Source organism: Amphibalanus amphitrite, unplaced genomic scaffold, assembly GCF_019059575.1.
Source record: "Amphibalanus amphitrite isolate SeventyFive unplaced genomic scaffold, NRLGWU_Aamphi_draft 000228F_arrow, whole genome shotgun sequence".
Classification (NCBI taxonomy): Eukaryota; Metazoa; Arthropoda; class Thecostraca; order Balanomorpha; family Balanidae; genus Amphibalanus; species Amphibalanus amphitrite.
The window spans coordinates 1-109,988 of NW_024881723.1; the positions used below are offsets into that span (position 1 = coordinate 1).

General features: G+C 55.2%; 2 protein-coding genes across 2 annotated transcripts; both read left to right on the forward strand.

The window, feature by feature from the left end:
* The first annotated feature begins 19,584 nt into the window (after positions 1–19,584).
* Positions 19,585–41,338, forward strand: LOC122385708 (low-density lipoprotein receptor-related protein-like). Its single transcript, XM_043374153.1, has 7 exons — positions 19,585–19,670; positions 36,000–36,128; positions 37,207–37,338; positions 39,128–39,278; positions 39,567–39,655; positions 40,990–41,103; positions 41,304–41,338. The coding sequence occupies exons 2-7, from the start codon at positions 36,035–36,037 to the stop codon at positions 41,336–41,338; spliced, it is 615 nt and encodes a 204-aa protein (XP_043230088.1). The 5' UTR covers positions 19,585–19,670; positions 36,000–36,034.
* Positions 41,339–43,901: 2,563 nt separating this feature from the next.
* LOC122385703 (low-density lipoprotein receptor-related protein 2-like) lies at positions 43,902–109,510 on the forward strand. Its single transcript, XM_043374151.1, has 62 exons — positions 43,902–43,937; positions 47,333–47,455; positions 50,396–50,628; positions 51,697–51,885; positions 52,791–53,005; positions 54,077–54,264; positions 54,782–55,137; positions 55,748–56,001; positions 58,464–58,606; positions 58,963–59,774; positions 60,156–60,280; positions 60,964–61,072; positions 61,611–61,975; positions 62,292–62,494; positions 62,804–62,988; positions 63,779–63,989; positions 64,363–64,684; positions 65,190–65,386; positions 74,220–74,473; positions 74,858–75,029; positions 75,502–75,592; positions 76,353–76,481; positions 76,742–76,966; positions 77,439–77,543; positions 79,125–79,338; positions 80,032–80,120; positions 80,508–81,052; positions 81,374–81,514; positions 81,740–81,942; positions 82,238–82,421; positions 83,137–83,259; positions 83,451–83,594; positions 83,973–84,156; positions 84,631–84,812; positions 87,750–87,976; positions 88,320–88,540; positions 88,717–88,928; positions 89,220–89,403; positions 89,606–89,700; positions 89,971–90,110; positions 90,747–91,913; positions 92,192–92,316; positions 92,915–93,079; positions 93,570–93,696; positions 97,596–97,778; positions 98,260–98,464; positions 99,397–99,628; positions 100,005–100,140; positions 100,398–100,513; positions 100,789–101,024; positions 101,335–101,486; positions 101,900–102,012; positions 102,233–102,379; positions 103,675–103,808; positions 103,932–104,105; positions 104,346–104,486; positions 105,775–105,895; positions 106,520–106,689; positions 106,999–107,090; positions 107,604–107,706; positions 107,966–108,083; positions 108,663–109,510. Exons 2-62 carry the CDS (start codon positions 47,423–47,425, stop codon positions 108,833–108,835), a joined length of 12,534 nt encoding a protein of 4,177 aa, XP_043230086.1. The 5' UTR covers positions 43,902–43,937; positions 47,333–47,422; the 3' UTR covers positions 108,836–109,510.
* The last annotated feature ends 478 nt before the right edge of the window (positions 109,511–109,988 follow it).

A 109,988-nucleotide genomic window follows, 5' to 3' on the forward strand; every position in this document is an offset into this window, starting at 1 on the left:
TGGAAAGAGCGTAATTTCCCAAACAAAAACCCAAGTACATTTTCGATGGGGCCCCCTGGGGCCCACGGGACCCAATTGAAATTTGGGGCCCAATGGGGCGGCCCCTACGATTTTCTTCAAAATTTGCACAGACCTCTCCTGGGCCCCCTCTTCAATCTGGCTGAAGAAACCTACCGGGGACTCCAAAGGAAGGGGCCCAAAGAGGCCCCAAAGAGGCCCTTATCTAAGTATTGCCCCTAATTTCGCGACCACCCCCCGGCAATGTGCACATCATTGGAGAGCGTAATTTCCCAACAAAAAACCCAGTAACATTTTTCGATGGGGCCCACCTGGGGCCCACAGGACCCAATTGAATTTGGGCCCAATGGGGCGGCCCCTACGATTTCTTTCAAAATTTGCACAGACACTCTCCTGGGCCCCCTCTTCAATCTGGCTTAAGAAACCTACCGGGGAATCCAAAGGAAGGGCCCAAAGAGGCCCCAAAGAGGCCCTTTCTAAGTATTGCCGCTAATTTCGCGACCAACCCCGGCAATATGCACATCATTGAAAGAGCGTAATTTTTCCCAAACAAAAAACAAAAGTAACATTTTTCGATGGGGCCCACCTGGGGCCCACGGGACCCAATTGAAATTTGGGGCCCAATAGGGCGGCCCCTACGATTTCTTCAAAATTTGCACAGACACTCTCCTGGGCCCCTCTTCAATCTGGCTGAAGAACCTACCGGGGAATCCAAAGGAAGGGGCCCAAAGAGGCCCCAAAGAGGCCCTTTCTAAGTATTGCCCCTAATTTTCGCGACCAACCCCGGCAATATGCCACTCATTAGAAAGAGCGTAATTTCCCGAACAAAAACCCAATAACATTTTTCGATGGGTGCCCACCTGGGGCCCACAGACCCAATTGAAATTTGGGGCCCATGGGGCGGCCCCTACGATTTTCTTCAAAATTTGCACGACACTCTCCTGGGCCCCCTCTTCAATCTGGCTGAAGAAACCTACCGGGAATCCAAAGGAAGGGGCCCAAAGAGGGCCCCAAAGAGGCCCTTTCTAAGTATTGCCCCTAATTTCGCGACCAACCCCGGCAATGTGCACATCATTGGAAAGAGCGTAATTTCCCAAACAAAAACCCAAGTAACATTTTTCGATGGGCCCACCTGGGCCCACAGGACCCAATTGAAATTTGGGGCCCAATGGGGCGGCCCCTACGATTTCTTCAAAATTTGCACAGACACTCTCCTGGGCCCCCTCTCAATCTGCTTAAGAAACCTCCGGGGAATCCAAAGGAAGGGGCCCAAGAGGGCCCCAAAGAGGCCCTTTCTAATATTGCCGCTATTTCGCGACCAACCCCGGCAATATGCACATCATTGGAAAGAGCGTATTTCCCAAACAAAAAACAAAAGTAACATTTTTCGATGGGGCCCACCTGGGGCCCACGGGACCCAATTGAAATTTGGGGCCCAATAGGGCGGCCCCTACGATTTTCTTCAAAATTTGCACAGACACTCTCCTGGTCCCCCTCTTCAATCTGTCTGAAGAAACCTACCGGGAAATCCAAAGGAAGGGGCCCAAGAGGGCCCCAAAGGGCCCTTTCTGAGTATTGCCCCTAATTTCGCGACCAACCCCGGCATATGCACATCATTGGAAAGAGCGTAATTTCCCAAACAAAAACCCAAGTAACATTTTTCGATGGGGCCCACCTGGGCCCACGGGACCCAATTGAATTTGGGGCCCAATGGGGCGCCCCTACGATTTTCTTTCAAAATTTGCACAGACACTCTCCTGGGCCCCCTCTTCAATCTGGCTGAGAAACCTACCGGGGAATCCAAAGGAAGGGGCCCAAAGAGGGCCCCAAAGAGGCCCTTTCTAAGTATTGCCCCTAATTTCGCGACCAACCCCGGCAATATGCACATCATTGGAAAGAGCGTAATTTCCCAAACAAAAACCCAAGTAACATTTTTTCGATGGGGCCTACCTGGGCCCACAGGACCCAATTGAAATTTGGGGCCCAATGGGGCGGCCACTACGATTTTCTTCAAAATTTGCACAGACACTCTCCTGGGCCCCCTCTTCAATCTGGCTGAAGAAACCTACCGGGGAATTCAAATGAAGGGGCCCAAAGAGGGCCCCAAAGAGGCCCTTTCTAAGTATTGCCCCTAATTTCGCGACCAACCCGGCAATATGCACATCATTGGAAAGAGCGTAATTTCCCAAACAAAAAACCCAAGTAACATTTTTCGATGGGGCCCACCTGGGGCCCACGGGACCCAATTGAAATTTGGGGCCCAATGGGGCGGCCCCTACGATTTTCTTCAAAATTTGCACAGACACTCTCCTGGGCCCCCTCTTCAATCTGGCTGAAGAAACCTACCGGGGAATCCAAAGGAAGGGGCCCAAAGAGGGCCCCAAAGAGGCACTTTCTAAGTATTGCCCCTAATTTCGCGACCAACCCCGGCAATATGCACATCATTGGAAAGAGCGTAATTTTCCAAACAAAAAACCCAAGTAACATTTTTCGATGGGGCCCACCTGGGGCCCACAGGGACCCAATTGAAATTTGGGGCCCAATGGGGCGGCCCCTACGATTTTCTTCAAAATTTGCACAGACACTCTCCCGGGCCCCCTCTTCAATCTGGCTGAAGAAACCTACCGGGGAATCCAAAGGAAGGGGCCCAAAGAGGGCCCCAAAGAGGCCCTTTCTAAGTATTGCCGCTATTTTCGCGACCAACCCCGGCAATATGCACATCATTGGAAAGAGCGTAATTTCCCAAACAAAAAAACCCAAGTAACATTTTTCGATGGGGCCCACCTGGGGCCCACGGGACCCAATTGAAATTTGGGGCCCAATGGGGCGGCCCCTACGATTTTCTTTCAAAATTTGCACAGACACTCTCCTGGGCCCCCTCTTCAATCTGGCTGAAGAAACCTACCGGGGAATCCAAAGGAAGGGGCCCAAAGAGGGCCCCAAAGAGGCCCTTTCTAAGTATTGCCGCTAATTTCGCGACCAACCCCGGCAATATGCACATCATTGGAAAGAGCGTAATTTCCCAAACAAAAAACCCAAGTAACATTTTTCGATGGGGCCCACCTGGGGCCCACAGGACCCAATTGAAATTTGGGGCCCAATGGGGCGGCCCCTACGATTTTCTTCAAAATTTGCACAGACACTCTCCTGGGCCCCCTCTTCAATCTGGCTGAAGAAACCTACCGGGGAATCCAAAGGAAGGGGCCCAAAGAGGGCCCCAAAGAGGCCCTTTCGAAGTATTGCCCCTAATTTCGCGACCAACCCCGGCAATATGCACATCATTGGAAAGAGCGTAATTTCCCAAACAAAAAAACCCAAGTAACATTTTTCGATGGGGCCCACCTGGGGCCCACGGGACCCATTTGAAATTTGGGGCCCAATGGGGCGGCCCCTACGATTTTCTTCAAAATTTGCACAGACACTCTCCTGGGCCCCCTCTTCAATCTGGCTAAAGAAACCTACCGGGGAATCCAAAGGAAGGGGCCCAAAGAGGGCCCCAAAGAGGCCCTTTCTAAGTATTGCCCCTAATTTCGCGACCAACCCCGGCAATATGCACATCATTGGAAAGAGCGTAATTTCCCAAACAAAAAAACCCAAGTAACATTTTTCGATGGGGCCCACCTGGGGCCCACAGGACCCAATTGAAATTTGGGGCCCAATGGGGCGGCCCCTACGATTTTCTTCAAAATTTGCACAGACACTCTCCTGGGCCCCCTCTTCAATCTGGCTGAAGAAACCTACCGGGGAATCCAAAGGAAGGGGCCCAAAGAGGGCCCCAAAGAGGCCCTTTCTAAGTATTGCCCCTAATTTCGCGACCAACCCCGGCAATATGCACATCATTGGAAAGAGCGTAATTTCCCAAACAAAAACCCAAGTAACATTTTTCGATGGGGCCCACCTGGGGCCCACGGGACCCAATTGAAATTTGGGGCCCAATGGGGCGGCCCCTACGATTTTCTTCAAAATTTGCACAGACACTCTCCTGGGCCCCCTCTTCAATCTGGCTGAAGAACCTACCGGGGAATCCAAAGGAAGGGGCCCAAAGAGGGCCCCAAAGAGGCCCTTTCTAAGTATTGCCCCTAATTTCGCGACCAACCCCGGCAATGTGCACATCATTGGAAAGAGCGTAATTTCCCAAACAAAAAACCCAAGTAACATTTTTCGATGGGGCCCACCTGGGGCCCACAGGACCCAATTGAAATTTGGGGCCCAATGGGGCGGCCCCTACGATTTTCTTCAAAATTTGCACAGACACTCTCCTGGGCCCCCTCTTCAATCTGGCTTAAGAAACCTACCGGGGAATCCAAAGGAAGGGGCCCAAAGAGGGCCCCAAAGAGGCCCTTTCTAAGTATTGCCGCTAATTTCGCGACCAACCCCGGCAATATGCACATCATTGGAAAGAGCGTAATTTCCCAAACAAAAAACAAAAGTAACATTTTTCGATGGGGCCCACCTGGGGCCCACGGGACCCAATTGAAATTTGGGGCCCAATAGGGCGGCCCCTACGATTTTCTTCAAAATTTGCACAGACACTCTCCTGGGCCCCCTCTTCAATCTGGCTGAAGAAACCTACCGGGGAATCCAAAGGAAGGGGCCCAAAGAGGGCCCCAAAGAGGCCCTTTCTAAGTATTGCCCCTAATTTCGCGACCAACCCCGGCAATATGCACATCATTAGAAAGAGCGTAATTTCCCAAACAAAAAACCCAAGTAACATTTTTCGATGGGGCCCACCTGGGGCCCACAGGACCCAATTGAAATTTGGGGCCCAATGGGGCGGCCCCTACGATTTTCTTCAAAATTTGCACAGACACTCTCCTGGGCCCCCTCTTCAATCTGGCTGAAGAAACCTACCGGGGAATCCAAAGGAAGGGGCCCAAAGAGGGCCCCAAAGAGGCCCTTTCTAAGTATTGCCCCTAATTTCGCGACCAACCCCGGCAATGTGCACATCATTGGAAAGAGCGTAATTTCCCAAACAAAAAACCCAAGTAACATTTTTCGATGGGGCCCACCTGGGGCCCACAGGACCCAATTGAAATTTGGGGCCCAATGGGGCGGCCCCTACGATTTTCTTCAAAATTTGCACAGACACTCTCCTGGGCCCCCTCTTCAATCTGGCTAAAGAAACCTACCGGGGAATCCAAAGGAAGGGGCCCAAAGAGGGCCCCAAAGAGGCCCTTTCTAAGTATTGCCGCTAATTTCGCGACCAACCCCGGCAATATGCACATCATTGGAAAGAGCGTAATTTCCCAAACAAAAAACAAAAGTAACATTTTTCGATGGGGCCCACCTGGGGCCCACGGGACCCAATTGAAATTTGGGGCCCAATAGGGCGGCCCCTACGATTTTCTTCAAAATTTGCACAGACACTCTCCTGGGCCCCCTCTTCAATCTGGCTGAAGAAACCTACCGGGGAATCCAAAGGAAGGGGCCCAAAGAGGGCCCCAAAGAGGCCCTTTCTGAGTATTGCCCCTAATTTCGCGACCAACCCCGGCAATATGCACATCATTGGAAAGAGCGTAATTTCCCAAACAAAAAACCCAAGTAACATTTTTCGATGGGGCCCACCTGGGGCCCACGGGACCCAATTGAAATTTGGGGCCCAATGGGGCGGCCCCTACGATTTTCTTCAAAATTTGCACAGACACTCTCCTGGGCCCCCTCTTCAATCTGGCTGAAGAAACCTACCGGGGAATCCAAAGGAAGGGGCCCAAAGAGGGCCCCAAAGAGGCCCTTTCTAAGTATTGCCCCTAATTTCGCGACCAACCCCGGCAATATGCACATCATTGGAAAGAGCGTAATTTCCCAAACAAAAAACCCAAGTAACATTTTTCGATGGGGCCTACCTGGGGCCCACAGGACCCAATTGAAATTTGGGGCCCAATGGGGCGGCCACTACGATTTTCTTCAAAATTTGCACAGACACTCTCCTGGGCCCCCTCTTCAATCTGGCTGAAGAAACCTACCGGGGAATTCAAATGAAGGGGCCCAAAGAGGGCCCCAAAGAGGCCCTTTCTAAGTATTGCCCCTAATTTCGCGACCAACCCCGGCAATATGCACATCATTGGAAAGAGCGTAATTTCCCAAACAAAAAACCCAAGTAACATTTTTCGATGGGGCCCACCTGGGGCCCACGGGACCCAATTGAAATTTGGGGCCCAATGGGGCGGCCCCTACGATTTTCTTCAAAATTTGCACAGACACTCTCCTGGGCCCCCTCTTCAATCTGGCTGAAGAAACCTACCGGGGAATCCAAAGGAAGGGGCCCAAAGAGGGCCCCAAAGAGGCACTTTCTAAGTATTGCCCCTAATTTCGCGACCAACCCCGGCAATATGCACATCATTGGAAAGAGCGTAATTTCCCAAACAAAAAACCCAAGTAACATTTTTCGATGGGGCCCACCTGGGGCCCACAGGACCCAATTGAAATTTGGGGCCCAATGGGGCGGCCCCTACGATTTTCTTCAAAATTTGCACAGACACTCTCCTGGGCCCCCTCTTCAATCTGGCTGAAGAAACCTACCGGGGAATCCAAAGGAAGGGGCCCAAAGAGGGCCCCAAAGAGGCCCTTTCTAAGTATTGCCGCTATTTTCGCGACCAACCCCGGCAATATGCACATCATTGGAAAGAGCGTAATTTCCCAAACAAAAAACCCAAGTAACATTTTTCGATGGGGCCCACCTGGGGCCCACGGGACCCAATTGAAATTTGGGGCCCAATGGGGCGGCCCCTACGATTTTCTTCAAAATTTGCACAGACACTCTCCTGGGCCCCCTCTTCAATCTGGCTGAAGAAACCTACCGGGGAATCCAAAGGAAGGGGCCCAAAGAGGGCCCCAAAGAGGCCCTTTCTAAGTATTGCCGCTAATTTCGCGACCAACCCCGGCAATATGCACATCATTGGAAAGAGCGTAATTTCCCAAACAAAAAACCCAAGTAACATTTTTCGATGGGGCCCACCTGGGGCCCACAGGACCCAATTGAAATTTGGGGCCCAATGGGGCGGCCCCTACGATTTTCTTCAAAATTTGCACAGACACTCTCCTGGGCCCCCTCTTCAATCTGGCTGAAGAAACCTACCGGGGAATCCAAAGGAAGGGGCCCAAAGAGGGCCCCAAAGAGGCCCTTTCTAAGTATTGCCGCTAATTTCGCGACCAACCCCGGCAATATGCACATCATTGGAAAGAGCGTAATTTCCCAAACAAAAAACCCAAGTAACATTTTTCGATGGGGCCCACCTGGGGCCCACGGGACCCAATTGAAATTTGGGGCCCAATGGGGCGGCCCCTACGATTTTCTTCAAAATTTGCACAGACACTCTCCTGGGCCCCCTCTTCAATCTGGCTGAAGAAACCTACCGGGGAATCCAAAGGAAGGGGCCCAAAGAGGGCCCCAAAGAGGCCCTTTCTAAGTATTGCCCCTAATTTCGCGACCAACCCCGGCAATATGCACATCATTGGAAAGAGCGTAATTTCCCAAACAAAAAACCCAAGTAACATTTTTCGATGGGGCTCACCTGGGGCCCACGGGACTTAATTGAAATTTGGGGCCCAATGGGGCGGCCCCTACGATTTTCTTCAAAATTTGCACAGACACTCTCCTGGGCCCCCTCTTCAATCTGGCTGAAGAAACCTACCGGGGAATCCAAAGAAAGGGGCCCATTGGGCCCCAAATTTCAATTGGGTCCTGTGGGCCCCAGGTGGGCCCCATCGAAAAATGTTACTTGGGTTTTTTGTTTGGAAAATTACGTTCTTTCCAATGATGTGCATATTGCCGGGGTTGGTCGCGAAATTAGGGGCAATACTTAGAAAGGGCCTCTTTGGGGCCCTCTTTGGGCCCCTTCCTTTGGATTCCCCGGTAGGTTTCTTCAGCCAGATTGAAGAGGGGGCCCAGGAGAGTGTCTGTGCAAATTTTGAAGAAAATCGTAGGGGCCGCCCCATTGGGCCCCAAATTTCAATTGGGTCCTGTGGGCCCCAGGTGGGCCCCATCGAAAAATGTTACTTGGGTTTTTTGTTTGGGAAATTACGCTCTTTCTAATGATGTGCATATTGCCGGGGTTGGTCGCGAAATTAGGGGCAATACTTAGAAAGGGCCTCTTTGGGGCCCTCTTTGGGCCCCTTCATTTGGATTCCCCGGTAGGTTTCTTCAGCCAGATTGAAGAGGGGGCCCAGGAGAGTGTCTGTGCAAATTTTGAAGAAAATCGTAGGGGCCGCCCCATTGGGCCCCAAATTTCAATTGGGTCCCGTGGGCCCCAGGTGGGCCCCATCGAAAAATAATACTTGGGTTTTTTGTTTGGGAAATTACGCTCTTTCCAATGATGTGCATATTGCCGGGGTTGGTCGCGAAATTAGGGGCAATACTTAGAAAGGGCCTCTTTGGGGCCCTCTTTGGGCCCCTTCCTTTGGATTCCCCGGTAGGTTTCTTCAGCCAGATTGAAGAGGGGGCCCAGGAGAGTGTCTGTGCAAATTTTGAAGAAAATCGTAGGGGCCGCCCCATTGGGCCCCAAATTTCAATTGGGTCCCGTGGGCCCCAGGTGGGCCCCATCGAAAAATGTTACTTGGGTTTTTTGTTTGGGAAATTACGCTCTTTCCAATGATGTGCATATTGCCGGGGTTGGTCGCGAAATTAGCGGCAATACTTAGAAAGGGCCTCTTTGGGGCCCTCTTTGGGCCCCTTCCTTTGGATTCCCCGGTAGGTTTCTTCAGCCAGATTGAAGAGGGGGCCCAGGAGAGTGTCTGTGCAAATTTTGAAGAAAATCGTAGGGGCCGCCCCATTGGGCCCCAAATTTCAATTGGGTCCTGTGGGCCCCAGGTGGGCCCCATCGAAAAATGTTACTTGGGTTTTTTGTTTGGGAAATTACGCTCTTTCCAATGATGTGCATATTGCCGGGGTTGGTCGCGAAATTAGGGGCAATACTTAGAAAGGGCCTCTTTGGGGCCCTCTTTGGGCCCCTTCCTTTGGATTCCCCGGTAGGTTTCTTCAGCCAGATTGAAGAGGGGGCCCAGGAGAGTGTCTGTGCAAATTTTGAAGAAAATCGTAGGGGCCGCCCCATTGGGCCCCAAATTTCAATTGGGTCCCGTGGGCCCCAGGTGGGCCCCATCGAAAAATGTTACTTTTGTTTTTTGTTTGGGAAATTACGCTCTTTCCAATGATGTGCATATTGCCGGGGTTGGTCGCGAAATTAGGGGCAATACTTCGAAAGGGCCTCTTTGGGGCCCTCTTTGGGCCCCTTCCTTTGGATTCCCCGGTAGGTTTCTTCAGCCAGATTGAAGAGGGGGCCCAGGAGAGTGTCTGTGCAAATTTTGAAGAAAATCGTAGGGGCCGCCCCATTGGGTCCCAAATTTCAATTGGGTCCCGTGGGCCCCAGGTGGGCCCCATCGAAAAATGTTACTCGGGTTTTTTGTTTGGGAAATCACGCTCTTTCCAATGATGTGCATATTGCCGGGGTTGGTCGCGAAATTAGGGGCAATACTTAGAAAGGGCCTCTTTGGGGCCCTCTTTGGGCCCCTTCCTTTGGATTCCCCGGTAGGTTTCTTCAGCCAGATTGAAGAGGGGGCCCAGGAGAGTGTCTGTGCAAATTTTGAAGAAAATCGTAGGGGCCGCCCCATTGGGCCCCAAATTTCAATTGGGTCCCGTGGGCCCCAGGTGGGCCCCATCGAAAAATAATACTTGGGTTTTTTGTTTGGGAAATTACGCTCTTTCCAATGATGTGCATATTGCCGGGGTTGGTCGCGAAATTAGGGGCAATACTTAGAAAGGGCCTCTTTGGGGCCCTCTTTGGGCCCCTTCCTTTGGATTCCCCGGTAGGTTTCTTCAGCCAGATTGAAGAGGGGGCCCAGGAGAGTGTCTGTGCAAATTTTGAAGAAAATCGTAGGGGCCGCCCCATTGGGCCCCAAATTTCAATTGGGTCCCGTGGGCCCCAGGTGGGCCCCATCGAAAAATGTTACTTGGGTTTTTTGTTTGGGAAATTACGCTCTTTCCAATGATGTGCATATTGCCGGGGTTGGTCGCGAAATTAGCGGCAATACTTAGAAAGGGCCTCTTTGGGGCCCTCTTTGGGCCCCTTCCTTTGGATTCCCCGGTAGGTTTCTTCAGCCAGATTGAAGAGGGGGCCCAGGAGAGTGTCTGTGCAAATTTTGAAGAAAATCGTAGGGGCCGCCCCATTGGGCCCCAAATTTCAATTGGGTCCTGTGGGCCCCAGGTGGGCCCCATCGAAAAATGTTACTTGGGTTTTTTGTTTGGGAAATTACGCTCTTTCCAATGATGTGCATATTGCCGGGGTTGGTCGCGAAATTAGGGGCAATACTTAGAAAGGGCCTCTTTGGGGCCCTCTTTGGGCCCCTTCCTTTGGATTCCCCGGTAGGTTTCTTCAGCGAGATTGAAGAGGGGGCCCAGGAGAGTGTCTGTGCAAATTTTGAAGAAAATCGTAGGGGCCGCCCCATTGGGCCCCAAATTTCAATTGGGTCCCGTGGGCCCCAGGTGGGCCCCATCGAAAAATGTTACTTGGGTTTTTTGTTTGGGAAATTACGCTCTTTCCAATGATGTGCATATTGCTGGATTTTGTCGATGTTATAGGCCTGAAATTGTTGAAAACGTCTATTTATGCCCCGAGGGCATACTCCCGGGCCCATATATTTGAAGCTGTTTTGTTCGGTTCAGGGGGGCGCTAGCCCCCTTAATTTGGTACCGTTGCACGTAAAATTTTGTCCTCTTTCGAATGACGTGCATTTTTAGCTGTTTTGACGGCTAGAAGTAGGGTTTTCAAAGTTCGTCGATTGTGCCCTGAGGGCATACTGTTTTTTGGGATTTGTGGCCCCCCTGATGGATTCCCCGCATTTTGGCACTAGGATTTTCGATAGAGGACACCATTCTGCACCTCTCCACCAAAATTCAGCGAAATCGTAGGGGCCGTCGATCCCTGCTGAATCCCTGCTGAACCCCTGCTGAATCCCTGCTAACTTCCGTTACATGTTCAGTACCCCCCCCCCCCTCTGATCAGCTGTTCAGTATACAGCTGCCCTCCGCGGGCCGAGCTATCAGCCGGCGACCGGAGTCCCGACCCCCACGGTGGTCCCTCCCCTCCCCTTCCCCCTCCCGGCGGGACCGGCCGTAAATTGACGGGCCAATGGGGTCAAAGGCGGACAAATAGACCCATTCGTCGTTAAACCTGTCGTGGCCCGGCGGTAGCACAGGTTGTGAAAAAGCCCGAGGTTTCTGTGTTGTTTGGGGTCAGTGAAGACGATCCTTGTCGGTTTAGAAGAGTGTCTGTTGGTGGAATGTGATAGGTACGGTTCTCCAGGGTATTAGTCGTTGGTCGCTCGGCGAGCGGGAGGGCAACCAGTTCCGCCCCTGTATCGCGTGACCCCTTGCTCCGCCCAGTTACGCACGAGCGTACTCCACGCCGCGTAGTAGCGTGGGGAGGGGAGGGTTAGAATGGTGGCATGTGTAGAGGCTAGAACCGGTTTCCACCGCCATGCCACCACCCAGCGACATGGAGCGGGGTCAGTGACCAGGGCGCAGGGAAAGGTCAGAGGTCAGCTATAACGTAGAGCTTTGTGTCTCCCTCCCCTCCGCGTGTAACGACCGCACGACAGCGGCCGGCCGCCGATCAGGCTTGACATGTCAAGGTCACCCGCAGTCAACGGGCTCAGAGGGTTGGTCGAGTGCGCGTCCGGCATGGCTGACGACAGTCTCGACCATAATGCTATGGTGCCGATAGACTAGCGTGGGTAATAAGTTTTCGTTCAGTGCATATGGCTGCTGGGGTGTGTCATCTTGATATGATGCTTTGTAACGTGTATGATACGCTTAAAACCTCGCTGGCAGTGGCCGAGAGGAGAGGGTGGGGGGGGGGGGAGGCGGGTGCCGCCTCCACATGTTTATTTTTGTTGATAGCTGCGAGAGCTGAAATTTGGGAAGCCTGACCTTTGGTTCAAGCTGAATTTTTATGACAGCAGCTGCATTTTCACCCTCGCCCATATTGGTGTTTTGCCAGCGTCTATCGTAAAGAGGGGGAGGAGGGTCCGTTGGACCCCTTTGCCGTTCAGCCCCTAATCGAGCTAGAGCTTCGCGGAAAAAGAGCGTGTTGCCCGTGACGAGATGAGACCGATGATACCCAATTTTAACCCTCGCCGGCACAGGGGGGTTGATGCAACCCCCCCTAAGGTTTTTCGCGAATAATTCGCGTAAAAAGCGGCCGATTGCGACGAAACTTTCAGTACTCTCGCATTGATCAATTTTACACCTACCCTGAAAATTTTTCGACCCTGACCCAAATGACCTTTGATCTGTGACCTCTTTTCCGAGACCATGTTTGGCCGGAATCGCGATTCGGCGTATGTCGGCTCGCATTAGCCGCGCGTTTGCAGTCTTTTCGTGGTTTCAAGCGTTTAAAAATGTGATATGATGTTGCCCCCATGCATGAGGGTGGGTGTCAAGGTCACCTGAAGGTCAAGGTCAGGTCATTGACCTTTGATGACCTCGGTTCACTTTCTCGAGTTTTACATGTTTCTAGGACAGTTTTTGGAGCTGAATTCGAATTTAGCAACCATATGAACATTTACGAAGTAGTTTTGGTGCCTTCGTAACATGTTACGAAGCTGCCAGAGGCGGTTGCCACCTACTACGAATAACCTTACTGGTTGACCTGACCTGACCTGACCCGACCTGGCCTAAATGCATGAAGATATCATCTGTGATCAAAACTAACATGATATTCGTGATCAGCACCCCCAAAAACCCTATAGCAGCCACACTTTACGACGTTTTAACAGGTCCCGATTTTCCCGCCTTTGGGGTCATTGACCTGACCTGCAAGGTCAACCAATGACCTAGGACCTTAAAATTGGGTATCATCGGCTTCCTCTCGTCACGGGCAACACGCTCGTTTTTTCCGCGAAGCTCTAGCTCGATCAGGGGCGAAACGGCAAGGGGGGGGGTCCAACGGACCCCCCCCCCCCTTATACGTTCGCGGCTGGAAAAACACCAATACGGGCGAGGGTTAAACTGTGTTTGAGGTATGCCTTTTTTATTATAAATTCGATTTGCTTTAGTTATTGGTAAGAACAGATACAACCAAGAAGAGCGCCCCTGAAGAAAAGGTGGCGCACCGGACGGGTGCGATTTTAAGGTCCAAGGTCAGTCGGGGACCTCTAAGTTCGGATCAAGCGCTGCATGTTAGGGTTAAAACTTAATTAAAAAAAAATGGGAGCAAACAAGCATCCCGATTTTGGCAGCATCGTCATGCTTTGCCACGATCCACTCCCTCGGCCGAAATATTAGTTCCTTTTTGTATGAGTTCTGGCATAATCCTGCACATTATGCTGCATGTTGTTTGCCATGAAAAAAGCATGTTCAGCTACGTTCTACGCAGTACGCACTAACCTAACCACCATCCCATCATCCACCACTAGCCACCATCCCGTTCTGTGATCCGTTCCACCCCACACGAATCAGCCGAGATACTAGTCAGTCGGGCTGGCGCTATCCTCCCCTCCCTTCCTGACTGCACAGCGCTAAAACCCAGAGCCGAGACTTCCCGAGCGCGACCTCTGACCCCACGCGGTCCGAAGGGTCGGCCGATGCCTAAGGGCGCGCCGCGCGCCGGCCACCCGGATAGCCTCTGCCGAGTCTACCTTCTATACACCGTTTACTACGCGCTCGATTCATTCATGATTATGTGTTTCCGCGTCCCTCTCGCTAGGTGGCACCATGGATGTCATAGGCGATCCCAGGAAGATTGCGGCCAGAATACCCCAAACGGCAGAAAATGAGGTTTTTGGTGGATATCTCGGAAAGTATTTGACATACAACGATGAAATTTCACAGTCTCGTGGTAAATGTGCATACACATAATCCGGGTTGATACTTATGCATTTAAACATTATATAGGACCAGATATGTCCGAAAAAGCAAAACCAACAAGACTTTTACTGGAGAGCCGTACGCTGAAAACTGACCTACCGTAAACCGGGGTGAGTTGATATGGATTTTGAGGTTTTTCTATATTTCTTTAAAAGCCACATTCATTTACGGAATTCTTTTTGTGCCAGTTTCATGGCACATGCCTTGGGGAGGCAATCAGCAAAAAATGAATAAAAAATGTATATATTAAGCACATTTTTCAAAACGCCAAAGTTCATATCAACTCACCACCCCCCAGGGGGTGAGTTGATATGGTTTTGGATTTTTCAAAATTTCTCGGCTAAAGAAGCTCAGAGGTGAGTTGATAAAATGCCAGTGTTTAAAAAAAGGATGAGAGAACACATCCTGAAAGAAACCATCAGAAAAATGGTAGTAGTTTGGCAGCAGACCTCAAATTCATGAAAACGCAATCATGTCCAACACAGCGCTATCAAAATGGCTTGATATTAGCAGCATCATTTTTTCGCTTTATGATGCTTAGTTTTACTTAGAACATTCTGAACTTGACTAGTCACGTGTCCTCAAGCCAACGGTATCAAAACTGGCAATATATTTTGGAATTACAAGCGTATTTTCTTGTAATTAAAACACATTGTCAGTTGCGGGTCAAGGTTGATATGCCTCTGACAGAGATAATGGATTGAAATGAAAGAATACATATACTTCTGAGCTTTTGTTGACTGGCAGTCAACATAATATTAATGACTTGAAGTGAAGCGAATCTAATTCGGACTGTATTCTATCAGGTGAAATAAGCGTTATAAAACAGAATTCGGCATCAAAAGCCAAAATTAACCGTCGCACTTATAGGCGGGCGAACGGACCACCTCGGCTTTTCGCACGTAACTCGCGCAAAAAGCGGCCGATCGCGACGAAACTTTCAGTACCTCTCGAGTTTATCAATTCTACACATGTTCTAAAAATTTCATGACCCTGACTCAAATGGTTTTTGGCTTGTGACCTGATTCTCGAGACCATGCTTGGCCGGAATCGCGATTTGGCGTAGTCGGCTCACATTATCCGCGCATTTCCAGCTTTTTTGTGATTACATAACGTCCAAACATGTAAATGATGTTGGTCCCATGCAGTATTGTGGGTGTCAACTGTCAAGGTCACCTGAAGGTCAGGTCAGGTCATTGACCTTTGGCAACCTCGGTTCACTTTTTGAAGTTTTACATGTTTCTAAGGTAGTTTTCGGGCCGATTTCGAATTTAACATGCATTTGATCATTTACGAAGTAGTTTTAGTGCCTTCGTAACATGTTACGACACCGTCAGTGGTAGTTGACACTTGACACTCCCTATGGATAGCCGGCAGGACACCTACTGGCTGACCTGACCTGGCCTAAATGTACGAAGACATCTGTGATCAAAACTAACATGACATTCGTGATCAGCAACCGCCAAAAAATAATAACCTCGCTTTACGAACTTCAAATAACCCCCTATTTTCCCGACTTCTGGGTAATTGACCTGGCCTGGAAGGTTAACCGATGACCTAGGACCTTAAAGTTGGTTATCATCGGCTTCCTCGCGTCTCGGGCAACACGCTCGTTTTTTTTCCGCGAAGCTCTAGCTCCACCAGGGGCCAAACGACGATGGGATTCCAACGGACCCCCCCCCCCCCCCCAATACGTTAAACGCTGGCAAAACACGAATACGGGCGAGGGCTAAAACACCAGTCAATTTCTTTATATCGTTTATTCCATTTCATTTTGTCACTTATTCTCGGTTGGCAACTGCCAAGCAGGAAAACTTATCAGTTTCACGAGATCAGAATTCCCGCGCTGTTAGCCATACAGAAACGACAGTTCTGTCATTTTCGAAACTACGGATAATTAATAATTATAACAATTTTTTAATCTGTATGTATATAGGTGTTCTATAGTGTTCCTTTGTAGCTTGTAGGGAGCGATCTTGAGACTTGACAGGGAGTTGTGCTGTGCCTTTTGCATGTTAGGTTTGTCCACAGAAAAACACTTTGGGGTCACTTATGTTAGTTGTCGGACCTTTGTCCCCGTCTTCAGTTGAGATGTTAGTTTCACAACGTTTTGGCCAGTTACTCTCCGGCCGTCGTCACTCGTCAGGTGTTCTTTGACCTTCAGAAGGACCTAGATGTTGGTGGCGTTGCGCCGTACGCGTCAAACCGTTCGAAAGCTCCTGTAGTCAGCGGGAATCGAACTCGGGTTTCCCCGGTGATGGTACACGGTTCTAACCACTCCACTATCGAGGCAGATTTGAGTATGGCCGGAGAAGTTACTGGCTGAAACGTTGTGAAACTAACATCTCAACTCAAGACGGGGACGAAAGTCCGACAACTAACATCAGTGATACTAACAGGTCTCGTCTCAAGCATTAAAAAAAAAACTTTTGGGGGTTGATGGAATGATTTGGGGAGAGAAAAGGAGAAGAGTTGGTCTAATTGACTTTGTCTTACCTGCAGACCCATATTTCATGCTAATTTGCATGCATACCAGCCTGGTATCAGCTCTTATCATGCATATCAACTCACCCCTTGATGGCATATCAACTCACCACCTGTCACTTTTCTTAAAATTATAAAAAAGCGTTGTTACAGGTGAAACCCAAAACTACCTGGGATCAACAGTAAATTGATGGTAGTTTCTTTCCCAGTGCATGTTGTTCCATGAATATCCATCGTCTTTACTGTAGGGTGGGGACTTTTCCTTAGTTTCAAAATCAGAAGAAAAAAAGGACTTTGAAAAAAGTAATGTGTTAAGAAGGCACTGCACCACATGCATGCCTTTCTCAGCTATATGCATCACTTATTGGTTGCTTCACTTCTCAGAAAAATAAAACTGAAAATTGGTTTACAAATGGATGAGCAGCACACATTTTAACATTTTTCGAGCAATTTATATCAACTCACCACCCCATATCAACTCACCCCGGTTTACGGTACTGTTTTCGTTGGCGCTGTGATTTTCACTATTGCTTACGTGTTAAATGAATAGGTATACAAAAGCTCAGGGTAACTTTTAAAGGGGGGGAAAGGGGGAATTTCCCCCCTTCGAAAATTCCACTCCCCTTTTAAATTGTGCGTGAACGGCTAGGGAGGGAAGGGGGAGTTTCCCCCTTTCAAATTTATTTTTGAGCCCATTTTCAGTCAATTCGCTACTCAGATTCTATAATCATCGTTGATCAGACTCTTGTCATCAATCAACGTTGCTGGCGCTTAGATAATTTTCAATTTGAGGTTCCATCCAACCATTTTACGTTTAGTGCAGCGGGAACTCCAGATTTGACCCGATACCGATCGGATGGTCGGTGGGACCGTCTCTTGTTTTGTCTATTCCGTCTCTTCGCAATCACTGACATATCGCTACAGGCGTAGAAACCGGCGGGGGACGGGGGTCATGACCTCTTCGAACCAAGGGTCTTCCTTCGAACCAGGGTCCTTCAATCGGTCTTGGCCTAGCAAAAATAGTCACGTGCTAACCTCTCTCTATTTAGAAAGGCGCTACTTGATGTTTAGCCAGAGTAAATAGGTTAACCCTCGCCGGCCGAGGGGGGGGGGCGGGTGCCGCCCCCCCCCATAGGGTTTTTTTCGCGATAGCTCCGAACACGCTGGCGATAGAGAGCTGAAACTTGGCATACCTGACCTTTGATCCAAGCCGCATCTTTTGACACCAACCGCATTTTTGGGTCAGGTCAGGTCACTGACCTATGACGTCATAAGTGAACCTCTGCACGGTCTTCAGATGTCGCAACTTCGCAACGCCCTCACTGCCAGAGGAGATGTCACAGGGAAATGAAACTTGCAGGATCTAGTATCCATTATGAGTCTCACAACTTGTATATCTCGGATTTTTCCTAAAGGTCATATGAGGTCAGGTCATTTTTGTGACCTCACCATTATAAGTCAATGGGGGAAAATGAAAATTGCTATTCTGGCGCCGGGAACGATCTCCAACTATCTCAAGCACACAGAATCGTGATTTGATGCACTCCTTGCAAGGTTAGATGCGTCACTTTTGCAATGTTGACCTTCCGTGACGTCATTTATGACGTCATCAAGGTCATATTAGTTTTTCGTCAATAACTCTTGATCAAATTGAGCTAGCGAGTCGAGAAAGCCACCAATGGACTCAGGAAGACCTGCCGAATCGAATGATATGCGACATGACCTCTTTCGACCAACTTCGTGACCTTGGGGTGCTGACCTGACCTTGACCTGAGGTCAACACCCCAAGTTGACCTTACCCGGACAAAAAGTATATCATTCGACGCGCCTGAGCGAGGCGAACACGATGCTGCCAAAATCGCGGCTCTGCGGCCGTTTTTTGCGAAGTTATTCACCAAAAACTGAACCGTACCCTGGGGCACTTGACCTGACCTCAGAGGTCACCGGTTGACCTAGGACCTTAAAATCGGGTACCAATCTCTGCGTCTCGTAACGGCGCACACGCTCGTTTTTTCCGCGACGCGCTAGCTCCACCAGGGGCGAAATGGCGAGGGGGGGGTCGTACCCGCCCCCCCCCTCGGCCGGCGCGTATGTAGAAAACCAATAGGTCCGGCGAGGGTTAATACTACTGATTGACTTTTGCAAGGGCGCAGTCAAGTTGGGACCTCCCCCGCCCCTTACCGCCAAGGTAGGTACCTACGTATATTTTTTAGCTGATTTATTTTTTGGCAACCTAACAATATAAAGTGGCCAGAATCCGGGGAGAGAGTAGGATTTGGGGGTAGGTAAGGTTCTGCAGGCGCCATCCAAAAACCTAATGGCATTGGGCCCCCTTTCAGATGCCACTGGATCCGCCCTTGCCCCGAGCTTTATTCCCCCTCTCGACTTTTCCTGGAAAAGTAACCCTGCAAAAGCTACATAGCGTAGGACGAGCTAATTTATTGCACTTCTCTGTGTCAGTTACATTATCGTTCAAGTTATCTTTCTTTCGCTGATCTCCGTGCTACCACCATATCTGAGCTGTATTCGAATACAACCTTGGTACCGCGGCTGGCCACGGTATCGAGGAATAACGCCCCACGTTGCGCCACTGCTGACATTTTCCGTGTGTGAGTCACCGTCCTGATACATCCGAGTGAATCCCCGGTTCCTAGTAAGACTCCTAGAGGCGGTAGGCGTAGGATGTTTATTAGCTACATGTAAACGTTGTCTTGTGGTTAATGAATATGAAGACTGAATACTGCCTTTATTTTTTCTTGTGTGATTTTTAGTTGTCATTGATAATCCTACATACAATACTCCAGGCTCTCATGTCTAGAATATCCACTATTCATTACATTCAGTATCATATTTCCACGGGGTAACGATTCATTTACTTTGGAACCCTACACAAATTGTATTTGTCGTCTAATGCCACCAACAGCCTTTGAATATTCTTTTCAAATGCGACCCTTACCTATCGTTCACTTCAATGTCCTTTATAACCTAACGTATTTCTAAAGTATAAGAAAATAACAAAATGTGAAGATAGAATATGACTGCGTTTCCCGTTTATCTGTCGGTGACAATCCATGTGTCGGTCGGTGCTCCCCGTGTGCCGGTCGGGGCTCCCTGTTTGCCATTCGGCGCTCCCAGTTTGTCGGTCGGCATGCTCTCCAGTGTATCGGTCGGAGCTCCCCGTTTGTGTCAGTGGTTGACGGCGCTCCCCGTTTGTGGCCAGACTCAGATGTGGACGCGGCGCGGTACCGGCGGGCGGCGACGTCGATATTCGACCAGCCGACCACTGAGTCGTCGCTCAGTGTCTCCACAGGTATGTGCCTGCTGTCCTTCCTCTCACAGAGGTGTACCCTCTCACAGAGCTGTCCCCTCGGAGAGTGTGCCCCTCTCCCAGCTCCGCCACCGGGTCGGGTCACCAGAGGGACAGAAGGGGCCTGCCCCGGCCAATGGGAGGGTGCTGCACCTCTCCCACCCACAGCCGTGCCGCCATCGCAGGCCTCAGAGGGGCGGAAGTTGCCCCGCCCGTTGTGTAGAAATGCTGACGTTCATCATGCGCTGCTGGCAGTGGCATTGTGGCGCAACAGGACCCATGCCGTATGCTATTCTGAGTCACCGGGTTAGCTGAATAGGACGGGATGTATAGATTAACATTGCAGTGTCCATTAGTGCATGATGTTCACGGGAACTGTCGTGTAACCATTATAAATAGAACAAGTATTTTTTATCCAGAGTGACCGCGACACTCCCTCGACCCTGGAGCTCTGTCGGTGCCTACCGCTCCAGTTGCTGAGCTCCCTGTTTGCAGTTCCCTTTCCATAGAGTTCCGTAAAGTGGGCAGTCCAACTCGGGGTGTTCAGTTAGGGGCATTGAGCGGGGCGGGGCGTTCACCATGCCTAGTGTCATACCGTAGCGTACCATACCATACCGCACCGTGCCGTACTATGTCGCGGGCTTCCCGATAATGAGTGACACGGGTCCTTTACCGGCGGGCTGTAAAGCCGGCCCTCCGCAGGGCCACCAGCGATTGTTCGCAGATCGCAGATAGCACACCGCGCCTCGTTGGAAGGCTTTGTCCCGCCTAAGTGACGCTTTTAAACCGTCACGGACAATTAGCATTCCACTGGTGTCAGTTGACTGTAGCTGGCTGGCCAACCATTCTCTGGTGTGGTTCGACAGTCGACAATGAATCACAGCCTCACAGGTGAACCGAATGAAACGGCGTAATAACACACTAATCATTATTTCTGCGTCTGAATTTGTGCCCGTCGCTTTGGTTTGATACAGGAGTCCGTTTGTGAGGTTTCCCAAACGGGACACAGTCCGACACCTTTTTGGAAAGTCTGGCACTAAAGGGCTCCCATCTCCTGCCCGAGGCGAGGCGTACGTCTGTCTCTCACCGCCGCGACAGTGGCCCTCTCCCCGGGCGGGGCGGTTCCATGACTCTCCCGGCACCTTTGTGTGCCCACACCGAGCATCCGTTCAGAGTCGGAGTCAGAGTGTGCCCCGTCATGGCGATTTCACCAGTGTCGTCGTCCGGCGCCATTGTTGGCCGCTCAGCCCAGTGAGACTGCCATATATGCGCTCCGGCCGGACCCAGGGTATATAGAACAACGGGTACACCAACGACGCGGAAAGCGCCCATTTTACCTGGACAAGTTACAGGGTAGGTGATATATTTTTTGTTTATCGAAAAAATAGAGTATTCCATTCTGAAGAGTAAAGCCAAATTCATAAAGCAGTTATTTTTAAATTATATGTACCAGAAATAACATACTAACCATAGTTTAAAACTTAGTCTAAAGTTAGTTGAAAAGCGTATAGTTGATACTAAAATGGAAGGAATCAATGGAAGGCGGAAATGGCGCAGCTGTTTCATTCTTTAAATGTGTTCGCAAGCAGGATTTACGTGATGCTAGCGACATCTATGAATGTAATCGTGGATGCTGATTGGCTGAGCGAGTCCGTGAGCAGTATCACTAATTTACGCTTGTACAGGGTTGAGGCAATTTGCGCATGCGCAGGAACTTGTGCTCTCATGGAGGGGCTTTTGGTACCTCGGGCAGCGCCCAATGCTTTTTGGACCTGTTATGGCCTCCGCATCGAAAAACGCTAGATAGAAAGGTTGTAGAGGAAGCTTGAGGCTACCTTTCCCCACAATAATATTGGCACTTTATCTATTAGCTAACGTATGGGGCTCGCTTGAAAAAGGTCGATTTAACATGGAAACCCTATGGGGTAGTAGTTTTTGAGCGCCCATTTGGCCTAATGCTACCAACTGTTACTGGCTACCCCTGGGCCGGACCGGGCGCGAGCGGCGCGCTCCTCTGTCCAAGGCCGGCAGGCGGCGGCCGCAGGACAGCCGCACTGGTCCACCGGTGCAACGACCTTCCGGGCGCCGGGGCCGACTGGGCACAGCCGCACAGGACGGCGGCCGAACCGGGCAGGATGGGGAACGGGCCAACGGGCCGTGCGAAACCCGGGTCCCGCTGACTGGAACAGCTGGCGGAGCCTGCCTGCACCTCTGGACAGTGCGTCAGCTCAGGCCTTAGGACAGCTGATGGGCCGGAGGACTGCGTTCAGATTGTCCGAGACCTAGACCGAAGGCACAGGCTTGACACGGCCTGAGCGCTGAGCTGAAAGTTGACTCTACTCGTTTAACTATATTCAAGTTTCAACCATGTCACCCAGCCGAGCTAGTTAATGCTCTTTCAGTAGACTCTCCTTTGTCGATTTCTTTGTCGATGCCATGCTCGGCATGCTGGCGAGGGGGCACTAGCCTGGCATCGATTTTACTAGTGCAAATACCGCCTGTGGCGTGTAACACGCCCACGGGGCTATTCTCGGCGCAAATTCCGTCCTGCAGACCCTCAGAGTGGCGCCTTCGTCACCGGGCTGAGGACACACTCGCTGATTAGAGCAGCGCTCTCCTATAATGACTGATATTTACGTCTCTTAGCTTTGCTAGAGTCAATCATTTCAGTAGTTAATTGAATTTCGATGTTTCGGAAGTCTCCCGACTGTTTTGTCCGGAATTGTTGTGCATGGTCGCTGCACCGTGACGCGGTACTGTCGGCAGGACGGGCCGGGCCGATGGCGGGTGCGCACGTGGGCCGGCCGACCGGCGCGGCGCGGCCCTGACCGTGGCCAGCGCCGCCGCCGCCGCCGCCGCCGGCCGGTGCCACGTCAGCCGGCGCTGGCGGTCGACGGACCGGTCCGGCCGCGGCCCGCCGGCGCCCGGCCGCCCGCCGGAGCCCCTCCGAGGTGCTCCGGCGAAGTCAGGCACAGGTGACCGGCGGCCGGCCGGACTGTGTCTGCAGGGGGCCGGCGGGTGTATCCGCCGTGTTGGCCGGAGCCCACACCGCCGGTGTACCCACCCCTCCACCCCGCCCCATCCCTCCCCACCGACTGCGTCTCGGAGTTAGCGACCAATGGCCACGGGCCGGCGTGCACCCTCTGCATCTTCTACCCACTCGCTCACAATGCTGCTTCCACGGCAGGGTCGTGTGGTTCACCGACTCGACCTGGTTCGGTCGGCCGTCCAGCGCCCTCTCAGAGACTGTCCCAGTGACTCCCGCCGGATCCCGGTGGGGTCACACAGGGCTACTGATGGACGGTATATAGGGGCCTGTGATGGACGGCGTTCGCTCGTCTGGGCGTCGTCGTGGCTGGTGCGGGGACTGTCGTGTTCGCCGCGTGGTCTTTCGACTACCGGATCGGCCGCCTTGTCTGCAGTTCGCTCAGCCATCCTGCATTGGACTCCGCTACCCTGCATTGGACTCCGCCACCGTATCTGGACTCACCCATCCTTCAATGGACCCTACCCTTCCTCCGGAGTCCATCAGTCACACTTCAGAGACTCAACCACCCTCTCTGGATCCCCGCTGGCCGCTACTTATGTATATTGGCACATCCTGAGCTTCCTTCACCGACGAATTTAGAACATGGGGTGGAGTGAGTATCAAGCAGGAAAAAGCCCCCGCAACTTTGGAAATAGGCCTAAAAATGCGTTTTTCTCTTATATTATCTCTTATTCTTATATTATCTTCGATATATTATTAGAAAAAGCAACTCGTTATATCACGACAATGGATAGGCAAGCGAGATCGGAGGAGTTTTTGGAATGCTGATATTTGATAAATTGTTGGGAAACTGCCGCGGTATCGCTGCAACCCCGTCCAATGCCGCCTCTCTGTGTCCGCCGGCGCCTGCCGGTACCGGCGGCCGTTAGCACCGTGTCCGTGCCAGCAGTGCGGGGCCTGAAAAGGTCGCTGGTTGTGCGGGCGCCGCGGCAAAAAGTGACTACTCGGCTACTGGCACAGCGCAGTGAAAAGTGACTACTCGGCTACTGGGACAGCGCAGTGGGCCACCGCAGCCAGTTTTTCGAGTTTTCGCGCCCGTTCATGTGCACGATGGCATGGCTTTGTCCAGAGCATGGTCGTCGGTGCCTGCATTCAACACGAGCTATGGAAACATCTGAAGACAAACGCGCGATGCGTATCAGATGTCTCCCTCGAATTTGAAACTGAAGTAAAGAACCCTTTCGTTATTACTCGGCGTTCGACAGGGCGAGACCGGCATAAAAATGTCATTAAACTCGCGGTGCAATTATCTCATTAGTCTTTTAGCGATATTTCCTTTGCTCTTATCAAGTTCTTAAAAGCTTGAATACAATCACTGATAATATGTTTTTTTCGGCTTCCTCAAAAGCATACTGTTCTGACAATTACGTAACAGGTGTTGCGTTATATAACCACTCTTATGGCCTCATACCAAGCCTGTTGACTGCCGAAAGGGATATAGCGACAGCCATGGGACTCCCGTGATACATAACCGAAGGGAATGTTACCCAGGAGCTTGCTCGGCCTGGCCGAGTCGCCAGGCCTGCACGGACTGCTGTTAGAGGAAGGCGCGGCAACGCACACCTTGCTATATAATATAACCTGCAAGACATATAATATTTTTAACGTTCGACCCGGACCTTTTGCTGTGAATTGCGGACACATGCAGTTATTCACCGTTCGTACAACACGCATACGAGTACACTGACATACATGCACAGGGGTGGCTTTAGCGTTTTCGGAAAACGGGCGGGCTGCCTTCACATATGCAGTCTAAATAATCCGCGCGTTCATCACCATTAGCCTCAGAAGTCGCTTATGTACCCACTGGAGTGTTCATGGACTTCTGTTGCCGTACTCTCGACACGTCGTCGGATCGAAGGATCTATATTTGGAGGCGAACATCAGGCTCGTTCCCTATAGCCTGGGGCGTGTAGAGACACGGCGTTCATTACCGATGCGCAGCGAGCGCTCCCTATTCACCGTATCATCTCCGTGGGAAGGACCGGCGAGAAAAAAGACGAAACCTGCAAAGGCCAGCTCTGACCCGAACACTGGAGGCCGCAAAGAGATGCTGCCTGTCTCTCTTGCCTCTCTTGCAGCCATGACTGCCTCTGAGACCTGATTTTAAATACTATCCATATGACAGACCAGTGCAATGTGCATGAAAAGAAATAAGCGTCCGATCCTCAATTAAGCCACCTTTGTTTCTTGAGTCCCGGCTGGGTCCGCCACGCTGGATTCCAGGACCGTCCGGCGTCCACACCCATCCACGAACGTACCGATGGCCACCGCACCAGACGGGTTACCTGATAACAGTTAAACTTTACCATAGAAGTTCGGTCTGCTCCCCCGTTCGCGTAGCGTGTAGCCGAGGAGCGGCAGTAGCCAAGGGTCCAGTGTTATATAACCTGTGTGTGGAGCGTATGGAGTGAAGAAATCCTTCCTGAGGAGTCCGATGTTATATAACGTCAGGGGATTCCGTGCTCTTAGAAGGAGCCATGCGTTTTCAATTCATGGAAAACGCAGAAAATAATTCGGAGAGTGCCAACCTAGCGACTGTTCCTTTTTGTGGACATGCCATGAGATGTCAAGCGTAACGAACACTACCTTCATAATTCATATTCATCCGCTGTTTTTGCTCTCATCATTGGGCCATCTGTCATTGCCAAGGTTGGTGTGCCCATCCGATTCTGCCTGAGGTCTCCGTCAAGGTAGATCCGACCCTGCGGGTGCGTTGGAAGAGGGTGGCTGGTAAATACACTATCCTCTCCCGGAGCGCCCTTCTCTCCTCTCGGGTCGGCTTTGGAAGTCAATAGTCATGTCTACGGAAGTTATATAATGCAGTGACTGAAAGGGACTGTGCATGAAATGTGAGATGGAAGCTGTGCGCAGCTGTGCATGAACTGGAAACCCCGCGCCTGTGAGCTGCGAGCGGTGTTCTCTGTGACTACACTGCGCCTCCGTTCCCTGTGAACTCACCCGTCCGCCGGCCGGTGTCGGTGCAGCCACGCCGCCGCGCCGGTCCGGGCCGGGCCGGGCCGGGCCGGGCCGACTGACTGGCCCCGTTCCCGACCGGCGACACCTCCCGCGGCCGGCCAGTGCAGTGGGCCATTGTCGGCTGGGCCCGTCACCGACTGCCTACGGATACCGCGACCGGCTGCCTATCGACTGTCAGCTGTGATGAGTCGAGCTTTGGACCGGTATCTGCGTTACTGCTGCCACCAGAACACTGTACCGAGTCCCGTGGCCGCCGAATGAGCCCCGGGCTCTCTGGACTAGGACGGTCGGGGTCGGCGAGCCTTTGGGAATTAGGGTGGTGCGTTCCCTTTGGTGGATGGCCTATCCATAGGCTAACAGCAGGATTTCCCTAACAGCTGACAATTCTGGATCCCCAAATATGCGCCAATCGGATAAAGTGGTTGATAAAATGCTGAATAAATCAACACTGAAACAGCTTTTACTAAGCCTTATAATTTGCAGTGTATTCACGCCCACACCTATCGCGGCGCTACAATCTGTCCCGAAGTACTACGAGTACCTACGAGCGGCACAGGCATCCCTTGCTGACTACACGTGAAATTCAGCTGCCGAGCTGACCGCCGCTGCTTCCAGTTGATGTCCTGCCGGGGGCACTCTGCCACACCCGGCACAGGGCCTCCTCTACTCCCGCGGGAACCACCGGTCTGCAGCTGCGTGCCACCAGTCCGCAGTCCCAGAGCTGCCTGGGTCCGCGGCGCCGCTCTGACTCAGCTGCTCTGGCCGGCCGCGCTGCCGGCCGGCGTCACCCAGGGCGGCCGGCCCGGCTGACCCGCGGTTCACTGACCTCTCGCGTGTCGCCGCGCCGCCGCCGGCCGGCCGGCGCGCAGAGGCCATTCTTATAAAGAAAAAGGACGGAGGGACGGAAGGAAAAAAAGAACTCAATGAATTAAACGATTCCGTCCTTTTTGGTTATCATAAAGGTTCCGTCCCTCTACCCCTCCCCCTTCGTTGTTTTGCTAGGATGCGTTTTTCGTCTAAATGATCAAGAGCTTTAGTAAATGAAACAGGAATTATTTCCTGCAATATTGTCTTATAAATTTCGTCACAAAGAATGCTATAAGACTAAGAAAATACTGTGTGATCGCTATATGGGTATAATAAAATGAGAATCTGCAATTATTTGGGATCATATTTGAATTTTTATGGGACCGGGGACTGTTGTCTGCTACGATACATGGCCTTGGCCATTGGCTACGATCAAGGATAATATAGATAGGCGAAGTATGTAATATGTTGTAGTCTTTCCTGCTAGGCTGAAACGCACCAAAGATTGTTTTTGCGTATAAATGTGGTAATGCCTATGTCTTACTCAGTGATAGGATGTCTAATAAGCGGCAAGGGAACAACGCAGACACCCTGAGTTAGCGTGGCGGCTCGGGACAAGCGGTAGAGATAAAAGAGGAGGGGATACTGATAAGGCATCTTATCGCTCTAGGGGACGACGCGGCGCGCGGCGAACGCGCGCGGCGGCTCGGGATGAAAGGGAGGGAGAGAGGGAAGGAGTAGGTAGAGAGAGAGACGGGGGGCGCAGGTGTTGTTTTGACGAACTGACGCTAAAGAGGGGGGAGGGGGAGCGGGGGGAAGAAATGGCCTGTGGATCTTCTTAGTGTGGGGACAGCGAGGACAGTCCAGCGAGAGCGCTTGAGCGTGGCGGAGTGTATACGAATTTCTGTGCGTGCAAACAAGGTTGTAGTGCCACGTGACTCAGACCTCCAACCGTGATACCAGTCGAGGCGCCAGAGGACACAGGACACAGGCCAGGTGAGGGTGGAGCTACTGGGTGGCAGTTGCAAACAGTAAACACCTACCACTTACTGGATATTGCATCTCAAGGTGTCCAATCCTGCCTGTTAATTTGTATGCCCGATAAACAACGATAGCTGCAGAACGATAAGGTGGCGGTCTAAAGGTACTTGGTCTGCATGTCAAATTGACTAATTTTCGTGTGAAATAACTCCCGACCAATGTCATACAGTTCACATATCGATTAGCATGCAGCCTGAAACACATTTCGCACAAGTTGCTCTCGCAACCAGCTAAATATCGTATCAATGCCGTAAAAAAGCGCTGCTGAAGAGCAGCGCTATTTCTGATGCGTTATTTTTCACGAACAACGCAAAGTCTTACGTCACCAGAGGCGTCTTTGTCTCTTTATGATACGGAAACGCGTCCTTTTGGGTGGGGGTAACGTCAATCTGGCTTCGTTCTTTTAACGGGTTCCGTCTTTCGTCTTCGTCCTTTTATGATAACCAAATTCCGTCTAATCTCAGAAATGACGGAGCGTCCCTCCGTTCTTTTCTTTATAAGAATGGCCACAGGCCCGGTTTTTGGGCGGCCGCCCGGCGCGGGATGGGCGCCGCTCGGCGCGAGCTTCGGCAGTGAAAGTCGGCACCCGCGCGGCCGCTGAGCAGCGGCGGCTTTTGTGGCGCGCCGTCGGTCGGTGCCTGCGGCGGTGGGCCGGTCATGGCGCCGGCGCCGGCTCGCGCTCCGAGGGCTGGCGGCTGACACTGGCTCGGTGACCTGGATCTGCGGCGCCGGCGGCCGTCGGTCGTGGGAACACGCCGACGCCCGTGCCAGCCGGCAGCGCGGCGCTGCGCCGGCACGCACATTCTGCGCGGACGGCCGGCGCCGCTTATGTAAGCCGCAGGAGACACACCATGCTGGAATGTTCCGGGTCTGACGTGACACGGCCCACCGCGAGGGTAGGCACATCCCGCATCCATCGGTGCTGGTTTGAGGAAAACCGTGCCGTCCGCCCGCCGGCTGCACTGGTGACTAATGCCCTCCCTGCGGCCGGCTCCTCCCTGCGGCGCGGCGTCACCGTGGGGCCTGCTGCTCACTGCACGGCTCTCCCGTCTGCTCTGTGCCCAACTCCTGGCAGGCAGCTTTAAATGAGAGCGATGGTTGTCCGTGAAATGAGCTGCTTTTGAGGTCTGCCGGCGTAATTAGTGATGTTGGCCTGCCGGGGTCTCGCGGCATCACGGAGGTCTGCAGAGATGGTCGGACGGTCCGTGGGCATAGCCGAATACGAACGGACCTGAACGGACCTTCTGAGCCACCAATGCTGGGGTGGGGCGACTCATGCGCGCCGTCAGCTAAGGCATTTCTTTGAATCGAATCCTCGTGAATAGGTAACTAGCACTGGGTGTTGCCTTGTTTACGCTGGATGCAGGGGTAATTATTTGTTTCAAGAAGGTAACACACATCGCTCATTCAACGTTAATGTTTTCACAACAACTTCAATGTTTCCAGTTGCGATACACTTTGTCACTTCATGAAGCGTTCATTCACAACCACTTAAAATAATCGAATGGCCTGCTCGAGATGCTCGCATTCCTAGTGAAGCGCCCCATTGCCTCGTTGCAGTGTGTTTTTATTGTGCTGCAGTGGCCGTCATAATGCTCTCTCGGGCAGCACGTGGTGTCGGTACGGAGAGGGGGTGAACTGTGGGAAGCGGCCCGTGCGCCGCCGTCTGGCCGTGAGTACCGTGAGAGGTGGGCGGTGGGCAGCCAGCCGTGCTGTGAGCCGGCGACAGGAGAGAGTACTGGAGAGAGTACGGGCTCGTCTGCAGTGTCAACTGTAACGGAGCGAGGGGCGCAGGAGCGGCTGGAAGGGTTCTCCATGGGTCCTTTCTCCATGGGCTTTACGAAGGGTCCAACCACAGTCCCAGAACCTGTCCACAAAGTGCAGCTGAAATTTCTTACTCGTCCCTGGGAGACGGTCGAGATGGAATTCAGACCACCGAACGGTGCTCAGAGTTTAACCAGCCGACAGGAAACAACGCGGGGAGAGAGAGAGAGAGAGAGAGAGAGAGAGAGAGAGAGAGAGAGAGAGAGAGAGAGAGAGAGAGAGAGAGAGAGAGAGAGAGAGAGAGACAGACAGAGAGACAGAGAGACAGAGAGACAGAGAGACAGAGAGACAGAGAGACAGAGAGACAGAGAGACAGAGAGACAGAGAGACAGAGAGACAGAGAGATCCGGACGCGATGAGTAGCTACCTCGACTGGTTCCCAACAACTTCGTTACTTTCCATCGCCGAGGCAGAAGAGTTCGGTTTTCCTGGTAGGCGTATTCACACGGCTGGGTTCCGGTGTGTTTCGCGCCGCTGCGCCGACTCCCTCCGTCCCGGAGTGCTCGCTCGGCGGTGCCGGTGTGGACGGACTGGCACGTGGGACGATGTCTCCGGGCTGTGAGTGCAACCTGGGCGGCGTGGCGTGATCACTACGGCCGCCCATCTCTGGCCTCTGCCCCGAGGGCTCCGAGCAGGGATGGTCGGGTTAGACTCGCCGCTGCTTGCTCCGGCCCCGGCGGAAAGGCTCTGTGGTCTGAAGTCTGCCGTCAGCAGGCGGTCGGGTGCCGTGTTCGCCGTCCGGTCATCGGGAGCGGTTAATCTGCCGTCGAGGCCGCCCGGCTGCCGGCCCGTCACCACACTGTCGCCGGATCCCTCTCCGGGTTTACGGCCGAGTCTCCTCAGATCAGTCCCAGGGCAATCAACCCTCCCTCCCTGTCCATGGTCGTCGGACTATCTCCGGCCGTCAGCCCAGGCTGCCCGCCCCGAGCGCAGCTACAGTCTACCTACCCCGTCAGCCATAACTGAGATAAAAGATATCTGAGGCATTACCATTGCAGACATCCTCCTATTTCCAACGCGCATGCAACTGAGTCGGGCTCTCCGGGATACCTGCTGAGCCAGAGCTGAGTGGCCCTGTCGTTCCGACTCCAACCGCCGCGCTCTCCGTGCTGTGTTCCTTTGACCATGGCCCCAGTGACGTCACCGTGTGATGACGTTCGACGTCACTGGGGTGACGCGTGCTGCCGTCAGTCGCTTCCCTCACCGTGTGACGTGGTGGCCAGTGAGGTCCCCGGTGAGTTCCCCGAACCAGGGACAGGCACCGAGCCGACCGATACAGGCGCAGCAGAGGAGCGGCAGTCCGGGCAGCGCGGCCGATGGAACGACGGCTACTGTCCACACCAGACTGTTATGAACTTGCTTTTGTGTGCCCGGCTGTGAGTTCATAGTTCATGGACTGAGAGACGAAACTCCCGTTGCAACCGCACTTTCTAAAGTCGCCAGCGGCTCCTGGTGCAGCTGCACTATAAGTCGTAGTGGCTTTTGGTGCAGCTGTACTATAGTCGCGGTGGCTTCTGGTGCAGCTGCACTATAGTCGCCAGCGGCTCTGCGTAACGTCAGAGTCAGGTCCTCCCTCCGGCGCAGGCAGAGGCCTGGTGCAACTGAGGGAAGCGGGCGCACCGCGGGCCCGGACAGACCAAAGACGTTGGGTCCGCTCAAGACTCTGTTGTCCGCTAGGACCGCGGGCCCGCCCCAGGTCCAGTAACGCCGTCCAGTGCCAACCTTACCAGCAGAGCCACGCTAGCGTGCGTGCAGGGTTTTGTGTGCGTATGTGGAGGGGGGGGGGGGGGGGTTAACAGGAGTGACACACCGGACCCAGGACATAGGACTCGGACCGGTCCGAACCGACCGCTGTCAAAGACGGCCCGCTATCGGCGTCTAAAGCAGAGCGGTCCCGTGCGCCAGTGCGTGCCCGTGTCTGGTCCCCGTGATCGCTTTTCCTGTGTCAGCGTCGCTCAAACAGTTCGCCCTCAGTCCATTTAAGGCGATTTTGTGAGGCGATATTGACGCAGTTTTTCTTGTTGGTCGTCGTTCTTCCTGGCAGCTTTGAAGCAGAAGATTTTAAATTGCTGCATTTTGTGTCTATTATATGACCTTTTAAACATCATGCAAATAACCAAGAGCGAAAATTTATAATAAACTAAAATTATGGATAGTACGACCTTATGTTTTTATGCAGAACCTGGTCACATCTGTACCAGTGAGTCCGGCCTGCTCAGCGAGTCCGACCCACATAACTCAGTGAGTCTGTCCCGCTCAGCCCAGTGAGACTGCCCCCTCAGCCCAGTGAGTCTGTCCCGCTCAGCCCAGTGAGTCTGTCCCGCTCAGCCCAGTGAGTCTGTCCCGCTCAGCCCAGTGAGACTGTCCCGCTCAGCCCAGTGAGTCTGTCCCGCTCAGCCCAGTGAGTCTGTCCCGCTCAGCCCAGTGAGTCTGTCCCGCTCAGCCCAGTGAGTCTGTCCCGCTCAGCCCAGTGAGTCTGTCCCGCTCAGCCCAGTGAGTCTGTTCCGCTCAGCCCAGTGAGTCTGTTCCGCTCAGCCCACTGGGTTTTAACCACTCACCCGTGAGCGGAACTTCATCGGGATATGAATAGCATATCCAGCTGGCGGTCCAGTCCATCGGGCCGGTGAAATCGATCCCGGCCGATCGGGAATGAGACTGGCGCTGTCTCTTTGTTTCGGCACGCGGGCGTCGTTATAACTGGTGCGCCCGATTGTTTCTGTCGTGGAACTGTGACTGGCATCCCTCCATATACAATGGACAGTGAGCCACTGCCAGCGCCAGAGAGCGGCTGATGTTAATATGTTGCCAATCGGACAGCCGGCATCTGTATGTTGGGAGCGGGGCTGGGTTTAGTGGTTTACTTTTTAACCCTAGAACGCCTAGGGGGGGGGGGGTTGTATCAACCCCCCCCCCCTGAGGTTTTTTCGAAGTGCACGCTAAACGGCTTGTCGTACCGGGCTGAAATTTTCAATACCCTCTGGGGCAACCTTTGCTCATCTTTTGCCGAAAAAAATTGATCGGGTCATGTCAGGTCACGGAGTTATGACGTCATAAGAGGTACAGCCTCCGGCCGACAGTTACCAAACGTGTGCGCCGAATCCCTAGGTTTTCTGCCGGTGATACCCACATTGTTTGATGGATCATGATGAAACTTCCCATGCATGTTGGGGCAAGCATTGGCTATCGTGTGGTGCAAGAAAATTGACCGGGTCAGGTCAGGTCACGGAGCTATGACGTCACAAGAGGAACAGCGTCCGGTACTATTTTTGAAAAGCGCCCGAACCACTATTTTGCTAATTCTTGTCACCTCAATGGGAATATGCAGCAATATTAGCTTCTATAGGGAGCAAATGGACCTCCCAAATCCAAAAATACAATCAGATTTCAAAAATTTAAATTTTGATTTTTCGAATTTCTGCCGCCGACTGTGACCTTGACGACTTCCGGCGCTCCCAACGCGCCATTTTTAGAGCTAGGGAAACGAAATACATACCAAACGATAGAGAATTGATCAAGGAACACGATAGTGAAGGTTTCAAGTCGATATCTCCCACTGTGTTGCCGCAATCGCCGCGGAAAGTTGAAAAAGTTTGATTTTTTCGGAAAATTTGACCTTTGACCGGTCATAAGTAGGTCAAATGTTGACCTAGGACCAAAAAATATACCACCAATCGCGAGATCTCGTTAAGAGCAATCCGTTGGTTTTTTCCGCTAAGCTCTACGACCTTCCGTTTCGAAACGCCGGGGGGGGGTCGTAACAACCCCCCCCCCCTGGTCGTTCGTGTTATGAGAAATGGCCTGGTCGTGCGAGGGTTAATCGAGTTAAACCTTTGTCTATACCTACTGGTGAATTTTGTCATTTGTCACGGTCACCTTTATCTAAAAAGGTGCAATGTATGCAGACTTGTGAGTAAGTTTCCACAACCCTTCGCAGGTGCACTTTTAGCCAGTCTGCAAGTAAACGATTATGCATTCAATTTTCCCAAGTTTTCTGCTGTTGATTGCTTGCTGCAGGGTAAATGTAAGTGTTTTCTGAAAGATCAGCATTTACCAATCATATGCTGAAGCTTCCTGAGCCGGATTCGGTCGTATTGGCTTTGATCGCATTGTTATGCCATTTATACCCCTGCGGGAACCCCCGACCCGGAGACACTGGGAGCAGTTTATTCTCTCAGTGCACTCATCGTTCAACGTCAGACCTGGTTCGTAGGCCGGTCGGTGCCGCGGGAATCCCCGCCTCTGTAAATACCACCATTGGTAGACAGCTCGCCTTGATTACCATCTGGTGATCTCACCCTGACGAGAACCAGTCACGGGTGAAATTCACGGCCACTCTCAGCCTTCGGCACGCTCCGCGGTCTCTCCCATCCCCTTTCGTGCGGGCGGACAGCGGGGCTCGGCCGGAGAGCCAGCGGCTGGTGTTACCGGCTCTCGGCGCGCCGTTGCAGTCTCCGAGTCTGTCCGAGCGGCCGGCGGACTGTGCCGCCGTACAGGGAGACTGCGACGCGGCGCCGGCTAGAAAGACGGTATCACTGGCGGTGTGTCGCCGCAACCACTCGGCCACTGCAGGTCCTCTGTGTTGCATGGAAAGTGGAAATTGACTGCACTGTCTCTGGGGGCCTGACGTTTGCCAATGGCCCGGACAGCCAGACGTCATTGTCTTTTTTATCGACTTTTGATTGCCTTTTGAAGCGTTTGCTCTTTTACTTTGACTGTTGTAGATACGCGACAGTAGGTAAGGTATCGTGCTTTGAAGATACCGTGCAATGCTCTGGCATATTAATTGAGTTTTAACATTCCCGTCTTGTCCATGCCTGAAGATATTCATGGAGACATGAATGTTTCATCGGAACTCGGAGCCACAGCGTCGGTCCGGAGTCCGGTGCTGGGTCGGAGACCTCCAGTCACGGTCAGAACCCGCGCCAGGCATCCCACGTGGTATCCAAACCTGTCCCAGTGGCTGTTGGCCGGGCCTGCCGGACCTTGTGGCGCTGTGGACGGTGTGGTTGGACTATAGCTGTCAGCTGAGCCCCGCCCGGCCTTGCCGGACCACGCCTGTAAACGGCCGAGGGCCCGCCGAGGCTGTTATAACGGTCGGTGAGTGTCGGAGGTGGCCGCCGCCCACCTCGGCACCGCCCGAACACCCGGGGTCCCGGCGGCCGGGCGGGCTGGGCGGCCGGCGGACAGCTGACTCAGGAAACCAACAGGTGGGCGGGCCGGTTACCGCCGGCTCCCGCCGGATCCGCTCGACCCCAGCCGCCCGTGCTGCACGACCAGCCCTGCTTCATCGGCGGTGGCAGTACCTACCTTGCCTCGTTGGAGGCTATACCCTGGAGTTGGCTGTTTGTAGTGTTTTGACAAATAAAATCAACGCGAGGTTGTTCTGAATATTGTTCCTGACCACGTTCGTTTCTATTCATCTGCTCATCGTCGGCTCGTAGGTGGCAGCCACAGAGCGTGGCTCGGTGCGGCGTTGGCCACTTGTGGCGCGGGGCCGGCCGGTTTCTCCCGGTGGGAGCCGCGCCGTGGTGTGGTCTCTCGACTCTCTCCCTGCCGGCGGCGCTGTTTGCGCGGCGCTGCTCGCCCCGGGCCGGTGTGTCATGCTGATTCAGATGCCCCTGGTCGGCGGCCTGTTCTCGGAACTGGAGCGCTGCTCCGGTAAACGCGCCTCCTGCGGCCTCGCACCGGCCGGTACGGTGGTATATACTATATACTTTGGTTCACTTTGTCTCTGCTTCTCGCCCTCTCCGGACTCCCCTCGTAAGGTGCGACAAGTGTGTCCCTGACCGGGCTTGGGACATTGAATGTTGGCGGGAAATACAGTCGGTGACTGGTTTACACTGACGGCAAATATAGGCAGTGTAGCCAAATAGTGAATAGTACTGACATCGGGTGGGCAGTAGGTATGCTTGCATTTGGTCCACACCTTCTGGTTCCTTTCTCAGCTCTCCGTTAGTGATATCAGCGGCGAAAGCTGATGATGTGCGATGTCACCTCTTCCGGCGGTGACAGCATCTTGTGTCAGCTGTCACCTGTTTCACAGCGCTCTTACCGGACTGTCACCCCAGAGTTATAGCGCCCGACCTCGGCTGTCACCTTATCTTATATCTTAAACCACACTGTCACCTGTCCCGGCAGTGACAGTGACAGTGTGGCTCCGCGGACCTCGACTTTCAGCTTCTCTTACAGTCCCAACCCACTGTCATCTGTCCTGACAGCGCTGCCAGGAACGCTGCTGTGTCATCCAGCCAGGATTTGCAAACTCGTTTCGCACATGACGAGGCATGACAAATCCTTTCTGGGATATCGCTGAATAGTGCGCAGTTTGGTGACAGAGAGGAGCATCAAAGAGCGTGTTAAAGATACTTGTCACCGCCCAGATACCAGGGTGGAAGGGTAGAGAGAAGGGTAAAAAGTGTACCGGTTGGGCTGGTTGAGAGGAGAGGGGTGGTTGGCTGCTGGACGGACGAATGTTTGATGTCCCCCCCCCCCGACACACTGACCACTGCTGACCTCATTGACCTCTCGCTGACCCCTGCTGAGTGCTGGTCCCTTCTCGTTCTCTAGTCTTCGCCGACCCTGCTGACCTCATTAACGTCTCACTGACCCCCGCTCTGTCTCTCCCTCCGCAGACACATATTCGACAACATGTCCGACGACGTCGTTCATGTGCTCGGCGTCTCAGAAGTGCATTCCGAACCAGTGGGTGTGCGACTACCAGCGCGACTGTCCAGACGGAGAGGACGAGCGACAGTCGTGTCGTAAGTACCTACCCGTCTGTCTCCCCTCCCCCCGTTCACCCGTCCGCCCTCACGGTACCCCTCGCCCCATACACATACTCAGAAATGCATACGGTCGGCCGGCTGATGTTGATCGGTCAGGCCACCACGGCCCCCTTCCCCTCCCCTCCCCTGACGTCGTACCGGTTACTTGGGCACTCGTACGGGCTCGATAAAGCACTCGCACGGTCTCGATGTGAGCCGGTAGCACACAATATGTACAGGTGGAAGATGCCTACAGACGACACGCTCTCAATTCGTGCCTATTGTTAGCTTGCTGCCGCTATAAATGCTTTCCAATTCCAAACGCTGAATAATGTGGTGAATTATATAGCGCACCATTCCGGTCTGCCGGCGGCTAGAGCGGCCGGCCGGTCGGCCCACCGAGCGCCGGCCGCGCCATGACCTTGACTGACCTTGACTGTGAGTCGGTCAGTGCTCGGGCACGGGGGCGGGGGGGGGGAAGGGAGGAGCCGCCCGGCCGCCGTACGAAACTACGCGCTCTACCGTGCTGGGAACGCTGCACCCAAGCACGTTGTGTTTTCGGCATCCGAGTTTTTAAATCGGTCTGTGATTTTGCACTGCCTCAGGACTACTCCAATCCCGAGACTGGATGGTCAATGCTGTACCGAATTCCTTCGCACTTGCTGTTTGTCTATTTCAGGAGCTTGGCTTAGTGAGCAGCTGCCTGGTTTGATTTACATTTGACCTGCCGCTTGGCGCTGATCTCGTAGAAATGTTTTTTTATCGCAAGCATGCATCACAATGAGACACATTATTTTATTTTCTACTTAAATTTGGCCCTACATTAAAACCTGCGCTCGCTATGGTGTGGAGATCAGTGGGTAAAGACTCATGACCCCTGACCGCTCCCCTCTCCCGTAGCTCCGCCGGTCTGTAAGGACGGCGAGTACTGACCTCTGACCTCCCCCCCCCCCCAGCTCCGCCAGTGAGTACTGACCTCTCATCCTGCCCCGCAGCGCCGCTGGTGTGCAAGGACGGCCGGTAGTGACCTCTGACCTCTGCCCTGTGACCTCTGACCTCTCCCTCTGTCCCGCAGCGCCGCCGGTGTGCAAGGACGGCGAGTTTGCGTGCGGCGAGTACCGGTGGAACCACACGTACTGCGTGCCCAACCACCACCGCTGCGACATGCTGCAGGACTGCGCCGACGGCTCCGACGAAAAGGACTGCAGTGAGTAGAGAGGGTCTCCAGATGGCCACAGTGGTCCACGGGGGTCCCTGGTGGTCCTTCAGAGGACCTCTCTGAGGTTCCCTGAAGTCCCTCTTGTTGTCCAGGTGGATTTCCTGAGATCTCGGCTCTTCTTAGGGTCCAGCGATAAGACGCGGACAAGCTAATATGGCTAACATTAAATAAGCAAAACGGATCGTGCAAATGTTTACACTTCCGCTTGCTGATTGGTCGGTCTGAAATTTTTGCACGTTGGCTGTAATGGCTCGGTAGACGGTAAACAGGACTATCATAGTACTCTGGGACAATACTGTGACTGACAGCGCACTGAGTCTCAGTGTGCAGTAGTCAGTGTGCGGTAGTCACAGTGTGCGCTGACGGTCCAGTGTGGACTGTCACCGGCGGACGGTACCGGACCCCACAGTGAGACTTTCGGGCCCGGCCGGCTGTCAGTGTGCCTCACATACAGCCGAGCCCCGCCGGCAGTCCGCTGTCTCCCGTGCACTGCTGTGCCCCTGTCGGCTGCGGACGGCGCTCCGGCCCTATCTCGGGCCGGTAGGGCGTGGCGTCACGGCCCGCTCGCCGGCCGTCACGGTGTCGCCTGCAGTCGTGACGTGACGTGCCGTCGCCGCCGTGACGGACCGGCGGGGTGGCGGCCGCCGTCTCCAGTCGGACCGGGCCGGGCCGGGCGCCCCCGCTGTATGTACACACTCCCTGTACCGGACCCACTCAGATCGATCCGCGGTCGATGTCGAAACGTGGAGTGACGGGTGACAGGTGACCACCGACGGAAGGCCGCGCATGTTGACCTAGGGCCAACTGGAAGGATGCGAACACATCAGCAGAGTTTTTCTTTTTAGTGTTCATAGTGTGGCAATCATAGAAATGTAATAATTACATCGTTTCTGTTAATTTTCTACTCAATTTGCTGTCTGTACAAACCTATTATGCGATATTTATTGCCTCAATTACCAATATACCTAGTCATTTTTAAGTCGCCGAAGCCTATCGTGACAATGCCTATAGAACTGCGGGTAACTGATTGGTAACTGATCCTGATTGGTGAGCCCAAGCCCATAAGACGAGCGGTTATTTCGAGGGCCTTCCCCGGCTGCTGTATGCGGATAATCGCCATTCGTCTGAAAACCGACGGTGTATGGTGCCAGCTGTTGCCAGGCTCGGTTGACACGCGTCCCGTGCCTTTAGTTTGTTGTTTGGCCAGCCTTGAAGCCTGTTTTTAGTAGCGAGTTTGCTGACGTCAATCCTTTCGAGCGTGATATGAACGAACGTAAAATGACGCCGCATTTTGGCGACTTAACATTTACCTTCACGAGTATTTATTAACTGCCTTTTCAACTGAACAACCCACATCGCAGCCAATCAAAGGGCCATTCTCTGATGTTTTGTTCGACGAAGGCCACTGGCCACTTGCAGGGCCATGCAGTTGCTGATATTGCATTCACGTTGAACCTGAACAGAAACGTTGTTTTTAAGTTTGCAGGATTAAATAAATCATCGTGATGCCATTTTACATTATTAAAATAGGTGATTAACTATTAAGTAATCAGAAGCTTTTGTGTTGACTGGCCTGGCAACACAGGGTGGACTTTTGGTATAAGAGATCCAACTCAATTCCGATTTTTTTTCTTTAACACATCTTCAGTCTCACCAGTGTAGCACTCCAAGAATTGGCGAACCGGAGGGCTGCCTTTTTCCCACCATTTCCCGCACACGGTCAGACTGACAGATGTGTGCGCGTGTGCTGGACTAACTGTACCCTCCCCTCCCCCAGATTACCGGACGTGCCTGCCCACCGATCACAAGTGCAGCTCGGGCCTCTGTATCGCCGCCAATAAGAAGTGCGACGGCTACTGGGACTGTCGAGATCACTCTGATGAGGAGATGTGGTGCGAGGGCACCTCGTGCGAACTCAACCAGACCAGGTGGGTGACGGCGGGGAGGAAGGGAGGGGGAGGGGTGGAGAGTATCGAACTCAGCTAGACCAGGTGGGGGACGGGAGTGTGACGGGGGAGGGGAGGGTGTGATTTACCTGACCGGACCGTGGACCCGACCAGGCCGAGACACGGCGGTTGAGAGCTCTGAATTAGGCACTGGATCTGCCACTGACGCAACATACACTTGTGTGAACCAACGTCTGAAAATTGTGCACTTAAATTGCGTGCGTCTGTGTGCTAGGTGCCTTTCTAACCGGCCCTGTGTGCCTGTCGCAGGTGTAAGGACGGCAAGCGGTGTATAGAGAAGGACCAGGAGTGCAACCACCGGAACGACTGCGCTGACGGCAGCGACGAGGTCGACTGCAGTGAGTACCGCCGACCGCCGGCCGTCCGTTTACCAACCGCCTACTGTCCACCGTCCGTCCGGGCTGAGTCGCTGTCCATTCGCGCTAATCGTAATGGCCAGTCCGTGAGGGTAACTGCAGGGTTGAGACGAACCCGCGGGGGTAAGGTCCTAGTGAAACCGCTCACCGACCCCACCCCGACCGCAGAACAGAGACAGCGCCGAGGAAGGAGCCCAGAGAGGGCACCTGCAGTGAATAAGTGCATTAGGAAGAGGAGGGCAGCGCTGTAGGAGAAAGGGAGAGCTCTGTCCATCTAACGGAGAGCGGTCGTCCCTGAGTGAGTTTAGCAGCGCCATGACCCGGTCAGGGCTCAAGTCTGGGCCGTCCGGGGTGGCCACCCCCACCAGTCTCTGCTCACGAGCTGGGCGACCCCGCGACCCCCCTGTAACGACCGGTGCAAGCCACCGCGCTGTCACTGTCTGCTGGCCACAGCGGGGAGGGGAGGGCTACCGCAGCTGGAGACGGCTGAGGACAGCCTGATACGGCTCAGACGGCTGAGGTGCCTGGGGAAGGGGGAGATGGCTGGGTATGGAGGGGATATGGCTGGGGACGATAAAGGATGGCTGGGGATAGCCGGGGACAGTGAGGGGCGGCAGAGTACACCTGTAGGCTGCTCGACATGTCGGGCCTCTGTTCCCATTTCCGTCGTGGTCGCCGCAGTCAGCTGTTCTACACGCCGCGCGGGTGGACCGTTATGTAACACTCGGTGCCACGCCGCGCGCTGCCGCCGGTCGCCGGGGTGGGGCCGCCCGCCGCCAACACAGGGCAGGATGGAGCTGACTGGCTGGGTCCCGGTACCGCACAGCTGGTCGCAGTGGGTGGGCCTGTTCCCTACCCTCACCCCCGGAGTCCATGGGGATGGGAGGCCGCAGCGGCTGCGGCCCTCTCCTCGCCCTGCTGCCCTCGGTGGAATGCATCGAATAACATTGCACTGAGCGACCCCCGGCTGGCATGCCATTCATTGGCAACCGGGTGAATTTGGACCACCACTCGGGGTGAATTGGGACCACTCCCTGGGCTCCTGATACCACCGACGTGCTCGGCTCAGATTTCGCGAAGGGACGACTTGGCAACTGCCTGGTCTGAACCGTTTCCAGGCGATTTGAAATATCCGTGTTATGGCACCTTGTCAAACACTAGTCAACTAATCTTACGGCTTCAGGGCTTCGCCACGACGACCGACACACGCCCTCCAGTGTCGGTGGGTACCGAACTCGTGCCGTGCCGCCGCCCGCCGTGCCCGCCGTGTCCGCCTGTGACCCCTCCCGTCTGACCCCCACCCGCCCGTCCGGCAGACTTCCCGGCGTGCCATGAGGGCCAGTTCCGCTGCGGAAACGGCCTGTGTATCCCGCACCGCTGGAAGTGCGACTCGTCGCCCGACTGCGCCGACGGCTCCGACGAGGCAGACTGTCAGGTGAGAGCCCCGGCGCCCGCGGGATGGTTAACGGGAGGTCTCGGGTTCGATGCTGCGCAGGGGAGGCATTCGTTGTCCGCTGCTTCTGATATGTGACATAGTGTTTTGTTATTGAGTTTGTCGACTGACGACTCAATCTGCTCTGTGCTAGTTGGCACAGATGACATCACGTGACGCTGTTTGTGCTGCCCCCAGGCCAAGGACTGTCCGGAGGGCCAGTTCCTCTGTGAGACAGAGAAGAAGTGCATGGACAACACGGTGCTCTGTGACACGGTCATCGACTGCCAGGGAGGTTTCGACGAGGAGAACAAACAGTGCTGTGAGTGTCCCCGACACGCGGGCTCCGCGGAGGGTTCTGAGTATCTGCCCGCCTTACCGAGGGCAATAGCACGGGGTCGGACAGCGAGGAGATACAGTACAGGGTATGGCTGGATGGGGTCCTAAATTTCAACAACTGAGGGACGTGCCCAGGCATGCAATCGTGCTGTAGCGTACGCTCCTGCAGGGTCATTTATTGATCGACACGTGCCGCAACTATACTGAGCGACGTCGTGCATTGTTCATCCCTAATCAATGCTGCCTGCCAGCCGAGACGGGTTTCGTGTCTGTGGGTCGAACTGCTTGTCTTAACTCGCTGCAGCGAGTGTCCTGTATCAGACTCTAACCTCCCCACTGCCAAGGACCCCTGTGACTCCCTGCAGTGAGTCTGACTCTGACTCTGACTCCCTCCGATCCACAGCCAAGGACCTTTGTGAGTCGCTGCAGTGCGAACACGAGTGCCGCGCCTCGGCCGATGGCGGTATCTGCATATGTCCCGAGGGCAAGGTGTTGGCTGAGGACGGCCGACTCTGCGAGGGTGAGTAGCGAGTACCGAGTACCGAGTACCGAGTACCGAGTACCGAGTACCGAGTAACGAGTAACGAGTAACGAGTAACGAGTAATGAGTAACGAGTAACGAGTAGCGAGTACCGAGTAACGAGTAACGAGTAACGAGTAACGAGTAACGAGTAACGAGTAATGAGTAGCGAGTAACGAGTAATGAGTAGCGAGTAACGAGTAATGAGTAGCGAGTAACGAGTAATGAGTAGCGAGTAACGAGTAATGAGTAGCGAGTAACGAGTAATGAGTAGCGAGTAACGAGTAACGAGTACCGAGTAACGAGTAATGAGTAGCGAGTAACGAGTAACGAGTACCGGCTACATAGAGAATTGAGTATCGTTTGCCATGTACCATGTACCTACTGCGTGCATAATGCATGGTGCATAGGCACAATGCATTGTACTTTATAGAGTTCAGGTCCAGGTGCGGTGAAGGTTCGCGATGTGCGATTGAACCGTGTCACGTGCTTTGGCGAGCTGCCAACAGGACTTACCTTCCCCCTCCCATCCCGGCCGATCCTATTCAGCCGGTAGCACGTGACCCCGAGTTGGCCAACACCACCCTGGGTAGGAAAGGCACGCCTGCTCCGGGATTCACGCAAATAAAAAGATTAAAGAAACCACACTGGTAGCCGTGAATATCATCGTCTGTGGCAGGTTTGCATATTTTGCAAGCACGCTACCACAACACGTTTATAATGCTTCAGATTTAACGTAAACATTACCCATCTCCTAAGCATCCTGGTCTATCTGTTTTCCCATTATAGAATCTCGTCTCTCTGCGGGGATTGCTGACAATTACGGGGCCGGCTTGCGTGCCGGAGTGGCTGGAATGGAAGGCCGCGACGCCGTGCAGTGGAGGTCGATAATTGACTGTCGTTTCGCGTGGTCAAGGTTTACTGGCCGATGGTGGCAGTCACGTCCCTCTCGCTCTGTGTGGAGTGTGTAAAGTCTCCGCCCGGGGTCGTCTGTTGGCTGTGGAAAATGCACTCTCGGGCCAGAGGCTGGTCGGTCTCTGTGACTGATTGTTGTATGCCATCACCCGTCCCCACGAGTACGACCGCCCTCCGACCGGCCCTCTCTGTGTCGGCAGACCTGAACGAGTGTAACGGCTGGGGCTACTGCGACCACTTTTGTACCAACACAGACGGCAGCTACAAGTGCCTCTGCAAGGTCGGCTACCAGCTGAACGGAACCGTCTGTCTGGCAGAGAACTCGGACAAACTGCGCCTCTACTACGCCTATCAGACCAAGGTAGGTGAATACACAGACAACCCAGCGGCACGGGATAACTCGGACAAACTGCGCCTCTACTACGCCTATCAGACCACGGTATGTGGTGGCTCACAGACAACTCAGCGGCATGGCATAACTCGGACAAACTGCGCCTCTACTACGCCTAACTATCAGACCAAGGTATGTGAATACACAGACAACTCAGCGGCACGGGATAACTCGGGCAAACTGCGCCTCTACTACGCCTATCAGACCAAGGTATGTAAATGCACATACAACTCAGCGGCAATACCCGGACAAACTGCGCCTCTACTACGCCTATCAGACCAAGGTAGGTGGTGGCTCACAGACAACTCAGCGGCATGGTATAACTCGGACAAAGTGCGCCTCTACTACGCCTATCAGACCAAGGTATGTAAATGCACATACAACTCAGCGGCAATACCCGGACAAACTGCGCCTCTACTACGCCTATCAGGCCAAGGTAGGTGGTGGCACACAGACAACTCAGCGGCACGGGATAACTCGGACAAATTGCGCCTCTACTACGCCTATCAGACCAAGGTATGTAAATACACAGACAACTCAGCGGCAATACCCGGACAAACTGCGCCTCTACTACGCCTATCAGACCAAGGTATGTAAATACACAGACAACTCAGCGGCATGGTATAACTCGGACAAACTGCGCCTCTACTACGCCTATCAGACCAAGGTAGGTGGTGGCACACAGACAACTCAGCGGCATGGTATAACCCGGACAAACTGCGCCTCTACTACGCCTATCAGACCAAGGTATGTAAATACACAGACAACTCAGCGGCAATACCCGGACAAACTGCGCCTCTACTACGCCTATCAGACCAAGGTAGGTGACCAATGAACATTGAACATATGTACAGTGTACACACAGACAACCCAACGGCATGGTATAACCCGGACAAACTGCGCCTATACTACGCCTATCAGACCAAGATAGGTGATGGCACACAAATGGTAGGTGATGGCACACGAGAAAATGATCTCCTAAGAACGGGAAGGACGACCTTATGGTTGCTGGCGCGACTGGTGAGGAGTTAGGGTGGGCACATAATGATCACGACGCGTCTCTGAACCCCATGACAATCAATAAGAGGATTTACGACGGAGCACTCAGTGGTGCTAAGTCGCTTCCCTTGAACTGGATGATATTAGTGATTCTCCGATATCGTATGTTGTGTATTAGTTACTCAGGCTTGAGCAATACCCAGGCTTGAGCAACACCCGTTCCAGGTATTCATTTTCTAATGCTCACATTACCCTGAATTCAGGCATTGTTTGCCGGGTCGGCGCGGCCGCTGAAATTGTGGAACATTCCAGTCTCTGTCGCTGTGCTGTTTAATGTTATATTGTACTACGTCACCCGGTGGATGTGAGTCAGCTCACTTCACGGCTGATATCGCGCAGTTGTGGGACGGTGCCTGTCGAGCGGCTCGTGTCTGGACCGGCCGGTGCCGCGGCGCCCGGTGACGTCCCCACCGCTGCGGCCGCCGCGCGGAACCGGTCCGGCGTGTCGAGCTCAGCGGCGCCTGCTCGTACCGTCCGTCCGTCCCTGGGTGGTTCTCGGGAGCGGGCTGGTACTCTGCGGCGGTGGCGGAGCTCCGTACCAGAGCGGCCCGGGCGCTCCGTCACAGTCTGTAGTGAGCAGCTGAGCCGGAATGGTACCGGCGGCACGTACTTTATAGCGCAAACCGCCGCGATACGAACAGACGAGTCGCTCCGCCGACAGAGCTGCACCCATTCCCGGCGAGCGCTGCCGGCACCCGCCGGGACACCCGGACTGTTAGAGCGTGTCCGGCCAGCTGAAAACAATGGCTCTGTTCTGCGCCCTTCACACGATTTGGTCTCGCCTGCCGAGCACCGTTCATATCCGCCATGGGTCGAGCGAACACTTTCTTCTTCCTGTGCACACTTGACGGTGGAGTCATTCAATTTGCATTGGCTCAAACAATGCGGTACACAGGGGGTAACTAATGCTGTTGAGTTGTGTAAACTGTGGGGTCTGGTCAGGTCTCGGCTGTGCAGCCTGCCAGCCGCGGCTGTATCCGTTAATGAGTAATCGGCTTCACCTGAAGACGAACCGCCTCGGCTGGGCCGCTGCGCAGGTGGTAAACTGGTTTCGCAACGCGTCTCGCCGGCCTCACGGTGGTGGGCGGCCGGCACGGCGTGACGCAGAGCCAGCGACCCCGTGACGGACGCGGCCGACACGGTGACGGGTGACGCGTCACACGGCGCGTCCCTTCCCCGGGCGGTCTCCTGGGGTCTCGGTGGTCCTGGACCGCCCGGCGCTGGAAGGGTTATCACTGCCGGCCAACTCTGAACTGGGAGTTCCCAGGGCCATGCTCTGTTGACTGGTGCGCCATGGCGAGTACGGACTGGGAGCGGATACCGTATTGCCCTCTGATGGAGCGCTGACCGCTGACGGAACGCTGCCCACTGATGGGGCGCTGACGGAGCGCTGACTGAGCGCTGACCGCTGATGGAGCGCTGATGGAGCGCTGCCCGCTGACAGAGCGCCTCCCGCTGACGGAGCGTTGGCCGCTGACGGAGCGCCTCCCGCTGACGGAGCGCCTCCCGCTGACGGAGCGCTAACGGAGCGCCGCCCGCTGACGGAACGCCTCCCGCTGACGCCGGTGACACCGCCAGCGGTGACGCTCGGAAGTGCGCCGCTCGCTGCGGCCGGCACGGCGACATACAGGTGTGGCGCGGGGCTGCGGCCGGCAGCTCGCTGCTCTGCGGCTGGTATCCGGTACAGTGACAATGGTCTGATGTGGGACTGCGACCGGCGCGGTCCGTTTCCGTTTGGGTGGCGTGCTGTGCCACGGCGCCGGTCGGTACCACGCCGCGTGGCACAACGTGCCGCCGCCGCTGCCGGCGGGTGATTCACCGTCAGAGGCGCGCGGCCGACCGGTCCGGCCGACACCGACAGACCATCTGTGGACCAGCAGCAGACCAGCAGCAGACCAGGAATGGACCAGGGCGGCGGTGTGACCGATGAAGATCGTCGGTGTCCATCGTAGGCTTGACAGGCCGAGGAACGGGCGGAACGGGCTTGGGGCATTACAACCGAGCGAAATAATAGCCAGCTGCCTACTGATCATTACGTCCCGTTCATTTTTTATTTTTACCAATAATTAGTAGGTATGTTTTTACAGCTGCGTCGATAAGTGACAACTTGCGAAAGTCGGAGTTGTTTAGCGCTGTCCATTGCTGAACATTTTTTTTTGTACCTTTAACTGCCTGTCGACTCACGAAGGGTGACCGCGGCACCTACCCATTGAGTGGGCACTGGGCAGCCTTGAGCCGGGGCTGTGTGAGCTCCGCCGGCCCGGCCTTGGTCCAGTGCACCGCGGCGCAGCTCCGTGTTTTCCCGAGTCTTCGAGCACCCGGCGTCATGTCGCCGGCGGCGGCAGAGACGAGCTGTGGCAGGGGGAGGGGGCTGAACGAGCACCGACGGCCCTGGACAACCGATAGACAGTGGATACGGTGGCCGATGGATAGCACGCAGTGAATGGTGAACGGTGGGCGTCCCACCCATGTCCCACCTCACCCCACTGTCCTTCGAATACGGTGGACGCAGTGGTCGGTCCCCCGTCCGTACGGGTCCGGCGGTCACAGCCCATCCCTTACCCCACGGCGGCGGACCGGACGAATAACAATTAGCGGTTCTGCCTGTAGCTGGGGAAGACTGCCGCGATGGCAGGGACCGTGTGTGTTTTTGTGCCTGTTTGTGAGACGGAGGCGGCACTGAAAACGACTGCCGGCCTCGGCGGGGACGACTGTCCGTGCCGGACCGAACCCTGCATACTGATAATGACTGTGGTCGGTTCGGACCCGAGGTAGCCGGTCTGCGCTGTGCAGTCGGCAGCCGGACTGCCCCCACTGGGGAGGGGACCGGGGGGGGATTATACGGCAGCTTACACTGAATAACAATACGATACGGTGGGCAGGCACGCGCAGTATGCACGCCGCACGCCGCACATTGCACAACGGTGTATTGGAAGTGCGCAGTAATGAAAAACCAAAACGAAATGCGCTGCCGGACGGCACTGACGTCCGCTCCTCCGACAGATCCTGCGGCTGGACCCGCGGAAGAAGGACGTGGAGGTGGTGGCCAACACGACGGCCGCCAGCGGCGTCGACTACCACTACCAGAAGGGCATGCTGTTCTGGTCCGACACCGACACAAGGAAGGTAAGACCGACGACCCCTATGCGCCCCTGTGTCCGCCCCCCCCCCCCACCGCGGCCCGCCCGGGCTGTGTGGATCTGCGCCGCCGGACCGACTGTGACCTTGGCTCCACAGCGCTTCGGCCATTTGATCCGGGATGAGAGCGGCTTCTGGCCTAGCTCATGATGACTAGAAGAGATCAGTCCGTGTGGCATGGCGGATTGTATTATGTAAAATGACTTTCATGGAAACTCTGAGTATCCTTGTTCCATTCTGGTTGCATTGCTGGTGGGATTCCCCGGACTGTGTTATTGTTATTCGTGTTCCATAATGATCAGCGGTCAGTGGCCGCTATTGGTTTTCCCTGTTCAGTTCCGAGCCAGGAGCACTACCAAGTACCAATGCGCTCCTGTCTCTGTCCACACCGCCGTTCCCTGTCCGTCCCTGTCCGTCCCCGCGCCGTCTCCGTCTCGTCTCCTTCCCCTCCCAGTTCCGTCTGACTGAGGAGTGGTCGAGTGCCATGACCCGGTCTCGGCAGCACCACCCCTCCCCATCCCCTCCCCGTGCCGTCCCGTCTTTCACCCCTGGTCACGGTCGGCAAGACCTACATATCTATCGTGACCGGCGACTGGTCAGCCCGGGAAGGGAAGGGAGGGAGGGGAGGTACCGTACTGTTTCGTGACCACCGCGCGGCCGGTGGGCCGTCTCGGGGGAGGGGGAGGGAAGGGGACGGGGTGGGTGGGAGGGGAGGGTCAGGGGCGCCGGCGTACACTCAGTGACTCACGCCTTATCGACGAACAGAGCCAGAGCTAGATGTAGCCAGGACCCGCGAGCAGCTGAACCTCAGACGGCCGCGAGTCCGTGAGACGGACCGTGGGGCCGTGTGTCCGTGAGACTGACCGTGGGCCCGTGACCTATCGGCGCCCGGTCAGCCGTTCCGTGCCGGCCGCTGCCGTGTCGCCGCGCACGGTCCGTCCGGGGGCCGCGGCCGACATACCCCGGTCCGACCCCAGCTCTGTCAGCGGCTCACAGCCCCTGTAAGGGCGCTGCAGGATCCCACGGCCCCTCAGGTCACGACACCCCGGCTGGAGCCCCCGCCGGCCGGCTGCCGCAGAGCGAAGAGCAAAACGGCAAACAGGCTGTTCGTACCGCTGAAATAAACAGGAAATTCACAACGAACAGATGTTTTCCTCTTCCGATGACTGCTTTCAGATGCCTTCTTCTGAACTTGGAAGGCTCTGGATCCATCTAGCTTTTCCTGTGTTCGAAAATTTGCCTTGCTCCTTATGTCCGAGTTTTGGTTTGTAGATGCTTGTAGTACCCACATAACAACTGAAGAAGCCCTTTTGTTGTTCGTGGAAGCGATGGGTATGCAGACGTCGTGTGGTGCTACCGAAGCCCATCATCTATCAGTGTCCTAATCTGGTGTTGGGCCGGACTTCCGTTGGCGTGCGGCCAGGCAGCGGCCACCCGCCCCGGTGACGTGTGAGTTGTGTGGCCGGGCGGGCGGGACGCCGCGGCGGCCCACCCGTCCCAGTGGCGTCCCACGGAGCCCTCACCGCTGCTGACCGGCCCGTGTACCCCGCGCGGCCCGCCCCTGCCCCCGCCTGCAGCCGCCAGCGGCCGTGAAGAGGTGTCGGCGGCGGCGTGTTTTTCCTCGTCGAGAACGGGCCGGCTGGCTCTCGGGCACATGCAGCGGAACATGGCCGGCGGCCGGGCGGCCGGTAAAATTCGACCGGCCCACCGCGGCCGCGCCGGGGACCCGTTTGTGACGTCACGCCGGGATGCTCGGACGGCCGATAATCCCGGTAGGCAGCCGGGCCGCGCGCTACGGCTGCACCACGGGTCCGGTCCGCCCGCCGGCAGCACAGGGTCTATGTATGGGATAGCGGTATTTACATAGAGGCGCGCTGTCCGGCCGGCCGGTCGCTGCGCCCGCGTCCGCACCTGGTACCGTATCGAGGTACTCAGAATAATGCTATGGTTCCTTTTTTTATTTGGTCATTTGATTCTACGTGAGTCTCCAAAACAGTCATGCAATGCTTATGGAAATTTATTTAAACTTGATTAGTTTTCATCATTCATGTCAACTAACCTACCTATTCTAGTTTCCTGTGAAGTCCAGCGTACGCTTGAATTGGTCCGTTGGCGTTGTAAAAGGCCGTCTCCTTCAAAGTTGTTACTGAGCCCGTGTGGCGTGTTCGTTCACTGGAATAGAGCTGTGCGCATGACTACAGATCAGGGTACCGAGCGGGCGATCCGGCTCACTGCCGAGCGTTTCTGGCGATCGACCTGCGCTGCTCCCAGCCGTTCCTTGAACTGCCCGACAGTCGTGAATCAATGCATGGTCTGGCGCCGGGTAAACCACTAATTGAGCCGCCGGATACCTTCCAGCGAGCCCTCCGAACGGCTGGGGTAGAAAGCCGACTGCCAGTGACAGTGTGTGGCATGCAGCGGCTATTGTCAGCCGATTTTTACCATTCCCAGAACACAGGACAGCGCGAAAATCCACGTCGTAAAAAATAGCAGCCTATTTTCCTGTCCGGTCGGCGGCCATCTGGGCCGCAGTCAGCCGATGATGCGGTGCATTTTTGCTGGTTTCTTGCTCACCAGGAGAGCCAGTCGTGCTGACAGGGGACGTGGGTGCGGCCGGATTGATGTGCTCCCATCGCCGGCCACCTGGGCATCGTCAACGCTACTTTCCGCACCGAACCGACAACGTGAAACCAGTCAAAACAGCATACGAAGTGCAGCGGAAACCAAAGTCCAAAACGGCCATCGCTTAAAGCCTATGAATTCCAACTACCTCTCAATTGTGATATATTGTGATATGAAAATTGCAATGACATTGCAGCATTCCTTCGTGTCCGTGTGCTCATCCTCCGTGCTGTGTGCTCTGTACCCACCCGTGTGCCCTGTGCTCACCCATGTGCTCTGTGCTTACCTCTGTGCTCTGTGCTCCAGGTGTACCGGAGCCGGCTGAACCAGGACCCGGGTACGGCGGTGCTCAACATCAGCACCAGCTCCACGTGGTCGCCCGTGGCCGTGGCCGTTGACTGGATCGGAAACAACGTCTATGTTGCCGACATGATCGGTCAGAAGGTGGACGTGTTCACCATCGACGGCAAACACCACGCCATCGTCATCGGCTTCAACCTGACCAGCCCGCGAGACGTGGCGCTCGACCCGCTCATGGGGTCAGTACCGTAGGAAAGGGGAGTGGGAGGGGGTCAACCTGACCAGCCCGCGAGACGTGGCGCTCGACCCGCTCATGGGGTCAGTACTGCAGGGAGGGGAGGGGGGAGGGGGGGGGGTCAACCTGACCAGCCCGCGAGACGTGGCACTCGACCTGCTCATGGGGTCAGTACTGCAGCCTGGAGGAAAAAAGAGGGCTGGGGGTGGCAGCGAGGATGAGCGCAAAGGGGAATGAGTTTTTAGATGTCTGGATGAGCGGGGGAGCTGAACGGCTTAAAAACGAAGGCTGATGCAAAACTCAGAGAAATAAGTCACTCTGGATTGCCGTTAAGTCCAGTTAAATACCTTTGATATGGCTGGACTTTTCCAGCCAGCACTCATTCCGCAACCGTTTTCGGTTGGTTTCACCGCCTTCCGTTGGCCACTGCCAGATTCACATTGCATGTCTCGATAGCAATCGCATTGTGCACGGCCGAAAGATGCCGTAAAAATGGTCGGGCTCAGCGAAGAGCGGGGCCTTTCTGGGGAGTCTGGTGGCCGTCTCTGCTAGTCATGCCGACTCGAGCAGTGCGCTGGGCTGGCCAGGGGGCTGACGGAGCGGCCCCTCTGAGCCGGGTCAGCGCCCTGCCGGCGCCCGCCCGGTGTCCCCCCGCTGCAGGAATGCACCTGTTGCGTGCAGCCGCCGACCGCAGGCGGGGGCGGGGGCCGACCGAGCCGCCCGCTATGGCACTGAACTGGGCTGGTGTGTGCTGCCGACTGCGTGACTGCTGAGCGCGGATAGCCACCGGACCGGGGAGGGGGCGTCATGGCGTGTACTGAGACCCCCGCACAGTATGTCACCGCGCCGCCAACAAAGGACAGATGGTACGCGCTGGTACCGGGTCGACAGGTCCGGGACATAGCACCGGCACCCAGTTACAGCGTGGGACACAGCTGCGGTCCGTATCGGCCTATGTACCACGCCAAGTACCGAGGGGGGCACAGCTGCTGTATACATACTGACTTGTGTACCCATCAGGTACCGCTGGGAGGTACACACGCTTGTACTAACCTCTGTGCACCCCTTGCAGGTACATGTTTGTGGCCGACCAAGACCGGATCGTGCGCGCCAACATGGACGGCACGGAGCTGCGCGCGCTTGTGTCGGAGGCCATCTACCAGGCGTCGGGAGTCGCTGTGGACATCATCACCAAACGAGTCTACTTCTGTGACTCGCTGCTCGACTACATCGAGACGGTCGACTACGAGGGAGAGTTCAGGTACGACGGGGGAGTACAGGTACGAGGGGAGTAGTACCTATACGTAGCAGGGTAATGTTATACCTGTACGAGGGATGGTAGGACCGGACTTCCCCGGTCCACCTGACCGAAGGGTGACATCACTGGCACCCACGCACGGCCATCATAGTGCTGTGGTGTGGCCATACGGTGACCATGTTGGGAAAGTTTGTTTTGAAGCATTCCGGATGCTACCTGGAAATATCGACGAGTAGGAAGGAAATATTACTCTATTTTCATTACAGTATGAAAAAACTGTCATTGAGCGACACTGTGAGATAACTGAATCCCATTAGGCCATGTGCGAACAGGATGTGTGTACAGCTTTAGAGCTGCGTTGCTCGGTAAGGTTGCTGACGCGCTGGTGCGATCGGCGTTCGGTCGCTGTCTGACTGGCCGTGTCCTTGTACCCGTCTGTCCGTTGTGCTGTCTGACCCGTGTACCCGTCTGTCCGTTGTGCTGTCTGACCGGCCCGTCCGTGTACCCGTCTGTCCGTTGTGCTGTCTGACCGGCCGTGTCTGTCCGTTGTGCTGTCTGACCGGCCGTGTCTGTCCGTTGTGCTGTCTGACCGGCCCGTGTACCCGTCTGTCCGTTGTGCTGTCTGACCGGCCCGTGTACCCGTCTGTCCGTTGTGCTGTCTGACCCCCTGTCCGTGTACCCGTCTGTCCGTTGTGCTGTCTGACCGGCCCGTGTACCCGTCTGTCCGTTGTGCTGTCTGACCGGCCCGTGTACCCGTCTGTCCGTTGTGCTGTCTGGTCCGTGTAGCCGTCTGTCCGTTGTGCTGTCTGGTCCGTGTAGCCGTCTGTCCGTTGTACTGTCTGCCCCCCCCCCTGTCCGTGTACCCGTCTGTCCGTTATGCTGTCTGACCGGCCCGTGCGCCCTGTCAGGTTCCCGGTGCTGCGCGGCTCCACCAACGTGCCGGCGCCCAGTCGGCTGGCGCTGTTCGAGCGGCGCGTCTTCTGGACGGATGTGATCCGCCAGGGCGTGGTGCAGGTGGACAAGTTCAACGGCCTGCCCTCGGTGCGCAACGTGCACACGGACAAGGACACGCCGGGAGAGCCGCGCGCCATCCGCGCCGTGCACCCGCTGCTGCAGCCGCAGCGTGAGTATAGAGGATACTGATACACGGATACAGTGATACACTGATACACTGTCCACCCGCTCCTGCAGCCGCAGCGTGAGTATAGAGGATACTGATACACGGATACAGTGATACGCGGATACACTATCCACCCGCTCCTGCAGCCGCAGCGTGAGTATAGAGGATACTGATACACGGATACAGTGATACACGGATACACTGATGCATTGATACACTGTCCACCCGCTCCCGCAGCCGCAGCGTGAGTAAGAGGGGTACTGATACACCGATACAGACTGGTACACTCGCTCCTGCAGCTATGTCGTGAGTTATAGAGGGGATATTGACAGACTGATACACTGATACCCGGATACATTGATACACTGACCACTCGCTCCTGTAGCCGCAGTGTGAGTAGGGGGGTACTGATACACTGTCAAACTGACACAGACTTTCACTTACACACTGCTACCTGAGAGCATACTGATACACTGGCGAATGCGGAACCTGAAAATGTAATGTAAAAGGTAATTAATTACCTGCCCAAAAATGTTTCAGGCCTACTTTACACATTGTTCGTTTTACGTGAATATGATGCCGCCCGTGTCCGAATTATTAATGAAAGAAAAGCAAGCCATCACGAATGGCTGATTGCATTGACAATGAGCATAATGGGCACGTCAGCATTTTCCTGAATTCCCGAACAGCGTGTCTGTGGATCCGCGACAATGGCTGAATCAGCGGAACATGGGCGCGAGTGGGCTCCCAGCGCCGGAGCGGCGCCCGTCTGTCCTCTGCGCCGGAGCGGCCGTCTGCCCTCTGCACCGGAGCGGCCGTCTGTCCTCTGCGCCGGAGCGGCCGTCTGCCCTCTGCGCCGGAGCGGCCGCCCGTTCTCTGCGCCGCAGATGGGCTTAGCCTGGGCTGACTTCATGGCCGATCCCGCTCTGGCCCTCGTCCCCACCCAGTCCGGGGGTCCGCCGCTCACCTGCAAACGTTCTTATTTGTGAGCTCACCGGTAAATGATCTCACATGCGAAATGATCTATGTCGTCTGTGGCTGTTCTTTACCCGCCCACCTGTATATTGGTTGCAGTGCCGTCTCCGTGCGGTGAGAACAGCCTGTGCCAGCACCTGTGTCTGCTCACCCAAAACACGGAAAAGAACGGCCTGGGCTACAGGTGCGGCTGTGAGGTGGGCTTCTACCTGCGTGCCAACAAGATGGAGTGCATGCCCGTCCAAGAGTTCCTGATGTATTCGCAGCAGAAGTTCATCAAGGGACAGGTGCGTCGGGACACATTCGGGTGGTTCATGTGATTGGCGAGGGAGGCTGCTAGCGGCTAGGGTAAAATGGTTTTCCATTTTCCTTTCGTGATAGATGTAAACTAGTACCTACACCTTCCTATAACACCCTGCTTCATAGTTCATCCGAATGGTGCTTTATTGCTGGGTAAGCCCTGGCATTCAAACAGCACAGCGGCCACTGTTGTTCCCAGATTGGCCTGCATAATGTGGTAGCGCTCTCTCTCTCTCTCTCTCTCTCTCTCTCTCTCTCTCTCTCTCTCTCTCTCTCTCTCTCTCTCTCTCTCTCTCTCTCTTTTATCAGGTCCTGTCTCCGTCGACCTGACTAATCCAATCAGTCGATCTACATGCATCTCCATCATATGCGTACAGGGCTCCCTTCGCCTGATTATCCCTCTCCTACTGTACATTTGCTGTCCTACCTCACCCCGGCTGACCATCCCTCCCTGTCTGTGGCAGGTTCTGGACCCGGCTGACCACCCCTCCCCGTCTGCGGCAGGTTCTGGATCCGGTGGCCTCCAACATGAACGACGCCATGATGCCGATTGTGTCCCGCACGGCGCGCTTCGTCGGCCTCGACTTCGACTACCGGGCGCACAAGATCTACTACTCGGACGTGCTACTGGACGTCATCTACCGCATCAACCGCGACGGTACCGGCCGAGAGAACGTGCTGGCCTCGCAGAACGAGGGCGTCGAGGGTCTGGCGCTCGACTGGATCTCGGGAAACCTATACTACATCGACAGCCGCAAGGCCACGCTGAACGTGATCAACACGGGGGCCACGCGGATCCGACGCACGCTGCTGAAGAACCTGGCCCGGCCGCGCGCAATCGCCGTCCACCCCAACAAGGGGTGAGTGGGAGTACCGCGGAGAGGGAGGGCTGTGGTAGGGCCAGGTGGGGGGACTCACCATTTCTGCCGATATTTGATTGGTGCTTCAGGGCTCTGAGGTAATCTGCCACTCGTTGATATTTCTTTTCTTCTACGCAATATTGCACCATGAAGCCGGTTACAATGTTGAATTGGCCATGCCGTTTACTCTGATCAACGGGGAAACCGGCCTCGTTTTTATTGCAATCTGCCTGGCTCTATACCTATCCAGGCGCAACGCTCCGGTAAACGTCTGCAATGTTCGGCTTGAGCTGTCATTTCTGCACGGACTCACCGTGGGCAAAGAAAGTGACCCGATGTTTGTTGAAATGTTTCTATTGTTAGCTGATTACACCCATACGTCTGTGTTCGCTGCACAATTATCAGGATTCTAGTCGGTGTTTTTGTTCTATTGTAGTTGTCACCCACCGCAGAGCAGTGTTCTAGGTCGGTGAAGGGGCTGCAATCTTCATCCCAAGGTCGCTCGTGGCGGATTTCACGGTGAGCAGTTTTTGCGGTGTGACCGCCGGGCCGTTTGTCACGTACTTAGTACTTACCCTCCTCCCCTCTGCCTCCTGTCTCCGTCCCGCAGCTACATTTTCTTCTCGGAGTGGGACCGGCCGGCCAACATCAGCCGCGCCTACGCCGACGGCAGCAACGTCATGGTGTTCAAGAACGTGCTGCTCGGCTGGCCCAACGGCCTGAGCATCGACTACGACAGCGACCGGCTGTACTGGTGCGACGCGCTGCTGGACCACGTGCAGCACGCCAACCTAGACGGCACAGACGTCAAGACCATCACCAGCCGCAACATCAAGCACCCCTTCTCGCTGGTCATCTTCAGAGGTGAGCTGCCGACGGGGCCGGCCGAGGAGCAGGGCCGTCAACTGTTGATGTTTTTGGTTGTAGATATTACCGTGCTTTTTTATTGGGTGTACTTTGCTGCTATTGTATTGTATTGAACAATCATGAGCGATCCACATTCTGAAAGTGCGTGGCGATTACTGCTACGTGGGCAATCGTGATTAGTTTTTATCGGTTACGTGATACATATATTTTATTTCATCAATGTATTCGAGGAGATTCTACTTGTTGTATTTCTGGAAGTTTTATGGCAAAGTTCCTCATTCTACCTAAACTATAAGGAAAGAACGGATTACGTACGTGACTGGTTTTGTATTGAATGGCAGAAGTGGAACTTAACAATCGTTTATTATGCTATTATGTTATGGACATTTGACGTTTCTGAAAAAGTCCCCAGACTTTCCCGCTGGCAGTAATTGTTTCCATGCCCGTGGTTTACTGAATTGAATTGGCACGAGCTGAGATAGATAATTAAAAACCGGTTCCAAATATGTGCAGTGCTCGCTTTGCTCCACAAAGAACGTTTACTGCGGGGAAAACTGGGGATGGGTATGGGCTAAAATTCAACATTTATTTAGACAGGCTAAGAACTACTTATCAAATTTATCCATGCCACCATTGATTATCTGATCTTTCTATTTGATACATTTTGGTTTGATGTAACAGTGCTCGACTTAGCAGCATCATCCTGAAGACACTTCTCCGAATCGACTGACCTTGTAAGCGCCGGTGTTGGTACACTGTTTCCGCTGTTCCGGCCTGCCGTGGGAATGGGCTCTATGGTGAGTGCTCCGTCCAGTGCGGCGGCGCGGCACCGCGACGAGCTGTGCGCCATCTGTCGCCAGCCGCGCGCCAGGAGCGGCGAGCACCGCGGCGTGGCGCTGCCCTGCGGCCACGGCTTCGGGCACAGCTGCCTGGCGCGCCGGCTGCGGGCCGGGCCGGCGCGGTGTCCGCAGTGCGGCGCGCGCGGCTCGCTGTCGCAGCTGCGGCCGGCGCCGGGCCGCGCCCCCTCCGCCGCCGGAGCCGCAGACGCCGACAAGGAGCCCGAAGAGCCGCTGCGGGAGAGGGAGGAGCTGCGCCGCGAGCGGGCGGAGCGGCGCCGACTCGAGAAGGACCTGGTCGACACCCGGCAGCGGCTCCAGAAAAAGGACAACGTGGTGAGGATGCTGCAGGCCGAGCTGCGGAAGCTGCAGCGCAAGGTGCGACTCGAGGAGTCCGACTGCGACTATGACTCGAACGTGTCGTGGACTCCGCGCGCCAACGAGCGCGGCGACCTGACCGAGTGAAGAGACTAGGTGGCTAGCGAGCAGCGGCGACTCTCAGAGCAGTCAGTTGTGCGCGCGGAACGGTCACCGCTGGTGAATGTACATCGGGCTGGTGAATGCTGAGGAGACTGGACTGTTCCGGTGACATAACAAGCTCCAGGTTTGTTGGGAAGGAAACCAGGCAGGATGACAGACAAGATACGGATAAAGAATGCATCATATAGTTGATGCCAGTGGATGAGAACTTCTGTTGGAGTTTCCGTTGAAACAGAGTGGAAAATCAGAAGTCAGGAACGCCTTGAAGGAAACTCATTGGAAATGTGTGGTCGCTTCCAGCAGAAGTTGCTGAAAATGCTAACGAACGTCATGTCCGGCTGTACTCGTTACCGGTGAAAATATGTGCATTTTCAGGTGTCTCTGGACACGGATCCGCGGTGCCGTCCAGCTGAAACGGAATGCCGCCCCTCGGCGGACCTGTCGGAGCGAGTTTACCTGGTTTTCGTTTTGTACATCCGTCCAGCGCTTCGGGGACCGGTTGGCCGATTGTTGGGGCGTTTTTATACCCGATTTCATGAAGCGCTGGTACGGGCTCGCTCCCTATCATGACAGGATCGTGACGCCGTGGGCCAATAAATCCAGCGTCTTACGCCTCGTTTTGTTTTACTGGACAAATAATGTCGGGCCACTGCGCTAACATAATGCAGGCTGTGGTCATAAGAAATCAAACACGAGTTCCTATTTCTTACTTCTCCAGCGTACATAATTGTAGCTGAGAATGCTACCTAGTAAAGACGGAAATAACGACATTGGTGTTGTTTGCTTGTGTTTTGCCTCGCCCAACTACTAATAGGGTAAAATGTGCCTGATTAGCACAATTTCCGGGTTGTGCATCAAGGTGCCTCAGTTTTATCACCATGCATGACCACATTACCATCAGTCGATGGGGAGGGGGTGGGGGATGCGACATGCGACCCAACCATTGCGGTCCATGTGCGGCTTAACAATGGTCTAACTTCTCCCGTTACTGTGGCACCTTAAGCATCTCAATGAATATGAACATTCGATTCGAACATAGGGAGACCTAACGAGATGAGTGACATAACCATTAACCACTGCAGCCCCTGTTCCCGCCCAGTCCGTCGCCACGTTACCGTTTATGACGCCGCCCTCCCTCCGCAGACCACCTGTACGTGACGGACTGGCGTCTGGACGCCATCGTTCGGCTCAACAAGCTGACCGGCGCCGACGAGACTACCGTGGCGCGCGTCCAGGAGTCCAACCGGCTCTTCGGCATCAAGGTCTACGCGCAGGACATCCAGAAGGTGCGTGGCACGGATGGGCGACCGGACGTTGGTAGATGGTATGGTATGGGCAATGGAATGGTAAATACCTATTTTCACTGGTGAGCAGTGAGCTTTGTGGAACAGCCTTTTTTTGGTGGAATAATGGAAGTAGATAGATGTGAAAGGTAAGTACGCTTCGGACTGCTGAAGGAAGATATCCTCTTGAATTCATCGCTGCCATTTTTGCATCTGTTTTGAAACTCCGCCGCATGCATGGTCATTGTGTGTGCTGCTTACCTTTTCCTATCCCCCCCCATTCCCCGATCCTGTATACCACACGTCATATGCCATCGTCCCGTATGTCACGCGGACCGTTTTGCCCTGCCCTCCCTCAGATCAACCCGGATCATCCGTGCAAGGAGAACAACGGCGGCTGTGACAGCTTCTGTTTCCCGATCCCGGACAACACGACGGCCAGCGGCCTGGTGGCCAAGTGCGACTGTCCGTACGGCATGAAGCTGCGCTCAGACCTGCGCCGCTGCGAGGACGCGCCGGACGCCGAGCCGCCCGTCGAGGCGTGCCCCAACGAGTGGGACTTCACGTGCGCCAACCAGCGCTGCATCCCCAACCCGTGGGTGTGCGACGGAGACGACGACTGCCTGGACAACTCTGACGAGGAGCAGAACTGCACGGCGCCCACCTGCTCGGAGGAGCAGTTCGCCTGCGCCAGCGGACGCTGCATGCCGCTCTCCTTCAAATGCGACTCGGACAACGACTGTGGTGACTTCTCCGACGAGACGGGCTGCGTGAACGTCACTTGCGACGAGCACGAGTTCAAGTGCTCCAACGGTCGCTGCATCCCGTCGGCGTGGAAGTGCGACTCGGAGGACGACTGTGAGGACGGCTCGGACGAGGGCGAATTCTGCGCCGAGAAGACGTGTACCTCGTACCAGTTCAGCTGCCCCTCCGGCCACTGCATCCCGCAGTCGTGGGTGTGTGACGGCGACAACGACTGTCTGGACAACAAGGACGAGGAGGGCTGTCCGCCGGTCACCTGCTCGGCCAACCAGTTCAAGTGCGCTAACCTCAAACAGTGCGTGCACGAGTCGTTCAAGTGTGACGGCATCCCCGACTGCCTGGACGGCAGTGAGGAGGCCGGCTGCCCGACCGTGTCGCCCGACAGCTGCAACCCCGAGAAACAGTTCAGGTCAGTGCGGCGGCCGCCGGCTGCGGGCTGCTTCGCCGACAGCCCAGCGGTAGTGCCTTTATTTGAATGTAGAGATGCTTAATGGTACTACTGAAGTGTAATATTTATGACCGACTGCCATAAAAAGTGTCACAATAGCTGTGATGCCTGAATTTACGGCGTGCCGACGGAATTTTTGTTCGTGAGTAGAGCTGTTATGCATTTGCTGAGTTCCCCAATCGTTCTGGTTTGTTGACTCTATACACGTTGTTTTGGCCCGGAGCTGCTCGTTCCAAAGCGCGATGTAGCTCCACGGGAGCCGCCCTGACGGCGCTGTGGCCGGCCCTGACTGCTCCGTCTGGCCGGCTGTGACAGACCCTGACTGCTCCGTCTGGTGCGCAGGTGTGAGAAGTCGGGTATCTGCATTCCCAAGACGTGGTACTGCGACGGTAACGCCGACTGCCTGGACAAGTCGGACGAGCCCGACTCCTGCGGCCAGGTCGAGTGCAGGCCCAGCTTCTTCAAATGTGAGTAGCTGGCCTGCTGAGCGGTCATGGTCGGGTCGGCAGTTGGCGGACACCACATGGGTGTAACGGAGCCTAGGAAGTGACACTGACACCAGTGGTCTGCGCAGTGCACAGTGCACACTCACTCAAGCGACTTTCTACACTCGCTTCGTTACGAAGCGTAATGCATAGCCTCGTATGGTTATTGAGAGCTTTACTCAAGCTAAATGCGCTTTTGTTTCACTTCTACATACCATAAGCGATGAGGAAGTCGCTGCTCTTGAAGGGGACAGATTATGAACGTCATGGTGCAACACGCCGACACGCCAGTGATAGGCGTATATAGCAGTGAAGGTCGCTGAGCTGCCCGCTCAGTCAGGACAGCTTTGTATAGTGGTCTGGTCTGTAACGGGCTGGTCTGTAACGGTCTGGTCTGTAACGGTCTGGTCTGTAACGGTCTGGTCTGTAACGGTCTGGTCTGTAAAGGTCTGGTCTGACGGTTCTGTAACTTTCTGTTATAACGGTGTCATACCACGACAGGTAACAACACCAACTGCGTGTACGGCGGCCTGGTGTGTAACGGTCTGGTCTGTGACGATCTGTTATAACGGTGTCGTACCTCGACAGGTAACAACACCAGCTGCGTGTACGGCGGCCTGGTGTGTAACGGTCTGGTCTGTTATAACGGTGTCGTACCCCGACAGGTAACAACACCAACTGCGTGTACGGCGGCCTGGTGTGTAACGGCGAGGACGACTGCGGGGACGGCAGTGATGAGGACGCCATGCACGCCTGCAAGAAGCCGCCGGCCACGTACGTATACCGACAGTCTGGGACAGCGGCACGGGGACAGCGGCGGCAGGCTGCGCGCCGACAGTCTGTAGTAGCACAGTCTTGGGTGGCTGGTCTGAGAGACCGGCATTCTGACGATATAAGTCAGTGGCATTTATCACCTGTCCGCTCTGGCTGTTGCAGACAGCAGGGGCGTCGACGCTGGTGCGGGGCGGACTGGTCGCAACCCAAATGTTTGTCTTTGATTAGGCCTGTGCAAGGGTTGTTACAAGTCTCAGTTTCTTTACACGCTTCTTACATCTGGCTGGTCGTACTCATTTCTTTAAAGACCTTTTTGACTCTGTCGACAACTGACCTGCTAACAAGAGGGTAGTCCTGGACGATTCATAATCAGCCGGATTTAAGCATCCCCTTACCATCCGTGGCGGTTGCTCACTGCGTTAGTTGCTGCTGACTGCAGCTGTCTCTGACGCCTCTGACCCTCCTGTCTGACGCCTCTGACCCTCCTGTCTGACGCCTCTGACCCTCCTGTCTGACGCCTCTGACCCTCCTGCTACAGGTGTTCGTCGGACGAGTGGCGCTGCCCGGGCGTCTCGGACCGCTGCATCCCCCGAAAGGTAGTCTGCGACAACAAGCCGGACTGCCCGAACGGCGCCGACGAGGGCCCCGGCTGCGGCCTGGCCGAGTGCCAGTCGGACAAAGGCGCCGCCTGCAACCAGGGCTGCATGGAGACGCCGGCCGGCGCCGAGTGCCTGTGCGCCGCCGGCGAGCGGCTCAACGGCACCGCCGAGTGCGTCGACATCGACGAGTGCGCCGTGCCCGGCAAGTGCTCGCAGCTGTGCCACAACACCAAGGGCTCGTACTTCTGCACGTGCGCACCCGGCTACAACGTGACCGTCGACAAGCACGGCTGCAAACCGGCCAGTGAGTTACCGAGCAGACCCGAAACAGTGAACAATGTTTGCCCTGAGATTTTATGGTCATTTTTGTTCTGATTGTTGATGGGATGCTCTCAGATGTTTTTTTATCAGATTTGTCTGTTATCTGCCATTGTTTGGGATGATCGTTTGGTTGTTTCTTCACCATCAGAAGATGCACTGCTTAAAGCATTGGCTTCTTTTATTCTATGCGATATCCATTTTGCCTCTCTGCAAATACCTGTTCTAACTGTCGCCTAGTCCTCTAAGGACCTACCTACGATCGCCATTCCTCACCATCCGACCTGTCTTTCCGTTCACAGAGAAGGAGGAGGCGGTGCTGATCATCTCCAACCGGCGCTCCATCCTGATGTCCAACATCAACGAGACGTCGGTGGAGCGGCTGCCGATTTCTGTCGAGAACGTGGTGGCCACAATCTCGGACACTGTCACCGACACGCTCTACTGGTCCGACATGAAGGTCAAGAAGATCATGCGCCTCAAGAAGGGCGGCCAGCCGCAGGAGGTACGTACGGCTGCGTGAGCTCAGAGCTCAGAGGTCAGGGGGGACAGGCATTTAGCGCTAACGCTCTGTGGTATATGATATGGAGATTCGGTAATGCAATCAGCAATGTACTATTTTGGTTGCGGACTTATTCATAGGGCTCTTTTTGTCAGATTTGGATAATGGAATGAGACTGCTTTTGTCAATCGAATTGGAGGGGACGTGACATGCTTGAGTAGAGCGCAGGTGTACGTTATCCCATGCAGCTGCTCTGCTGCGGCGCACTCGGTGTCTGAGTCCCGTCTCCCCCTCCCCATCCCCTCCGTCCAGGTGATCAGCAGCGGCCTGGATCTGGTCGAGGGCCTGGCCTTTGACTGGATCACGGGCAACCTCTACTGGGTGGACTCGAGGCTGGGCGTTATCGAGGTGGCCGACCGCGACGCCACCAGCCGGATCGCGCTCATCAACACAGACGTGGACCAGCTGCGGGGTCTGGCGCTGGACCCCTCCGAGAGGTGAGTGGTCAGTCCCCTATCCCCGTCAGTACCCCCTGGGGGGACCAGCTGCGCGGCCTGGCGCTGGATCCGTCCGAGAGGTGAGTGGTCAGTCCCCCACCCCGTCAGTACCCCCTGGGGGGACCAGCCGAGCGGCCTGGCGCTGGACCCCGTCCGAGAGGTGAGTGGTCAGTCCCCCACCCCCGTCAGTACCTACCCCCTGGGGGACCAGCCGAGCGGCCTGGCGCTGGACCCCTCCGAGAGGTGAGTGGTCTGTTCTCCACCCCAGTCAGTACCCCCTGGGGGACCAGTTGCGCGGCCTGGCGCTGGACCCCTCCGAGAGGTTGGTTCGTCCCCCACCCCCGTCAGCACCCCATGGGGGGACCAGCCGCAGGGGCCTGGCGCTGGATCCGTCCGAGAGGTGAGCCTTCTGTCCCTGAGTATGGAACCGACCCACTCTCGTTGTGGGGTGACCTAACCGTCAGGAGCACATACGGTTGTTTCTTTACTGTCATAGTGCTAATTTTTAGTGACAGAAATCGATGGTGAATGACGGTAACTTTGGAATGCTTGTAACTATGCTATTGTTAGCTATCTGTTTCCTTCGACTTTTTTTTGTACCGAGCCCGCTTCCTGACGTTTGTCGCTGCCCGTTTCCTAGCGTTCCCTCTGTGTTTGTGCAGCTCGCGGTTCCTGTTCTGGTCGAACTGGGACGCCCGGCTCCTAACGCTCTCTATCTGTCGGTAGCTCTCGGTTCCTGTTCTGGTCCGACTGGGGCGCCCGGTCCCTGACGTTCTCTGTGTTTGTGCAGCTCGCGGTTCCTGTTTTGGTCCGACTGGGGCGCCCGGCCGCGTATCGAGCGCTCCGGCCTGGATGGCTCCAACCGCACCACCATCATCACGTCCAAGATCTACTGGCCCAACGGCCTCACACTGGATATCCCCAATCGGCGCGTCTACTTCGCCGACAGCAAGCTCGACTACATCGACTTCTGCAACTACGACGGATCGGGCAGACAGCAGGTCAGTGGGCGCTGAGTGCTGACCGACGGCGGCTCGTCACCGTTCACCAGTGGCCCGGCCCGGTGTCAGTGTCTGTGTCAGTGTCCCTTGTATCTGTCAGCTCAACAGTGTCAGTATCATTGACCCGGCGCGCCCAGTGTCAGTGTCAGTATTAAAGGTCCGTATGTCTGTCAGCTCACAGTGACCGAGTCCTGTGTCAGTCTCAGTGACGGTGTAACCTCCGCTTCTCTCCGTCAGGTTCTGGCCAGCAGCCACTACCTGCTGCACCCGCACAGTATCGCCGTCTGTTCACCAGTGGCTGAACCCTGTGTCAGTGTCAGGGTCCCTGTGTCAGTGTCAGTGTCGTTAACGTGTGCCCGCCCTCCTGCCACAGGTTCTGGCCAGCAGCCACTACCTGCTGCACCCGCACAGTATCGCCGTGTTCCTGGACACGGTCTACTGGACAGACCGCCAGCTGAACCGGGTGCTCTCGGCGCACAAATTCAGCGGCGCCAACCAGTCGGTGGTCACACACCTGGTCTCGCAGCCGCTCAGTATCCACATCGCGCACTCGGTGCTGCAGCCCAACGGCAGCAACCCGTGCGCGGCCGCGCGCTGCGACCACCTGTGTCTGCTGGCCCCCGGGCAGCCCGGCTTCGCCTGCAAGTGTCGGCCCGGCTACAAGCTGGCAGAGGACAATCGCACCTGTACTGTTGGTGGGTGGCCGGCGGGACTGGGGGGAGGGGGGGGGGGGTCTGTACCGTCGGTGGGTCGCCCGTGGGGCCGGGGGAGAGGACAACCGCACGTGTACCGTTGGTGGGTGTCCGGCGGGGCTGTGGGGAGGGGCTGTTGAGTTGGAGTTGGAGTGGGATTGGGAGTGGAGTTGGAATTGGTTTGTTAACAAATGTTACCATGTCTCAACAAATTACAGGGATGCCCATGACTGCTGCAGTCGGGACGCCCTAGATCTATACCTCAGCAACATCAATGAAGTCAAGCGGTCGCTTCCAGCAGCATAGCTTGTTGTTTGAATTTCCGACTGATCGTCCTTCTTGTCGCGGCTGCTCCTGGACTCCTGCCGCTGCTGACCGGTAACTGACCGGTAACTGGCGTGTTACTGACCAGTAACTGACCCTTCCCCTGCCGCCACAGAGGAGCGCGCCTTCCTGCTGCTGATGGCCGGTTACTGACCGGCAACTGACCCCTCCCCCGCCCCCACAGAGGAGCGCGCCTTCCTGCTGCTGCTGGCCGGTAACCGGGTGACGGACGTGTCGCTGACGCCCGACCAGGCGCGCGCCGGCCTCCTCACGCCGATTGTGGGCGTCGAGCGCTCCACCAGCCTCGACTACGACCACCAGTCGCAGACCGTCTTCTGGGTCGGCATGACAGAGACCGGCATCGGAGAGGACGACGAAAACGTGAGTGACAGGAGGGAGGGGCAGGAAGGTCCGTGGATGGACTGGGGTGGTGAAATGGGGTGGTCCACAGCTATACTTCTCCGCTGGTCTGATGCGCTGCATCAATACAATGTATGTGTAGCTTCAGAGTTACGCCTTATATTTTTTTTTTTAGCTGCACCTTGCCTTGTAAGTTTTTTTTTATAAATTATCAGTGTAGTGCTGGTATTCGCATGTCCATCAAGTTAGCGTCGTATTCGTATTCGTTTTCAGCGTCGAGTTCCAAACATCGCCAAACTATGCCAAACGATAGATCTTGACACGCTGATTCCAAAATCATCACTCATTTTTTCCTAGGTCAAATATTTTGACCGCTAGGGGCAAAAAACCACTCTGGCTATAAACAACCATAAGGTACTTCTTTAATTACCTTCCGATCGGGCTGAAACTTACACAAAACATGTGCCGCCACACAAGGATGCGTCACAATCAACAAAATCGCCGATCGAGGTCAAAGGTCAAGGTCATATTTGCGAAAAACCGTTATTTTTCGACGGGGTACCAAATAAAAACTTTATTTACCGTCCGATCGGGCTGAAACTTACACAAAACATGTGCCGCCACACAAGGATGCGTCACAATCAACAAAATCGCCGATCGAGGTCAAAGGTCAAGGTCATATTTGCGAAAAACCGTTATTTTTCGACGGGGTACCAAATAAAAACTTTATTTACCGTCCGATCGGGCTGAAACTTACACAAAACATGTGCCGCCACACAAGGATGCGTCACAATCAACAAAATCGCCGATCGAGGTCAAAGGTCAAGGTCATATTTGCGAAAAACCGTTATTTTTCGACGGGGTACCAAATAAAAACTTTATTTTCCGTCCGATCGGGCTGAAACTTACACAAAACATGTGCCGCCACACAAGGATGCGTCACAATCAACAAAATCGCCGATCGAGGTCAAAGGTCAAGGTCATATTTGCGAAAAACCGTTATTTTTCGACGGGGTACCAAATAAAAACTTTATTTACCGTCCGATCGGGCTGAAACTTACACAAAACATGTGCCGCCACACAAGGATGCGTCACAATCAACAAAATCGCCGATCGAGGTCAAAGGTCAAGGTCATATTTGCGAAAAACCGTTATTTTTCGACGGGGTACCAAATAAAAACTTTATTTACCGTCCGATCGGGCTGAAACTTACACAAAACATGTGCCGCCACACAAGGATGCGTCACAATCAACAAAATCGCCGATCGAGGTCAAAGGTCAAGGTCATATTTGCGAAAAACCGTTATTTTTCGACGGGGTACCAAATAAAAACTTTATTTACCGTCCGATCGGGCTGAAACTTACACAAAACATGTGCCGCCACACAAGGATGCGTCACAATCAACAAAATCGCCGATCGAGGTCAAAGGTCAAGGTCATATTTGCGAAAAACCGTTATTTTTCGACGGGGTACCAAATAAAAACTTTATTTACCGTCCGATCGGGCTGAAACTTACACAAAACATGTGCCGCCACACAAGGATGCGTCACAATCAACCAAATCGCCGATCGAGGTCAAAGGTCAAGGTCATATTTGCGAAAAACCGTTATTTTTCGACGGGGTACCAAATAAAAACTTTATTTACCGTCCGATCGGGCTGAAACTTACACAAAACATGTGCCGCCACACAAGGATGCGTCACAATCAACAAAATCGCCGATCGAGGTCAAAGGTCAAGGTCATATTTGCGAAAAACCGTTATTTTTCGACGGGGTACCAAATAAAAACTTTATTTACCGTCCGATCGGGCTGAAACTTACACAAAACATGTGCCGCCACACAAGGATGCGTCACAATCAACAAAATCGCCGATCGAGGTCAAAGGTCAAGGTCATATTTGCGAAAAACCGTTATTTTTCGACGGGGTACCAAATAAAAACTTTATTTACCGTCCGATCGGGCTGAAACTTACACAAAACATGTGCCGCCACACAAGGATGCGTCACAATCAACAAAATCGCCGATCGAGGTCAAAGGTCAAGGTCATATTTGCGAAAAACCGTTATTTTTCGACGGGGTACCAAATAAAACTTTATTTACCGTCCGATCGGGCTGAAACTTACACAAAACATGTGCCGCCACACAAGGATGCGTCACAATCAACCAAATCGCCGATCGAGGTCAAAGGTCAAGGTCATATTTGCGAAAAACCGTTATTTTTCGACGGGGTACCAAATAAAAACTTTATTTACCGTCCGATCGGGCTGAAACTTACACAAAACATGTGCCGCCACACAAGGATGCGTCACAATCAACAAAATCGCCGATCGAGGTCAAAGGTCAAGGTCATATTTGCGAAAAACCGTTATTTTTCGACGGGGTACCAAATAAAAACTTTATTTACCGTCCGATCGGGCTGAAACTTACACAAAACATGTGCCGCCACACAAGGATGCGTCACAATCAACAAAATCGCCGATCGAGGTCAAAGGTCAAGGTCATATTTGCGAAAAACCGTTATTTTTCGACGGGGTACCAAATAAAAACTTTATTTACCGTCCGATCGGGCTGAAACTTACACAAAACATGTGCCGCCACACAAGGATGCGTCACAATCAACAAAATCGCCGATCGAGGTCAAAGGTCAAGGTCATATTTGCGAAAAACCGTTATTTTTCGACGGGGTACCAAATAAAAACTTTATTTACCGTCCGATCGGGCTGAAACTTACACAAAACATGTGCCGCCACACAAGGATGCGTCACAATCAACAAAATCGCCGATCGAGGTCAAAGGTCAAGGTCATATTTGCGAAAAACCGTTAAAGTAACCGAAAAATAACGGTTTTTCGCAAATATGACCTTGACCTTTGACCTCGATCGGCGATTTGGTTGATTGTGACGCATCCTTGTGTGGCGGCACATGTTTTGTGTAAGTTTCAGCCCGATCGGACGGTAAATAAAGTTTTTATTTGGTACCCCGTCGAAAAATAACGGTTTTTCGCAAATATGACCTTGACCTTTGACCTCGATCGGCGATTTTGTTGATTGTGACGCATCCTTGTGTGGCGGCACATGTTTTGTGTAAGTTTCAGCCCGATCGGACGGTAAATAAAGTTTTTATTTGGTACCCCGTCGAAAAATAACGGTTTTTCGCAAATATGACCTTGACCTTTGACCTCGATCGGCGATTTTGTTGATTGTGACGCATCCTTGTGTGGCGGCACATGTTTTGTGTAAGTTTCAGCCCGATCGGACGGTAAATAAAGTTTTTATATGGTACCCCGTCGAAAAATAACGGTTTTTCGCAAATATGACCTTGACCTTTGACCTCGATCGGCGATTTTGTTGATTGTGACGCATCCTTGTGTGGCGGCACATGTTTTGTGTAAGTTTCAGCCCGATCGGACGGTAAATAAAGTTTTTATTTGGTACCCGGTCGAAAAATAGCGGTTTTTCGCAAATATGACCTTGACCTTTGACCTCGATCGGCGATTTGGTTGATTGTGACGCATCCTTGTGTGGCGGCACATGTTTTGTGTAAGTTTCAGCCCGATCGGACGGTAAATAAAGTTTTTATTTGGTACCCCGTCGAAAAATAACGGTTTTTCGCAAATATGACCTTGACCTTTGACCTCGATCGGCGATTTTGTTGATTGTGACGCATCCTTGTGTGGCGGCACATGTTTTGTGTAAGTTTCAGCCCGATCGGACGGTAAATAAAGTTTTTATTTGGTACCCCGTCGAAAAATAACGGTTTTTCGCAAATATGACCTTGACCTTTGACCTCGATCGGCGATTTTGTTGATTGTGACGCATCCTTGTGTGGCGGCACATGTTTTGTGTAAGTTTCAGCCCGATCGGACGGTAAATAAAGTTTTTATTTGGTACCCCGTCGAAAAATAACGGTTTTTCGCAAATATGACCTTGACCTTTGACCTCGATCGGCGATTTTGTTGATTGTGACGCATCCTTGTGTGGCGGCACATGTTTTGTGTAAGTTTCAGCCCGATCGGACGGTAAATAAAGTTTTTATTTGGTACCCCGTCGAAAAATAACGGTTTTTCGCAAATATGACCTTGACCTTTGACCTCGATCGGCGATTTTGTTGATTGTGACGCATCCTTGTGTGGCGGCACATGTTTTGTGTAAGTTTCAGCCCGATCGGACGGTAAATAAAGTTTTTATTTGGTACCCCGTCGAAAAATAACGGTTTTTCGCAAATATGACCTTGGCCTTTGACCTTGATCGGCGACTTTGTTGATTGTGACGCATCCTTGTGTGGCGGGACATGTTTTGTGTAAGTTTCAGCCCGATCGGACGGTAAATAAAGTTTTTATTTGGTACTCCGTCGAAAAATAACGGTTTTTCGCAAATATGACCTTGACCTTTGACCTCGATCGGCGATTTTGTTGATTGTGACGCATCCTTGTGTGGCGGCACATGTTTTGTGTAAGTTTCAGCCCGATCGGACGGTAAATAAAGTTTTTATTTGGTACCCCGTCGAAAAATAACGGTTTTTCGCAAATATGACCTTGACCTTTGACCTCGATCGGCGATTTTGTTGATTGTGACGCATCCTTGTGTGGCGGCACATGTTTTGTGTAAGTTTCAGCCCGATCGGACGGTAAATAAAGTTTTTATTTGGTACCCCGTCGAAAAATAACGGTTTTTCGCAAATATGACCTTGACCTTTGACCTCGATCGGCGATTTTGTTGATTGTGACGCATCCTTGTGTGGCGGCACATGTTTTGTGTAAGTTTCAGCCCGATCGGACGGTAAATAAAGTTTTTATTTGGTACCCCGTCGAAAAATAACGGTTTTTCGCAAATATGACCTTGACCTTTGACCTCGATCGGCGATTTGGTTGATTGTGACGCATCCTTGTGTGGCGGCACATGTTTTGTGTAAGTTTCAGCCCGATCGGACGGTAAATAAAGTTTTTATTTGGTACCCCGTCGAAAAATAACGGTTTTTCGCAAATATGACCTTGACCTTTGACCTTGATCGGCGATTTTGTTGATTGTTACGCATCCTTGTGTGGCGGCACATGTTTTGTGTAAGTTTCAGCCCGATCGGACGGTAAATAAAGTTTTTATTTGGTACCCCGTCGAAAAATAACGGTTTTTCGCAAATATGACCTTGACCTTTGACCTCGATCGGCGATTTTGTTGATTGTGACGCATCCTTGTGTGGCGGCACATGTTTTGTGTAAGTTTCAGCCCGATCGGACGGTAAATAAAGTTTTTATTTGGTACCCCGTCGAAAAATAACGGTTTTTCGCAAATATGACCTTGACCTTTGACCTCGATCGGCGATTTTGTTGATTGTGACGCATCCTTGTGTGGCGGCACATGTTTTGTGTAAGTTTCAGCCCGATCGGACGGTAAATAAAGTTTTTATTTGGTACCCCGTCGAAAAATAACGGTTTTTTCGCAAATATGACCTTGACCTTTGACCTCGATCGGCGATTTTGTTGATTGTGACGCATCCTTGTGTGGCGGCACATGTTTTGTGTAAGTTTCAGCCCGATCGGACGGTAAATAAAGTTTTTATTTGGTACCCCGTCGAAAAATAACGGTTTTTCGCAAATATGACCTTGACCTTTGACCTCGATCGGCGATTTTGTTGATTGTGACGCATCCTTGTGTGGCGGCACATGTTTTGTGTAAGTTTCAGCCCGATCGGACGGTAAATAAAGTTTTTATTTGGTACCCCGTCGAAAAATAACGGTTTTTCGCAAATATGACCTTGACCTTTGACCTCGATCGGCGATTTTGTTGATTGTGACGCATCCTTGTGTGGCGGCACATGTTTTGTGTAAGTTTCAGCCCGATCGGACGGTAAATAAAGTTTTTATTTGGTACCCCGTCGAAAAATAACGGTTTTTCGCAAATATGACCTTGACCTTTGACCTTGATTGGCGATTTTGTTGATTGTGACGCATCCTTGTGTGGCGGCACATGTTTTGTGTAAGTTTCAGCCCGATCGGACGGTAAATAAAGTTTTTATTTGGTACCCCGTCGAAAAATAACGGTTTTTCGCAAATATGACCTTGACCTTTGACCTCGATCGGCGATTTTGTTGATTGTGACGCATCCTTGTGTGGCGGCACATGTTTTGTGTAAGTTTCAGCCCGATCGGACGGTAAATAAAGTTTTTATTTGGTACCCCGTCGAAAAATAACGGTTTTTCGCAAATATGACCTTGACCTTTGACCTCGATCGGCGATTTTGTTGATTGTGACGCATCCTTGTGTGGCGGCACATGTTTTGTGTAAGTTTCAGCCCGATCGGACGGTAAATAAAGTTTTTATTTGGTACCCCGTCGAAAAATAACGGTTTTTCGCAAATATGACCTTGACCTTTGACATCGATCGGCGATTTTGTTGATTGTGACGCATCCTTGTGTGGCACTGGCGGCACATGTTTTGTGTAAGTTTCAGCCCGATCGGACGGTAAATAAAGTTTTATTTGGTACCCCGTCGAAAAATAACGGTTTTTCGCAAATATGACCTTGACCTTTGACCTCGATCGGCGATTTTGTTGATTGTGACGCATCCTTGTGTGGCGGCACATGTTTTGTGTAAGTTTCAGCCCGATCGGACGGTAAATAAAGTTTTTATTTGGTACCCCGTCGAAAAATAACGGTTTTTCGCAAATATGACCTTGACCTTTGACCTCGATCGGCGATTTTGTTGATTGTGACGCATCCTTGTGTGGCGGCACATGTTTTGTGTAAGTTTCAGCCCGATCGGACGGTAAATAAAGTTTTTATTTGGTACCCCGTCGAAAAATAACGGTTTTTCGCAAATATGACCTTGACCTTTGACCTCGATCGGCGATTTTGTTGATTGTGACGCATCCTTGTGTGGCGGCACATGTTTTGTGTAAGTTTCAGCCCGATCGGACGGTAAATAAAGTTTTTATTTGGTACCCCGTCGAAAAATAACGGTTTTTCGCAAATATGACCTTGACCTTTGACCTTGATCGGCGATTTTGTTGATTGTGACGCATCCTTGTGTGGCGGCACATGTTTTGTGTAAGTTTCAGCCCGATCGGACGGTAAATAAAGTTTTTATTTGGTACCCCGTCGAAAAATAACGGTTTTTCGCAAATATGACCTTGACCTTTGACCTCGATCGGCGATTTTGTTGATTGTGACGCATCCTTGTGTGGCGGCACATGTTTTGTGTAAGTTTCAGCCCGATCGGACGGTAAATAAAGTTTTTATTTGGTACCCCGTCGAAAAATAACGGTTTTTCGCAAATATGACCTTGACCTTTGACCTCGATCGGCGATTTGGTTGATTGTGACGCATCCTTGTGTGGCGGCACATGTTTTGTGTAAGTTTCAGCCCGATCGGACGGTAAATAAAGTTTTTATTTGGTACCCCGTCGAAAAATAACGGTTTTTCGCAAATATGACCTTGACCTTTGACCTTGATCGGCGATTTTGTTGATTGTTACGCATCCTTGTGTGGCGGCACATGTTTTGTGTAAGTTTCAGCCCGATCGGACGGTAAATAAAGTTTTTATTTGGTACCCCGTCGAAAAATAACGGTTTTTCGCAAATATGACCTTGACCTTTGACCTCGATCGGCGATTTTGTTGATTGTGACGCATCCTTGTGTGGCGGCACATGTTTTGTGTAAGTTTCAGCCCGATCGGACGGTAAATAAAGTTTTTATTTGGTACCCCGTCGAAAAATAACGGTTTTTCGCAAATATGACCTTGACCTTTGACCTCGATCGGCGATTTTGTTGATTGTGACGCATCCTTGTGTGGCGGCACATGTTTTGTGTAAGTTTCAGCCCGATCGGACGGTAAATAAAGTTTTTATTTGGTACCCCGTCGAAAAATAACGGTTTTTCGCAAATATGACCTTGACCTTTGACCTCGATCGGCGATTTTGTTGATTGTGACGCATCCTTGTGTGGCGGCACATGTTTTGTGTAAGTTTCAGCCCGATCGGACGGTAAATAAAGTTTTTATTTGGTACCCCGTCGAAAAATAACGGTTTTTCGCAAATATGACCTTGACCTTTGACCTTGATCGGCGATTTTGTTGATTGTGACGCATCCTTGTGTGGCGGGACATGTTTTGTGTAAGTTTCAGCCCGATCGGACGGTAAATAAAGTTTTTATTTGGTACCCCGTCGAAAAATAACGGTTTTTCGCAAATATGACCTTGACCTTTGACCTCGATCGGCGATTTTGTTGATTGTGACGCATCCTTGTGTGGCGGCACATGTTTTGTGTAAGTTTCAGCCCGATCGGACGGTAAATAAAGTTTTTATTTGGTACCCCGTCGAAAAATAACGGTTTTTCGCAAATATGACCTTGACCTTTGACCTCGATCGGCGATTTTGTTGATTGTGACGCATCCTTGTGTGGCGGCACATGTTTTGTGTAAGTTTCAGCCCGATCGGACGGTAAATAAAGTTTTTATTTGGTACCCCGTCGAAAAATAACGGTTTTTCGCAAATATGACCTTGACCTTTGACCTCGATCGGCGATTTTGTTGATTGTGACGCATCCTTGTGTGGCGGCACATGTTTTGTGTAAGTTTCAGCCCGATCGGACGGTAAATAAAGAAGTACCTTATTGTTGTTTATAGCCAGAGTGGTTTTTTGCCCCTAGAGGTCAAAATATTTGACCTAGGAAAAAATGAGTGATATTTTTGGAATCAGCGTGTCAAGATCTAGGTATCGTTTGGCATAGTTTGGAGATGTTTTGAACTCGACGCTGAAAACGAATACGAATACGACGCTAACTTGATGGACATGGTATTCGCCCCCCCCCCCCCTTCCCCGCTAAGACTGTTTTCCATGTTTATTCGTTTGTGCTTTCCAGGGCACCATCTACAGCCGCGCCGTGTCGGGGGGCAACGTCACCGAGTTCCTGGTGAACGGCGTCATCGGCACACCCTACTGCATCGCCTACGACTGGGTGGGCGACAACATGTACATCGGCAACCAGCGCGCCTCAAACATCGAGGTGGTCAGCGCACAGGGCAAGAACCGCTACCGCAAGATCGTCATCGGCAACAACGGCACAGAGGAGGGCGTCGGCAAACCGGTGGCCATCGTGCTCGACCCGTCTGAGGGGTAAGTAAAGCGCTGCCAGTAACATGCTTGGACATATGTAAATGCGCTCTTTTTAGTACATGTCTCGTTTTGTTTTCGTTATGTCTTGCCTACGTGAGTTTTGTTAGCCCCCAACACCGTTGAATGGTTTTCTATTGCTCTATGCGACTTGAAATCATTTTTTGAACTCTGCCTCCCAGTTAGCTTTACGGATGATGAACTTTACTCGTCAGCTGTACAACAATTTACCGTGCCTGTTGCTTGCCAGTAAGCTGTTGCTAACCGTGCCTTCTGCACCCCAGTAAGCTGTTGCTAACCGTGCCTTCTGCACCCCAGTAAGCTGTTGCTAACCGTGCCTTCTGCACCCCAGTAATCTGTTGCTAACCGTGCCCTTCTGCTCCTCAGTAAGCTGTACTGGGCGGACGCCGGCGGCGTGGGCGTGCCGCCCAAGATCGGCAAGGCCGGCATGGACGGCTCCAAGCTGCAGGTGCTGGTAAAGGACATCCAGCACCCGCTGTCGCTGGCCATCGACATCCAGACCAAGGTCATCTACTGGAGCACCGAGAACCCGCCCTCGGTGAGTCAGGGAGCCACTGTGGGCCACAGGGACCCGCCCTCGGTGAGTCAGGGGGCTATTGTGGGCCACCGGGAACCCGCCCTCGGTGAGTCAGGGAGCCACTGTGGGCCGCAGGGATCCCGCCCTATGTGAGTTAGGTGAGCCACTGTGGGCCGCAGGGATCCCGCCCTATGTGAGTTAGGTGAGCCAGTCTCACAGGGGGCCCCCGACTGGGGTCAGAGGGGACCTGCCACCGCGGGCCATAGGGGAACCCGCCTCACCGGGCTCACTGAGTCGCCCAGAGTGCGAGTTGTGCGATGTCTCCAAAACTCAGTCGCGTTATTAAACGCATGAATATAAGACGTGTGTCGAATTCGACCGGCGTCTTCTGTACCGCTTTATGTTCCGCCGAGAATTGGCTCTGAGCAGGCCGCAGCGCTGTGTTCTGAATATAATTATCTCTGACTGTGACCGCTGCTGCTGTGCTCCACAGATAATGAGCGCCGGTGTGGACGGCACCAACGTGAAGACGCTGATGAGCTCGGGTATCAGTCAGCCGCGCAGTATCGCTATCCACGAGCAGCGTAAGTGAGCGATCGACACGCGTACTGATTGAGGTCCCCGGGTGGTATGTACACCGCGCTAGGTGACTCCCGACATACGCACTGGTCGAGTACCCCGGGTGGTACACGGCGCTGCGTGTACTCCTCCGCTACCGCCGGTACTCTGTATATACACTGCAGAGTCCTGGGTACGCTGCAGGACACGCTAGTTACGTATCCGAGGACATGCGGAAGGCCCCGCGTGCAATGAGTAAGCCTTGACGGCTGGTCGGGGCGACCACATTTCCTGGTCCAAACGTCACCCAGAAATATCCACAAGGAAATAAGTTATTCAAGCGACTATAATTTAACGATTACCAGTCATATTCACCGTTACAAATTCCGTTAGACAGCCAACCACCGTTTCGCGGTAGGTGTATAGTCCGTTCCCTTGGTATAGGGACCTTCCTGGCTTATTCCGCAATAAGCTTTCTTACTCACTGTTGTGTCCTGGCTATTGGCAATTAGTAGTCGTGTCCCATATGAGGGCAACGGAAAATATGTGCCGTAACGGCAACGGTGTGTGTGAGCGAGCTTCCGTTCTTCTGTGAATACACGCGAACAAGCGCGGTTGTGTCTTCGATTCTCAACGAGCACAACACTCACGGCTACTGATCTAATGAAATGCTGAACCGACAGCGTCCCGGCGCCAGTTATACAGCCAACCGTCCCGGTTGGCTGTATAACTGTTTGCCGAACGGTGAACAGTGAGCTGAGCTGACGGCCTGCTGACTGTTCTCAGGTCTGTTCTACCTGGACTCTGCGTACGAACAGGTGGCCCGCCTGGACCTGCCCGAGGGCGACAACAAGGTGCTGCTCATGAACAACACGGAGGCGCTCAACAGCCTCAAGGTGTTCTCAAAGAGACCGGGTAAGTGAGGGTGGGCGGGACGGAGGGAGGGAGAGGAAACCGTGGTGCTATGGAGCGTGGTGGGTGACACTGCGTGGAACGTCTGCGTGCTGGCTGGCGGATATTGCTCTGGTAAAATGCGAGCTATGTAAAGCGCTAAGTTTGTCTGCCCGACCGGCGAACCTCGCCGTACCTCGCTCTCTTACTGAGCGCTGTGACGCCAACTATCTCCGAAACTGTTGCAGCGCCTTTAACCTTCCAACCACCCTCTCTGTATGCAGTGACGGCCAACCACCCGTGTCGCACGCGGAACGGCAACTGCGCGCACCTGTGTATCCCCGCGGCCGAGGGTGGCCGAGTGTGCGCCTGTGCCATCGGCTACCGGGACGACGGGCCCACGCGCTGCACCGGCTACGACTCGTTCGCCATTGTCAGTCAGCTGGACGTGGTGCGCGGCTTCAGTCTCAGCGACCACAGCGAGGCCATGGCGCCCATTGCGGGCCCAGGTGAGATATTACGGATACAGATACAGATACAGATAAGATACAGGTACAGATACAGACAGGTGAGGTACAGTCTCAGCGACCACGGCGAGGCCATGACGCCCATCGCTGGCCCAGGTGAGATATTACGGATACAGATACAGATATAGATATAGATACAGATACAGATACAGATACAGATACAGACACAAACCGGTGAGGTACAGTCTCAGCGACCACGGCGAAGCTATGACGCCCATCGCCGGACCCGGTGAGGTGCAGATATATTTGCAGCGACGATTCTAGTTTATTTGTAATAGAACATGCGTTTATTGTCTACCAGATAGCGTTGAGGTGCCCTATGAAACTAAGCTGGATCTTCGTATACGTTGGTGTTATATGCGTGTGTAACAAGTAAACTCAGTAAGGAGGTGGATGGAAAGCTCCCTTCGCCTGTCGTGGTTGACATTTGACACACCTCCCCGGTCCGCTGCAGGTCACAACGTACTCCATGTGGACGTGCTGTTCAAGGCCAAGTACATCTACTGGGTGGAGTTCAACCTGCTCGGCAAGAACGGCATCTACCGCGCCCGGCCGAACGGTAAGGACGCGCGCACCCCGCCGCCGACCCCGGTTCGGTCTGCTCAATTATATCAGTTTCTGGCTAAGTTGAACCAATTACTATGCATTTCAGATCCCCTGGAACAGTCCTTTTTGGCTCTTTCTCGTTACCTATACGCTTGATTTCAACCAAACTTTGACACAATGAGTTTCAAGGGCCTACCTAATTTTTACTAATATGGTCTTTTAACAAATTGTCAAAATGAAAGGCACTTGTCGTTGACTTGTAATGGTAAAAATCGATCGGAAAACTCTGCGCCGTGGTAGAGGCTAGCATGGCGTAGCAGCGTCAGCTGTTGCGCCGCGGCTAAGCTCCGCCCACTGCGCCGCGACACCGAGACCGGTCATTCGCCTCTCGGGGTCGGGGCGGTGCGGAGCTCTGGCGGACTGGAACAAGACGCACGCTAACGCAGGTGTCCTTGCGTGAATGTGTCGTATCTCGCGCGGAGAGAACGAGGATGAAGAATGCATTGCAATGCAGATCGGTGCATGTATAAAGCGATAAGCACTCCTTCCAACTACAGAGTAAGCTCCAGAATGTTATTGCCTACAAAATAAAAAGAATCTTACAGTTTCAATAATGTATAACGAGCTTCTCCGCTGCCCTGTTTTCCTACAGGCAATGGTACATTTAAGGAGCAACGAAACAGAATCTACTGGATTGTCTTTAGATACGTATGTGCTATGGAATGTGACATTCAACGGCCTTATTTAATTGAGGATATCCACATATGTACTTGCATTCCATTTTTTTTAAAGAATAAAATTCTGTTATTTTTTTGGTGTAAAAATATTCAATTTTCCATAATAGTTCCACAATGCTTTGAGGATATCGTTGATAGATCTTAGGGCTGAAAAAACATTAAAACAGAGAAAGATGTCTTTCGTCTACCGTTTTTGTCTCTGGTCTCCTGTCTCTGCTCTAGCGTTTATGCACATTTTTGCTGTCCACTAGCCACCGTCTACCGTTAGTCTCATTGTCACTTTGTCTCATCTTCCTTTTTCTTTCTTACTCCGTCCTTATTTGTCGTAGAACACCTTAATAAATACAACTTCATGACGTGCAAACAAGTGCTCCACTCCGCTGCGCTGCGCGCGCGGCCCGCACGCCGGCCGGCCAGACTGCGACTGCCGCCGACATGACCCGAGGCTGGACCGCAAGTGGGCGGAGCCAAGCCGCAGTGACGACCAATCAGAGGGGAGACAGCGCCCAGCCTGTGCCAGCCTCTAAGCAGGGCTCTGACGACCTTAACATTATCAGTCAATGACAAGTGCCTTAATTTTTTAATTTTTGTTAATAGACCATATTGATAAAAATTAGGTAGGGCTCTCAAACTACCAATGCCAAAATTTGGTTAAGATCAAACGGATATACAACGAGAAATAGCCGAAAAGGACTGTTCCACAGGGTCTGAAATGCATAATAGTGTTTTTGCAGCATGGATGGCCGTCCCGCGACTTCCGCTGTTGGTCCGTGTAATCTGTGTGGCCTCTGCCAGATCCTGTAGATGTCGTGTCTGGCTGTATTATGCGACCATCTGACTTCGCCTCTGTTCGACAGGTACCGACATGGAGGCCATAGTGTCGAGCGGCGTGGGCTCGAACGGCATCCGCGGCATCGCCGTCGACTGGATCAACGACAACGTCTACTTCACCAACTCGTTCCCGCACGAGACGTTCCTGGAGGTGTGCCGCACGGACGGCCAGCACCGCATGGTGCTCTTCAAGACCATCAAGGACTCGCCCAAGGAGATCGCCGTCAACCCCGTCAAACGGTGAGAGCCAGGGCCAGAGCGAGAGGGGAATGAGAAGGAAGGGAAGGAAGAAGTAAAGGTTTGAGCTCGGCAGTATTTTCTTGGATGGATGATTAACTGCTCAATTTTGCCTGATCTTAATTAGCGATACCATGCGATACCATAGACCTCTGCACACCTGACCATGGTCTACCACGGCGCACAGAGGTTTGTTGTAATGCATTTTTTCAACCATCATAATACTTAACTCCGTTCATTCCACATTCATGTACCATTACTATGCCTTTGCATGATATATTAACATTTCTAATTTCACAACACCTTACACGCAATATCACAAATCACAATAGGCCGCTGGCTAGAGTTGTCCGAGCAGAATGTGCGCCGGTCGGTGTGACTACACAGGGCCCGAGCGGGTGACGATCGCAGGCTCCTCTCCCGTGACTGGATGACTAGACGTGGGTCGAGCCGGAGCGGTGTTTCGAGCCGGCCAGCTCAAAGAACAGCACGTATGCCTTTCCGCTGTTGACGTTTCTCTGATCCATCACGTGGACCCGCGAGTCGTTGTACTCGTATCACTCTGCCGTGTACGGGTGTCGGCAGTGAGCGGTGTAATGTCCTGAGAGCAGCGTGCCAGTGTCTGTCTTTGTTGACACCCCTGTCTCTCCCCGTGTTCCGGTGTGTCTGAACTGACGTCTGTGCTCCTCTCTGCAGCTACCTGTACTGGATCGACTACGGTCAGAACCCCAAACTGTCCCGCTCCCAGCTGGACGGAAACGGCACAACGCGGATCGTCACCAGAGGTGAGGAGACGCGCACCGACAACGGGCTCGACTGTTTACAGGGCTGTGACCGTACGAACAATCTGAGGTCACAGAGTGGGGTGATGTGATCCTTGTCTCCGTGAAGTGAGAAGTTCTTAGGAGATATCAGCATTTTTATTTAAAGGTTGAACGTATTTTCCGCGGCATTTGTATTCATTTATTGCATCGTATTTGAGTATGATATGTTTCATTCGATACTATGTCCTTTTGCGGCGCATTGGCTTTCGCTGGCGTCTTTAAATAGCGCCCACCACACACAAGACCTGACCTGTCCTGCCTCCCTGCCCCCGACCTCCGCAGGTATCAGTCAGCCGCGTGACCTGACCTGACCTGACCTGCCCTGTCCCTCTGCCCTGACATCCACAGGTATCAGCCAGCCGCGTGACCTGACAATCGATATGCTCACCCACGACGTCTACTTCGCCGACTCGAGTATGGACGCCATCATGAAGGTGGATTACCAGGGCAACAGCCGGCAGGTGATCCGCCGCAACCTGCCCAACCCGGTCGGCCTGGCCGTCCACCTGGGCGACCTGTACTGGGTCGACCGCAACCTGCGCACCGTCTTCCGCGCCTCCAAACTGGCCGGCAACACCACCGAGGCGCAGAGCCTCAAGTCCGGCCTGGAGACACTCCGGGACATCAGCATCTTCGACGCCAACAACCAGCCGACCGGGAAGACGCCGTGCGCCAGCGCAGGCTGCGAGCAGCTCTGCTTCGCGCTGCCCGAGGGCGACGACAAGGGCGGCCTGCTGTCGGGCGGCTACCGGTGCGCTTGCGCCACGGGCACGCTGGCTACCGACCGACGCCGCTGCTCGCAGAGCGAGGACTACCTCATCTTCACCACACGCACCGAGATCCACAGCGTGCACATGGACCCGCGCGTTACCAGCGTGCCCTTCGAGCCCATCGTGAGTAACATGCGGGGGAGAGAGGGAAGGATCCCCTTTGGACCGAGTTTGAATGCCGCCTAATGGGAGAGAGGGTGGGCAGTGGTCTAGGTTATCTGCATTATTATTGGTCAGAAGGATAATTTTATTGATACTGTCCACTTTGATGTCACAGCGAGGTGAATCTAACGTCACTGCACTCTCCCGCCCAAACTTCATGCCGCTTAACGGGGCCAATTACAACACGTCCCTACCAATATCAGAGCCTTTGTCCGGCGATCTGTGTGATTTGGACTCTGTTGCCTATAACCCGGCCCCCGCTGACCGTCCGTCCGTCCGCAGACCAACTTCACCAACGTGGTGAACATCGACGCCGACGTGGCCGACGGAAAGCTACTGTTCACCGAGGTCAGCCCGCCCGACCGAATCGGCTGGCTGGCCATGGACGCGCTACGCGCCGGAAACGGAACAACCATCATATCGGTACGGGTATAACGTATCCTCACAGTACCCCTACCCCTACACCTAACCCCATCCTTTCCGCTTACACCTGCCCAGAAAATGCACGTTCATCATCTTGACCGTGCCATCACCGTCTTCACTACTGTCGTCCATCACTGTTTCGCCCCCAGTTTCTTGAGTTTGGTATTTACTTGTTCGCCACACCTCCAGTCTGTATGTCTAATTACACGGTGCCCCGGCCCCCAGGGTGATGAGACTGCGATGGACCCGACCGGCATCGCGTACGACTGGATCGGAAAGAAGGTGTACTGGGCGGACTCTCGCAACCACTCGATCTACGCCATGAACCTGGACGGCTCGCACGTGGTCATGCTGGCCAATGTGGAGCGGCCGCGCTCGCTGGTGCTCGACCCGTGCAAGGGATACATGTACTTCATCGACTGGAACAGGTGCGTGCCAGCCAGAGGGTGGGGTAGAACGGGATAGTAGACGGCTGAGTCACTGGATATTTATCCGTACGGGTAATGCTACATATTTTCTAAGTGTCACTCAATTAACGTATTTTGTTGTTGTGGGATATCTATGACGCTAGTTGGTTCTGACGATATGAAACTAGGCTCAGGATTTGCAGATTATGTAGCTCGAGGTGTGAGGCATCCAAACATTGCTCGCAAGCGGCCAGCACCCTGATGAGTCGTCTACCTTGGCACTGTGAGCATCACTTAAACCCTGACCCGTCGCCAGGTACGGCTCTCGCGCCAAGATTTTCCGCGCGACGATGGCCGGCTCGTTCAAGGAGGCGATCGTCGAGTCGAACCTGACGCAGCCGTCGGGCCTGGCGCTGGACCGCGCCGACCAGAAGATCTACTGGACCGACCTGCTGAGGGAGAAAATCGAGCGCGCCACGGTCAACGGTACCCAGCGAGAGGTCAGTCAGAGGGGAGGGAGAGGGGGTTAGAGGTACCCAGCGAGAGGTCAGTTAGAGGGGGGGGGACGCTGTCAACGGTACCCAGCGAGAGGTCAGTCAGAGGGGAGGGACGCTGTCAACGGTACCCAGCGAGAGGTCAGTTAGACGGGAGGGACGCTGTCAACGGTACCCAGCGAGAGGTCAGTTAGAGGGGAGGGAGAGCGGGTTTGAGGTATCCAGCGAGAGGTCAGTTAGAGGGGAGGGAGGGGGCGCTGTCAATGGTACCCAGCGAGAGGTCAGTTAGAGGGGAGGGAGAGTGGGTTAGAGCCTAGAGGTACCCAGCGAGAGGTCAGTTAGAGGGGAGGGAGAGTGGGTTAGAGCCTAGAGGTACCCAGCGAGAGGTCAGTTAGAGGGGAGGGAGAGTGAGTTAGAGGTACCCAGCGAGAGGTCAGTCAGAGGGGAGGGAGAGTGGGTTAGAGGTACCCAGCGAGAGGTCAGTTAGAGGGGAGGGAGAGTGGGTTAGAGGTAGTAGGTACCCAGCGAGAGGTCAGTTAGGGGGAGGGGGAGTGGGTTAGAGGTACCCAGCGAGAGGTCAGTTAGGGGGAGGGAGAGGGGGTCGCAGTTAGTGTCCCCCACCCGGCGAGTGACAGCGCTCTGGGCCGTGTATGTACACCGCGGCCACACAGACCCCTCGGCCGCCCAGCGCCGCCGCTGACGCTCCCTGCCCTACCTCCAGGTGCTGATTGCTGCCACGCTGTTCCCGTACGGTATAGCGGTGCACGGCAACTACATATACTGGACGGACCTGCAGCTGCGGGGCGTGTACCGGGCAGAGAAGCACACCGGAGCCAATACTGAGGTACGGACGGAGAGGGTCATACTGGGCCGGACTAACGCTACAGGAGGGAGGGGACGGGAGGAGTCCGAGGGGCAGTAGCGGGGTGCCTGGTCACACTGAGGGTGTGTTTGGTGAGAGGTATAGGGAATGCATCCTGTTTACAGAGTAACAGCAATTGTACTCCATTTGTAACCCCTTCCCGGTGTTCACAGGAGATTGTTGGCCGCCTGGACGGTACTCCACGCGACATCCTCGCCTTCTCTAAGGACAGCCAAAAGTGCGAGCCGGCGCGCAACCCGTGCGAAATCAACAACGGAGGGTGTGCGCAGAGCTGCCACCCCAGCATTAATGGCACGGTAAGCACAGCTGCCACCCCAGCATCAACGGCACGGTAAAAGAGGCATTGAAGGCACGATAGGAAGAGCGAGTGACCTGGCAGGACGCCGCCACATCCCAATACCCCATGCTTGAGGCGGTATTTTCATTACGCTCGACGTGCTAACGATAAGCCAGTTTAGAGTAACGGGCTATGAGCTGTGTGTAGGTGCCTGCCTACTTCTGGTTAAGATGCAAATTTAGTTAAGAAATGTTAATAAAAAAGTTAAGAAATTTTACGTGCCTTAGAATATTGTAGCTGGACTGATAAGTCTCAGCAAAATACACGTATAAGTGACACAGCCTCTTAAGTTGTCCTTGGATCAGTGTATGATAACCTGTTCGGGCGTCGTCCTCAGGTGGAGTGTAAGTGTAACACGACCACCAAGCTGGTGAACGAGGGCAAGATGTGCGTCACCACGGACCTGACGTGCGACAACAACAAGTTTGTGTGCGGTAACGGCAAGTGCATCAGCCGGCTGTGGGCGTGTGACGGGGAGGACGACTGCGGAGACGGTACCGATGAGGACGAGAACTACTGCAGTGAGTGGCGGGGGAGATACTGCAGGGAATGGGGAAACATTGCAGTGAGTGGCGGGGGACGAGCGACTGTACCTATCGAGGGACGCCGCAGTGAGTGCTGGAGACCCTGCTGCACAGATTGGGGAACAAACACGTCATTTAATGACGAAACTACCGCGGTAGGGGTGGAGTGAGGATGGGGCGGGGGGGGGGGGACAAACCACTGTATCGGGTGAAAGTAACGTCTGCAGTGAGTTTTGTTGGGACAGTCGCCGGGCCACCTCACCTGGCCGCATGCAAGTCCTCAGTCATGGCACTATTTATTTCGCTTCCCTTTGACACGGCACGCCAAACGCAGACAACGAAATGCTGATCTATTGTTGATTATGGGTATAGTTATCCCTTTCTCTCAGATGCCAGCGACCAGTGCTGACCCTCTCGCTCTCGTGCAGCGCCATTATTGACTCCCCCTCTCCCCTCCCCTCCCGCTTACAGCGTTCCACACATGCAGTCCGTCCGAGTTCCGCTGCGGCAACGGCCGGTGCATCTTCAACTCGTGGAAGTGTGACCACGAGGATGACTGCGGCGACGGGACGGACGAGATCGACTGCGACTACCCGCCCTGCGCCGACGGAGAGTTCACGTGCGCCAACCACCGCTGCATCTCCATGGCAGACGTACGTGCAGAGTCGTCACTGACCCGACAACGGCCCGACCTGCTCGGATCTTATCGTCCCCATACCCGGCCCCACTATCCTTATTCGTCCCCCAAGCGTCAGCGCCCTTCTAGCCTGCTCTCTCTCTCTCTCTCTCTCTCTCTCTCTCTCTCTCTCTCTCTCTCTCTCTCTCTCTCTCTCTCTCTCTCTCTCTCTCTCTCTCTCTCTCTCTCTCTCTCTCTCTCTCTCTCTCTCTCTCTCTCTCTCTCTCTCTTCTTGCACGCCACGCGGCGGGCCCCCTAGGGGGCCCGCCGCGGGAGCACGTCGACGGGGGGTTCGACGCGCCCCACTCCTCGGAGAAACTCCGTGATTTTATTGGCCGGCTCCTGGAAGATTTCACGGAGCGTTGGCGTAAAACCCCAGAGCCGGCCTCGGGTGCGGGAGTATGCGGGACACTCCGTTAGTAGGTGCTCGACGCTATCGGGCTCGGAGCAGGCAGGGCAGCAGTCGTCTTCCGCCAGCTCCAGCCGTAGCAGCGTGTCCCGGGTGAGTGGCGAACATCCGGTACGCAGTTGGGAGATCGTGACCGACTCCCAGCGCGTCATCTCGTCGTGCCCCGGGGTGGCAGCCGGGAACGGGTGGGCGTCTCGGGCGCGGGCGCGCGCCATCTCCACGGCGTGGCGCCTGATCGCTCCGCGGGCGCTGGCCAGGTCGACGGCCACCCGTGCCTGGTCTTCGGTTGCGGCCTCCGCCGCCAGGCGGTCCGCAGCCTCATTCCCAGTCACTCCCGCGTGGCCCGGGACCCATTGGAACACGATCTGGTGGTCACCGTCCCTCCAGCTCGTGGATGAGGCGCCAGACTTCGGTGGCGAGAGCCGACGTCTGGGCCTCCGGGCCCCGTCGCAGTAGTTGCAGGCCTGACATGGAGTCGGTGAGGAGGCGGATTCTTCGGGTCTGCGCGCGTTCCTCGGCGTCGAGGTTGGCGACCACTGCAAGAGCCTCCTTGATGGCCGTCAGCTCGGCCCTCAGGCTACTGCAGACTCCGCCTGCGGGGGCGCGCACCTCCACCTCCCTGTCCAGTCGGTGAAGTTCGGTAAGCGCGCCCGCGCCTCCGTTTCGGGTGCCGCCCCCCGCCGATCCGTCCGACCAGATGGTCACATCCGTCGGTGGTAGCTCGGCGATGGCGCGTAGCGCCGCCTCTCTTCTTTTGTCCGGTGGGTCCGTCTTCTTGGTTGCAGTCGGTAGGCTGATCACGAAGCGGACCGCTCCGCTGCCAGGGCGCCAGGGCGGTCGGCACCGGTGGAGGCTCAGCGGCTCCGCAGGGAGGGACGCCAGCTCAGCTCCCTCGGCCATCCACCGGCCGACTCTGCGCAGGCATGGCTTGTGCGTCAGGGTAGCGTCTTCATCCGGCGGTTTCGGTAGTGGGCGGTGCCCGGCTGCAGCCTCTGAGCATGCTCTAGTCCACGCCTCATGGGCTCGGTACTTGAGGCGTGGCGGCGGGCACGTCAGCATCAGGGTTCGGGCTGGGTCGTTCTCTGAGAGGCGCACCATCCGCTGGTACTCGATGCCAGCAAGTTGCTTGGACCTCACCGTCAGGGGAAGAAGGTCGGCTTCCGCGGTGAGTGCGCCTGTCCTCGTCAGTCGGATGCACCCAGTGATCAGTCGAGAGCACTTGTTTTGCTCCGCCTCAAGCTGCTCCCTTACCGCCGGTGCGCAGTGGGTTCCGAAGACAGCGGCGCCGTAGTCGTACAGGGCTCGGATGTATCCGATATACGCCGTTCTGAGGGTTCTTCGGTGGCTGCCGTACGACTTGCCGGCGAGGGCTTGCAGGCACTGTCTTCTCTGGGCCATTTTCTTCTTCAGGTCCTTGACGTGTTCTGTGAAGGTCAGTTGGCCGTCGAACTTGATCCCCAGGAACGTCGGGTTCTCGGTGATTTCCAGGGGCTCGCCGCGCATGCTTAGCCTCGGTCGGGCCTTGCCGCCCGTCTCCTTTGGGTCCAGCGAGAAGGCAGTGACGGAGCATTTGCTGATGCTGGGCGTCACTTTCCATTTCTTCAGCCATTCGTCCGTACTGTCCAGGCACGGCTGGAGTGTCTGGCAGCACTTCTCGATGGACACGTTCGTGGCGAGCAGGGCGACGTCGTCTGCGTAGAGTGACCTGGCGACCTCCTGTGGCATGTTGCCGTCGATGTCGTTTACGTATACCAGCCACAGCAGGGGTGCCAGTACGCTGCCCTGCGGGAGGCCCTCCTGGAACACCCGGGAATCGGACAGGGTGGCGCCCCATCGGACGCGGGCGCGGCGATCTGTGAGGAATGCTCTCACCCAGCGGATTGCGCATCCCGGGATGCCGAGGCGGTTCATCTTGGCGTAGAGGGCCGCTCTCCACACCCGGTCGTAGGCCCTGGCGAAGTCGAGCAGGACCAGTACAGCTCGGTTCGGTGGGCGCGCCTCGAAAGCGTCGAAAATCCGCTGGGTGACGCGTCCGGCGTCCCACCTGGTCGATGGTCGAGTGTCCTCTTCGGAAGCCTGCCTGGTTCACGTTGAGCTTGTTGTTGGATTCGAGCCAGTGTTGGAGTCTTGCCTGGAGAAGCCGCTCTGCCACCTTGCTGATGGAGGACAGCAAGGAGATGGGCCGGTAGCTCCCAGTCTCTGATGGTGGTTTCCCTTTCTTCGGGATAGCGACGATCTCGGCTGTCCTCCAGGAAGCCGGTGTGACACCCTCTTGCCAGGATCTGTTGATGAGGGTCCAGCGAGTTCTAGTTCTAGTTCTAGCCTGGGTTCTAGCCTGCTCCCGGGCCGGGCCCCTCCCCAGCAGTTTTAATAGCGGCTCTACTCTCTTTTTCGATTGACGCTTTTTTCATTTGTGCTGGTACTGTAGTTCGCGTCTAGCCTTCTCTCCTGACGTCTGGTATGGCGTTGTTTGATAGTTGATCTGACTCTATCTGCGCCCACCAGGTGTGTAACGGCGTGAACGACTGCCGCGACAACAAGACGTCCGACGAGTCCCTGGAGCGGTGCAAGAACACCACCACCACATGTCCGGCCGGCCACCGCAAGTGCGAGACGACCAACATCTGCGTGGAGCCGTACTGGCTGTGCGACGGCGACAACGACTGCGGCGACAATAGTGACGAGGACGAGCTGCACTGCAAGGATCGCCACTGTCCCAACAACAGCTTCAGGTGGGTAATTACTGTCACAACAACTGCTTCAGGTGGGTAACGGCCACCGCCACTGTCCCAACAACAGCTTCAGGTGGGTAACAGACATCATCACTGTCCCAACAACAGCTTCAGGTGAGCCACTGTCCCAACAACAGCTTCAGGTGGGTAACAGACATCATCACTGTCCCAACAACAGCTTCAGGTGAGCCACTGTCCCAACAGCTTGAGGCATTCCGGAATGTCTGTTTTCACTTTTCAGAAGCTACTGTTGCGTCCTTGTCTGTCCCGCCTCTTGCGGCTAGCTTCCCGTGCTTATTTTGACCTACCCGAGCTGTATTCTGACGGCCTCCATCGCCGCCAGGTGCTCCAACCACCGCTGTATCCCGGCCACCTGGCACTGCGACGGAGACGACGACTGCGGAGACGGAGCAGACGAGCCCGCCGACTGCAAGTCCAAGGAGCGCACCTGCTTCGGCGACCTCTTCACCTGCGACAACGGCAACTGCATCCCGCGCATCTACATCTGCGACGGCGACAACGACTGTCTGGACGGCTCAGACGAGGATGAGAAACACCAGTGCAGTGAGTTTTCACCAGCCGAGGGCGCGCGAGAGTGAAATGAGTTATGGATAGCGGAATAGCAAAGGAAGAACTGAGAAGGGATACTCCGTTAGTTCATGAGATAGCCCTGCGTTTGTGTCTGGCTTTATCCGTTTTGTGTGCCCGTTTCCTAACCACCGATCTCTTGTGTTCGACAGACAACCGTCAGTGCTCCAAGGATGAGTTCGCGTGCACGGAGAACAAAAAGTGGGGCCGCGCGCTGTGCATCCCGAGGCGGTGGGTGTGTGACGGCGACCCGGACTGCGTGGACGGCGCCGACGAGGATCGGGTGCACGCCAACTGCACCGAGCTACCCAACACGTGCACAGAGGAGCAGTTCACCTGCAACAACGGACGCTGCATCAACAGCGTGAGTAGTTACAGCCGGCTGTCGTGTCTTTACGATGGGTTTGTCGTGTCCTTGCACACAAAATCTTGTTTGAAACGGCCAATTGGCGTGTCTCTAGCTAGACTGATCATCATCATCATCATCATCATCATCATCATCATCATCATTTATTTCTTGAAGACTTCCACTCACCGTGGCTCTTACAGTCGGATTAGTCGAACTATGTGTGCTTGCTCTAGCTGTTATTTATTACATTCTCCGGCGTTGCCTACTTCCCGTTCACTGCCCACCATGCGCCTGTTTTGCCCCTAGAAATGGGAGTGCGACCACGACAACGACTGCGGCGACGGCAGTGACGAGGGCAAATCGTGCAACACCCGCTACCGCAACTGCACCGCCGACGAGTTCGCCTGCGACAACGCCAAGTGCGTGCGGAAGGCGTACCACTGCGACGGGGACGACGACTGCGGCGACTACTCGGACGAAAAGGACTGCTGTGAGTGCCGCGAGCCGTGAGAGTAGCTGCATTTTGTACCTTGAGTGGAACGTGGAGAATATCTCAAACGATCTTGCCAATGAAATTTTGCTTTTAAGCTCACGAAGTATGCGCATTGCGCAGCTTTCGTCGCTGTTTCCCCACTATTACACCCCATCGTCATCCCGACTCGCTGCTGACGGTCCGTCGGTGTCCGTTACAGCCAAGGAGGAGACCGAGTGTCCCCCGGGAGAGTTTTCGTGCGGCGGCAAGGACCTCGAGAAGCGCTGCATCAAATACGAGCTCGTCTGTAACAAGGTACGGCCCGCTGTGCTAGAACCAGGCTCAGGATGTGACTTATGACGTGCTGTTCTGGATGCCGTCAGCATGTACTGGACATTGCTGCAGCACAAAGCTAACCTGCATTTACTGTTCAAACGGTCTGCCTCAAGTTTAACGTTGAGGACATTGGTTCAATCGCCGCAGTGCGATACATTAGACATGTTCCCATTCTTCGATTAGCGCGTTCATTGGCCGTCAGAGCTGTTGGACGCTTCCTAAACTGACCGTCGTCCCTGCTCTGACTAGGTGGACGACTGTGAGAACGGCGCTGACGAGCCGCTGCACTGCAACGTCGACGAGTGCGCCAAGACGGAGCTGCACCAGTGCGGACACAAGTGTGTCAACACCCTCACCGGCTACTATTGCGAATGCAACTCCGGATACAAGTGAGGCTCAGGGGAATGGGTGCAGACTAGAAGGGGAACAAGATATCTTGCGCCCGCTAGTCGCTGCGCATCGCGTTAGGCCAGTAGATCGTAAAATGAGGAGATATAAAATTTGGATCAATTGATATTTGTTCCGTGACGATCGGATGTCTAGAAGCTGAGATATTCTCTAAAAAAACTTGCTGTACTTGCCAATGTCTTGCTACTTGACAAAGTACCTAAAAACATAAAATTTCGGATCGATTGGTGCATGTACCGTATCAATCAGACGTCTAAAAGCTGAGATATTCGCGAAAAACCTGCTGTACTTGCCAATGTACTTGCTAGCCTACTTAATACTTGCCCAAGTAATTGATACGTGCCGTAATACCTTATACTTGCTAATGTACTTGCTACGTCGTACTTGTGCTTGGTACTTGATAAAAGACTTGGAACTTAAATAGGTATTAAATTTATTATCGATCGGTGCCTGTCCCGTGTCGGTCGGACGTACAGAAGCGTATATATAGGTTTTCACTGAATGCCGACGGCCGGCGAATTATTTCGTCCGGCGCTGAGCACAATCTTTGGAACCAATGCTGTCTGATTGGTTATCACCAATCATGATTGTCGCTGATTCAGATCTTCTTTCCCCAGGCTGATGGCCGACAAGAAGGCGTGTGAGGACCTGAACGAGTGCTCAGAGCAGATCAGCAAGTGTTCTCAGAAGTGCTTCAACATGCCGGGCTCGTTCGCCTGCAAGTGCGACGAGAAGTACTACGACAGAGAGCTGGACGGCTACACGTGTAAGCGGCGCGACAACATCGAGCCGTGGCTCATTATCACCAACAAACACTACGTGCGCAATATCTCCACGGACGGCGCTCACTACACGCTCATGCACCAGAACCTGCAGAACGTAGTGGCGCTCGACTTTGACCTGAAGGAGGACCGACTCTACTTCGCTGATGTCGGCGACAAGAAGATCCACAGGACGGTCCGCAATGACAGCGGTGACTTCTACGAGCCCATCATCACCAGTGGGACGGGCGGCCTGGAGGGCCTCAGCGTCGACTGGGTGGGCCGCAAGCTCTACTGGCTGGACCGGCACGAGAAGCACCTGGACGTGTCCAACCTGGACGGCTCGTACCGGCGCACGCTGATCAACCGCGGCCTGACCGACCCGCGAGCCATTTCCGTCCACCCGGGCATCGGGTACATTTTCTTCACAGACTGGAACTTGCAGTCGTTCATCGGTAAGGTCGGCATGGACGGCAGCAATTTCACGCGCATCCTGACATTCAACGACAAGGTTATCTGGCCCAATGCGCTCACAATCGACTTCTTTGCCGATAAGATCTTCTGGGCGGACGCGCACATGGACTACATCGCCTACTCGGACTTCGAGGGTCGCGGACGGCACGAGGTTCTTCAGGGCGCCAACGTTCACCACGTGTTTGCTCTGACCGTCATCGACGACACGCTCTTCTGGACCGACTGGAACCTCAAGGCGGTGGTGCGCGCGCACAAGTTCACCGGAGAGAACGTGTCCATTCTGCGCAACACCACGCACCGTCCGTACGACATCAAGGTGTATCATCCGCTGCGGCAGCTGGCCTATCCGAACCCTTGCGCCGAGAACAACGGCGGCTGCTCGCACCTGTGCCTGCTGTCGCCCAAACGCGACGGCGGCGTCCGCGCCCAGTGCGCGTGTCCTGACGACTACAAGACACGCGCTGACGGCCGTACTTGCGTGCACAACTGTCCGCCCCGCACCCACCGCTGCGGCCCGCCCGACGACATCTGTATCCCCTGGTTCAGCAAGTGAGTACGCGCCCGGGTGCCGGTAGCCATACTGGAGCACGGCGCTGGGCAACATGAGGTCAATCTTCTAGAGATATCGGGCTTCAGTATGGCAGGCTTTTATGTCAATCTATGTGACCGCTTTATGTAGTAGCTATTGTGATTTGTGACGATGCCATTTATTCAACTAGCTGTTTGTTACGCTGTTCTTTGTCTTTGTTTTCTGGATTGCTTGTCCATCTCGCCGTCCGTGACATTGTCTCCAGTACCTCGGCGTGACGCGTGACGCTGGGTTTCAGATGTGACGGCGTGACACAGTGTAAGGACGGCTCGGACGAACACGACTGTCCGCCGCGAGTGTGCGAGGCCGGCCTGTTCCAGTGCAAAAACAACAACTGCACCACGTCGGCGGCATTCTGCAACCGTAAGTGCCGCCAGACCGAGAGGCAGCCGCGAGACGGGCTGTTTCTCCTGGGACTCGTACTGGCACACACGCTAACGAAACGCTCATAGCTCGCTAGCAGCGTCGATGCTGGTGAATGTTTGGCTCAGATCTAACATTCCATGTAGCATTTTTGTTTTCGTCTATATTGTATTGCTTTTTTACCGCTGCTATCCACGATAAAATGGCAAGAACACTTTCATATTGAATTGCCGAGGCTGGCTGGCAGTATGCTTGCCACTACTGGGAAGTGTCTGGCAGGAAGCTGCCTGATGAACTGTGTGCCGGTCGGTGCTGAGTCAGGCGCCCTGCTCTGTGCCCCTGTGGTCTGCCTCAGCCCCTGTCGGCCCCTCAGCTCCTGTAGCTCCCCTCAGCTCGTGTAGCTCCCCTCAGCTCCTGTAGCTCCCCTCAGCTCGTGTAGCTCCCCTCAGCCCCTTGTCGGCCCCTCAGCTCCTGTAGCTCCCCTCAGCCCCCGCTGTCCCCCTCAGTCCCCGCTGCCCACCTCAGCCCCGGCGGTTCCCTGTAAACGCTCTGTCATTGTCCTGGCTGTGCTGACGATTCGTCCTGTTGCCACCGGCAGTGATTGACGACTGCGGCGACAACTCGGACGAGGAGAACTGCGCCCACGAGTGTCCCGAGCACATGTTCCGCTGCACCAAAAACGGCTACTGCATCAACGAGTCGTGGAAGTGCGACGGCGACGCCGACTGTACCGACGGCACGGACGAGTCCGAGGAGATCTGCCGTGAGTGGCCACCCGCCCTCCTCAACTCTAACTCTGCTCAGCTCTGCTCTGTATTGATGTGCTCTGAGGCCTCTGCTTGTCTCTTCCCCCTTCCTTTCTCCTTTCCTCCCAGGCAGCGTGCCTCCATCCGACCCTCTGTACCACCGAGGCTCCCAGACGGCCTCACCAGTGCTGTATCCTATACCGCGCCCCCAGTGTGTGCCCCACCACCCTGTGCTGCTCTCCGCTGCCCTGCGCCGTCCTGTCGATACGCCCGGCTAACTCTGCGAACAGTTGCGTCACGACCGGCTCTAAATGTCACCGAGCTGTTCCGTGTCACCGCCGCCGGACCGAATCGACACCCCATTGGGGATCAGATATGACCTCACTATCGCTGGGGCTTTGTAAAATGCCCGGTAAATCCTGTCGGGTGGTGTGTTCCCCTCCCATTACCCAGATGTGTGAGTGACGCGCTGACATGCCCCTTTCCTCTCTCGGTTCTTTTCTACAGACGTGGGCGGCTGTGACAAGGACACCCAGTTCGCCTGTAAGAACGGCAAGTGCATCGCCAAGCTGTGGTCCTGCGACGGCGACAACGACTGTGGGGATGACAGTGACGAGCCGGCGCACCTCTGCAGGTGGGTCAGGGTTCTTCCGGGGGGAGGGGTCAGATGGGACCGCCGCGAGAACCTGCACCGTTCTGACACCACCTCAACGACACATCGTGACTCGTCAGTTGAGTCAGGCTGGGGAGCTGGGATCGGTATGGCGGTAGTCACCGCCCGAAGGCATGACTGGTCATTTCGTTCGTATATTATAGTCAACGAGAGTACATATGGACATCATTATAGTGTCGCAACACAACGTACGACTCAGTTTCACCCTGTCTGTTGGCTCCACACCAACACAGACATCCCGTGTGGGCCGTCCCCGGAGTAGACGTGCTCGCTCGCTGTGGCCGGTCCCGGGGTGGACGGGCTCGCTCGCTGCTGGCCTTCCTGGGGAACGTGCTCGCTCGCTGCTAGCCGTCCCCGGGGTGAACGGGCTCGCTCGCTCGCTGTGGGTCCGTCGACTCTCCGCCGGCCGCCCGTGCCGCCGTGACTGTCACGCTCCCCGCTGATGGGTCGCTGACAGCTGCCATGGGCGCCTCGGATGACCGGCCGGACCTGCATGCCGCGTGGTCAGTCAGCCGCGGTTGACTATTTTTCTGACCGGGTGGGGTCACAGCCAGGTCACCGTTCTCCTGGCGGGACGAGGCCACAGGTCACCGCTTCTCCCTCTGGGTGGGTCATGCACCACCAGTCCCTGCATCTCACCCGTTGTGCATGGGAGACGGCTGCGTCCTTTGGCGGCAGTCAGAGGACTTTTGCTGAGACTAGACACTGCACAGACACTGACCGTCCCGATAAGTCCCTTTCCGTCCCAGCCAGCTCCCTAGCTGACTCGCTGCACTGAGACTGAGACTGAGGCTGTATCACGGCCATCATCGAGTCACTCTCTCAGTCGTTCACGGCAGAGTCCTATTCGCCACATCACCACCGCCCCAGTTCACAGTCCCCTTCATCCGTTGTAAGCAGCGGTTCCGCGGCCACCGACCGTCCAGTGTCGCCTGCCGGCGGTCCGGTCACTCCTTGTCCCCGACCAGCGGGGACCGCTCCATGGTCTCAGTGACCCGCTCCGCCACGGACCCCTGTTCAGGCTCCGGCACCGCGCCGGCTGACTCGTCCAGACCGGCGGCCCGCAGCGCGGCCGATACGCGGCGGGTTGCCACGCCGCCGGAGCGAGCAGACTCCGCGCCGAGGTCGGCCGTTAGGACCGCGCTGCCGCTGCTGGCGCCCGTTAGGGCTGAGCCGCCGCCGCTGTTAATGGCTAATCCGGATTCGGCCTTTAGGGCTGTGCCTCCGCTGCTGCCGGCCGCCAGCACCGCGCTGCCGCCGGAGTCGGCCGCCAGCACCGCGCTGCCGCGGCTGGCGCTCACTGCCGCCGCTCCTTTGGAAGCTGCGGGCCGCGCGCTGAGCTCCTCCGAGCTGAGTTCGGCTGAGGCAGCTGTCTGTCGGCCGGCCGATCCGGCGGTCTTGGCCGCCCCGACGCCGACTCTCTGCTCGACCTTGGTAGCTGTTATAGCGGCCGCCGCCCCTGACTGGCGCAGGGCGGCGGCAGATGAGGCGGCGGCGGCGGCGGACCCCTCAGCGGGGCTTGTTCTGTCGGTGTTAACGCTCACTTTTGTGCTGCTGGTGGTATCGCTAACAGCTGAGGTGCCAGCTTTGCCGCTGGCTTCGGTGCCAATATTGCCGCCGACAATGTTGTCGACTTTGCCCTTGGCAGTGGTGCCACTTCCAACGCTGACAGTGGTGCCACTGTCGCCTCTAGCAGTGGTGCCACTACCAACGCTGGTTTTGGTGTCACGATTACCCTTGGCAGTGATTCCACTGCCAACGCTGGCCGTCGTGCCAGTGCTAACGCTGCCAGTATCAGCGCTGGCTGTGGTGCCACCATCGCTGTCGATAGTGGTGCCACTATCAACGCTGGCTGTGGTGCCACTATCAACGCTGGCTGTGGCGCCACTACCAGCGCTGTCTGCCTTGCCACTCCTGCCGCGGTCTGCGGTGCCAGTGGCGTTGGTAGAAGTGCCACTGCCGTTGGCCGCTTGGCTGATTTCGTGCGCAACGCCGGTCTTTACGTTGCTCTTTTGCTCGGCTTTTGTGGTCGGCCGGACTGCCGATGGCCTAGTGGTAGGTTTGTGTTGTTTGTTGCCGGGTCTCGGAGTTGTAGTAGCTGTTTTTGTCGCTTGAGAGCGGGATTTTTGCTGCTCACTGCCTGGTGTTTTAGAGGCAGATTTCGGCGTTTTAGTGCCGGGTGTCTCAGCACTGGGCCTCCCTGTGTCGTCGGTTCTCGCTGTGGTGCTGGCTTCTGAGGGTGTGGCGCTGGCCCCCGAGCCTGTACCGCTGCCTCCCGGGGCTGTGGTGCTGGCTCCCGGGGCTGTGGTACCGGCTCCCGAGGCTGTGCCCGCTCCGGCAGCTGTGCCCGCTGCAGAGGCTCTGCCGGCTCCGGCAGTTGTGCCCGCTCCGAAGGCCGTGTCACCCAGTCTGGGCGGCGCTACGGTCGGTCGCAGCACGGACTTCAGCATGGTGCGGGAGGTGGAGCGGCTGGGCGGGTCGGCGGCCTGCTCGCTGCGCCGGATCTGCTCCATCTGCTGGCGGGCGGCGTTGTCCCCGATCTGGCGGCCGGCGCGGCGCGGCAGCAGCGAGGCGTTGGCCGCCAGCAGGCCCAGCCCGCCGGTCTCGGCGGCGCGGTCGGCCAGCCGGATCACCTGGTGGGTGAGGTCGGCGCGCCGCAGCACGCCCACCTCCTCGGCGTACCGGTGCAGCTGGAGTGCCTCCGAGTCGAGCGGCGCGCGCAGCAGGCTGGACCAGGGCGGCGCCGACACGGCCGCGCCCAGCAGCGACAGCAGCGCGGGCAGCAGCGCGAGCACACCGGGCGGGCGCGGCGCGCGCATGGCGGCGGCTGGCGGGCGACTGGCGCGGCCCGCACCCGCCGTCCGGCCGTCCGTCCGACACTCGGACAGGCAGAGACGGGTGGGCGGACCGCGAGCAGCGAACGGCGGGAGGTGGCAGCTCTCAGTACGAGCAGCGCGCACTTGTCTTTGAAGGATACCACGCTGTTTCCTCAAGGGCGGAGTCGATGCAGTGAGGTACTAGGAGGTCTAACGTCTTCTAGCAAATCTCCACATCTGATCTGACATTCATCTGAACGTGTTCTTAGCTACCATTGATCTAAATATGTTATTCACAACCGACGTAGTTATTGCGATGTTTTTTTTTGTAGCTTGCGCTCTTTTTTTAACTACACTACACTGGATTGCTGATCACGGTCACGGGCTCTTCTGGCGTTCTCGAGTCAATGTCGGCGCCCTGCATTTCCTCCCGGCGACGGTAGCTGAGCCGGTAGGTGATCTGTGCTGGCCCTGGCCAGTCCTGCAGTGCTGTGTCCCGGCCCCCCTCAGTCCGCTGGCTGCAGCTACCCCGTCCGTCTCGCTCAGAGCGCTGTCAGGACCGCCGCGCTCTGACCTTTGGGCCGCCGACCTCCCATCATTGACAGTTCTCTGACGGATTGGTGACGGGTACCTCAGCCTTCACTCGCCAGCCAACCAGATCGACCATGCCGGAATTAAATCATTAAATCTATAACAGTATCCATTGATAATAATGCCTGACAGATATTGCCCAAGGTACAAGTGCCACCCGGCTACCCTTACTCAGTCTATTGGTGAAGCGGTGCCAGTAGACGCCTTCCCCCTCTGTCCTGTCCTGACCCGACCCGACCCTCCCTGTCCACAGACAGCGGAACTGCACGGAGGGCTGGTCGCAGTGTCCCGGCTGTGACCTGACCTGACCTGACCTAACCTGACCCGCCCCCTCTCTCCACAGGCAGCGGAACTGCACGGAGGGCTGGTCGCGGTGTCCGGGCTGTGACCTGACCTGACCCGACCTGACCTGACCTGACCTGACCTGACCTGACCTGACCCCTGTCTCCACAGGCAGCGGAACTGCACGGAGGGCTGGTCGCGGTGTCCCGGCTGGGCCAACTACCGCTGTATTCCCGACTGGCTGTTCTGTGACGGAAAGGACGACTGCCGCGACGGCTCCGACGAGCTGGAGGAGAACTGCCACCCGTGCGGCGCCACAGAGTTCCAGTGCAGCAACAAACGCTGCATACCAGAGTGAGTAACTGAGTTACGGAGCTGTACCGAGTTCCAGTGCAGCAACAAACGCTGCATACCAGAGTGAGTACCCAGACCGAGCTACAGAGCTGTATCGAGTTCCAGTTACAGTGAGTGAGTACCGGACCGAGTTCCAGTGCAGCAACAAACGCTGCATACCAGAGTGAGCACCAGGCAGTTAAACTGGCATCACCACCGCTGGGCAGGCTGGCTGGAGCAGGCAGACCCTGTGGATCTGTCTGTCTGTTGATGTTGATGATGTCATGGTAAAATTGTGAGATATTGAAGATGTAATGCATATTTATTAAGAGATTTGGGTATTTACAGACTCTACTTGCGCTGGCTGTACTAAAGACTGCGAATCCCTTTGAGCGCTGCTACGTAAAGCTACCAACACCTAGCTACTGTCTTTTTGTGGGCCTTTGACATCCTGTAGGGTATGACTTCGTCTGACCACGTCTGCTGCCGCGCCTCCCACCAGGCGCTGGCTGTGCGACTTCACCAACGACTGCGGCGACAACTCGGACGAGGAGCCCGGCATGTGCAAGAACCGCTACCGCGAGTGTTCAGAGTCCGAGTTCCGCTGCGCCAACGAGAAGTGCATCCCGAACCGGTGGCGCTGCGACCACGACAACGACTGCGACGACAACAGCGACGAGGAACAGTGCGCCGACTTCAAGTGCCAGGTCAGAGGAGCGGGGGCGACAGACGGGGGAGCCGCGCGGGGTGGGCGCGGGTCGCCAGTCCGTAGTCAGTCTGTCTGTGAAGTGGACGGCGTAGGGTCGGTGGGTGTCCCGAGGTCGGTTTAAAGGTCGCTCGCTGTGCTGAGTTGTGACGCCAGCTGTACCACCGACTCTCCGACTCCGTCGGCTGTTGGTTCCTGAGTCCTGTAACGATCCCAGAAGTATTGTGTGCTTGTTCCTCTCAGAACCGGGTCCGCGTCATGCCACTGCGCACAGGAATGGAAAAGACGAGGCCAGGAACCGTCAGATCCGCCACCGCTCACCGAGCTACATGTGACGTCACTCTATGACGCAATATCCCGCCGGACATGACGTCATCAGGTCGTGGGCGTCCCGAAAGTTCATTGCTCGCCAGCGGTGACAGTCCATATCCTGCGCAGAGACGCGCTAACGGTCCGAATAGCTTAACGCGCTGACATTAATCGTGCACTTCAGAGAACCTTCTCCGATATCATTTCTGTGCGTGTGGCTGCAAATGTGACTATTAAACGGTTCTGCTTAAATGGTATAGCATAAGCGACGCTTAACGTCCGGTGCAGCTTTTAACAATTGCTGTAGCCTCATTAATTGGCATCCAATAGCAACTGTTGTAGCCAATTCGATCCTGGCAATGGCTGCATAATGCATGCCTATGCCTCTCTCCCTTAATTGATGTTCACTAGCCCTGCCCTGTTGTACCTCCAGCGCCCTGGCTCTAACGGTCCCTGCCCTGCCCACAGGCTGGCCAGTCCCAGTTTACGCTAGTTCTAACCGTCCCCTACCCTGCCCACAGCCTGGCCAGTTCAAGTTCCCCTGGTTCTAACCGTCCGCTACCCTGCCCACAGCCTGGCCAGTTCAAGTTCCCCTAGTTCTAACCGTCCCTGCCCTGCCCACAGGCTGGCCAGTTCCAGTGCGCCTCTGGCCACTGTATCGGCTCCAAGTTCCGCTGTGACGGCGGCCGCGACTGCCACGACCTGTCGGACGAACTCGGCTGTCCGCCGCGCTTCCCCGGCGGCCGCTTCTGTCCCGAGGATCAGTTCCAGTGCGACAACCACCTGTGCGTGCGTAAACGGGACGTCTGCGACGGCCGGGACGACTGCTGGGACGGCAGCGACGAGCGAGACTGCCGTGAGTCGCAGCAGAGGGGTGCAGTCAGCAGGCGTATACTGGGGATGAGGCACTGTCGTGGGTCAAAATATTGGGATGCACTGTCATACTGGGCCACACTGGGGAGGGCGCACTGCGGTGTGTGGCAGAAATAAGAAAGCAGATGCTAGTGCGGTACCGGCAGAAGCGTAGGTTCTATGTGGGACAAGGCAAAATGGCCGTTAGGGGATGACGTGCTGGGGGAATATTCTGTTGTTAAAAGGAATGGCATACCTTTCTATTGGGAACATGATGCACCGCCATGAGCTGTGCTGTGGAGAAGGATAGCGCAGCTGTGAGTTTCCGAGTGTCTGGCGGACCACTGACCTACCGTCCTATGTCCGTGCCGCGTCCGCAGAGAGCCACGAGTGCGAGGGCCTGCACCGGTTCCGCTGCGACAACGGCCGGTGCGTGCCGCGCTTCAAACTGTGCGATAAGAAGGACGACTGCGGCGACGGTTCAGACGAGAATGATCTGACCGTCTGCTCCGACAGGTCAGCAAACCGACGGTCACACACGGTGGGAGGGCTGGGGAGAAACTTGTTTAAATTGAGATTCAGACATGATGCTGGTTGATTCTCGTTATTGGACTGATTATATGATAAAGATATTTCATTGGCTGTAGCGCCTTAGTTTTGTATCGTTGCTGACTTAATGTTAGGTGGCACACACAGTGGTAGGCAGCTGTAGTCGATGATCGTGTATTACCCTCACGCTCTGCCCCCGCTGACCGCCCGCCGCCCCCCGACAGGCACCGGTTCTGTCGGTACGGCGAGTTCCGCTGTGCCAATGGCCAGTGCGTGGACCGCGCCAAGCTGTGTGACCACTCGGACGACTGCGGCGACCACTCGGATGAGCTCGGCTGCCGTGAGTACACAGAGGGACCAGAATTATTTCATTTGAGCCAAGTTACATCCTGTTGAATGAGGAAGCGCACATTAATCTGTTTTCTCACAATCATTGCTGTCTCAATTAATCGTTAATGGAAGCGTATCCTCATGTCACTTTGTTCAACCGCTGCTCAAAGCGTGGGATGCTTTCGCGACTGCGTTTTTCACTGTCTCTGGATAACCATACTCCCTCCATATCTTACCGTCTGCGCGGCTCCGTCTCTGATCGTCTGATTTCTGTGCACCACGCAGAGGCGGGTAACGACCACTGCGGCACGGACCGCGGCGGCTGCAGCCAGCACTGCTCGGACCTGGCCGAGGGCAGCGGCTACATCTGCCACTGCTACCGCGGCTTCCGCGCCGCGCCAGACAACGCCAAGGTCTGCGAGGACGTCGACGAGTGCCGGGAGTTCAGCCACAACTGCTCGCAGCTCTGCACCAACCTGAACGGCACCTTCTCCTGTGGCTGCCGAGACGGCTTCAAAGAGGTCAGTCCACCGGGAGGACGGGGTTCGGGAGGTCAGTAGACTGGGCAGATGGGCTCCGAGAGGTCAGCCAACTGGGCAGACGGGTTCCGGGAGGTCAGTCCACTGGGCAGACGGGTTCCGGGAGGTCAATGGTCACTAGTCGGTGCTGCGACGGTAATCATGGGTGGTCTCGGTGTAGATTCGCAAACTATGGCGTTTATTACCTAAGCCCTCTGAGTGACGGTGTACAGTGTGAACTGACACCGCTCTGCCCCCGCAGGACGGTCTGACGGCGTGTGAACTGTGAACTGACCCCGCTCTGCCCCCGCAGGACGGTCTGACGGGCGTGTGCCGCGCCGCCGAGCCGCTCTCCCTGCTCTACTCGACCGGTCCCGAGATCCGCGGGTACCGGCCCACCAATACCCGCTCCATGGACGTGATTCGCGGCCAGTCGCGCGTCGAGGCCGTCGACTACCACCCCAGGTGCGTGTCAGGACTCGGCTGGTGTGCCGCACCCCGTGTCCCCCACCTCCCTCAACCCCTGGCAGTCGGCTCGACCGGCGGATCTAGTCCGATGGCCGCCTTTTGGCGTACTCCCGAGCTTCTTTCTGCTGGTGGCGACTGATCAGCTGCGCCCATTCCGAGTGCAGTAAAATATTTGTAGGCCACACGAGTGTCTATTCTAGTTAATTCCGTGTTACAGGGCGCCTCACTTCTTGGGCGCGCAGTTGATACATGCTGGTAGCAAATACCCTGACGCGCCGTCACGCGGTGAATTTTTTTCTATAATTTTTTTTTCCGATGTTTTCCCGGCGGCGACACCTGTGTCCATATTCGCCTGTGTCCGTGCTTCGCTCACCGCGCTGAATCGTGTTGACCGGAGCGATCCGTTTCAGCAAGCACATGGTGTTCTGGACCGACTCGTTCGAGAAGGCCATCAAACGCTCCTACATTCCCGGCGACAAGGCAGACGCCAACATCGGCTTCGCACAGGACCTGGAGATCAAAAGTGAGTGGGCTGAGCTCGTGGTGACTTGGGAGAACGGCCGTCATCTGCTGAGACTTGGGAATAATAACTGTAAACTCGCCGTGTAATTGCTAGCGGAATGATGTGATGATGGGGCTAATTTGTTGATGGTGAAAGTGTAGCTGGTGAGTTGCTCTGTATCCTCTCCCTCTCCCCTCCCTACCACTCCTGGCACCCCACTGACCCCGCTCCCTATCGACAGGTAACGCCAAGCCGTCGGGTATCGCGGTGGACTGGGTGGCCGACCACCTCTACTGGACCCAGGTGGACCGGTCGGGCAGCAAGCCGCGCGGCGCCGTGGTCACCGCCACCACTGACGGCCGCTACAAACGCAGCCTGATCGCCACAGGTGAGTCGATACAAGCGCAGCCTGATCGCCACAGGTGAGTCGATACAAGCGCAGCCTAATCGCCGCAGGTGAGCCGTCGACTGGCACACCGGGCCCTCTGTCCATCTTTCAGTCTGTCGTTGGTCTGTCGGTCTGTCTCTCTGTCTCTGACGGTGCTGTTGACCTGTGTACGTTGTTACGCCTAGAGCGGCCCGTGTTAGTGGCCGTCTGTACCAGTCTGTCTGTGTCTCTGTGTCCCTCCGTCAGTATGTGACCGGTCGGTGTCCGTTCTCCCCAGGTCTGGAGCAGCCGGTCTCGGTGGCCGTCTCTATGTCTGTGTCTGTGTGTATCTGTCGGTATATGACGGGTGTCCGTTCTCCCCAGGTCTGGAGCAGCCGGTCTCGGTGGCCGTCTCTATGTCTGTGTCTGTGTGTATCTGTCGGTATATGACGGGTGTCCGTTCTCCCCAGGTCTGGAGCAGCCGGTCTCGGTGGCCGTCTCTATGTCTGTGTCTGTGTGTATCTGTCGGTATATGACGGGTGTCCGTTCTCCCCAGGTCTGGAGCAGCCGGTCTCGGTGGCCGTCTCTATGTCTGTGTCTGTGTGTATCTGTCGGTATATGACGGGTGTCCGTTCTCCCCAGGTCTGGAGCAGCCGGTCTCGGTGTCCGTCTCTATGCCTGTGTCTGTGTGTATCTGTCGGTATATGACGGGTGTCCGTTCTCCCCAGGTCTGGAGCAGCCCGTCTCGGTGGCCGTCTCTATGTCTGTGTGTATCTGTCGGTATATGACCGGTCGGTGTCCGTTCTCCCCAGGTCTGGAGCAGCCGGTCTCGGTGTCCGTCTCTATGTCTGTGTGTATCTGTCCCTCCGTCAGTATGTGACCGGTCGGTGTCCGTTCTCCCCAGGTCTGGAGCAGCCGGTCTCGGTGTCCGTCTCTATGTCTGTGTGTATCTGTCGGTATATGACGGGTGTCCGTTCTCCCCAGGTCTGGAGCAGCCCGTCTCGGTGTCCGTCTCTATGTCTGTGTGTATCTGTCGGTATATGACGGGTGTCCGTTCTCCCCAGGTCTGGAGCAGCCCGTCTCGGTGTCCGTCTCTATGTCTGTGTGTATCTGTCGGTATATGACGGGTGTCCGTTCTCCCCAGGTCTGGAGCAGCCGGTCTCGGTGCCCGTCTCTATGTCTGTGTCTGTGTGTATCTGTCGGTATATGACGGGTGTCCGTTCTCCCCAGGTCTGGAGCAGCCGGTCTCGGTGTCCGTCTCTATGTCTGTGTCTGTGTGTATCTGTCGGTATGTGACGGGTGTCCGTTCTCCCCAGGTCTGGAGCAGCCGGTCTCGGTGGCCGTCGACCCCGAGGAGGGCGTCATGTTCTGGTCGGACGTCGGCAGCATCCCCAAGATCGAGTCGGCCTGGATGGACGGCAGCAAGCGCCGGCTGCTCGTCAGTGACAAGGTGCGACAGCGTGTCTGAACTGAACACCGCCTCCTGAGCAACTGCATTACTCAGACGCCGAGTATCGCGGCTCCCCGCTCCCGGCCCCGGGACTGACCCCTGCCCCCCCCCCCCCGTCCCCAGGTGGAGCACCCGACCGGTCTGACGATCGACCTGGCCATGGACCACATGGTGTACTGGGTGGACACCAAGCTGAACCTGGTGGAGGCGATGCGCGAGGACGGCTCGCGCCGGCGCACCATCATCTCCGGGGAGCAGCTGCAGCACCCGTTCGCCCTGGACGTGTTCGAGAGCTCGGTCAGTCGCGCACGAAACAGAGATGTACCGGGCTGTCGGGGGAGGCCGTGGGTGGCTTTCCAACGTCACTCTGACCTTTTGGTACTTTAATTTGTTGTCGTTTACTGAAGTCGCCAAATGTGTTCCACGTCTCACTATCGCGTTGGTGCACTTTCCATCGGCTGTATGCCCTGGAGCTTCCTAAGTCCTGGGGAAGGAAGCGTACCCTCCACTGACCGGTCGTTTTGTCTCCGTGGTCAGGTCTACTGGGTGACCCGGGACTCGGGTGACATTTTCCGTATGGACAAATTCGGCCGCGGTGTGCCCGAGAAGGTCAAGGGAGACCTGGCCAACCCGACGAGCATCCGCGTGCTGCAGCCGCTCCGCTACAATACGTCAGTGGTGAGTCAGAGTCAGAGTCAGAGTCACTGAGTTCAACAGCCGGCTCCTGCAGCCGCAACGCTACAACACATCAGTGGTGAGTCAGAGTCAGAGTCACTGAGTCTTGCATACGCGTACTGCAGTCGCACCGCTAGAATACGTCAGTGGTGAGTCAGAGTCAGAGTCACTGAGCTCAACAGCCGGCTCCTGCAGCCGCACCGCTACAATACGTCAGTGGTGAGTCAGAGTCATAGTCAGAGTCACTGAGTTCAACAGCCGGCTCCTGCAGCTACACCCGGGTAACGCCAACGGGCTGAGTCAGAGTCAGAGTCGCTGAGTTCAACAGCCGGCTCCTGCAGCTGTGCCGGGGTAACGCCAACGGGCTGAGTCAGAGTCAGAGTCGCTGAGTTCAACAGCCGGGTCCTGCAGCTGTACCCGGGTAACGCCAATGGGGTGAGTCAGAGTCGCTGAGTCTTGCATCCGCGTACTGCAGCCGTACCGGTACAACAGATCAGTAGCGAGTCAGAGTCAGAGTCACCGAGCCCAGTGCTGGGGTACTGCAGCCCTACTGATACAGTACATACAACAGTGGTGAGTCATTCAGTTCAGGGCCTGAGAGTCTGGAGTCGGCGACTCGTGGCTTCGGCACGAACAGGGCTCTGGGCTGACTACAAACCAGCTGACAGTCCGCGGATCACTGTCGGCTGTCAGAGATACTCGGCAGCACCATTCGATGCACTATACCGTCTGACAAGGATGGCTCGGTGTAACTAGTCCGTTTGTATCTGTGCAGTGTGCTGGGTACGGCTCTGAGTGGACCATGGCCTGGCCTGCGCTGACCTCTTTGTGTCTGTGTGTGTGTTCCAGTCGAGCCGGTGCAACAGTAACCCGTACAGCTCTGAGTGGACCATGGCCTGGCCTGCGCTGACCTCTTTGTGTCTGTGTGTGTGTTCCAGTCGAGCCGGTGCAACAGTAACCCGTACAGCTCTGAGTGGACCATGGCCTGGCCTGCGCTGACCTCTTTGTGTCTGTGTGTGTGTTCCAGTCGAGTCGGTGCAACAGTAACCCGTACAGCTCTGAGTGGACCATGGCCTGGCCTGCGCTGACCTCTTTGTGTCTGTGTGTGTGTTCCAGTCGAGTCGGTGTGACAGTAACCCGTACAGCTCGGAGTGGACCATGGCCTGGCGTGCGCTGACGTGTCTGTGTCTGTGTGTGTTCCAGTCGAGCCGGTGTAACAGTAACCCGTACAGCTCTGAGTGGACCATGGCCTGGCCTGCGCTGACCTCTGTCTGTGCTGTGTGTGTTCCAGTCGAGCCGGTGCAACAGTAACCCGTGTTCGCACCTGTGTCTGCTGATTCCGGGCGGCTACCGGTGTTACTGTCCGGACAACACCCAGCTGCGGGACTCCTCCGGTCACATCTGCAACGCCGGTCAGTACCCCCTTCGGACCCCCCCCACACACACACATACACACATACACACATACACACACAACACGCAGCTGCGGGTCACTCCTCCGGTCACATCTGTAACGCCGGTCAGTCTGCGCCTCTCTCTCTCTCTCTCTCTCTCTCTCTCTCTCTCTCTCTCTCTCTCTCTCTCTCTCTCTCTCTCTCTCTCTCTCTCTCTCTCTCTCTCTCTCTCTCTTTCTCTCTCTCTCTCTCTCTCTCTCTCTCTCTCTCTCTCTCTCTCTCTCTCTCTCTCTCTCTCTCTCTCTCTCTCTCTCTCTCTCTCTCCCTACTTGGCCTACTTGCCAAGTAGGCCAAGTACCCGGCCAAGTACTACATGGCCGGGGGCCAAGTAGTACTTGGCCCCCGGCCATGGCTGATTATTGCATTTAGCTGTGACTTCAGTCTTTGATATGGAGCCTTTGGCTGGCCCGGCGCCGTTTGGATCCATATTGGGGTTTTTGTTTCAGTGTTGGGGTCTGTTCAGCGCTGGAACCGGTCTCTCTGACTGAATGGTCTGTGTGTTTCAGTTGTGGGGTCGGTCCCTCTGACCGCTGTGTTAGCGTTTCAGCGTTGAAGTCTGACCTGTGCGTCTGTGTGTTTCAGCTCTGGAGGCGGCGCGGCCGTCGCCGACCGTGTGTCGCTGCCAGAACGGCGGCGTGTGCACCGTGCCGGACGGCTCCGCGGCCGAGCCCATCTGCGAGTGTGAGGACCAGTTCAGCGGCCCGCTCTGCGAGACCTACGTGGCCAAACAGAGGGTCCACACCTCCGGCGGCGTGAGTACGGGCGACGCGGCCCAGGGAGCTTTCGATTCGCACTGCTTTAGCGGCGTTTCCTAGTTGAATTTTTGCTTACGAAGTTTTAGGAAAATTATTTGAACTTATCGATAACTCTTCAAATGGCAGCGGCTTCCGTTGTAGCTTTCATCGTCTGGTTAGATTATATGTAGCTTGTGCGCTTTATGTATAGGCTGGTCCACACGCTGCCCAACTGATTTGAACTGTGACCTGTCGTTCCCGCGGACTGCGCCGTCTGCGCGCCGTGTGTGCCCGCTGCTGACCGGCCGCTCGGTCCGCGTTTCACAGACGAACCCGGCGGCGTACATCATCCCGATCCTGCTGATCGTGCTGATGGTTGGCGCCGTGGTCGGCTACATGGTGGTGAAGCGGCGCGGCGGGTGAGTCCGTGGGACGGGGAGGGGCGCGGGGAGGGACCCAGGGAGGGGCGGGAGGGGTGCGGGAAGGGGCAGGGAGGGACCAGGGAAGGACAGAGTGGGACAGGGAGGGACATAGGGAGCGGCGCGGCGGGTGAGTCGGCGGACCGAGGAAGGACGTAGAGGGGCGCGGCGGGTGAGTCTGTGGGACGGGGAGGGGCGCAGGGAGTGACATAGGGAGCGGCGCGGCGGGTGAGTCGGCGGACCGGGCAGGGGCGCAGGGAGGGTCAGAGAAAATGAGAGACCGCGCACCCTAGTAAGATAACCCCAGTCGAATAACTAGCCGTGCGTCACGGCGACCTTGAGTTGGCTGACAATTCGTCGGACACTCCGACACCCCGTCTGATAGTAAATCGGCGACCCAGTGTCTAACCATGAGCCATCTTACCACCCCGACCCCGAGTCGGTGGACCATCTGACCGTGCTGACATCTGATAGTGCATGTGAATCTGACCGCTCCGCTGTGTGTCCCGGCAGCGGTAAGATGGTGTCGGGCGGCCTGCCGGGCGGCTCCACCAGCGTCTCGTTCCGACCGGGCACCAATGTCGAGTTCGGAGCCAACGGCGCCTCCGGGCCCGAGGTGAGCCACTCGCACCGGCGCAGAGTCAGAGTCAGAGTCAGAGTCGGGGAGTCGGCCGCCGAGTCGAGCCGATTCTGGGTGGGAGATAAAGTGACTAGTGAGAAACCAATGTCAGCAGTGAATTTTTTTTACAATAGAGTGTCTTAGAGTTAGTGTTCTGACGAGACAAAACTACGCTCGAAGAAGCCATTGTCATGTGTGTAGTGGTGTGCTGGTGACTGACTCGGCTTTAATTCTTTCCCTTCCGGTGCGGCGACAGCCTCTGGACGCCGGCATTGACCTGGGCGGCATTGACGGCAAGACGAGGAACTTCAGTAACCCCATGTACGACACGATGGGCAGCCTGGAGGCCAACGGCGACCAGGCGGCCACGGCCGGTGAGTGACGAGCGCGCCCGGCTATACACGGCGCCGTCTCAGTGGGGAGCATGCAGACCTGGCAGTCTGACAGGGCAGCTGGGTGGGGCTGGCTCACTGGGTTACATACCGTGGCCTGGAGATACTCTAGAGTCGGCCAATGTCTGTCCGGCCAATGAGGGCCGATGGCTGGTTATCACTCGCTAGACGAACTGTAGCCGTGTTCGTCAGTGTGACGTGTCTGACCTATCGACCGGCCCAGAGACCCTAGAGACCCTCCGTTTGACCTATCGGCCGACCCAGAGACCCTAGAGACCCTCCGTCTGACCTGCCGGCCGACATCTGACCCCAGTGTGACCCGTCGACAGACATCTGACCCCAGTGTGACCCGTCGGCCGACCCAGGCTCCCTCCGTCCCCAGTCCTCCGTCCAGTCCAGTCCTCCGTTCAGTTCAGTCCCAGACCCAGTCCTGCTCGCCGTTTGGCCCGCCGACCGTCCCCAGCACCCTCTGACCCCGCTCTGACCTGCGGCCCGTCGTTGACGTCCCCTGACCTGGGTAATGGGTATGACCCGCTCTGACCCGTCTCCCGTCGCCGACAGCCGTGTACGAGGTGCCGTCCGACATCAAGTCGGACCCGGCTGTACTGGCGCCGTCCAGCGTCGAGACGGCTGCCGCGGCGCCCGTACCTCGCACCCGGGAGACCAAGCCGGCCACCTACGACTCCGGCAAGGACACCCAGCAGCTGGTGGAAGAGGACGAGTACGACTGCTAGCGACATCTCGGGGCCGAGCGATGAACTATAGGTGCCGCCGGTGTCCGCCGGGCGGCGGCGGCGCGGTGCAGTGGTGAGCCCCGGCGGCGGGCTGGACGGACCCAGTGAGCAGACTGCGCCGCGGGCCGCCGAGACCGGCGCCGGCTCCGCAGCTTGTTACTGCAGTGAGTGATCATTGGTGAACTGTGTTATTATCAATTGTGTTGTAATATTTTATCCCCCATTCCATAGCGAGTCTCGGCTGTTCTTTTTTAATGCGTTGTTGACTTTGCGTACATCTCGATCTCATCAACGCAGACTTTGCTAGTGCGGCACTCTTTTAACGTGGCTGTTGGCTCGGTAGTGTCTTCTGTTCGCTCCTGTATCGGGCTGGGTGGCTGGGGTTTAACCGTGTGACCGGGCGGCCGAGCCCGTCCGACCGTCCGCGGCGGCCGCCGAGTGCGCGCCGCCCCGACCGATTCCGTCCAGCGCGCGCGTACCGCCGCGCCGAGACGGCTGTGCACTCCGCCTGACCTGCTATGCAAGCGTCATTGTTCACCGGGATATCCGAGAGAGTGCGTGTGAGAGAGAGACGGAGAGAGCCCGAGTGAGAGCGACAGAGAGAAACAGATTATAATGCATTGTTTTTGCGAAAATGTATTGCTGTCAATACAAGTGGTTACGTGATGAGGGACAGCGGGTGTTTATCGATTGCAGGCGGGTTTCAATAGAAAATAGGTGTGGTTTGATTTGGCAGACTGCTAAGGGTGGGTTCGCCGTGCAGCTATGGGCATAGCGGGGCCAACGCTATCGCTCCCCTCCATGCGAGCTCCACCCTGATCTGCTATAATAGGCGATACGGATTTATTGTTCCCAGCTGACCAGCCGTTCCGGGAACCTCCCGACGAGCACAGCATTCCCCGGCAGCAGGGCGGCCGCACGCGCCAGCTGACGGCACTGCGGGTAGCGAGTGTCGCCGGGGAGACGCGCTGACCCGACCAGAGATTTTTCACAAGTCTGACGATAATAGTACACAAATATGTGGGTGGAAATGTCGTGCATCGCACCGTCCTTTTCGTGGTATTATGGATCATTCCTGACATGCAAAAGGAAACCTTTACAGTTCAGCGAGACAAGCGGTTCTTGGCTCAGCTTTCCAGCGCTATCGGACCTA

Coding starts and splice junctions, on each gene's coding strand:
- LOC122385708 (XM_043374153.1), top strand. CDS start 36,035: ATGTGCTCGGCGTCTCAGAAGTGCATTCCGAACCAGTGGGTGTGCGAC. Junction 36,129..37,206: donor GGACGAGCGACAGTCGTGTC/GTAAGTACCTAC, acceptor TCTGTCCCGCAG/CGCCGCCGGTGTGCAAGGAC. Junction 39,656..40,989: donor CAGCGACGAGGTCGACTGCA/GTGAGTACCGCC, acceptor CCCGTCCGGCAG/ACTTCCCGGCGTGCCATGAG.
- LOC122385703 (XM_043374151.1), top strand. CDS start 47,423: ATGCTGTTCTGGTCCGACACCGACACAAGGAAG. Junction 89,701..89,970: donor ACGAGCTCGTCTGTAACAAG/GTACGGCCCGCT, acceptor TGCTCTGACTAG/GTGGACGACTGTGAGAACGG. Junction 102,013..102,232: donor ACAGGACCTGGAGATCAAAA/GTGAGTGGGCTG, acceptor CCCTATCGACAG/GTAACGCCAAGCCGTCGGGT.